The sequence below is a fragment of the Ascaphus truei genome, chromosome 1 (genome assembly GCF_040206685.1).
Source record: "Ascaphus truei isolate aAscTru1 chromosome 1, aAscTru1.hap1, whole genome shotgun sequence".
NCBI lineage: Eukaryota > Metazoa > Chordata > Amphibia > Anura > Ascaphidae > Ascaphus > Ascaphus truei.
The window spans coordinates 359714584-359858762 of NC_134483.1; the positions used below are offsets into that span (position 1 = coordinate 359714584).

The window sequence follows — 144179 nt, forward strand, 5'->3', positions numbered from 1 at the left end:
CATATTCTTATGTGGCTCAAAGAAAAGCTACATGCCATAGACATCGATAACGTTATCTCAGCAGAGTTGCCAAATCCAGAAGAAGACCCAATACTATTTGCAATAGTCACCAAAAATATGATTCATGGCCCATGTGGAAACATTAATATTCATGCACCATGTATGAAAGACGGTAAATGCACCAAAAAATTCCCTAAACCATTCATTGCAGACACACAAAGTGGAGATGATGGATATCCTCAATATCGAAGACGCGCTCCCACAGACGGTGGATACACAGCAAGAATGACTATTCGAGGCAACAAACACATCCAAGTCGACAACAAATGGGTTGTTCCATATTGTCCACTTCTAACTAAAATTTATAACGCAAACATTAATGTCAAATACTGTAATTCTGTGAAATCTATTAAATACATTTGCAAGTATGTCAACAAGGGAAGCGACATGGCCATTTTCAGAATCACAAATGAACACATCCGGGACGAAGTGACACTATACCAGCTGGGAAGATATTTAAGTAGTAATGAAGCCGTTTGCAGGATTTTCGCTTTTCCCATTCACGAACGACACCCAACCGTTGTTCACCTCACTGTTCATTTAGAAAATGGACAGAGAGTATACTTCACACCTCACAACACAGAGGCAGTTGCTGCTCATCCACCAAACACAACTTTAACTGCCTTCTTTCAATTATGTCAACACGACTCTTTTGCAAGGACATTGCTTTATCCGGAAACTCCACGATATTACATTTGGAATGCATCCACAAAACTGTTCAAGAAAAGAAAGCAGGGTATAGCTGTTCCCGGAACGGATGCCCTTGCCCAAGCAGCACATGTTTGGTACTAGGTGGCGAGTAGATTTTTTTGTTCGGCGAGTAGATTTTTTGGTGATTTGTCGACCACTGTAATATATACTGTATATATATATATATATATATATATATATACAGGCATACCCCGCATTAACGTACGCAATGGGACCGGAGCATGTATGTAAAGCGAAAATGTACTTAAAGCGAAGCACTCCCTTTTCCCCACTTATCGATGCATGTACTGTACTGCAATCGTCATATATGTGCAGAACTGATGTAAATAACACATGTGTAACAGGCTCTATAGTCTCCCCGCTTGTGTACACCTTCGGTACAGGCAGGGAGCTGGTATTGCTGTTCAGGACGTGATGACAGGCGCATGCGCGAGCTGCCGTTTGCCTATTGGGCGATATGTACTTACTCGCGAGTGTACTTAAAGTGAGTGTACTTAAAGCGGGGTATGCCTGTATATATATATATATATATATATATATATATATATATATATATATATATATATATATATATATATTAACACAAACCAGTGGCAATCACCAAAAAGACCCAGGTACACCCAGGTACATGCTGGATACATGCCTTAAACTGTCATTAAACTAGACCCAGCATTTCTGCATTGATTAATGGGCCATCAGATTAACAGCGGGGGTCCCTGGCAGTCCCATTCAAACTGAATGGGACTGCCAGGGACCCCTGCTGTGTTAATCCTATGGGTCATTAGTCAATGCAGAAATGCCTTAAACTTGCCTTAAACTAGCCAGGTTACACCCAGCACATACCCAGAATGTAATGGGCTATTTTAAGGCTAGCTTTAGAATACTCGTGGTCTCGTCTGTATATATATATATATATATATATATATATATATATATATATATATATATATATATATATATATATATATATATATATATACAGCTTAGCTACCCACCCAGTTAGAAAGGGTTCAAGTAAAGGTTTAGTTATTCTCCAAAGGGGAGTAGGACTTTATTTTGTTTGTTTTTGTATGTTTTGCCTTGTTAAAGGAACAGGCGCAATAAAGCCGGCATTTAATTTCACCCTAATTGGTCTCCATTAAATGTACCTCTGCACACATCTCTTACATATGTTGAGAGAAGTTGGGATGAGAGGTGGCCCTTGAAGTTCAAAGGGGACCCGGAGGGAGACTGTCTGTGAATTTTTGTGCTTTTGCCTGCATAAGTTCCTGCAAACAGCTTGAGCAACAAAACAAAGAATCATGTGCAGCAGTGAATAGAATTCAAGGGCTACACGCCCAGGCAGGAAAACTACACTGCACTGAAGAAAGCCTCAACGCCACAGTTTGACTGGAGGACTGTGACAGACGGTGACCCACACAAGGGACTGATGCTGTGACCAGAGTCTACCCCACCACTTGTGAAAGAAAAGAAGAAAAAAAACCCTTCATGAGATTTTAAAATGGCCGCCCAGCTGAAGTCAATTACAGACTCCGCAAGAATGGGGAAGAAAATGTGTTCCTGGTGTAAAGAGCCCAGTCACATGGAGCAGTGTCCCTTCAGGCCTTATTCGGATGATGATGATGATCCCTGTGGCCCCAGAAAAAAGGCTGCAGCCAGAGGAATATTTTTTTCAATGTGCCAAGGAACTGCAGCAGTTGTGGTCACAAAGAAGATGCTTAAGTTTTACTTGTCAAGGGCACATCCAGTATCATTGATGAGAAAGAATGTGTGCACAGTACTGCTGATGTTTTAGAACCTACCAAAGTAAAGAGGAAAAAGAAAAAGTCTACAGAGACGCCTGTGAGAGCTTCAAACTCTGCAAGCAAAGTCTGCCCACCTGTAGGACTACCAGCTGGGGTTCTAGTGAATACAGTGAAGACAGCTGCAATAGCACCTCCCGAGGTCAGGAAGAAAAATACACCTGATAGCCCCAAAAGGGAGGACAAGATGTAGCGTCCCTGTAATTAACCCATCCCACGGGAGAGTGGCCCTTCCGGTCAAATGAGGATACGGTTAAAGATGAAGATATCTCTCTTGGGGAACCCAAACCGAGTCACACCCACAGAACACCCCAAGAATGGTGGAGGTGCCTAATCTCGGTACGGACCGAACAAACATGTCTCTACGACCCCAAATATTCCTTCCAGCTAACGCAAGTGCAGGAAAAGCCTGTCGGATACAATGAAGCTGCTGAAATTTCAAATAAAGACAGAGACCCCAGTATCCCTGATGGGACGGAGTCTCTCCAAAACAAAAAGGCAGAAAAAGAAAAGTGGTCCTTCACTTACCGTGGAAGGAACAGACATGTCTGCAGATCCCGCTGAGAAAAAGGTGGTCCGAGATGCCCTGCAGCCTAGAGAAAATGGAGGATTCGTCACGTGGATGACAGAATATCCAGAGGGCCCAAGGCAGAAGTTGTGTAACTCAAAGAAGTGTAAATCCAGTGCCAACAGTGAGGAACCCTCAAGCGATCATACCAGGGAAGCGGAACCGAAACCAGTGAGTGACCAGCCCTGAAGATGCACTGCAAGCTGCCAGGCATAACTGATCTGCTCTGTAAACGATTGAAACAGGAGATGGAAGCTAATGCCAGCCTACAGAGTGATCTGTTCTAAATCGCCTCTGACTGTGTGACAGTGATGAACATGGAGTGTCGCTTACATAGCGACTTAGAGAACTGGATGCCTGAGTTGAAAACAGCAAACGCTACTATTATCGCCATGGATGAAAAGCAGAGCCAATCTGATTGAATGATTGCTAATCTGAAACAGAAGTATGAGAAGGCACTTAAAGAGATTAGTCTCTCTCAGCAAGAGGTTCGCAATTGCCATAGAGAGGTGGAAGTCTCTCAGAATGAGGTTCATACTCTCCGCATAAAACTGTATGCCTCACACCAGGAGGACAACAATGTCCGGACAGAGGTGGACATGTCACAGAATGAGGTTCATACTCTCCGCATAACACTGGATGCCTCACACCAAGAGATCAGCAGTTACCGCACAGAACTGTAAGTCACTAAAAAGGAACTTCACAGTCTCGCTGAGGAGATGGACATCTCTCAAAAAGCTATCTACAGTCTTAGTATGGATCTTTAAGTCTCTCAGCAGGAGCTTCACACCCTCAACCTAGAGATAGAAGTCTCACGCCAGGAGACCGTTAGTCTCAACTCGGAAGTGCGTACACTGGCGACACACTTTATTCGAGCTCGGCTAGTACCACGAATTCGGGTATACCCGGGTGTATTGAGGTTTGTGACTGTTTTCTGCACGAGTGCATTGAGGTATTTTCTAGGCAGGGATTGAAGCATTTTATTCCCACTGGCTGCAATACTGCACAGTATATATATATATATATACTGCATTACAATTCATGAATTTATGCCATCTGGTAGACACGCGAAGCATTGCAGCCTATTAAATCCTAATCATTATCATTTAACAGATCAGCCGCCCATCAGCCAGGCATGAACCCAGGCTGGGAAGGCAAACACAACGGGGCTTGTCAGAGGTGAGGAGCGGCGCATTCCAGGTATCTGCCAGGTACAAACTGGGCATTTGCTCGAATAAAGTGTGTCGGTGCAGTAAATGGAAGGAAGATTACAAGGGGGCCCTGAATATTACAGAGACTGTAAAAAAAGAAAATACAATGCTGAAAGCAGAAAATTCTGATTTGACTGACTTCCCCAATCAAAAGAAGGAAAAGCTTCATGAGCTAGAAAAAAATATGAAACTATTTGAATATGAAAAGTTATAAGCATTGCAGCAACACACACAAGCAGAGCACCTAATGCAGGACCAACTGCAAGGTCTGTTTCAATACCTACATATTGCCGAAGAGAAGCAGTGATGTCTGCAGGAAGAAAATCTGCAGACTGCTAAAGAAGTACAAGTGCTGCAGGAACGTCTGATTACCCAGTGTGTCCCCGCAGAACAGCATGACAAACTGAGGGCTACCCTGAGCATCACCAGATCATTGCTAGACATCAAACATAGAGGCCAGGTACCGAGGCCAGGTGACTAGATACAAGAGGGAGCACAAAAAGGTCCAGAAACTGAGGCAAGCAGCTGTGGCCCGGGTGAAGAAATCCGATGTTACTGTAGCCCCAGGGCCGAAGCCATATTCCTCACAATGAAGATAGACGTTAGAAAGATACAGTCTTTGGCTAGATTGAGGCAGAGCTGTTTTGGTGTTCTCATCGCTACAGGTACAACACTAGGTAACTACCAAACTTAGACGCCACGGTAGTCAATCGGTATGGATAAAACTACACCCATCTTGAACCACTCATGAATATGGCTACAGAACCGGATGCAGGTGGTCACCCTAAACTCAGGGAAGAAAGGATCGCCTGACGCAGGGGAAAATACGTGACCAAGTGGTCAGAAGAAAGACTGTGCTTGGGAAAAGTCCTCCTTGAGAGACTGAAGAGGGCTGAGCGCAAGCACCTTCTTGAGGAGACGTTACTGACCTGGAGAAAGGGCTTTGTGAGAGTGGAGAGTGAGAGTGGACGGATGGGCTTTGGCCGTGGTACGCCCAAACTTCCCATAAAAAGGGACTTATCACTGTTTGTGAGACTGGCAGTCACTTGAGAAAGAGCTTTGTACAGCTCGAAACGTTGTGTGTGCCTAGAATAAATTATTTTCTAAAATCCGTGGAGCCCTGGATCCTCCACTTTGTTTGTTTACCAGGAAGTAATACATTGAGAGTTACCTCTCGTTTTCAAGTATGTTCTGGGCATAGAGTTAAGACAAATAAGGCATGGTTACAAATACAGTTACATAAATGAACAGGGTATACTGTACATTATATACAAGACATTGCATGCACAGTTAAAGAAAATATATACAGTATTATAAGCTTATGTAACAGTTACAGACAAATTAAAATGTGAGACAGCCTTAGTTTTGAAAGAACTTAAACAGGTGGTGGATGTGAGAGTCTTCGGTAGGTTGTTCCAGTTTTGGGGTGCACGGTAAGAGAAGGAGGAGTGGCCGGATACTTTGTTGAGCCTTGGGACCATGAACAGTTTTTTGGAGTCTGATCTCAGATGATAAGTGCAGCATTTAGTAGGGGTGAGGAGCTTGTTCAGATAGCTGGGTACCTTTAGAATCCTCACACCTTGTCGGTTCTGGGTGCATCTCACAATGCAGATCAATAGTGTATTGGACTGACTAGGAGGGGCGGCTGGAAGCCAAAGACTCCCTCCAAGACAGACCCGAAACCAGACAGCCAGGGGTGTGAAAGCAAAGCCAGTCATCTTCAATCTTACACCACACGTGCTAACACCCTCTGAGACCTCAGTCCTCAACAAGAGCCTCTCATGTCTGTGAATGGTTTCTCTGGCTTTGCATCTGATTCCCATGCTGTGCTTTAAAGCAATGTTAACAATGAGCATTAGCTCATATGGGCTCCATGTAACAATGGTTTTTCAGACAAAAGGTGACTTCAACAGCCCTTTTATAGTGCAAACAGATGCATCAGAGATAGGGCTAGGGGCAGTGTTGTCACAACAGTTTGAGGGAGTTGAACATCCTATCCTTTTCCTGAGTAGGAAATTGTTCCCAAGGAAAAAAACTATTCAGTGATTGAGAAAGAGTGCCTCGCAGTAAAGTGGGCAATCGAGGCTTTGAGGCATTACCTGGCAGGAGTCCATTTTACTTTGGTGACGGATCATGCTCCACTGAAGTGGTTAATTAGTTTGAAGGATTCCAATGCTAGATTGACTAGGTGGTATATGGCCCTCCAACCCGTCTCAAATGAGATTCAGTATAGGCTGGGAAAAGAGGAAGCAAATGCTGACTTCTTTTCTAGAGAAGGGGTGGATGGTCGGGCTTCAGCCGTGTGTAGTCCCAGCCACACACTAACAGGGGAGGAATGTGACAGGGTAAATAAAAGCCACCAGATATATGCCTGGAAAACCTATGTCTAGTCTGCAGTGCAGCACTGACTAGGTTAACTTCAGCTGGGAACCTCAGGACAATTAGTTGGAACCCAGCTGCCTAATCAAGGTGTTAAAACCCCAGGCTGTAGACACATGGAGGCTGGCTGTTGAGGAGAGAGGAGTAAGCTGCTGAAGAGATTACTGATACAAGGTCTGTTAGCAAAGTAGATGAATTGTGAACTGTCTGTCCCCTGCAAAGAAAAAGGGTAGCTACCTTATTTATAGACTGTCTGCTAAAGAGAAACTGTTTTGTTTGGTTTGCTGAAGAAAAAGCCATTTTTTTTTGTTTGCTGATGAAAAGCCATTTTTTCTTTTGTTTACTGATGAAAAGCTATTTTTGTTTTTGTGTGCTGTATATCTTTTAAGGCTAAATAAATAAGCCTTGTCAAGAAACCCACGTGTAGTTGCATGTACCCTGCAACATATGGTGTCAAGAAGTGGGAAGGATTTTGAAAGGCCCCTGCAGTTAAAGGGCCACACATACACACAAGAATGAAAAAAATGGAAGAATTTTATAAAGAGTTTTTGTGCGAGCAGACCAAACAGCAGGGACAGTTAATGCAGGAGCAGACCAAACAGCAGGGACTGTTAATGCAGGAGCAGGCCCGGCTGCAAGCAGTGAGAGATGAAAGACTATTGCAGCAGCAAACCCAGCTCATAGCCCAGCAGCAGGCAGCACAGGAGGAGCGAATGGCCAAGCTGCTGACCCAATTCCAGGGGTCTGCCAGTCCAGAACTTGCAAACAGACCCCCGATACTCATGAGGAAAATGGCGCCGATCGAGGATCCAAAAGTTTTTTTACTGACATTTGAAAGAGTTGCCGAAGCTCAGGGCTGGACTACAGATCGCTGGGCAACTGCTTTGGCCCCGCTCCTCACAGGAGAAGCCCAGGCCTCATATCAGGGTCTCCCAGCAGATCAGGCAATGGACTACCGCCAAGTAAAAGCCACCATACTGGATCGCTTAGGTCTGACCCAAGAGACCAACCGGGAGCAGTTCCAGATCATGAAGTACACCGCTAAGATGAGACCCCGGGTCCTCGCTCAGCGATTATTGGACTTGTGTACACGCTGGATACAACCCGAGGAGTGCACTAAGGAGGCAATTCTGGAGCAGGTGGTTTTGGAACAATTTCTACAAATAATACCCCCTTCCGCATGCTCGTGGGTAAAACGCCACGCTGCTGAAACCCTACCTTTGGCGGTTCGACTCGTGGAGAACTTCCTTGGGGCTGAGCAGCAGGCGAGTGTACTGGATCCGACTCCACCGGCACATGCGGACGCCCAAAGAGGGAGGTCGGATCAATGGGGAACCTATGGCCTGTCCATACGCAACCGCCAAGTCCAACGGAAGGAGCAGTCGTTCCAGCAAGGACGGAGTCCAAATTCTGGTCCCCACCGAGACCCTCATCTCCTTCCGGATGTCGGCTCGTCGCAAAATGAGAGGAACTTCCGAGGACGTCGCTCACAGGACCCACCAGATGCCTGGTCTCCAGTAACCGGTCCAGCGGAGCACTATCCACAGCCCCCTCCTGCAAGGGAACCCTCTCCATGTTCCGCCTGCGGAGAACAAGGCCACCGGTATGTGGACTGTCCACAGATGGATTGTTCATTCAGCAGAACCGTCGCCTTGGCTTTTACTGGGGAAAATTACAAGCCCTGGCTACTTCCAGCCCTGATTGGGGGAAAAACCATCCAGGCCCTTGTAGATTCGGGCTCTGGGAAAACTCTGGTCCTCCAGGAACTGTTACCGCCTAACATGTGTTCTTTTGACTCCCCATGGAGCATAGAATGTATACACGGTGATGTAAAATGCTATCCGACAGCCAAAATCCGGCTACAGGGAAAAGGTCAGGAGGCTTACCTCAAAGTAGGAGTCGCTCCTTGGCTCCCTGCCACCGTTGTGTTCGGTCGGGACTGGCCTTTCTTTTTGGACCTAATGGCTCCAGTCTTTCACGAGGAGCCTCCTTCTAGGGCACAGGAGAACCCTGGCAAACTGTTCCCCTTCTCGGCAGACCTTTTTCCCAGTAGACACCGGGTTCAAAAGACTCGGAAGCAAAGACGCTCGGACAAACAGGACTGGATGCAGAAATATGGGTCTCAAGGTGACCATTCTAGTAGTCAGAGGTCACAAGTGATGGCTGGGGATGGCCAAAGGGAGGGGGATATGGGCCCTGGAGATTTACCAGACCTGTACCTCCCTGACTTTTGCCAGAAGCAAAGGGAAGACCCAGTCCTTGCTAGACAGTATGACAAGGTGGTGAAAATTGATGAACAGATTTTAGATGCACAGGGGGTGATAGTATTCCCCCATTTTGAGCTATCAAAGGATATCCTATATAGGGTGAATAGGCAGACACAAACAGGGGAGGTCACCAGACAGATATTGGTTCCCAAGGCATTTGTTAAATCTGTTTTCACTCTAGCCCATACTGTCCCTTGGGGTGGTCACCTGGGCAGGGATAAAACATTGGACCATATTTCATCCCGATTCTATTGGCGAGGGATGCATAGTGATATTGCTAAGCTATGTGCGGCATGTCCGGAGTGCCAGCTAACTAGTCCAAAAGGACAAAAAACAGCCTCTTTGGTTCCTCTACCCTTGGTGTCAGTTCCCTTTGAGAGGATTGGGGTAGACTTGTAGGACCTCTAGAACCTTCTGCGAAAGGACACAGGTTTATCCTTGTAATAGTTGATTATGCGACAAGATATCCTGAGGCGTTCCCCCTGAGAACAGCAACGGCGAAGCAAGTAGCCAACACGTTGTTGGAACTGTTCTCACGGGTTGGACTTCCCCAGGTTATGTTGACAGACCAAGGTACAAATTTCATGGCTAAACTGATGCAGGACAAACTAACTTAATTTCCCATGCAATCGAGACAGCACCTGGGGTAAAAGTACGATCCCGTCCCTATAGGTTGCCTGAAAGTCGTAGGGCTCTGGTAGAGAAGGAGGTACAAGAGATGTTACACTTAGGAGTGATTGAGGAATCATGCAGTGAGTGGTGTAGTCCACTAATTATGGTCCCTAAACCCGATGGGAAGGTAAGATTTTCTGTGGACCTCCGACAGGTCAATGCGGTATCCAAGTTTGACGCATATCCGATGCCAAGGGTGGACGAATTAATTGATGCCCTTGGTAACGTGGAATGTATATCCACGCTGGACTTGACAAAAGGATACTGGCAAATACCCTTAGAGGAAAAGTCCAAATGCAAAACAGCCTTTGCCACTCCCATGGGATTATACCAGTTTGTGACAATGCCATTTGGACTGCATGGAGCCCCAGCCACATTTCAGAGAATCATGGATAAGGTACTGAGGCCCCATAGGAATTATGCCGCAGCCTACCTAGATGACATTGTCATTTATAGTAAACACTGGCGGGCCCATCTAAATAGGCTGAAAGCGGTCCTCAAATCTCTAAGAGAGGCAGGGCTCACAGCCAACCCTAAGAAATGTGCCCTGGGTAAGGCGGAAACTAAATACTTAGGGTATGCAATGGGAGGTGGAAAAGTAAGGCCACTAGCCGACAAGGTAGTTGCCCTGAAAGAAGTTCCGACCCCCCAAACAAAAACGCAGGTACGCTCTCTGCTGGGTTTAGCAGGGTACTACCGGCGGTTCATCCCCAACTATTCGGAAGTGGCAGCCCCTTTAACGGACCTCACAAAAAAGTGTGCCCCTACACAAGTGGGGTGGTCAAGAGATATCAGAGAGCCTTTGAGGACATAAAAAGGTGTCTATCAGAGGGTCCCATCCTTAGAAGCCCAGACTTCAACAGCCCTTTTATAGTGCAAACAGATGCATCAGAGATAGGGCTAGGGGCAGTGTTGTCACAACAGTTTGAGGGAGTTGAACATCCTATCCTTTTCCTGAGTAGGAAATTGTTCCCAAGGAAAAAAACTACTCAGTGATTGAGAAAGAGTGCCTCGCAGTAAAGTGGGCAATCGAGGCTTTGAGGCATTACCTGGCAGGAGTCCATTTTACTTTGGTGACGGATCATGCTCCACTGAAGTGGTTAATTAGTTTGAAGGATTCCAATGCTAGATTGACTAGGTGGTATATGGCCCTCCAACCCGTCTCAAATGAGATTCAGTATAGGCTGGGAAAAGAGGAAGCAAATGCTGACTTCTTTTCTAGAGAAGGGGTGGATGGTCGGGCTTCAGCCGTGTGTAGTCCCAGCCACACACTAACAGGGGAGGAATGTGACAGGGTAAATAAAAGCCACCAGATATATGCCTGGAAAACCTATGTCTAGTCTGCAGTGCAGCACTGACTAGGTTAACTTCAGCTGGGAACCTCAGGACAATTAGTTGGAACCCAGCTGCCTAATCAAGGTGTTAAAACCCCAGGCTGTAGACACATGGAGGCTGGCTGTTGAGGAGAGAGGAGTAAGCTGCTGAAGAGATTACTGATACAAGGTCTGTTAGCAAAGTAGATGAATTGTGAACTGTCTGTCCCCTGCATAGAAAAAGGGTAGCTACCTTATTTATAGACTGTCTGCTAAAGAGAAACTGTTTTGTTTGTTTTGCTGAAGAAAAAGCCATTTTCTTTTGTTTGCTGATGAAAAGCCATTTTTTATTTTGTTTGCTGATGAAAAGCTATTTTTGTTTTTGTGTGCTGTATATCTTTTAAGGCTAAATAAATAAGCCTTGTCAAGAAACCCACGTGTGTAGTTGCATGTACCCTGCAACAGTGACAAATTGTGCTCATTTGCATGTCATTTTTCCAGAATCCCTTGCTGTAGTGAAAACACTGTATGCTGGGGATAATGGCAAAAGGCAGGGTTGCAGACCTGCCTAAGACGTGTGAATGGGCTCACAAGTGATCTTTTTATTTGCTGTTTATATATATATGTAACCCCGGTCTCATTTCGCCCCCAGACCCCCCTCCGTGAGTGCCGAGCGGTCGCGGGTGACGCCAGAGGCAGCGACGGACCGCCGGAACAACGCAAAGGTGGGGGCCGGAGCAGGGAGGCCGCCATTTCCGATGCACGTGCATGCGCCGTGATCGCGCATGCGCGGGAACAGCGTGAGAGTTGCGGCGGCCATAAGGGACTCGCGCATGCGCAGGGCAAGTGCGCATGCTGCCCCAATGCAAAAGCAGCCTCCACAGGACTACAGTTCCCATGAGGCTTAGGGCCAAGTACACCAGGTGCCTCATAGCGGCCAATGGGAGTGCAAGGTTACTGGGGGAGCCGAAAGAGATACAATTCGCGGGCTTAGGAACGGCAGTTGGAGCTGGGAGCAGGAAGGGGGAGGAAGGGTGTAGGGAGCAGGTGGCTCCTACACCAGGTAGGGTATCCCCAGATCCAAGGCAGGCCCCAAGCCCCACCAAAGTAGTGGGTAGGTACTGGGGGACGGCCCCTAGGTTAGAGACCCTGCCCTTAGATGTGAGTGTGTGTGCAGTCTTGTCAGTGTCATGGCTGTCAGTGCTGTGAGCACTGACAAGAAGGCACAGTGTGTACAGTAGCTGCAGGTACCAGGTTGAGGGCAGTGCGGTTGCTGCAGGTACAGTTAGAGCAGTGGGTTGCTGCAGGTATTAGGGAGAAGTTAGTGAGAGGGGATCCGTGAGGTGAAGGGAGAGGTAGTGTGGGTGCAGGGGGTCAGTGACCCGCCTGCATAGGACAGTTCTACCTCGTAGGCCCCTAGGAGGGATCCCTGAAGTCACCGAAGGATAGAAACGCCTTCACCTAACTGTGTAGACAGCTAGGGACGAAGGTGCAGAGTTGCGGTTGCGGTGAGTCGTTTGGGACCAGACGGCTGGACATTGAGACACCGGAGGCAGGCCACTGATTCGTCTGACCCTTTGCGAAGTTGTTGCCGGTCACCGCCTTGACCGGAAGGTATTATAACATCAAGTGCACCAACACCGGTCAACAGGCGCTGATCCCGCCTTAGGCGTAACACTTTAGGGACACTAAGCGAGTGGCTAAAGAACTGATCCTATACCAATAGTACTGTACATGGACACGGTGTGTGGGGCACACGGTGACGGAGACGTTACTCCTGATGAGAGTGGCTGAGCCACTAGGGCTATATGGCGTTATAGTATAAGGTTATATTGCTATCATATAGAGTGATAAGGTTACCGTGCATTATTACAGTAAAGTTGGTTGCATCATATGTGTGTGTATGTATTTCTTGCCCAGGGGTATGTCCCATCACGGGGATCCTGAATAGTGGAGGCGCTGCGCTATAAGTGTTGCCCCAGGCTCCCAGCTAGCGGAGGCTCAGATCTCCTGGAGCCGCAGGTGTGTGCAGTTACCCGTAGTCCCTTTGGGAGGCATCAGAAAAAGGGCTAAATTTGGAGGCGCTGCTGAGAGATCAGACCTGGAGGTGCCCTGTAATTTTTTTTTCAATTGTGCTATTTTTGTTTTACCATGTTTGTTAAGCCCTCAAGGCGGGAGAGCCCATGTGCTGACTGCCTGCCCGCGGGGTGAAAATGTTGCACACATTTATCCAGGACAGGCGGGAAAACCCGAGCCCCGCCCCCACCACTTGAGTGGCGCAGAGCCGATCCAGGACCATTCCTTCATAGAATGTACCCCATTCCCGCTTTACCTCTAGTGGAGAGTGTATGAGGAACTGCAGTCAGCAGATTCTGTTCTTCATAATAGAACCATAAGATGCAGTAAATCACACCCTCAAGTGTATGGAGCCTAGCTACCAGAGAATGGGAAGGTACCCTTTCTTTTGTGTCAATGTATACAAAATTTATTGAACCTGCCTGCTGGTATGATCTATGACCCCAACCTGCTGCTACTAGACTACAAGGAGGTGTTCATAGAAGGGATAAGGTGTCTGCACAACACTTGTGTTACTTGTGACTTCCCAGGTGGTGAAATGACTTGGGTACCCGGGTGTACCTGCTGCGGAGTACAGTTTCCAGAGCCAGTGTTGCTGGAGACTCCGGAACCCGCCAAGGAAGAAGCGGTCAACCCCAAGACTGGATCAGTCAGTGCAAGTAATCAATCTACCTACCTCACGGACGTTTCGGAGGGCTCGTGTACTCTAACCGTGGTTCCAGAGTCGGGTCTAGAGCAGGAACCAGAAGAGACAGATGTGATTGGCCGCTACACACAGAAGGGGGGTACCACCTTCTCTGACTTTCACCCCCAGCTGTATAGAGTCATACGGGCTCCAAAGGCAGGCTTGCCACTGGTAGTGTGCCCATGTGTAGTAGAAGACTGGAATGTGACTGGTGGCTGGACAAATGGGTCATCTACGTTACCCGTAACGCTCACGATCAGAGGTAGATGGGGAAGGATGCCTGCACTGCTGCCTGAGCGGATGTGATTGCCCCGTCGGTGAATTGACCCGAGGGCCCAAGTGTCCTGACTGTGAGGTGCAGTTCCTGAAACTCAGACTGCCGCAGCCTACAGAACCGCCAGAGGAAGAAGAGGAGGAGCCTGACCTCTCTACTAAAGTGAGTTATCCTGGTAATCAGTCTGTCCTATTTCCAGAGGCCTCAGGGGACCTGTGTGTCCAAACCAATGTTGCAGACCCTCTCAAAGGGGACATCCTAGTGATAGAGCAGGAACCTCTGATGGCGGAACCCGTGGATAAAGAGGCGCCGGATGTCTCTACCCCGGCGGTCAACACCGCTGCTAGTCCACCTACCTCAGCTATGGAGGTTGTGGAGGGCCCGTGTGCCCAAATGGAAATTCTAGACTCAGGTCCCGAGCCGGAGCTGCCGAAGGCAGAGTCACAGATGTCGGAACCCCAGATGTCAGTTCCAGACCCGGTTCCCGAGCAGGAACCACAGAGCCCAGAACCGCAGATTCCAGAATCACAGGGTAAGGTGTCTATACCCCCATCCTCTTTTGGTGATTCCAGCGACCAACCACTCATGGTGATGCACCTGCCAGTGGACCACTCATGCCAAGTCACTGAGCCAACTATCTCGGCAGATACAGAGCCTGCTGTGGGTCCGGGTGCCCTAGATGAGGTGTATCCAGATGCTGTCGCTTGCTCGGATGTGGGCCCGTGTGCCCTACTGTGGCCAGTCCGGTCTTCTACGATGGTACCAGCAGTCCCAGGTTTGGGATCAGTACCTGCCAGCGATGACAGGGGTGAGTTGACTGCCCCAGGGGTGTCGGATGTGAGCTCCCCGGTGATCATGGAGCCTGGTGGCTCCAAAGGTAGTGTCACCCGGGCGATGGGCTCACATCGTCATTGCGTCCTGGTGGATGTCTCCCCTAGAAGATCTCTGCAGACCAGGGAGCAGATTTGATCTCATCAAGGTATCCGGTACAGCGGCCAGGAGCGACGCTTGCTCCTGCGCGAGGAATCTCCAAGCTTTTCCTTCTCAAGACACGGGCCAGCATGTAGACATTGTGCTGTCCACAGAGGATGTCACCGTTAAAGGGATTGCTGGAGCGGACCAAGACTTTACTGTGACCGCTCTGGAAGTTGTAGCCTCTTCCATGCGCACGATGGAGCGCTTCGTTCGCCATGTGGTGGACCGAGGCAAGAGACTGAACCTCCCTGTCTCCCGCGAGATGAAAGCGGAGGATCTGGCAAGGGTCGATACCAAAACCCCCTTACTATTTTTTCTACGAGGGGGAGGCGATGGTTTGGAAGTAGAGACTGTAGCACCCGTTTTTGAGCTCAAAAAGACTTCCATGAGTCCATCACTAAATCAGTTAGGGGCACTCCACTATGAAACTCAGCTTGTCTCGGGTATCCATGTGATGATGTTGGGTACCACTGGAAAAATGCAAGTTATGTGCTGTATAATTTATGCAATGCATTTTTCATTATATAACACTCTGTTGTATGTTTGCTACCCAAGCGAGGTAGTTGGGATTCTGCGAGGGGGAGAATGTAACCCCGGTCTCATTTTGCCTCAGAGACCCCCCTCCGTGAGTGCTGAGCGGTCACGGGTGCCGCCGGAGGCAGCAAAGGACCCGCTGGCACAACGCAAAGGTGGGGGCCGGAGCAGGGAGCTCTCCGAATCCTGGGAGTCCCAGCGGCGCACCGGCTAGCGGGGGCTGCCATTGCCGATGCGCCTGCATGCGCCGTGATTGCTAATGCACGGGAACAGCTAGAGAGTTGCGGCAGCCATTAGGGACTCGCGCATGCACAGGGCAAGTGCGCACGCGGCCCCAATGCAAAGGCAGCCTCAACAGGACTATAGTTCCCATGAGGCTTAGGGCCAAGTACACCAGATGCCTGATAGCGGCCAATGGGAGCGCAAGGTTACTGGGGGAGCAGAAAGAGATACAATTTGCGGGCTTAGGAATGGCAGTTGGAGCTGGGAGCAGGAAGGGGGAGGAAGGGTGTAGGGAGCAAGCAGCTCCTACACCAGGTAGGGTATCCCCAGATCCCAGGCATGCCCCAAGCCCCACCAGGGTAGTGGGTAGGTACTGAGGGACAGCCCCTAGGTTAGGGACCCTGCCCTTAGGTGTGAGTGTGTGTGCAGTCTTGTCAGTGTCACGGCTGTCAGTGCTGTGAGCGCTGACAAGAAGGCACAGTGTGTGTGCAGTGTAGCTGCAGGTACCAGGTTGAGTGCAGTGCGGTTGCTGCAGGTACAGTTAGAGCAGTGGGTTGCTGCGGGTATTAGGGAGAAGTAAGTGAGAGGGGATCCGTGAGGTGAAGGGAGAGGTAGTGTGGGTGCAGGGGTCAGTGACCCGCCTGCAAAGGACAGTTCTACCCCGTAGGCCCCTAGGTGTGTTCCCTGAAGTCACCGAAGGCTGCTGTGCTGCAGGGATGCCCTATAGGATAGGAATGCCATTCACCTTACTGTATAGACAGCTAGGGACGAAGGTGCAGAGTTGCGGTTGCGGTGGGTCGTTTGGGACCAGACGGCTGGACATTGAGACACTGGAGGCAGGCCGCTGATTCGTCTGACCCTTTGCGAAGTTGTTGCCGGTCACTGCCGTGACCGGAAGGTATTATAACATCAAGTGCACCAACACCGGTCAACAGGCGCTGATCCCGCCTTAGGCGTAACTCGTTAGGGACACTAAGCGAGTGGCTAAAGAACTGAGCCTATACCAATAGTACTATACATGGACACGGTGTGTGGGGCACACGGTGACGGAGACGTTACTCCTGATGAGAGTGGCTGAGCCACTAAGGCTATATTGCGTTATAGTATAAGGTTATATTGCTATTATATAGAGTGATAAGGTTACCGTGCATTATTACAGTAAAGTTGGTTGCATCATATGTGTGTGTATGTATTTCTTGCCCAGGGGAATCTCACATCACGGGGATCCTGGGTAAGTGGAGGCGCTGCGCTATAAGTGTTACCCCAGGCTCCCAGCTAGCTGAGGCTCAGACCTCCTGGAGCCGCAGGTGCGTGCAGTTACCCGTAGTCCCTTTGGGAGGCGTCAGAAAAAGGGCTACATATATATATATATATATATATATATATATATATATATATATTATGTGACAAACGGCTTACTCCGGGGCTCCGCCGCCTGTCCGGGACTGTTAGAACACGGTCTTTTAGGGTAGGTTAAATGACGAGGCGTCACATGCTGTTCCTTTAAACAGGCTATGCCTGGTTTATTCAGTCCCAGGCACTGAGACTGCCACAGTGCATACAACAGAAACACATCAAAACAAAAAGCTGCTCACCTGAGCGATAACTTAACTTAGATTTTCCCTAACTCAGGGTGGAAGTGGCTTTTCCACTTCCAACAACAAAATAAGTAACTTTGCAGTTTTTAGACAAAACGAACAGAATGTTTTAACCTGTTTGGGGAGAGGCTTTCCCCCTCTCTGCTTTCAGCAGCCTTCCTGTCTCCAGGCTCTTGGGGGAGAGGGGAGAAGAAACAGGAAATCTGTCTTAAGTACCTGATTTCCAATAAGCAGGACAGGTGACAGAAATCAGGCAGCAAACAAACTCTGGTCTGGATCCCTCATCCCTTAGTTCCAGCACTTGACAAACTGTGGGATGGAGTGCATGTATTATGAGGCTGCACTGTTCAGCCTAAACAGGACAGAAACTGTTCAGTATCCTGGGAGCCCAATATATGGAATTTATTACCTCCCCCTGGTTTCTGTCACAATATATATATATATATATATATATACACACACAGTATGTATATGTATGTTTAGGGTGGTAACATCTTAGGGTTGGATTAAAGGTTTAGTTATTCTCCAAAGTGGAGTCGGCCTTTATTTTGTGTGTTTTTGTATGTTTTGCCTTATTAAAGTAACAGGCTCAATAAAGCTGGCACATCTCTTACTATTATTAATATTGTGCTTTAAACATATGACATATTTCGATATTTAATGTACCTACAATTTAGCAGTTTGGTAAGCTAATGTGAATGCCTGCAGGGAAATCGTTGGTTAAGCTTTTCTGCAATAAACTATTTAAAACCTCAACCTCAATCCCACCTGCTTAGGACAAAATGTATGCAATTTAATACATTTTAAATCTTTCCCTACATAGCATGTTATCCTTTTTTTAAATGTTTAATTTAACGTTTCATTATAATAAGTGCATCATTAAGTGTTGGAACAACATACTTAAATCACTGCTCTTCTTTGTAGGACGATTACATTATAAAAGCTTATTTTCATGGGGAACACATTGCGTTCTGCTCGTCTGTCTTCTGTCTCCACTTTTGTATCTAAAGCCCTCTCCCACCTAAAACCTCTCACACTCACTGCTCCACACCTCTTGAATGCTGTTCCCCTCAATATCCAACTAGCACCCTCTCCCTCCACCTTTAGGCCCTTTCTTAAAACTCACCTCTTGAATGAAGCATATGTAGCTCCACTATCTGATACTATGCACCTCATCTGCACTAATCTTGGCCACTTGTAGACGCACATGCCAGAGCACCTGCCTACTGTCTCTTTAAGTTCTTGCCACTTACATTTTAAGATCTGTGAGGAAGGGACTTCTATTGTGTTATGCCTGAAGCACTTATGTGTTATAATATTATGTCACATGTACAGTATTACTCATGTAAAGTGCTATGTAAATGGATGTCGCTATATAAATAAAGATATACATACAGTGGCGAAAAAAAGTTTGTGAACCCCAATGATAATTATGGAAATTCCATAGTTTTCCCATGATAACCTTCTTGAATCAAAACCAGCCTTTTCTTAAATATGCAATACAGTTTATATTAACCAATTAACTGCCTTTTGAAGCAAAATTATGTATGAATTAGACAAACAATTAGTAATTAAGAGTCAGGGTATGGGCAAAAGTAAATGAAACCCTGTTTTTATTAGCTAAATAAAAAAGGATAATTAGAATCAGGTGTTTAAATAATTAGGTAGATCTTCAGGCGTGAGTTTGGGAAGCCCTACCCTATATAAAGATCAGAATTGTTGTGGGTATGATCTTCATCGTACAGGTGTGTGGAAACATGTCATGCCTTCATCAAAATACACCTTTGAGGACCTCAGAAAAGCTGTTATTGGTTCTCATCAGTCTAGAAAGGGTTACAAACCAATTTCTGAAGGATTTGGTGCTCCAATAATTTTGACAGACTACAAATGGAGAAAGTTCAAGACCACAGTCACTCTACCCAGGAGCGTTCGTCCTACCAAACTTTCTCCAAGAACAAATCGGCCAATCATCCAGGAAGTCACAAAGAACCACAAAGTAACATCCAAGGATCTACAGGCCACTCTCGCCTTGGCGAATGTGAATGTTCATGACAGCTATAAGAAAAAAACTGAACAAAAATGGTGTTCATGGAAGGATAGCAAGCAGGAAACCACTGTTCTGTAAAAAGAACATTGCTGCCCATCTTAAGTTCACAAACGTGCACATGGATGATCCACAAAACTTCTGGAATAATGTTCTCTGGACAGGTGAGTCAAAAGTAGAACTTTTTGGCCTCAATGAGAAACGTTATGTTTGGCGAAAACCAAACACAGCATTTGAAAAGAAGAACCTCATTCCAACCGTCAAGCATGGTGGTGAAGTGTGATGGTTTTGGACTGCTTTGCTGCCTTAGGATCTGGATTGCTTGTCATCATTGACACAACCATGAATTCTGCATTGTATCAGAAGAATCTAGAGGAGAATTTCATGCTATCGGTCTGTGAGCTGAAGCGAAAGTGTGTCATGCAGCATATATACAAAATAATGGCTGCAGAAGAAGAACTTCAGTGTTTTAGAATGGCCTAATCAAAGTCTGGAGCTAAACCCAAATAAAAAGTTGTGGCAGGACCCGATGCAAGCTGTCCATGCAAGGAAGCCCTCAAATGTCACTAAGTTGAAGCAGTTCTGCCAGGAGGAATGGGCCAAAATTCTTCAAAACCGATGTGAGAGACTCACCAGCAGTTATAGGAAATGCTTAGTTGAAGTCATTGTTGTTCAAGCGGGTGCCACCAAGTACTGAAACTAAAGGGTCACATACATTTTCATACCTGGATATTAAATGTTGAATCATTTGTGGATAAATACTTGTTGAAAAAGTATTATGTTTTTGTGTAATTTGCTTAATCAGGTTATCTTTAACTATTATTAGGAGTTAGATTAAGATCTAATAACATTTTAGGTTTGAAACATGTGAAATATGTAAAAATCCTAAGTGGTTCACAAACTTTTTCTTGCCACTATAAATACACACATACATGCATACAACAAAATAGTCACGATGAACAAATAAAACAACAAAACAAAAAAATTATAATATATGAAAGAAATATCAAAGTATTTTTAAAACATTTTCATCCACAAAAAAACAGGTTACTTCTCCAATGAAATTATCAAACTAGCACCGACGCACTCAGACAGCGAGAACATTTAACAAAGCCAAATATGGGATAAATAGTCAGGAACATTCATTTTTAGAGATAAATCAGAGAATAAACTAAACTAAGGGGCTTATTCTTTATTGGCGAAATCAACCAATCTAAATTCCCTGTTTAATTTAACTAAATTCCCTGTTTAATTTAACTAAATTCCCTGTTGAATTAAATAGGGAATTTTGTTCGGCTGATATAGAAAAAGCCCCAAAGTCCCTTCTTTATTATGATCTGTAGCAGCCATTCTCATTGTGATTGGCAAAAACTGGTGGCAGTTTTAAGCCAATCTTGATATGATCAGCTAAGGGCCTACGCTGTGCCATATTTTCATGAAAATGTCAACATTCTTTTTTTGGTACCTCTGCAAAAATGCATAAAATGCACCGTGAAAGTTTGTGTTTTTATTTGTGCTTTTATTAGCATATTTTTCCCAAAGTCCGGTTTCGCAATGTTGTGACTGTCATTAAAACTTGGTAAAAGAAGTTTACTACGGAAAGTTAGCATAGTAATGTTGTGGAAGAACCCTTCGATAATATCCCTTCTCCACAAAAAGCAAAATAAATAATGTCAAATAAAAGCTTATCTTCTTTAATGATTTTAGAATAGAATCTATAGCAATTTGCAGTGTACATAATAGACAGTTTATTTTATTTCCCCATATACCTCATATATGAATAGGGTGTAAAAAATAACACATTTATTTTAACTTTTTATTGGATAGATACAGATTTTTTCTGCCATTCATGCTTACAATGCAGCACAATGTTAAGTATATCTTAAACAGAAAAGCCAGCAGTGAAAGGGTAGGTAAAGAACTAATGGATATCTGATTTCACTTTATAAGTTATCCAGTATATCTTACTAAACACCACTGACCATAAGGTATTCAATTAGATTGTAAGCTTTTTGCATCAACGTTTTATTGTTTGCAATTTGTTGAAACAAATATTGAATGAGCACCAACAAAAGGGTAGAACAACCTTGATCTGAATATAGCATACTTCAACTTGGTTTACAATTCATTGACTAGTTTATGAATCTGAAAAAGTCTTAATTTTGTGAATAACACAAATCACAATTAGTTAAAAATTTTAACAAAATAGTTGATTCCCTTTATTATCGGGGGAAGACTGGAAATTATCTCATTTTCCTCCATAGCAGGGAGTTTACCTTGGTGTCTGTTCCAGATTTGGTGATATACTCACGCTGCCATAAATATTTAAGGTAGATGAACACAGGGAAAAGTAATTAACCAAACTCCAACAACAGGTGTTGTGTGGGGAAATATTGGCTTTTGTCATGAAGTCATGGGTACATGTGCTAACTGCGCTCATGCTATTCTCCCTGGGATTATTGCTGACAGAATGCCCCAGGGAAGATATTCTACCGTCATCATTTATAAGATATAATGATACCTCATTAAATATGCATCTCATAGCAATTGTCAGAAGCAATATCGCTTTAGGAAACTAACTGAAGATATGATTATAGCTGCATAAATAACCATATTTCCTCTACGGTTCTCTCTGTATGGTGGAAAACTTAAGGGTTCAAGAGGGAATCTCTTACAGTGTATATGTTGTTTGTTATCTTCTGCATCGTGATGCTGTACATGGTTTTGCAGTGCTTCCACAGTACATTTCGCAGCATAATGATATCAACATGAACATTTTTCCTTTTTCACACTAGAAATTTCTAGATTTTTTTTGTAATAGCTACTCCCTTGATTTGGAGTGTTGGATGTTTGCTATTACAGAGGGGCACAGATATTTTTGTTCTTATCAAGTATAATCCCTGCCCCGTGGAGTCGTATCATCGCTCCTACAGATGGTGATTTGTTATCCGATGTACACTGTGTGATGGTAAGGGTAGCCAGTCTTCATAATAAAGGTGAAGTCTGACTGGTTACCCCTGAAAACCGTGGGTCCCTGGTAGCTGAGTAGCACCATAAGCCAGGGACACTGTATGTATAACCTGAAACCTGTCATTTTGAGTGTTTACCTTTTTCTGTCATGCAATAAACTTGGGATTTTGGGAGTGGGAGTTTTTAGGGGGATATTTGGGTCAAAGTGTATTTAGAGTCTGTGAAGGCTTTTGGGGGACAAAGTTACCGGTAGTCCCATAATTCTAATCGACGAGCAGGCAGACTCTGCAAGGTGAATTGCACTAGGGCCACACAGTGTCCACCAGAATCCTGTTTTTTGACCCCATGTATCCCAGTCCATTTCCCCCACAGGTATGATGTTCCACAAAGGTTACTAAGTTTAATAAAGCAGTTTATTGCATTTTAAAAGTATGTATTAATCTCTATACAGGGACTGGCCGATCAGAGATCCAGACGATCTCAGGCTTGGGTCGGCGAAGCGCTGGCTGGCAGGCTTTTCAAAGTTGCTATGTTGTGAAAAGCAGAGCAATCGGCTTCGTTTTTAGCCAGAGAAGCCTGCCTAGCTGAGACTAAGTCCTGTAATTCGCGGCCAAGTTCTAGGTTTTGTCTTGCTCTCGGTTAGCGGGTACAGCCAGGTATCTTCCCAGAGGAAGGTACCATGAAGTTTCTGGATCAGTAGCAGACAGGGTAAGCCTTCGGAAGCAGGCACCCTGCACCTAGTTAGGCTAGTGTCTCCCCCAGACCCCAGTTAAGTGTGTATTCTGCTGTATTTTGTGTATCATTTGTATGTCTGCTGGTCTCACCAGAATAAACCTCATTTAATTCCACTACCTTGTTCTGCCTAGTGAATTGATCCAGAATGGTAAAAGTGTTAAAAGCACTGGTCTCCTGTGACAGGCTTTTTTCTGGTGGCAGAGGTGGCAGTCCAAATCTGCCAGCTTCGTCGAAGCAAGTTAACCCTATCTTGCGAAACGCGTAGTGTGGAAAAGGAGGAGGCAATCCGTTCCCGGTTGATCGTGACACCAGACGCCGACTACAGTCAAGCTGCACGAGAACCTCAGCGGCCACTTGTGGGGACCGTCAGAGACTGCCAGAGACGGAGGAGACGCACTCCGGACAGCATTGGCTGTAAAGATACCCTTATGTGCCCTGAGTGGCAGTACAGAGTGTGAGTACGCCCTCAGGGGGGCTTTTTTATGTGTCATTTATTAAAGGTGTTTTATATTACTACACCATCAGCCCCTTCCTTGTCTCCTTCCCCCCCCCCCCCTTTCCGTTTTTCTTCCCCACCAGCTCTAGCTTGGCTACCAGGAAGTTCATCATCTGAAGCTGCTGCAGAACACCATTGGTCAAATCTAGGACACACTCCCTCATCCCTTGCGTTTTTGAGTCCTTACAGAACCCTGACATACCTTCCAACTTATCCCCCGACTTAGTGACTGAGGGCAGGTTACTGGAGCTCATTGAACAGTTCAGGGAAGCTGTACGTTCTGATCCCGACGGAGTGCATGAGACTGCGGGTGGCCGAGTCTGCCTCCGAGTGTGGGTCGGAAAGATTCCTCTGGTATCACAGGCTCCTGTACAGAGAGCAAGCCACTGAAGCTCCGGTCAGAGTATGGAGTGGTATAAGACAGTTAGTGGTACCCATGGAGTGCAGTCAGCAGTTACTGCATGTAGCCCCTTCCATCCTGCTAGCGGGCCAACAGGGGGTCACCCACACCAGAGCCTAGCTATTGCAGAATTTCTACTGGCCGGGGGAATCTTAGGAGGTTTCGGTGTTCTACCACACCTGTGATGCTTGCCAGCAAGTAGGCAAATCGGGTGACAGTGTGAAGGTCCCCCTGAGACCACTATGATCATCAGCAAGCTTCCAGAGAGTAGCTGTAGGTACAGTGGGACCCGTCCTGATACCTAGTCGGTCGGGAAGCGCTAGATCCTCACAGTAGTCGATTTTGCAACCTTGTAACCTGAGGCTGTGGCACTGTCATCGATCGAGGCAAGAAAAGTGGCAGGAGCTCTGATAGAGATTTTTACTAGGGTAGGTATCCCGAGTGAGGGGGCGCAATTCATGTCTGAATTGCTCCAGGGTCTCTGGGCTACATGTGGGGTGAAAGCGCTCTGCCCCTTACCACTCCTAAATGAACAGACTGTGAGCAGTTCAATGGGACATTAAAACAAATGCTGCGACCATTTGTGGAAGCCAAAGGGGAGACTGGGAAGCCCGGTTACAGCACTTGCTGTTTGCCAACCGAGAGGTACCGCAAGAGAGTACCAGCCTCCTCTTTCGAGCTTCTGTATGGACGCCGTGTCCGGGGACCGCTTGACCTGTTCCATGAGGAATGGGAAGGGGAGACTACAAATACTGATGCTTCTATGCTATAGTATGTGGTGGGGCTCAGAGACCAATTAGAAAGACTCATGGGGTTGGCACAGGCTAACCTCCAAGCAGCTCAGACCAAGCAGAAGCATTGGTATGATAAAAGTGTCCATAGTAGAGAATTCATCCCAGGACAGCAAGTGCTTTTTCTGAAGCCCACTTGGCAGAACAAATTCCTAGCTGCCTGGAATGGCCTGTATACGGTACACCGGAGTACGAATGAATGTAATTATGTAGTTAACTTAGACCCAGAAGAAGATAGGCACAGAACATATCACATTAACATGCTGAAGGCATACCATATGAGTGAGCCGGCAGTGCTGGCTATCTGTAGTCCACAATTAGGGGACCCGGTGACCCGAGCTCTGCCCACTCTTGTGTGAAGCAAAGCAGGGGGTATGGTAGAACAGGTAGAGATAGGTCCCCAGCTTGAAGCTCCCCAAGCCCGAGCTATGTTAGAAGAGTACCAACTCCTGTTCACGGATAAGCCAGGCAGGACCCATCTCACTGATCACTCAGTCAACACAGGGGATCACAGACCTCTCCACAAAAATGCTTACAGGGTTTCAGTGGAGGCGAATCTGAGCATAGAGGGGAGAGGTAGAAAATATACTGGCCCTAGGGTAATAGTGAGGTCTCAGAGTCCTTGGGCTTCACCAGTAGTCCTAGTACCTAAGAAGGACGGGACCACTCGGTTATGTGGACTACCGGCAGCTCAATGCTCAGACCGTGTAGGATGCCTATCCCATGCCCCGCATGGATGAGCTCTTAGATGAGCTTTCCGGTGCAACTACTGCTGCGGCTCATCTGAGTCTAACACATCGCCAGTTTTTCCCTGGCTTTTTCCTGGAATGCGACGCACTTCACCTGGAGCATGCCGCATTCATTTTGCGTTCTCAGCCACGGGTCATGCGCGGTTGACGTGCGGTTCATGCGTTTATTGAGAATGGTTCGGATTTAATAGGTTGCAATTCTTCGCGTGTCTGCCAGATGGCAGATATTCATGAATTGTGATGCGCATGCGCTTCAGTAATGTGACGACTTGCAGGTGTTTCGTTTAAAAAAGATACCACAGTTTGCTACTGTATTGTAACTTGGCCTTGAGACTGAAGGAAGAGGTTGCAAAAATGTATCAATTTAGGCTTTTGATATTAAAGAAAGACAAAGACCAGTTTCGGTTACAGTATTCTCCAGAGACCCGCCGCCCGCCATGAGTGTTCAAGTGCAGCCCGTTTTCCAAAAACCTGACAGAAGTTACGCGTATTTGATATGGGCCGCGATTAATGCAACAGATGATAAGATGGCAACAGTTGTTAAAATTTATCAGTATTTTATCGAAAACTATGACTTTTACAAATTTTCACCAGCTCCTCATACGTGGAAGCGTGCAATAAGGAAAAGGTTATGTAGCGATCCCTGTTTTTATCGTATTGAGCCACAATTTGTTGCAGGGTATTGGTGTGTATCACCGGCTTTTTCCTGTATCTATGATCATGCAGACGGCAAAAGGCGAAGGGTCGTGTTAAAACCAACTAAGAAACGACAGTCGCTGCCAAGCAATGCACCAGCACCGGCTTCCAATAACGGTCCCACCGTCAGTGACAACCCTTGCTGTCTATACAGAACGCCTAAGCCGGATTTCGTGTGCAGTTTCGATCAAGCTTGCATGTACCTAAGCAATTTCCAGCCTCATTAGCTAACTACAGGTGGACTAGTCCCGCTGCAAACTATCGACTTGGATGATCAAGAACACTGGACTGGCAGTGGACCGGCGCCGGCGCCAGCTGAATGGGAAATTCTATGGTGAGTATTGTTGCCGTATTATTTTCTGTGTTTTTTTTATTTTGACAATACAGTATCAATATCGGTGCGATTCAAAAGTCAAGCGATTCTCCTGTAAGCAATATCATTGGCTGAGCGGCTTCTACAGTACTGTTCTGCAGATACTGAACAATTGGTGGAATGCTAGGCGCATGCGCATTGAAACCTTCTTGAAACGCATATGCATGTCATTACATCGACGGTAGGCGCATGCGCATGTGAACAGGAAAACGCCCCCGAAGAAAATTATTGGTGGGACTGGCTGGGAACTTTTTTAGGGGGCTGACCATTACAGTAAAACTTTTCCTTTTGTTTTTCCTCAGAAAAGAAAACGGCTAATGGAGGGATTTCGATGGATAATATCGCTTTGTGTAACAATGCCTGCACATTGCTGAATCGGATTGAAAAACCCACATACCAGAGTCTACAGTTTAGTGGCCGTTGTTATTGATTAGGATAGAATACTGTACCTGAAACAGTATGCTGATGTTTTCCGGCCGAGCAGTATACAATACTTTTTTATAAACAGTATACTGTGTAATAAACCCAAAAAAATTAAAACTAACCATTTATTCTACATGTATTACAGTACTGTACATACAGTATATGTCTTCTATACAGTGCCAGTACATACAGTACAGTACAGTACTGTATGTGTCTTCTATTTTTTTTAATACTCGTGTACTGAGCATGCCTACAGTATACAGTACAGTGTGCCTGGACAGTAGTGTACATTCTACAAACACTCTATTTTGTTACAGTAGCAAAGGAGCCAATGGAACAATGTAAAATAAATCAACATGTTCTTTTATTGGTGGAGTAAGTACAAAAACATTTATTTACAAATACAGTACAATGTAGAAACATTTTAAGTGCACAGCAATTCAAAACATCAACAGGTGTATGGTTTACTGCTACAGTTGTGAAAACATTTATGTCAGTCAGTATGGTTTACAGTCACATGTTTTAAAAACAAATTATTAATTCATAAAATATACAAAACGCAACACCTCCTTTATTAAAGAACGGCAAGTCAAAACATATAAAGTGGGATGGTGTGCAAAACAGTCTGCACCAGTACAGTCCTCGAGGGCAGCAAACAGGCCCAGTTTTCAGGGTAACCTTTGTGCAGGTCCTGTGTGTGTGTACAGCAAGTTAAAACATTTCTGTATAAATACAAGTTAAAAAACACACAACAACATCTCCTTTATTTAAGTTCAGCAGGTCAAAACATGTACAGCACAGTTCAGCACAACAGTACAGTATCTGTAATTGGATAAAAGCGCCGCATTTCATCCAGAATGTTCTTTCTTAAATTGGCAGGAAGCGCCTTTTTTACATGATTTCCTTTGTAGTTCACTCTGAAGGCCCAGTCGCAGTACAACGAGTAGGGAACATGGTGCTTAAAAAGTAGCAAGGCTTACTTGTGGGGTGCACCAGCACTCATCACCCTATACTTCTCCCTGAACGCCGGTGGCAGATCGCACAGGGTGATGTTGGGCACCGTATCGATGCGAGCGAATGTAGGTCTTCTGGGAGCGGGTGTGCTTGAGGCAATGGGCGATGGTAGGTTGTCTGGGAGGAAGCTTTCCTCCGGTCTTGGTCGCCGTGTTGTCTCCTGGCGTGGTCTTGACGGGGTTGTCATGTCCTCCTCAACGGCATACATGTACACTACATCTTCTGGTGGAGGGGGTGCGCTTGGTGATGGAAGGGGGTCGATGCTCCCATTCATCACATCCATGTCACCCCCCCTGCTCCGGCGTCGGGGAAACAGGGGCATTAACACCGAGCAAATTATGTATACCCGCTATGTCAGCCTCTATCTTCTCCATCCGTCGATCCATCCGTTGATCCATATGTGGCATCCGTTGATCCATATCTAGCATCCGTTGATCCATATCTAGCATCCGTTGATCCATATGTAGCATCCGTTGCTCCACATTTAGCATTGTTTCCAGAAGCAGATCTATCTTTGCCAGAACAATAGAGTTCCCGGGGAGATCCACACTTATCCCATTGAGCATCCGGTCTAACGAGCTGCTTCTTGTGCATGGCGTGTGGACATCTGGGTGGATGGGTGCAACGGAGGATGAGATTGGGGTTCCATGGAGAGAAGCGGTGGCGTCATCGAAGAAGGATGGAGGAGGTGACCTGTGGATATCCGGTAGAGGAGAAGCGGCAGCGTCGTCGAAGAGGGATGGAGAAAGTGACCTTTGGATTTCCCGGGCGAGAAGCATAGCCTGTGGATAGCCTGTGGGTTTCCGGGAGGGCGGCGGCAGCGTCGAGGACGAGGGGTGGAGAAGACGGGTGGAAGATTTCCGGGACAGAGGCGGCAGAGTCGTCGAAGCGTATGTGAGGAAGTGGTCTGCGGGTTTGATGGGTTGGCTGCCAATCGTTTTGCATTGAGAGTACATCACCGTATATCTTCTTGACATAATAAGGCTGACGTCTATGAAAACCTTTAGACTTTGGGGTCAGCAAAAGGTTTTCTTTATTGGCCTTAGCCTGTCGCTTTTGCCTTGGCGTGGAAACGGCAACCGCCTTTCGCTTTTTCTGCTTGACAGGCACGGCAGAGGCGAGTGGGTTCCTGCGTCCGTAGAATTGGGGTTGATCCATGGAAGCAGATAGCATACAGTAATGCAGTATCTGGACAATGGCAAGTTCAGATAAAGATCATCGAGTGATGGGCTATGCAAAGTGTGTAACCTTTTATGCAAGGCAGCGATGTACAGGTGTTGAAAGTAGGCGTACTCTAATGTGAGTAATTACCGTATAAATACACCATCCATTTTGTGGATTCACTACACATTGAATACACATCGACTAAACATCGAATATACATTCTTGTGTTTGTATTTCTTTCTACTCGCAGCAATGGTTGTTAAAAAGATTTCCAAGGATCTCAGCATGCGAATTAAGGAAATGTACACGGGCAAACACCGAATTGCTGCTATCCAACGCTGGTTAGCAACATCTGGCCTCGTTGTGCCAGCAACCACCGTGAGCTATCATACACACGGAAAAAAACGAGAACACAAAAGGGCACCAAGGGTAACTAACGCGTAAGTATATTCATATATAACTTTAAAAAAAATTTAGATCAAAAAATGTACTGTACATCTACAGTACTGTATCTAATATTTTTGTTATTTCTGTTGATTTATATTACAACAGTATATATATTTTGTATATTTATATTTATATTACAACAGTATATATAGTTTGTATATTTATATTTATATTACAAAAGTATATATATTTTGTATATTTATATTACAACAGTATATATATTTTGTATATTTATATTTATATTACAACAGTATATATATTTTGTATATTTATATTTATATTACAACAGTATATATATTTTTTGTATATTTATATTACAACTGTATATATTTTTTATATTTATATTACAACAGTATATATATATTTGATATTGCTGCATATTAATAGAACAATATATTGTATCCTGTTGATCTACTGTCTCTAATATTTTTACTTACCGGATTGTTTTTCTTTACAATGTAGGGAGACAACTCTGCTAGTGGACAAAATAAGTGAGGAGAATGATGAGAAGAGTGCATTAAGGGTCAAATACACTCTGCAGGAAAATCACAATCTCACTGTATCCGAGACCAGTATAAAGAAGATGAGACGCAGCATTGGATGGAAATATGGACGTGTGAGTTTAGTACTGGACAGTACAGGAGGTAAAAGTGTTGTTTAGGAAACTGTACTGTACCGCTAAAATTATTTATTCCTTGTCATTACAGAGCGTACCCCATGATACGGGACGCAAACAAAATCAAAAGAGTGGTCCAGACCCAGGCATGGATCGACAGTGGGTAAACTTTCCAGGATTGCATCTTCACTGACGAGTCTACTGTGTCGCTGGAGAGATTTGCAAGCTTTGCATTCCACAAAAAAGGCCGCATATCTTTGAAGCCGCGGCCAAAACACCCCGTGAAGCTGCATGTGTGGGGTGCCATCTCTAGGCGTGGACCAGGATGCATTGTCATCTTTGAAGGTAAAATATATCAAATATAATGTAGCCTTATGCACTGTACTTTACTAGTGTAGCCTTACTGTATGCACTGTACTGTACTATTGTGCAGTTTTTTGAGCACTTTTCTTTTCTTGCTATAGGAATAATGAATAAAGCTTTCTTCCAAGACAACATTGTCCCTGAGATAGTGCAATACATCACACACGAGTTCCTGAGTGGTCACCGCTTCTACCAGGACAACGATCCGAAGCACACCACGTCAACAGCGCATATCCTTGAGTGCGGTATCAACTGGGTGAAGACGCCAGCGGAGTAAGTGCGGTAACTGTGTCTCATTTTTTTCCACTGTTTTTACTGTGTACTGTGTCTCTTAAACTAATTGTCCTTTTTTTCCAATGACAGATCGCCAGACTTCAATCTGATCGAAATGGTCTGGCATCAGCTGAAGGACCATATCCGGAAAGTGGCTAAACCCTCCAAAAAGGACGAGTTGTTGAAAGGCATACTGCTGCGGCCAAGTTTATTCGAGCATTTGCCCGTTCTTGGCCGCAGCAGTAGCCTGGCGCGCGCCCGAGAGTGACGGGCGCGCGCCGAAGCAGCGGAAGAGCGCCCTCCGATCGGGGCGCTCTCCCTACTGCTGCCGGGTCCGCCGGGTCCCCCGGAACCCCCTGCCGCTGTCCCGCGATCGCGGGACACCAGGGCTCCCTCGGGGAGCCCCTGGACGCGCGTGCAGGGGGCGCACGCTCCCAAAGACGCGCCACTAGCAAGCCGGGAAATCTCCCGGCTTGCGGTACCGGCCACACTTTAATAAAGTGTGTCGGTAGTGTAATGAGTTTTTTGAATGGTGTACTCATCGTGGAACGCTGCAATAAATATATAGACCATCTTGCCACTGTGTTGCCCATTGTGATCGCGCGTAATGGGCAAGCATCAGGAAAGTAGTACTGTGCTGTAGTATTGTAAGTACAGTATGATACAGGTAAGTATGGCACAGATTTTTTCGTTCCCAATAGTCAGAGTATACAGTAGTTACAGTTTTTTCTTTACAGAGAGAGCAGCACCAGCCATCAGGTTAACGTACATAGTATTTAACAGTAGTCAGAGTATACAGTAGTTCCAGTATAGACTAGTTTGACAGTACTACAGTAACTGCCTACTAACTGCTCAATTTTTTTCTTTCCAGAGAAAGCAGCACCAGCCATGTACAGTAGTACTACACATCACACAATGCCATAATACAGTACGCACATAACTGCACTATTTTTTTGTTTTCTTGTCGTTTCAGGAAAAAAGGGTGGCCTGGGGGGAGGTGGGGTGTTGTGTCCAGTCTAATCTGTTTGTACAGTCAAATGTACAGTATATAAACAGCAGTAATGATGTACACAAAACCTCTCCTCTCTTAATGAACTACTGTACTTTACACAGAATGAGGAACACAATAAAAACGGAAAAAATAATATTACTATATATATAATATATCATACATTACAGTATATATTATTAAATAATATTCTTATAAATGTGCATTACTCATGTTTCCCCATGTTTTACAAATGTTTTCTAAATGTTTCTCCAATTTTAATCTGCTAGAAGAACTTAATAAAGACTGCATTATGTATTATTCATGATTATTTTTATATTTGTATTTTTTGGTTCCTGATAAAATAAAATAAATATTTATTCACATTCCTGCTAATCATAATCATTGACAACAACCACAACCCCCCCCCCACCCCTACAGTACATCAATGAATAAGAATGAATGACAAAACAACATGAATCAGTTAATGTTTTTTTAACTCTCAATTCTCACAATGCTGTGCAAATCAGATTTACATTTCAAAATCGAGAAGGGATTTTCCAAAGCGTTACCGTAAACAAAGCCTCAAAGGGTTGGGGGGGGGGTGAGTCATGTGCAATAATCAGCTAGCTCCTATCTCAAAGAGGATTAAACGCAGGCGCACTGAGGCTTTTAAGCTCGGCTATGGACGGATTAAGAACACAATGGCAATATTCAGAAAATTAATGACTCTGTGGAGAGGGGGGTTGGGTGACTCATGCGCAGTAAGCAGCAAGCTCCCATCTCTAAAAGGATTAGAGTACACGCAGGTACAGTGAGGCGATTGACACTCGGCTAGGGACGGATTAAAAACACAATGACTAACTAACTTCACAAAATGAATGACTCTGTGGAGGTGTCTGTCGATAAGAGTTTGTGTGTGCGTGGGGGAGGGATGAAGGATTAGTTGTGCAGCAGTTCAAAGAAATAACTTACTGTAGAGTACAGTAATTTCAAAAGGCAGTTCATCATAATTCTGTAATTTGATCCCTACACCCCCCAAATTCAATAAATAAAAACCACACAAATCAACCATGTGCAGGCAAACGCACAGATTTAATATCGTAATATCAAGATTGTTTTTGCAGGTTTGTGGATAAAATAACAGTTAAAAAATCATAATTAAATTTTTTTTTGGGGGACACTCAAGCAAGCAGTGGTGGGTGAAGTTACAGGCACATGAGCAGGAATAAACCAGCTCCCATCCGAAAGAGGATTACACACAGGCGCATAGAGAGGTGATGCTCTGTGCAAATCAAATTTGAGAAGGGATTTTCCAAAGCATTGCCGTAAACAAAGCCTCAAAATTCCCATCTCAAAGAGAATTACACGCAGGCGCAGTGAGGCTCTGTAGCTCGGCTATGGACGGATTCAGAACACAATGGCAAGATTCAGTAAATTAATGACTCTGTGGAGAGGGGGGGTTGGGTGACTCATGCGCAGTAAGCAGCTCCCATCTCAAAAAGGATTACACACAGGCGCAGTGAGGCTTTGTAGCTCGGCTATGGACGGATTGAGAACACAATGGCAAGATTCAGAAATTAACGACTCTGTGGAGAGGGGGGGTTGGGTGACTCATGCGCAGTAAGCAGCTCCCATCTCAAAAAGGATTACACGCAGGCGCACTGAGGCTTTGTAGCTCGGCTATGGACGGATTAAGAACACAATGGCAAGATTCAGAAAATTAACGACTCTGTGGAATTTCAAATCCTTGAGCTAGCGTTCGTGGGGGAGGGGGCTACAGGTACAGCTGCATGAAGTTCAAAACTGAAGACATACTTTAATTTCAAAAAGCAGTTCATCATAATAATACACCCCCAAATACAGTACGTAAAAAGCACACAAATCAACCATGTGCAGTCAAATGCACAGGGTCACAGTCAAAAGCTACAGCACAGATTGAATATCGTAATACAGTAAGATGGTTTTTGCAGGCTTGTGGAGAATAAAAATTACAATAAAAAAATTTTTTTATTTTTTTTTGGTCACTCACTTAGGCAAGCAAGCAGTGGTGGGCGAAGTTACGGGTGCATGCGCAGTAAATTCCTGCTGTCAAGCAGGAATGTGATTGAAACCAGACACACGTTCAAAGGAATGGTGTGGGAGAGATGTACTGCATTGTAGAGAAGATAAGAAGTTGAAATACCCTGCAGTGCAGTTAATTATCCTGAGCGAGGGGAGAGCGCTGTATATGCCGAAATGTGACACTGTTACAGTACAGTACACGCCTATGCATTTCAACAATTTTCAAATGAGACATACTGAGACATACTGTACTGCAGAACAGCACTGCAAATGCATGTACTGTATACTTTAAATATGCAAATTTACAATTTCTGCGCGCGCACACAGACTGTGTACTGACGTAGGTTGAACCGCGAAGGTATTAGACTTCCAAGACAACAGCTCGCAAATGCCCCCCATGAGTTTTTACACGGCATTGCAGTATTGCAGATAGCGAGAATAAAATGCTAATATCACGAGCGCAAAAATAACGCAGTTCACTCCGGGCGAAAACGACAAAAAATCGCACCTAACCGGGATAATCTGAGAGCCGCGGATCTAGCCGACTTAGCCTCAGATCGGCCGCCACTTGAAGCTCCCCAAGCCCAAGCTATTTTAGAAGAGAACTGGCTCCTGTTCACGTGTAAACCAGGCAGGACCCATCTCACTGATCACCCAGTCAACACCGGGGATCACAGACCTCTCCACAAAAATGCTTACAGGGCTTCAGTGGAGGCGAATCTGAGCATAGAGGGGAGAGGTAGAAAATATACTGGCCCTAGTGAGGTCTCAGTGTCCTTGGACTTCACCAGTAGTCCTAGAACCTAAGAAGGATGGGACCACTCGGTTATGTGGACTACCGGCAGCTCAATGCTCAGACCATGTCAGATGCCTATACCATGCCCCGCATGGATGAGCTCTTAGATGAGCTTTCCGGTGCAACTACTACTGTAGTGCCGACGATTATTCTAAAACAAACCTGGGGCAATCTCCAAAAAGACCCAGGTACATGCTGGGTACATGCTGGGTACATGCTGCAACATTTCACACATTTCTGCAGACAGACTAATGGCCCATCGGATTAACAGCGGGGGTCCCTGGCAGTCCCATTCAAACTGAATGGGACTGCCAGGAACCCCTGCTGGGTTAATCTGATGGGCCATTAGCCTCTGCAGAAATGTCACTGAAATGTACCCAGCATGTACCCAGCATGTAAACTGGCTAGTTTAAGGCAAGTTTAAGGCAAGTTTTAGAATACTCGTTGGCTCGTCTGTACCATAGAACTGTCTCGGGGGTACTGGCAGATCCCTATGACCCAAGAGCCGCAGGAGAAGTCAGCTTTCATCACCCCAAGTGTCTTATATGTGTTCACTGTTATGCCATTCGGGATGAAGAATGCCCCGGCTACCTTCCAGCGTCTGGTCAATCGTTTACTGGAAGGGTTGCAAGGTTTTGCCAGGGCATACCTACTGTAGATGACATTGCTGTGTTTAGTCATACCTGGGGAACACATCTAGAAAATGTAGCGGTGGTGTTAGCAAGGATCAGTGAAGCCGGGTTAACTCTCAAACCATCAAAGTGCCTAGTCAGCATGGCAGAGGTATTGTACCTCGAGCACCAGGGGAGGGAGGGGGGATGGCTGGGGGAAGCCACTGCTCGTAGGCACGATTCCCATTGGCCAATTCATATTTCCCACTCGCCTGGTTTTTCTAGCCGGCTCAACACACCCCCTCCTCTGACGTCAGCAGCCAGAGAATCCTCCATTCTGATTGGCTGGCTGAGTTACGACCTGTCCTATGATTGGTCGCCAGCCCCTCCTCTATGTTAGACATAGAACACCGAGGTATATGTAAAGGGACTGGCCGATCAGAGAACCAGACGATCTCAGGATTGGGTCGGTGAGGCGCTGACAGGCTTTTTAAAGTTGCTCTGTTGCGAATAGCAGAATAACCGGCTTCATTTTTAGCCGGAGAAGCCTGCCTAGCTGAAACTAAGTTCTGTAATTTGCAGCTGTAAGTTGTAAGTTTTGCCTTGCTCGTGGTTAGTGGGTACAGCCAGGTATCTTCCCGGTGGAAGGTACCGTGAAGTTTCTGGAACAGGAGCGGACAGGCTAAGCCATCTGAAACAGGCGCCCTGTACCTATTTAGGCTAGTGTCTCTCCCCAGGGCCCAGTTAAGTGTGTATTCTTCTGTATTTTGTATTTTGTTTATCATTTGTATGTCTGATGGTCTCACCAGAATAAACCTCATTTTATTCCACTACCTTAGTAGCGGCTAGTGAATTGATCCCAAATGGTAAAGTGTTAAAAGCACTGGTCTCCTGTGACACACTGCTTGATGCATTCCTTGCAAAGAACATGCTCTAGTAAAATAGAAGTAATCGGTTTCAAATGCTAGATAGTGCGTCTGCAGCAGGGAGACAAGCAGCATGCTCAACACGTGTTGCTCCATGCCCTCATGTTTTAACTTTATGTAATAAAGTTTCATCTTTGAATCCAAGTTGATGGGAAAATATTTTTCTTGATGGATGATTGTCCTGCAGATCTATTACATGGGTTCAGATGCTGGTACAGTAGCTTTTACAGTTAAGGATCAAATTTACATATAGTTTGCACTGATCATGCCTTATAACTGATTTTTGAACTGATGTTGGGCAATAGCTTGACTTTCATTCTACAGCAAGACTTTTCTATGTATGTATGTATATTTTTTATTTATATGATAATGTACATTTGCTTTACGAAATAAACAATAGAATACAGGGAGGTATGCTACAATAACTGAAATATATCAATTAAAAATAATTTTAAAAAGACTTAAAATAACAATTGAGTAGTAAAAAAAATAAAAGGTGATCAAGAGCAGCATCCAGGATGTTGGGGCAAATATGGAGTATGTGTGATGTTGGAGTAGGCGTGCTGCCAAGGTGAACGCTCGGCAGTAACTGAGTGAAGAGCGGGAAGAGGCCTGCAGCCCTGATCCAAATGGTTTCACCCGCTGATGATTCAAATGCCTAGTCTCTTGATGCTTGATTCAACATGTGAGTGTAATATATTTGTATCTTACTGTAAACATTTATACTTGGCTACATTCTATTTTTCTTTTGTATTTCTTTCCATATGGTATTATCTGAAGACTGTTTGGAATCTGCATTGAGAGAGCAAATCAGAGATTAAACACCAAGGCAAAAACAACATAACTTATACTACGTATTAACCCTTTCTGGTCCAATGTCAGAATATATCCGACACTAATATTTTGCACTTGCGGTCCAATGTCGGACCGGGTGGAGGGAGGAGGGAGGAAAGCTGAGTGTGGAGTGAGGCGCCCGCAGCACATCCCCCGCATTCCCCTTGCACCGCACTGATGCACCCCCACCGCACCGATGCGCCCCCCCCTGCGCCCATGTGCCCCCCCCTGCGCCCATGTGCCTCCCCAAGTGCCCATGCGCGCCCCCGCCCACCACTGTGTGCCCCTGCCCTCCCTGTGCACCCCCCCTCTGCCCATGCGTGACCCCTTGTGCCCATGCGCCCCCCCCTGCGCCGATCCATCCCCCCCTGCGCCGATCTGTCCACTCCCAAAGCCCTGCGCCAATGCGCCCATCCCCAAAGCCCTGCGCCGCTCCGACCACCCCCCAGCCCTGCACCGATCTTACCACCCCTCCAGCCCTGCGCCGATCCGACCACTCCTCCAGCTCTGCGCCAATCCCCGCAGGCAGCCCCACGAGGACTCCCAGCAGCTGACACCGGAGTGCAGTGTGTGTGCAGTGTGTGCAGTAAGTGTGTGTGTGCAGTGAGTGTGTGTGTGCAGTGAGTGTGTGTGCAGTGTGCGTGCACAGTGTGCGTAGTGCGTGCAGTGTGCGTAGTGTGTGCAGTGTGCGTAGTGTGCGCAGCGAGTGCAGTGTGCGCAGCCAGTGTAGTGTGCGCAGCGTGTGTCGTGTGCGCAGCGCGTGTCGTGTGCGTGTCGTGTGCGCAGTGAGTGTCATGTGTTGTGTGCACAGTGTGCTGTGCGTGTGCGCTGTGAGTGTGTGCAGTGTGTGCAAAAAAAAAAAGCTGTATGTGTTTTTTCCCTGAAAATTAAATTAAACCTACTGGCGCACTTAATGAAAATTAATTGGACTGCAAAGGGTTAACGTTAAATTAGAATACTCCATTTCAAGAGTCTTTTTGGAAGTGTTTTAACATTACAATTCTATTTTCGTGGTGGCACAAATAATATACTACATCATTTTCCTTTTTATTCTTCCTTCCTTGTTTCTTTTTTCTATTTTTCTTTCTTATTTTCCATGTTCACCTGAATGGACTGACTACTGTATGTAATAAAGAATACAATAAGTTCAGCAAACATACTGTAAAAATACACGATCGAAAAGGGAATCCCAGAGAGTCTCAAAACGATGCTTCATTCAGAAGGTGGGTTTTCAGATTTTATGCAAAGGTGGTGAGAGAAGGTGCCCGGCTTATACTGAGTGGGAGGAAGTTCTGCAGGTACATATGCAGTGTCTGTTATTCGAACAAATCACGGCGCCGTTTTCGTGTGCTCTGCTGTACTCCACGAGGCATTAACGCGGCCAATCGCCCCATGCACACGTGCTTATCGCGTTTGCTTTGTTTGAATTTCATGGATTGTGTGCAATGAAATTAATGAATTGCAATGTGTACAGTACTGTGCTACTGTGCTACTGTGCTACTGTGCTACTGTGCTACTGTGCTACTGTGCTACTGTGCTACTGTGTTAATTTCAGGTGTTTAAAAACCAGAACACTAAAATGCAATTTTCTGCACTCGCATCTTAAGGCGGTACTGTTGGAAGAAATCCCGCGCCATGACATGGGTATTCCGAGGTATACAGTACACAGCATGAAGTGTTTCAATAACGGCTGCTGCATCTGTAGGGACAGTGAGAGGAAAATGTTTTAGACAAGACAGAGCAGTAGAAGTGGAAGTTATGAGCAGAAAACATGAGACGAGCGAAGTACAGCATATGAATACAAAAGAAACAGATAAGCAGCAGTTGAAGTGATACTGTATGAAGAGAACTAAGAAAATGTAGAATCTCTACAAGAAGAGAGTGGTGAAAAGTATTGAAAGCCACATAGAGATCAAGCAGGATAAAGAGTGAGAAAATACCTTAGGATTTTGCTTTGTTGAGATCATTGGCTATTTTTGTAAGGATAGTTTACATTCTAGTGAACTGTAGGAAAATCAGATTTCAGCGGGTCTAGCAGAGCATGGGAATCAAGAAAATGAAGCAATCATATTTAAAGACAACTACCACCACTGCTCGACTATTGTATTGTAATTTATTTATTTTTATAATGTTAGGGAAGGAAGGGAAGGAAAAGTGCTCCTGCATCAGCCTAGAACTCTTAAGGGTAGTAAAAAGTAATGAATCCGCCAACAGTTGCTGAATCCTCAGATTGGATTCTACAAATCCGTCCACGGGTTGTATCCAATAGCGGTTTTTGATAAATCCGTGCAGATTAAAACCGAGCAAATCCATTTGCAGATTTTACACCGCAAAACAGATTCTTGGGGAAAAGTGCGAGAAAATCCAGGAAAACGGATTTGGGCGGATTTGTTCATCTCTACTTCTTGGCAAGCATATTGCTTACGGTATGTATCTGATCTCCATTATCTACATGAAAATAGCCACTGGGTTACACTGGCTTGGTTGCATTGTAAAGTTGACCGCTTCCGTAATGTTACATTACTCCTTCATACAGCAACACAATTTTACCAGGAAGGACATTATATTTTTCACTTTTAACATAATTCGTCCCAAACTATTTCATGTTAATGCTTGTGTCAGTTTTTGGTTTGTTTCACTTGGAATGCATGCAATAAAAACGTAAATGGGCAGTTCTTCCGTCTCTATTTTTATTCCATGGACGGATGGGAAGCAGAGTGTCAACAGAGCGGAAACACGCCATTTGTAGCTCTGGGGAGCCCTTGGTTCCCAAGATACTCATCGCTAAAGGTAGCATCCCCTCCAGAAGCAACAAAATGACAGGTTAAATCTCCCGTGTCACAGGGGCCAACAAGAAGTCACAATGTATTGGCCTGAGTAACTCTGGGAATGTAAATACGATGGAGTACCAGCACTACCTTTCCCAGTTATTACTGTATCTCATGAACCCGGGGGCCCCAGAAGCTACAAATATCACAATTCAGCTCAAGAAACCCCTGCATCACATCAATGTAAAAACAGGGGAGAGTGGGAACTGCTGCTTTAAAATGGCAGTTATCATTTGGGTTGTGTGTTACACAAAGTGCAAGACCATGACCATAAGACGCTGGGATCATGCATGAACCAAGTGAGGCTGGGACGCACTCCTCCTGACTCTGTACGTTCTCCCTACCAATTAGATTGTAAGCTCTTCAGAGCAGGGACTCCTCTTCCACAATGTTACTTTTATGTCATATGCACTTATTACCATGACCTGTTATTTGTATATGTTTGTCACGTGTATTACTGCTGTGAAGCGCTATGTACATTAATGGCGCTATATAAATAAAGACATCCATACATACATATAGGAGACTGCTTCTAATCTGTTGAATTGCAAGAAATAAACAGTTGTAAAATACCACACACACCTGCCGATGTGAAGTATTTGAGAAAAGCTACCAGATGCACATAACATGTTGAGATGTGTAAAATAGTCACTTTTGTAATGAATATCAAATACATTTACAAGGTCTAACAGAGCATATGTTCTCCTATCAATCTACGTCAAATCACACCTGTTTTACAAGTTTCTTACACCTATATTTATAGCAGCAAAATGATGAAGCCGGCACAGGTATTCCACAGGTCTTAAAAATAATGTGATTTTTATTGTAAACAGTAAGAAACGATCATTGTGAGGTGCCCATGTCTGCTTCATGACTTTGCTGCTGTTACACAGTGCTCTGCTCAGTGCAGTGTTTGCTCCTTGTGAACTTGGGCAAGTCACTTTATCTCCATGGGCCTCAGGCACCAAAAACATAGATTGTAAGCTCATCTGGGCAAGGACTGTGGCTGTAACATTCCTATGTGCTGTGTGCCGTGCACTACTACACTGTAATTGTGAACTGCTTTGAGTCCCATTGGCAGAAAAGCGCTATATGAAATAAAACTATTATTATACACATATATTTTTTTAGCTGTGCTTCTAGATGCATGTTTTGGTACCTCCATACATACTGTATCTTGCCCTCTTTAGTATTTATAGTTTTAAAATTAGTTACCCAGTTTTCATCCTATTTAGAAATATATGTGTTCTTATGAAAAGTAAGGTTCTGTATCAAAGCTTCAATAACAGGTTGTGCAGAAGAAAAATACAACCGAGGAAGCTTTTTCACTATACTTTAATAAAAATTCTAAGAAACATAAAACATGCCAATATTTTAGGCTTAGACAAATTATACTGAAGTGCAAAGAAGAACAGAAATAAAAAAATACTATGGTGTTGAAGTTAGTCACGTTTTACACTGTTCTATATTTATACATATAATTACTGAACTGTCTTTATTTTGAGTTAAGAATAGCGCTATCAACTTCCCATAGCAACCAGCTGTTGTGCTGCCTCATCTGTTAAACAAATGCACTAAACCCATTCTAAATCCAGTGCTAAGCTGTTGTCTATAAGCTCTAAAGAGATACAGCCACACAACGCTGCATGTTCAGTTTTTCATGCACAATGGTTGTCCTACATCAGCTTTCTTCTCCTTAAAGTTTCCTGCAGCCCTCTTGACTGTCTCTGTCACCCTGTGCCAGATGGGAAGTGAGAGCTGATCACGCTCATTGTATTGGAGAAACCCCCAGAGCTTCAGCTACAGGCTACTGGTTATTGAAGCTCATAAAAAATTCAGGGCTGATTTAACAAGTGTGCTGAAATTAAACGTGTGTCATGTCATCCACCCTCCTTTCAACTTGCAGAGAGCAATTGCAAAGAAGCTGTCTATTGTCTTCTGGCACCCGACTATGCACATTAATGTATACATTAGAGAAATGATGCTCTAACACCCTTTTATATCATATTCATGTATTCTTTTAGGCTGTGATACCTTTTAAAACTCAGCATAGTGCTTTGAGTTACTTGAGTTTTTTAAGATGACACATTTCATTTCAATAGTACAACAGGAACTTATGTGAGAGAAATTCAACAATTTTATGTTTAACAACTGTAGACCTTCTGAAATGCTTCCCTTAGAATGTGTCACCAAACATTTGCAAATGTACTGTATTCGTCTGACTCTCTGTACCAACACAAAAGAATGTGTCAGTATTTCAAAGTCATTTCTTGTACGGGAGCAGTCCCTTCAAGGACCAAAGTGAACTTATGGCAATTGCATGTTTTATAGGTTGAATCTGGTGAGTCGTTTACAAATCAAACATGTACGGTTTATGTACTTTATTTGAAACAATGTGTTAAAGTTTGAATGTCTCTATTGTAACCAAAAGCTTTGGAGTGTTTATACAATCTTCATCTAATCTATGTTGTGACAACACAAAAAGTAATCTGCTGTACATGCAGGGAGACCGTTCAGTGTTTCCCCTGCACGATTTGTTTGATGAAGGATGGCAGCACAATTTGTTTAAAGAGATTAAGGGGAAAGGACGGTCATTATTAGATAACATTTGAATTATGCGGACCTGGAGAAAATTGCAACATACTTTTAAGTCAGAAGCAGAGACATGCACTAGTGGTCTTTGTATGTGATGTACACTGTACAGTGGAGGTTTTTTGTCCTTTTTCTTACTCACCGTAACGTGTTTTGTGTCTGGTTGTATATAAAAAGTTAATCAGTAACAAAATGTAATAGTAAACGTATTTGTCATACAGCACTTCAGATGTAACGTGTCTGCCTTTATATTTTAAAACCAGTGGTGCACAGTGCCGTCTTAACGCATGGGCACGCTGGGCAGTTGCCCGGGGGCCCCATGCTAATCTATGCACAGACCAGAATTTAACACTAATTGTCCGATCACCCGCCTCAACATTCAAATCTCCCGCTAACTCGGTAGAAGGAGAAAAATTACAACTTGTAGTGGAGAGTTGGCATGTCTGCATTCGCGAGAGAAATGTTGCCGTTTTTATTGCTTGCAATGTTATGGAAGCAGAATATTGTAACGGATTCGCAGGAGGCAATTAACGGCTGGGTTTGTGTAGGCAGGACCCAGTGCACTACTTTGCCTGGGGGCCTATAATGCAGTGAATGGCATCTGCCCTGTTGTCTGGTCTCTTAAAAGCAAACACAATATCAATATTTCCCAGCACGCTGAACAGAATCAAACACTTAATTTATCCATTTTCAAAAACTAAAAATCTTTTTTCTGATATTTTCAATAAGTACAAATGTAACTTTTACTGGAATTGATTCTTTTTAAGGAAGCCAATGGCACAAATTAGTTGTTGGAAAAAAAGTTCCCTGCTACATCGGATTGCCCCTTCAACTTTGTGTTTTTAGTTGCTCCTCTAGAAATTATTCTGAAAATTGGTCTGGTAATAATAAAAAAAATAGTCCACCATAACTACAGTATGTTATGCCAACATAAATAAATACATATGTAAACTCCTCCACCCTCCCCCATGTTGGTGTTACTATATGGGTAAAACGAGTTAGATACTAAACACCTGCCCCTCTAGGTAAGGTGTTCACCAATGACCAGGCAGACGTTTAGCTCCACCCCCTTTCTGCCCAGAGACAGGGGGTGAGGGGAGGGTGATAAATAGAAGAGCAGAAGGATTCCAACTGTCAGATCCAGGGAGGAGAGCCCAGGGTAGAATATCAACTGTACATAGCTAAGTTGGGGTATGAGTCCCCTTTATTGTTTTCAAGAGCAGGGAAGTGTTCTTGAAAGTAAGTCCCCTAGTAAAGGAAGTTCGAGAAGTACCTGTTTCCAGAGGGGAGATTAGTGCCCTATCTGTAGCCCTACGACTAATCTGGTCAGAAGTTGACACAGTACTTTAATCAGGGTCCTGAATGAATAAAGTGCAGTGCAAGTATGAAGAACCCCCCCCTTCTACCTCAGCTCTAGAGGACTGTATGTGAGGTGAGAAGTGTAATATACAGAGTAATGAACCTCTCACCTACTACAAAGAGGAAGGGGATTCCCTGCTGGGACCCTGGAAAGATAGGTGTTCAAAATGCCACGAGAAGCATGGTTTACCATGATATGAATCAAAGCAACCCTTTTAATGTAACAAGCAATGTGCCTCCTTAGAATTGCAATGATGCAGCTGAGGAAGTGTTGTACCTGACTATAGTATGAATAAAGACTGTCTTTTTTTTTAAACTACAAAGTTCCTGGCGCCCCTCTTTACTATCTGCATATATCCCCAGCCTGAGTGGATCAGCATCCCTGACAAAGGTAATGCACCCTGAGTAGCGAACAACACTGACATCTATGTAAACTTTATTAGGGAGGGTTACATATATATATATATATATATATATATATATATATATATATATATATATATGCACAGATAGCATTCCAATAGACACTGTTTTTAAGTATACCTTTTGCTTGCTTCATTCATTGTAACATCGCCGGAAGAAGAGATCAGTGTACAGTATCTCGAAAGCTCGCACAAATAAAAGCATTTCGTTAGCCACAGAACGGTATCATCTATTTATTTTTTGATTATTGAAGCTCGGCTAACACGGTACTGATACCTCTACATGTATGTATATATATATTTATATAGTAAAGTTTTAAAATATAAAGGCACACAATAACAGTAATAATCCAAAAGATTGGAGTGAGTGCTACTGCTAATGTACTAAACTGTAATATGCAGATGGGTCAAAAAAGTAGACACACCAAATGATACTGTACAATAAATGTGTCTTTACATATTCCATTTCCATTGGGAAGTAGAATCGTTGAGCTAGTAAAGATACATTTATTGTACCATTTGGCATGCCAGTACAACCAACCTCACACTGATGAGACCCACATGATCGAAACAGTCTGTCTGTGAGTGGGTTCACTGTCTTCGCATCTCATCCCAGGCTTTGTTTAAAATCTGTGTTTAAAACAGTGAGCATTGGCTTAAGGGTGCCATATAATAATGGCCTTAAGACAAAAGGTGACACTGAGTGCTCATTTGCATGTCATTTCCCAGAATCCCTTGCTGCAGTGGAAGCACTGTATGCTAGGTGATAATGGTCGAAAAGTAGGGTTGCAGACCTCTCTAAGACATGCGTATGTGCTCACAAGTTATATAGTCCTGTTAGTGTTAGGACCTGCATTTTTGGTTTACCTTGACGTTGGTATGCAGGCGTACGATGCTTTGGCCAAAAGGTTTAACTAAAAAAACAAGTAATTACTATTATTATTCAAGTATTTAAACTTTATACTCATTACCATATATGTTTTGTCAATTTGATGTAGCATCGGGCACCCATGTCTTCTGTTGTACGTATACATTTGCCACGCTCAGCAGCACTCATTTTGGCATAAATATATATTCATGATGTGGTGGATGTAGGAGTTTGAGCTATCTGGGAATGTGTGTTAATATATATATGTGTGTGTGTGCTCTTAATATGTGTATATATATATATATTTTTTTTTATGTGTGTATATTTTTTATATGCATATACATATAAAATCACCCCTATTTTGGGTTCCTGCTACTCATGATAAGTACGTAGCATATTCTTTAAGACTATTGCATGACTATTTTCTGCATCTGCTGGTTACTTTCTGCATCTGAGAGTTTTTATCCATTGGTTGATAGGAAGTCTCAGTAAATTATATATATAATTGTTTGCTTTTTGACTGTGAGATATGACCATTTCTTTGGTCCTTTGTGATAGATTAAATATAATTACCTTATTTAACCTACTAGTGACTGCTTTCATTTATGACAAAGGAGTTCTGCGAATGCATTGTTGCTCTTTGATGCACATTCCTATTCCAACCATGTCCTAACCACTTCTTGGTGAAATAGAGAAGTAGCCACGGAGAACAACCACATCATATTACCCAGACCTATATGGAGATGTACTGTGTTCCAGACAATAAGGGACGGTGATAAACCTGCCCTTTTAATGGAAGACATACAGTACAGTTCCTGAAAATAAGGAATAAAGAATTCTTCAAATTCTTCAAAGAAGAATCAAACAGCTGAGTGGCTCCACTTCCATTTAGTATACAGACGACAACTTCCATTTAGTATACATAGACGACAACTTCCTAACAACAAAGAGCAAGCCCTCAGCCAACTTGTTCATTAGGACATACCTTGGAGAAGAAACCAACATACACAAAGCATCACTTTGTGGTCTATAGGTAGAAAATATTTGATAACGGCCATGCAGAGTCAGCTCCACCACTGAAGGAGGGAGAAAGATGCTAGTACTTCCAACCTTTGATGTATACCACCCACAGGAACCAGGTCAAAAAAGAGTATTTAACTGAAGTGCTCAATTTCATGGAGTCTCACTGAATGAAGTTCTTCTCACTTCACCAGCTCTAACAAACAGTCTCCTAGGAGTGCTAATCAAGTTAGCAAGGAGCCTGTTGCAATACCACCCAACATCCAACAGATGTTTTACAGTTTTCTTGTTCAAGAAGACAACAGAAATTACTAAAGATTCCTGTGGTAATGCAACAATGACATCAACGATGAGATTTTTGAGTACAGAATGAGTGTACATGTCTTCTGTAATAGTTCATCATCTGCACTGGCTATCTATGGACATAGGACAGTGCAGGAAAGAGAAAAGGAGTATGGTACAGATGCCAAGCAGTTCGTGGAAAGAGATTTCTACATAGACGACAGACTTAAATCGATGCCTAATGAGGAAGAGGCCATCAACCTGCTCAAAAGAACACAAGCAGTGTAGCGAATGCCATCTTGAGGCTACACAAAATAGCTTCCAATAGGCAGGGTCCCTTTTTCGAATGGGCAGAAGGAGCAGTTTCTCATGGCTCACTGACATCAGGGACCACCCAAAGCCACCAATGGGGGGACTGCCGGTACTGCAGTCCTTGACCCGGTGAGTCAAGAGACCAGGGCAACCCTGTTTGCTACACTAACATGTAATGCCAGATCCGCAGAGCTGCTGGCAGAGGGGGCCTACTCTGCGTGCACCTTCTACAGTCCTCTAGCAGGCACCCTCCATCCTCCGAGGTCACAAGTAGGCACACCAAGCTCCATGCTATACCTTTAGGGCCATACCATCTTCTCATTCTCCCCCCTCCCAGGACCATACCTACCCCTCCAGGTCCGTAACTATCCCACCCCTGGGTCCATAACTACCTGTCATTTCCATAACTACTCCCACTGGTCCATAACATCTCACCTCCAGGCCCAAAATGTATACATTTTATTATTTTTCACTGTCAGGATTAAGGCTCAAGGGGTTTGGGCTCATGGGGCCTGTAGACAGACGTTCACAGAGGTACACAATTGGAGACTTTATAAGGTGAAATTATAATAGGCTTTAATGTGCCTTTTCCTTTTCATCAGGAAATCATCCAAACACAGGGGGGGGGAACAAAGCTTCTATTCACTTGGGAGTATCTCTAGTGAAAATACCATGCAATTAATTCAAAACTCCATAAGTCAAGCATGTCTCGCAGCCCCAAAACATATAGCATGAAATAAGCAGATATAAGCAGTCTCTTAATTATGAAAGTCTTATCTATTTCTTGCTGTAGAGTAAGCTTCTCTGCTCTCCTGGAGATGTGTGTTCTCTTGGTCAGACTCTCCTGGGAGTCTCAAGAACACTCCTCTGTCTCTCAAAAGGTCAGCTCTCAGTCAGAGCTAAGGAGTCACTTCCTGTCTCAACAGACAGGCCATTGTAAGCAATCAGGTAGGTGGTGTCTATTAACTGACTACCAGCAGTCAACCACCACACTGCCAGATTAAAGGCACATTACTTGAACAGGGATTACTCCCCTGTTACATACCTCCCCTGTTTGTGGGAAGCTCAGGCTTGCCACGGCCAAAGCCCATCCTTCCACTCTCATTCTAGATATCTCAGTGACTTGAATGAGAGTGGATGGAGGAAGAGAACCCTCAGTCCTGTTGGGATTGGAGCCCTTTCTCCAGTTTATTCGTGTCTCCTCCTGAAGGTGTTTGAGATCAGCACACCTCAGTCGCTCGAGGAGGACTTTCTCCAAGTATAGTCTTTTTTCTACGTGCGCGGTCATGAGATTTCCCTCGCGTCGGGTGCTCGTTTTATTGTAGGCATACTGTATGGCAGCAGTTGCAGAGCATTTAAAAACCGCCCTTTTCACACTCAATGGGGTTGCTAGTTCAGCCCCTTTTAGATTAAGTTGCAATTCCACACCCACTTCCAGAGAATGTCCCATCTTTTCAGCTTCATCAGCTAAGGATTCTTCTGGTTTTAATTCAGCACGTGTACCTTCTTTTGTTGCCTGCTGGGTGGCTGAAGGTTTTGCTAGTGCTTGTTTAGGTGGTTCAAATTTTGCAACCTTGTCTTTCAGATGAGCGGTATTCCCAGCTCTCACTGTACCCTTGTCTTCATGGGTTTTTGAGGCTGTGGGATACTAACGCTTAGTCAGGGTCAATACTTGTCCTTGTAGGACTGTAATCTTATCCGCGAGAGATCCCTGTTTTTTGAGTGCTTCTTGCAAGTCTCTTCTCAGGGAATTTATCTGCATGCTTTGCTTTCTCTGAGCCTGCCTCCACATTTTTATTGCATTGTGGAGCACTATGAACTTCTTTGCTTGGGCCGCAGTTACTTGTTTCAGTTTCTGGACCTTCTTGTGCTCCCTTTTGTGCCACGTCACCTGGGTTCTAAGCTTGGCTTTTAGCGTTGCTTTGGTGATGCTCAGGGTAGCCTTCAGTTTCTCATGCTGCTTTGCGGGGACATACTGGGTCATCAGACGTTCCTGCAGCACTTGAATTTCTTTAGCAGCCTGCAGCTTTTCTTCCTGCAGCGTTTGCTGCTTCTCCTCAACATGCTGGAGGTGTGTACGCAGACCTTGCAGTTGGTTCTGCAGTCGGTGCTCTGCTTCAAACTTTTCCTTGACTTCTTCTGTCAACTGAAAATTTTCTTCTTTCAGTTTTAAGTTTTCTCTTTTTAATCTTGAATTTTCTCTTTTTTCAGTCTCTGTATTCTTCGGGGCTTCTTTGCAGTCCTCCTTCCATTTACGCACATCTGCTTTGAGAATGACACTCTCCTGGCGTGAGACTTCCTTCTCTAGGTTGAGGGTCTGAAGCTCCTTCTGAGAGACTTTGAGATCTGTATCAAGATTACCAATAGTTTCTTTAGCAATGTCCAGCTCCTCAGTGAGACTGTGTAGTTCCTTTCTGGAAACTTCCAGGTCTGTGCGGCAGCTGTTGGTCTCATGATGTGAGGCATCAAGCTCTATATGAAGAGTGTGAACCTCTTGCTGGAAGACTGTCATCTGCTTCAGTGCCTCCTCATACTTCCGCTTTAGCGTAGCCACCATTTTATCCGATTGGCTCTGCTTTTCATCCATGGCGGAAATAGAAGCCTTTGCAGTATCTAGCTCAGTCTTGAGATCCTCCAATCCGGTCTTGGCCGCAGAGTAAATTGCGAGCACAGTCTTCTGTAGCTCAGCATTATTTTTTCTCTCCCTTCCCAATTCTTCACAGAGCAGATCACAGTCATGCCTGGCAATTTTCAGGGCGTCTTCAGGGCTGATCAAGGGATCGTCACTCACTAGTTCCGGCTCCGCTTCCCTGGGATGACTGGTTGAGGGTTCCTCACTGTTGGCACCGGACAGACACTTCTTTGGGGTACACGACTTTTGCCGTGGGCCATCTGGATATTCGGTTAACCGCGGAACGAATTCTCCATTTTCTCTAGGCTGCAGGGCAACTCGGTCCCCCTTTTCCTCCACGGGATCTGCGGACGTGTCTGTTCCTTCCACGGTAAGTGAAGAACTGCTTTTCTTTTTCCGCCTTTTTGATTTGGATGACACCGTCCATTCAGGGATATTGGGGTCTCCATCTTCATTTGAAATTTTAGCGGCTTCATTATATACGCCAGGCTTTTCTTGCAGTTGCTTTAGCTGACAGAAATATTGGGTGAGCTGCTGCTCCCGCTCTGTCTCCTGCTGATCATATTCGTCAAAGGGAGCGGTCTTTTCTGTTCGTGCCGAGTTCAGGCACCCCCACCATTCTTGTGGTGTTTTGTGGGTGTGACTCGGTTCGGGTTCCCCGTAAGAGATGTCTTCCTCTTTATTGGACTGGAAGGGCCACTCTTCCATGGGGTAGGGTTCATTACAGGAACGCTGCATCTTGTCCTCCATTTTTAGGCTATCAGGTGTAATTTTCTTCCTGACCTCAGGAGGCGCTATTGCAGCTGTTGCCACTGTATTTGCTAGAACCCCCAATTGTGGTAGTCCTACAGATGATCATATTTTGCTTGTAAAGGTCATAGCTCTCACTGGCATCTCTGTAGACTTTCTTTCTTGGGAATTTTTTTTTTTTTTCAATATCAGCAGTACTGTGCATGCATTTTCTCTTATCAGGTATACAAGATGTGCAGTTGCTAGGCAAAAAAAAAGTCTATTTGCTCCACACCATTTACTTGCTAGGTGCAATCTCTCCGCTTCAGCAACAGAATTTGGTTTTCTGCCTGAGTTCAGTAATTTTCAGTCTCAATTTTGGGTATTATGGCATTCACACTTCACACTTTGGGTCTCTGTTTTTGCTCCCAAGATATATATAGGCAGACTGTTTTACTTGCAGAAAAAAAAACATTCTTTCATTCCTGGCAGGGTGACTCAACACTCAGCATTTGTTTGCTAAAAATTCCCCTGCTTCAGCACAGTCTTGTATCAATTTTCACACTTTTCTGCATATACTCCATTCACAGCTGGTAGCCCTATGCGGTGTGGCAACCTTTATTTGCAAAATCAGTACCACTCGTGGGTCACCATCTGTATTCACTGCTTCAGCGAAACATTTGAAAACAACAAACACCTATCCCTTTTTAGGCCTTGGACATAGTAAGCGCTTAGGTGCTGCCGCTCGCTCTCGCTTGCTGCCGCTCGCTCTACCAGGAGCTTTTTGCTGTCCTTGCAGAGGAGACAGCAAGCGCTTGGGAGGCGGGTATCACTGTGTGTGTGTGTCACTTTGAAGTGATCTGTGTGTTTGTGTGTCACTGGGGAACGTGTGTGTGTGTGTGTGTGTGTGTGTGTGTGTGTGTGTGTGTGTGTGTGTGTGTGTGTGTGTGTGTGTGTGTGTGTGTGTGTGTGTGTGTGTGTGTGTGTGTGTGTGTGTGTATATTATATAATATTTAAAAAATTTAAAAAAAGACATGTGAGAGTAAATTATTTATTAACATTGTGCAACTTTGATAAATATATTCGCGCACACACATCACACACCACACATACACATACACACTGGTACACACACACATACACACACATGCACACACATACACGCACACATACACACTGGTACACACACACACACACACATACACACACTCACACATTGTCACACACACATACATGCACACACACACACACACATGCACACACACATACATACACACACACACATACATACATACACACACACACACACACACACACGCATGCATGCATGCACATGCACATGCACACACACACACACACACATACATGCACACACACACATACATGCACACACACACAGACACACGGGGCAGAAGGGGGCACATCACCCGCTCCCCCCCGGCAGCGCAAGCCCCCTCCATCTCCCGCAGGCTGACAGCCACAGGGATCGGGCAGATGGAGGCACATCACCCGCTCCCCCCCGGCAGCGCAAGCCCCCTCCATCTCCCGCAGGCTGACAGCCACAGGGATCGGGCAGATGGAGGCACATCACCCGCTCACCCCCGGCAGCGCAAGCCCCCTCCATCTCCCGCAGGCTGACAGCCACAGGGATCGGGCAGATGGAGGCACATCACCCGCTCACCCCCGGCAGCGCAAGCCCCCTCCATCTCCCGCAGGCTGACAGCCACAGGGATCGGGCAGATGGAGGCACATCACCCGCTCCCCCCCGGCAGCGCAAGCCCCCTCCATCTCCCGCAGGCTGACAGCCACAGGGATCGGGCAGATGGAGGCACATCACCCGCTCACCCCCGGCAGCGCAAGCCCCCTCCATCTCCCGCAGGCTGACAGCCACAGGGATCGGGCAGATGGAGGCACATCACCCGCTCACCCCCGGCAGCGCAAGCCCCCTCCATCTCCCGCAGGCTGACAGCCACAGGGATCGGGCAGATGGAGGCACATCACCCGCTCACCCCCGGCAGCGCAAGCCCCCTCCATCTCCCGCAGGCTGACAGCCACAGGGATCGGGCAGATGGAGGCACATCACCCGCTCACCCCCGGCAGCGCAAGCCCCCTCCATCTCCCGCAGGCTGACAGCCACAGGGATCGGGCAGATGGAGGCACATCACCCGCTCACCCCCGGCAGCGCAAGCCCCCTCCATCTCCCGCAGGCTGACAGCCACAGGGATCGGGCAGATGGAGGCACATCACCCGCTCACCCCCGGCAGCGCAAGCCCCCTCCATCTCCCGCAGGCTGACAGCCACAGGGATCGGGCAGATGGAGGCACATCACCCGCTCACCCCCGGCAGCGCAAGCCCCCTCCATCTCCCGCAGGCTGACAGCCACAGGGATCGGGCAGATGGAGGCACATCACCCGCTCACCCCCGGCAGCGCAAGCCCCCTCCATCTCCCGCAGGCTGACAGCCACAGGAATCGGGCAGATGGAGGCACATCACCCGCTCACCCCCGGCAGCGCAAGCCCCCTCCATCTCCCGCAGGCTGACAGCCACAGGGATCGGGCAGAAGGTACACTCACTCCGCTGGCGCCAGACCCCGTTCACATTTCCCTGCTCTCCTTCCATTGGTTGCTGAGGCGTCACGTGAGCGGACTCAGCGCGTGAATTTAAAATTTCACTGTCGGCTCTGTTCAAGCGCGCCTCAGCAAGCAACGGAAAGCATGCGCGAGCCCCTACTAAAGCCGCTTTAATTGCGACTGTAGGGGCTCAGTGGCAAGCAGCAGCAAGCGAGAGCAAGCGAGAGCAAGCAAGCAGTAACCATGCCCTGGGCCTTAAGTGCTGGCTCACTTCTTGAACCCTGACTATGGCTGGAAGTCAAAACCCCTATTTCAATGACCATATTACACTTTGTGATAGGCAAAATAAGTGTTTTTTTCTAAGTTGCTTGTAGGCAAAAAGCATTAAAAAAAATTTCACATAAAAATCTCCGGTCCTTTTTAACTACAAAGACACCTCATGTCCCACCTCGGACACCATATGTAGACGGACGTTCACAGAGGTACACAATTGGAGACTTTATAAGGTGAAATTATAATAGGCTTTATTGTGCCTTTTCCTTTTCATCAGGAAATCATCCAAACACAGGGGGGGAATAAAGCTTCTATTCACTTAGGAGTATCTCTAGTGAAAATACCATGCAATTAATTCACAACTCCATAAGTCAAGCATGTCTCGCAGCCCCAAAACATATAGCATGAAATAAGCAGATATAAGCAGTCTCTTAACTATGAAAGTCTTATCTGTTTCTTGCTGTAGAGTAAGCTTCTCTGCTCTCCTGGAACTGCACCCGTGCGTGCACAGAAAATATCAGCATCCAGGTTTAGAAGTCTTATTTGGTGTCTTGCAATCAGCTATTCTGGGCAGAGCTCAAGACCAGTCAGCTCCAGAGATGTGTGTTCTTTTGGTCAGACTCTCCTGGGAGTCTCAAGAACACTCCTCTGTCTCTCCAAAGGTCAGCTCTCAGTCAGAGCCAAGGAGTCACTTCCTGTCTCAACAGACAGGCCTTTGTAAGCAATCAGGCAGGTGGTGTCTATTAATTGACTACCAGCAGTCAACCACCACACTGCAAGATTAAAGGCACATTACTTAAACAGGGATTACTCCCCTGTTACAGGGCCCCACTAATTTCTACTGTGCCCTGTGCCCCCCAATGCCTTAAAGTGAGCCTGCCAACAGTGCCAATGTAATTAAGGTATTTGTTTCAGAGCACCATGCAAAGGATCTGAAAGATTAGACCTGGGAGTCGATACACCGGTAATTCAACAAAACCTTGGACGAATCTGGGACATCAAGGTTGATAGATTCACGTACCAGGTGTCAATTGATGAAAAGCCATACCCTCAATGTGGTGTCCTGTATATAGTGACCCAGCCTCTATGGTCCTGACGAGTTTGTTGCCCCCAGTCACTGTATGAGGGAAATATTTACTTAGAGAGCTTTCTGCAGAGATGCAAGATTGGAATATCCCACTACATGCATAAATACAATGAGAATGGGAAATGTGGAAGGATTCCCTAAAAGTTCTTGAGCAGCTCCAAATTCCACGCACTTACACTCATATCTATCTCTGCACAGCCCAATGAAGAGAAGTTTGTGTTTTCTCAGACATCTCAACAAAAGCTGTAGCAACAGCGGATTACCTCAAGATCCCTTCCTGGAACGAGGGTCTGAAAGAACAAAAAAGAACCAAAAACCCAGGAAGCGGCAGGCGGGACTTATAATTAAAACAACTCCCAGCAGAGATGGGAAAGTCCGTAAGGTCAAGGTCAAAACATCAAGACAGTGAAGACCTTCATCAGAAATACAGTTTCTCTGAGACAATCCTACTTCTGTCTTAAAGATAAGGACTAATGTACAATATAGTCAAAGTTGACATTTAGTTTATTTATACTGTCATGTTATGTTGTTTCACATATCTTATAACAATTCAGTGATATCTTACTGTCAGGGTTGTGCCTGGGCCACGTCCCCTTGGTGCGTCACGCCAGCAGTCTGAAGACGCACACAGCCGCAACAGGCAGCGTAACCGGACCACCTGGGTCGTGCCTGCTCCACCTCTCCCCGGTGCATCACGCCAACCATCAGGGGACGCACAGGGACTCACGGCAGCACGCGCATCTAACTGCAACAGGCAGCCCATTCAAACATGCGTGACAGACGCGCGTGCACTCCGCACTGCCTGCAAGTCATGGATTACCCTCAGCTAGGCTACACCTGAACCACAGGTAACGTCCTCATTTCAGCTCTCCTCCTACATCTAACCACTCCCTTCCGCTTCCCTTCCAGTGGCTCTTCTCCCTACTTATACCCATTCAGCCCTCTGCTTGTTTCTGAGCATAAACCTTCGTTTATGCACCGTGCTCACTGCATCCTGAGTTCTTGATTGTATACTGACCTTGTCTGTTTACCATTGTGACTGTACCTGGACCTGCCTCTTCTCTACTCCTGGACTTTGGCTAGTATTTGGATTCCCACTCTCTCCTCTCCTCGACCTCAGCTAACAGACTACGACTATTCTCCTCTCTCCAACCCCGGACCACGGCAAGTACCATGACCTACGTACGCTCTCCTACCCTGACCTGGTTATACCTCCTTGACTCTGCTATCCGGACCTGGCCCCATGGTTGTAGGGTGGCAGTTATACACATCCCCACCTCAGCCCTGCGTTCTAGTCAAGGTTGTAGTGAGCATCCGTGACACTTACAGATACAGTATCAGATGGGGAGTGTGCTGTATTCACAGTTCATTTTTTACGTGTCATTATGACATCTGTTTGTTGATTAAGGTAAAAGGTTGAGAAAGTCCTAAGGGATGAAACGCGTTGGTGCATGATCCTATACTATTGCAAAGCTGATCAATAAAGGATAATATATATTTTTCTCCATTGCCAGGAGTTGCCCTTATTTTTGCATTCTGGATGCTGTGAGCTGTACTCCTTCTCTCTTCTACTTACTGTACCTGGATCTTCCTTCTAAGGATTGCACGCCGAGGAATCCACTCACCTGGAACACAACTAGTCAGGTAAAGGGCATTAGCCCCTCTGTTGTTACCTTTCTATTGCTGGACTGTTTCATACCATGCCCCAGTGGTGAATGAATGTGTTTTGGAGACCATATACTGTGGCAGCCGTGTGGGCACCACTAGGTCCCTATTTCACCCTGGGAAGATCATTCCTGTTATTATGTTATTGTTCCTGGATTCTGGATTCATTCAATGAGACTTATGTTTTGGCGAGCTTACTGTGGTGATGCACCAATATACCACATTACCTAGGTAAAAGGTTAGAATCAATTATTATGTCTGCTCCTAGCACAAATGTTTGTAATGTAGTTACTGCTGCTTATGTCTAGAGCTCAACAGTCTTGTGAGCTCAGGGGTTAGGACTTACCTGTGTATCCTCTGTTACTAGAGCTGCTGCAGCAGCAACATGCCACTTTATTTTACATCTGATCCAATCTGTTCATGTATGGCTTAGGAAAGTATTATTTTTTCACCCTACTTTGATTATTGCATATCAAGATTACATGTACATCTATACTCAAATAAATGTTTTGGAATTCAGAACACCCTTTCTTTGTGCAAGAAGAGGAGTTTAGCTATCTATATAGTCTCCTTGTGCTACGTGTGAGGAGAGACATTTCAACTTAATAAGAGCCCCAATTTCCGACTTTGGACCCACAAGTCCCATTGCCACCTTCAAGATCTATCTCAAAACTTATCTCTTCAATTAAGACTTTTAGTCATTTTTGTATTAATAGACAAAATGGTGATGGTAATAGAGCACTATTCAAAAGCATCCAAACTTTGAAGAAAAAATGATGAAAGTGCGTGTTCCCTAAAAAAATATGATGATTTATTGGTCATAGGACAAACAAATAGCAGTGTCGCACCACCAACACGTTTCACGCCAAAGCGCATCCTCAAGGTATACATATCAACTAACCAGAAGTATATTTATAGGCAAATAGTGAGACACCTTAACCAATCGTAAAGCATACATATGATCTGCCTCGCATTGCACTCATCAACACCTGTAGCGTCATCACGATGCACGCCCCTGTGTCCCACATGCTACCCCGCCTCCGGTCACGCCCACCCAATACAAACAGTGAGCGTCTGCTGGGGAAGCCCGCACTTGCGCAATGTATTACTCCTGGCACGCTCACAGTAATGTATATAGAGAAAGCCCACAGTGGAGAGGGACGGCCCAACATATGAAGGTGCATGTGCACTGATCCACGCTCTGTTACACGAGCACGCGCGGAGTATCCTAATTCAGAAAAATAATAAAACTTTTTTCAAAAATACAACAAAAAACAAAAATGCCCAAAGCTACTTCCATTGTGACAAAAATACACAGTGCAATACCTATATACAGGTAAACCCCATTATAGCGCGGTCCTCGGGGTCCATCCCGAGACCACCGCGTTAGTAACGGGGTCACGCTAATTTAAAAAAAAAATGGACGCCGCGCGCCTGATCGGGAGGGAGGGAGCGAGGAGGGAAGGAAGAGGCCTGCACAACATGCGGCCCGTCTGGCCTCTCTGTGGGGCCCGCGATGACTCTGGCTGGGTGCCAGTTAATTAAATAAATTTAAAAAAAAAAAGTTTAAAAAACGGCGGCGATTCATCCTTCCTCCCTCCCTCCCAGCCCCCTCCCTCTCCCTCCCAGCCCCCTCCCTCTCCCTCCCAGCCCCCTCCCTCTCCCTCTCAGCCCCCTCCCTCTCCCTCCCAGCCCCCGCCCTATCCCTCCCAGCCCCCTCCCTCTCTCTCCCAGCCCCCTCCCTCTCCCTCTCAGCCCCCTCCCTCTCCCTCCCAGCCCCCTCCCTCTCCCTCCCAGCCCCCTCCCCCTCCCTCCCAACCCCCTCCCCCTCCCTCCCAGCCCCCTCCCTCTTCCCTCCCTCTCCCTCCCAGCCCCCTCCCCCTCCCTCCCAGCCCCCTCCCCCTCCCTCCCAGCCCCCTCCCACTCCCTCCCAGCCCCCTCCCACTTCCTCCCAGCCCCCTCCCTCTCCCTCTCTCCCTCCCAGCCCCCGCCCTATCCCTCCCAGCCCCCTCCCTCTCTCTCCCAGCCCCCTCCCTCTCCCTCTCAGCCCCCTCCCTCTCCCTCCCAGCCCCCTCCCCCTCCCTCCCAGCCCCCTCCCTCTTCCCTCCCAGCCCCCTCCCTCTTCCCTCCCAGCCCCCTCCCTCTCTCTCCCAGCCCCCTCCCTCTCCCTCTCAGCCCCCTCCCTCTCCCTCCCAGCCCCCTCCCTCTCAGCCCCCTCCCTCTCCCTCCCAGCCCCCTCCCTCTCAGCCCCCTCCCTCTCCCTCCCAGCCCCCTCCCTCTTCCCTCCCTCTCCCTCCCAGCCCCCTCCCTCTCAGCCCCCTCCCTCTCCCTCCCAGCCCCCTCCCTCTTCCCTCCCTCTCCCTCCCAGCCCCCGGCAGCCGTGTGTTTTTTCTTCTTCCGGAGAGGTCAGAGCATGAGGGGGCGGGGCTTAGGCTTAGTGTGTGTGTGTGTGTGTGTGTGTGTGTGTGTGTGTGTGTGTGTGTGTGTGTGTGTGTGTGTGTGTGTGTGTGTGTGTGTGTGTGTGTGTGTGTGTGTGTGTGTGTGTGTGTGTGTGTGTGTGTGTGTGTGTGTGTGTGTGTGGGCTGCTGACATGTAAAGGGGGGGTGGGCTGCTGACATGTGAAGGGGGGGTGGGCTGCTGACATGTGAGGGGGGGTGGGCTGCTGACATGTGAGAGGGGGGTGGGCTGCTGACATGTGAGAGGGGGTGGGCTGCTGACATGTGAGGGGGTGTGGGCTGCTGACATGTGAGGGGGGGTGGGCTGCTGACATGTGAGGGGGGGTGGGCTGCTGACATGTGAGAGGGGGTGGGCTGCTGACATGTGAGGGGGGGTGGGCTGCTGACATGTGAGGGGGGGTGGGCTGCTGACATGTGAGGGGGGGTGGGCTGCTGACATGTGAGGGGGGGTGGGCTGCTGACATGTGAGGGGGGGTGGGCTGCTGACATGTGAGGGGGGGTGGGCTGCTGACATGTGGGGGGGGGGGCTGCTGACATGTGAGGGGGGGTGGGCTGCTGACATGTGAGGGGGGGTGGGCTGCTGACATGTGAGTGGGGGGTGGGCTGCTGACATGTGAGTGGGGGGTGGGCTGCTGACATGTGAGGGGGGGTGGGCTGCTGACATGTGAGGGGGGGTGGGCTGCTGACATGTGAGGGGGGGTGGGCTGCTGACATGTGAGGGGGGGTGAGCTGCTGACATGTGAGGGGGGGTGAGCCTGACATGTGAGGGGGGGTGGGCTGCTGACATGTGAGGGGGGTGGGCTGCTGACATGTGAGGGGGGTGGGCTGCTGACATGTGAGGGGGGTGGGCTGCTGACATGTGAGGGGGGTGGGCTGCTGACATGTGAGGGGGGGGGTGGGCTGCTGACATGTGGGGGGGGTGGACTGCTGACATGTGAGGGGGGTGGGCTGCTGACATGTGAGGGGGGGTGGGCTGCTGACATGTGAGGGGGGGGCTGCTGACATGTGAGGGGGTGGTGGGCTGCTGACATGTGAGGGGGTGGTGGGCTGCTGACATGTGGGGGGGGGCTGCTGACATGTGAGGGGGGGTGGGCTGCTGACATGTGAGTGGGGGGTGGGCTGCTGACATGTGAGGGGGGGTGGGCTGCTTTCATGTGAGTGGGGGGTGGGCTGCTGACATGTGAGGGGGGGTGGGCTGCTGACATGTGAGGGGGGGTGGGCTGCTGACATGTGAGGGGGGTGGGCTGCTGACATGTGAGGGGGGGTGAGCTGCTGACATGTGAGGGGGGGTGGGCTGCTGACATGTGAGGGGGGTGGGCTGCTGACATGTGAAGGGGGGTGGGCTGCTGACATGTGGGGGGGGGGTGGACTGCTGACATGTGAGGGGGGGTGGGCTGCTGACATGTGAGGGGGCATGGGCTGCTGACATGTGAGTGTGCTTTGAGAGTTGTGTGCTGTGAGAGTGTGCTGTGAGCAGTGTGCAGTGAGAGTGTGCTGTGAGCAGTGTGCAGTGAGAGTGTGTGCAGTGAGTGTGTGTGCTGGGAGTGTCTGGTGTGTGCAGTGTGCAGTGGGAGTGTGTGCAGTGGGAGTGTGTGCATGCAGTGGGAGTGTGCATGCAGTGGGAGTGTGCATGCAGTGGGAGTGTGCATGCAGTGGGAGTGTGCATGCAGTGGGAGGGAGTGTGCAGTGGGAGTGTGCAGTGCGAGTGGGAGTGTGCATGCAGTGGGAGTGTGTGCGTGCAGTGTAGAGTGTGTGCAGTGTGTGCAGTGTAGAGTGTGTGCAGTGTGTGCAGTGTAGAGTGTGTGCAGTGTAGAGTGTGTGCAGTGTAGAGTGTGTGCAGTGTAGAGTGTGTGCAGTGGAAGTGTGCATGCAGTGGGAGTGTGCATGCAGTGGGAGTGTGCATGCAGTGGGAGTGTGCATGCAGTGGGAGTGTGCATGCAGTGGGAGGGGGAGTGTGCAGTGGGAGTGGTAGTGGGAGTGGGAGTGTGCAGTGGGAGTGTGCGTGCAGTGGGAGTGTGTGCGTGCAGTGTAGAGTGTGTGCAGTGTGTGCAGTGTGTGCAGTGTAGAGTGTGTGCAGTTTGTGCAGTGTAGAGTGTGTGCTGGGAGTGTGTGCAGTGAGTGCTGGGAGTGTGTGCAGTGTGTGCAGTGAGAGTGTGCAGTGAGCAGTGTGAGCAGTGTGAGCAGTGTGAGCAGTGTGAGCAGTGTGAGCAGTGTGAGCAGTGTGTGCAGTGAGCAGTGTGTGCAGTGAGCAGTGTGTGCTGTGAGCAGTGTGCAGTGAGAGTGTGCTGTGAGAAGTGTGCAGTGAGAGTGTGCAGTGAGTGTGTGTGCTGGGAGTGTCTGGTGTGTGCAGTGTGCAGTGGGAGTGTGCATGCAGTGGGAGTGTGCATGCAGTGGGAGTGTGCATGCAGTGGGAGTGTGCATGCAGTGGGAGTGTGCATGCAGTGGGAGTGTGCATGCAGTGGGAGTGTGCATGCAGTGGGAGTGTGCAGTGTGAGTGTGAGTGTGCAGTGGCAGTGGGAGTGTGCATGCAGTGGGAGTGTGTGCGTGCAGTGTAGAGTGTGTGCAGTGTGTGCAGTGTAGAGTGTGTGCAGTGTGTGCAGTGTAGAGTGTGTGCAGTGTAGAGTGCGTGCAGTGGGAGTGTGCATGCAGTGGGAGTGTGCATGCAGTGGGAGTGTGCATGCAGTGGGAGTGTGCAGTGGGAGTGGGAGTGTGCAGTGGGAGTGGGAGTGTGCAGTGGGAGTGGGAGTGTGCAGTGTGCATGCAGTGGGAGTGTGCAGTGGGAGTGGGAGTGTGCAGTGGGAGTGGGAGTGTGCAGTGTGCAGTGGGAGTGTGCAGTGGGAGTGGGAGTGTGCAGTGGGAGTGTGCGTGCAGTGGTAGTGTGTGCGTGCAGTGTAGAGTGTGTGCAGTGTGTGCAGTGTAGTGTGTGCAGTGTAGAGTGTGTGCAGTGTTTGCAGTGTAGAGTGTGTGCAGTGTGTGCAGTGTAGAGTGTGTGCTGGGAGTGTGTGCAGTGAGTGCTGGGAGTGTGTGCAGTGAGTGCTGGGAGTGTGTGCAGTGTGCAGTGTGTGCAGTGTGCAGTGAGAGTGTGCAGTGAGAGTGTGTGCAGTGTGCAGTGAGCAGTGTGTACAGTGAGCAGTGTGTGCATTGAGCAGTGTGTGCATTGAGCAGTGTGTGCAGTGAGCAGTGTGTGCAGTGAGCAGTGTGTGCAGTGAGCAGTGTGTGCAGTAATTAGTGTGCCGTGTGTGCAGTGAGAGTGTGTGCAGTGAGAGTGTGTGCAGTGAGAGTGTGTGCAGTGAGAGTGTGTGCATTGAGAGTGTGTGCAGTGAGAGTGTGTGCAGTGAGAGTGTGTGCAGTGAGAGTGTGTGCAGTGAACAGTGTGTGCAGTGAGCAGTGTGTGCAGTAAGAGTGTGCAGGGAGTAACGGGAGCCACGTGAAAACCGCGTTATAACCGATTCGCGTTACAACGGGTCGCGTTATAACGGGGTTTTCCTGTTTCTCTTGTAAAAAGGGTCATTTAGTTTAACTCTTTGGCCAAAGCGTCTTAAGCCTTCTGCCACTTCCAAGGCATGACCGAAAGCAGGTCCTAACACTCACCTGGGTTAAAATTCTTATTTACCTGTATAATTACAGGAAGAATGATCACATTGGATCTGTCATAACCTGGCGAAATGAAACTGATCTGCCAACTTGGAAAGTGGGGTGGGGCAAGCTTAAACCTTGGGGGGGGAGGGGCCACTACCCTCCCATAAGCAACTGAGACCTGCTGCACAAAGTTAGCAAAATACACAGATTTCCAACGAGCTCTGAGAAACCCCAACCATTACCACATAATATATATACATGCATATAAGTGTAACAAGGAGTGCTAGTGGGCGTGGCTAAATGTATACAACAAAAATCAAAAATGCCCAAAGCTATTAATATTGTGACAAAAATACACATAGCTTTGGCCATAGCTTTGGTATTGCACTGTGTATTAATATATTAATATTACTCTGACAATCTCCACCAGAATACATCAAACCCAGCTAACTTCTGGAAGGTTATCAACAATATATTCCAGCCTCCTAACCATCAACAACCAAGTAATATCACTAAGGGGGATATTACTCTGACAAACCCCACTGACATTGCAAATGCATTCAATGATTACTTTGTGGGGTGTGCCACTAACTTATTAGCGAAACGCAGCCCAAACCACAAACCTGAATCTCATCCTGGGAGTACCCCTACAGTCCCACCCCCACCCAACACTGCCCGCAATTTTCAATTTGGCCCAGTATCTGAAGAGGAGATTATACAAGCGCTCCTCAAACTAAAACTAAGCAGCCAATGTGGACCCGACTTACTACAATCTAGGTTCTTACGACTTGGTGCCCCAGCCATTGCCAAACCAATTGCGTCCATAGTCAACTCTATCCTGTCTGCAGGCCATATCCCTAAGACCTGGAAAACTGCCAGAGTTGTCCCAATCGTCAAAAGTGGGGACAAAAACACTGTCTCAACTATAGGCCAATCTCACTTCTCCCAATTCTATCCAAAGTCATGGAAAAATGTGTCCACTCCCAATTAAGCGATTTCTATACCAAGACACATTCCCCTAGCCAATTCCAATCTGGGTTTCGTCCCAAACACTCCACCGCAACTACCCTGCTAAAAGTTTGCAATGAAAACCAGTGTGGAATGGAACGGGGACAACTCACTGGTGCAGTATTCCTAGATTTTGCAAAGGATTTTGACACAGTTGATCATGCTATCCTACTTAACAAACTTCAGAGCTCTGGAATAGGGAAACATGCTTTAAACTGGTTTCAGTCCTACCTATCAGGAAGATCCCAACAAGTGTCCATCTCAGGCTCTAGCTCCAACCCCCTGGATATCACCTGTGGCATCCCGCAAGGCTCTGTTCTGGGGCCCCTACTCATCTCAGTGTTCATTAATGATCTTCCCACAGCTTGTAAGGAAGCCTCAATACACATGTATGAAGATGACACAATCCTATATGCACACAGCCATAGCCTCTCTGACCTTCAACACATACTTCAGTCTGACTTTTTGAGACTCGAAAACTGGATTTCCCAAAACAAACTGTTTTTAAACACTGACAAGACTGTAACAATGGTATTTGGGACCAAGACCAAATTTGTAAAGCTTCCAGTGACTGAGCTCCTGATTAGAACCAACGCTAACACCACCCTAACACCTGTCACTAGTTTTAAATACCTGGGCTTATGGTTTGACTCCCACTTAACATTCGGGACGCACATTGATACCCTGACAACCAAGACCTATGCCAAACTAGGGGTACTTTACAGGAACAAATCCTCCCGAAGTCTCCTGGTCAGAAAGCGTATCGCACAGCAGATGCTAATGCCAATTATTGACTATGGAGACATAGTATATGGCTCGGCTCCTCAAACCCACCTTAGCAAACTTGACACCCTCTACAATTCAATTTGTCGTTTTGTTCTCCAATGCAACTACAACACACATCACTGCGAAATGCTCAATGAACTAGATTGGTCAACACTAGAGTCTAGGCGCAAAGTTCACCTTTCCTGTCTTGCCTTTAAATTCTTCATGGGCAAGCTACCCAGCTACCTGAACAAGCTCCTCACCCCTACCACTTGCAGCACTTATCACCTGAGATCAGACTCCAAAAGACTATTCATGGTCCCAAGGCTCAACAAAGTATCCGGACGTTCCTCCTTCTCCTTCCGTGCACCCCAAAACTGGAACAACCTACCAGAGACTCTCACATCCACCACCAGTTTAAGTTCTTTCAAATCTAAGGCTGTCTCACATTTTAACCTGGTCTGTAACTGTTTCATACGCTCATAATATATATTTTCTTTAACTGTGCACGCAATGTCTTGTATATAATGTATACCCTGTTCATTTATGTAACTGTACTTGTAACCATGTACTATTTGTTTTACTCTGTGCCCAGGACATACTTGAAAACGAGAGGTAACTCTCAATGTATTACTTCCTGGTAAAATATTTTATAAATAAATAAATAAATATTTCCAGGGTTCACATATGAGAGCATCTCTTTACACATCACACCGTTTTGCTCTGTAAATTGGTCATTAACACTACGCAAGTTTTTCATTTAATTTTTGCATTAATGTATTTATTTATTGTGGTATCTACTGCTTTCTACTTTTTAGATCGAGGAGGTAGTGTTTAGAAAACATACCCAAAAAAACCTAAGCACATTTTAGTCAACCTAGGACTACCACCCCGGTAAAAAGCATTAATAAAAAATAACATTTTATTCAATCTTATACATTCGAAGAAGGAATTGTCATTTAGTGTACATATAAATATTCCCTCTGCTGTAATCTTTATTTTATTTCAGGAAGCTTCCATATATTTAACTGTGTCTTTATCTGTAACATTTGCATGTCCTCTACAAAAGGGAACTTTGCCCTATTTTATTACAGTCATAGTGAGTATTGCCATTGGTACAGTGTGCGTAACTTGTTTTGTTTGAACAGCAGACTCTATGGTTTTGATACAGAGAAACTGCTTTTTCTGTGTCACATTTGTACTATTGGTTTTTACAACATTTATTTTTTTGTCATTATTTCTCAACAGAATAGATTAATGAAATCTTGTTATTATATTTTGTGGTACACACCCATGGATCCCATCTAGATTTAGAAAAGGCTATGTGATATAAAATGTAAATGAAATAAGAAAGGCCATCTTTCAGTGCTGGAACACACTTTACGACCTTATTCAAGTGAATGGGCTATATTTACTAAGCAATGTTACTGCAGAACACAGCTTCCATACCAGAAGACATCTTACATCCTATTCACTTGAATGGGCCATAAGGGGCTGTGTTTACTAAGCTGTGGTGAATGGTGTCTTGTGGAGTAGCCCTGCCTAGTAACGACAATCCTCAATGTCATTTGTATCTTTTTCAGTACAGTGAATACAAGCTTAAGACAATTGCACAAAGAATATTTGGTATTGAATGACAAATGTATTTTAAGAATACACAGATGTAGCCGTCTTCGTTGTTTTTATCTTTTGCGGTATATCGCAACATACTGCAGTATCCTACAGCAACATTAGCTTTGAATCCTATAGAAATTCTGTGATGGTATGATGATGTATGCCTGAGCCATGGTTTAATTCTTTGTAGGATCCATCAAATGGCGAGACAGTTTGCGCTCCTTACTCTTGATCTGACATCACTTAGATTATGCTGTACATATTCCTCATTTGCAAAACCCACTTACAAGACGAATTGATGGTAAATACTGTAGTGCCAGAGTCTTAACCCAAGTAATGCCTATTCAATTGAATTGGCCTGTAAGACTTGGTACTATTTAGTGCATCTACAGTAGTTATATACCCCACCCCAAAAAGATTATGTTGCCTATCATCTTCTCTCAAAACAGTCTTAATGTGAACCTCCACATTATAGTCAGAGTCCTCGAACATGCTTGCATATAGAGTATATTGTCTATTTTAGTGTCTCAATCTACCTCAGAACTATTCCAGTAGCTGTGATAAGTGCATTTTCGTGTGGAAAGAACCATTTTTGAATGGATTAGCATGTCAACATATTCTAAAATACTTTTTTGCATGTCCAAACCATGAGAGAGGCTTTTTTAGAAGGGATTTCATTCCGGCTCTGTAAATCCGTGTAATACAACACAAACACAAATCTCTCAATCTCACAAATGTTGCCTGTTTGCTGATATTTTACTATCTCCGTTAAATCCAAAATACAAAACGTGATGGAAACACTCGCAAATGTCATTTTGACAGCTCAAGACTGGTGAGATTGCCAAACAGATGCAAGATTAGCTGTTTTAATTATGTTGTAGGAAGTGAAATTCCATGGGGGAAGGAATAAGTGGTGCATTGCTAAAGTGAAACGATGGAGGCTGGATCGCTCAAAAATTGTTAAAAATATTTATTTGGCCATCAGCTACATAGTAAAAATTAAGAGAAGAAGCAGAGAGAACCTCCGGAGAAAACGTTATGTGTATATGTGCGCTTTGTCAAAGAGTAATGTTCCTCTGATCAGCACGTTATTAAATAAGAGTCCAAACTGGAAGTCCCGCCTCTCGTGTTCCTTGAATGGTGGTCCTCACAGGATGGAAACATCACCATGGTGTGTGAGGAATCGAGTGGCAGCGACTCTGGTGGGGGTTAATATTGCATAAAGGAACAAACAACATCACATAGAACACAGAATACACACATGAATACATATATCTCAGTATGCATCTATATTGGGGGGGGGGAGTAGAGGGGGGGAAGGGAGGTCACTGTCTGCAAGCCACAAAAATTGCTCTCCAAAGAATTATTGTGAAATAAGGACATAAGATGTATCCGATAGGCAGCGATCTCTCCAACATACACCCATACAATAACAAAATAAAATGTGATTTGTAAACTACAAATATAGAAAAAAGATGGTTTGTTAAGAAAATGTCTTTAAACGCAAAATGAGCAAGTTCATCTATAATCATAACGAATATTGATATAATTCTGTTTTACAGGGACTCAATAATTCAATTAGTTTAATGATCTTTTTCATACACTTTTCTAACTTATTCCTGTACTGTCTAACTAATTATGTACATTACTGCAAACATTACTAGTCAGGACATTAGTGAGCAGCAATGCTCTTTTCTATGTGGAATATTTATATAATAGTTTAAGTGTATCCCTGTGTCACGGTAGCTTGTGACAGGTTGTAATTTACACCAAAACTATATATAAATATATATATACCTGGGTTTGAACTGGGACGAGACTTAGATATGATAAATATAATTTATTCCTTGATAAAGGTGAACACAGCAGATTATACAATAACAGCAAAATATAGACACTTACTTAAAGTGGAAATGATGAAGCAGTCACAGCTGGACTGGCAGTTCATACAGCACTCTTCATAGTCATCAAGACACCCAAAAGCATGAAAAGACCTCTGGCAGGAAGACAGTGCATAGCGTTTCTCTCAGCAAACAAGATGGTATAGAACAGACTGAACACTTGAAGAACTTGCAAAACATGAACAACATGGGTAAAGGGTGGCTTTGACTTATATACTATGTCAAACTCATCTCTTTAACCCTAGGTGCCGCGACGGCTAGCAAAAAGTCTTTGAAGCTCTTTTGGCTTCCATTGAAGTGTGAATTACCACATTTACAAAAACATCCACTTCCCTTGGTCCCTAGGCCAAGCATAAACAATTAGCAATTTGGTCTTTGATGACCAGGCTATGTAAATTCTAGCCTTTCCTGCTCATCACAACAGGGGTTCCTCAGAACTCAACCAAAATTTCATATTTACTGCAAATCATTGCCTAACTCCCGTTCCGTAATACCTACAAGCAGAGGAGACCTATTACTACATCCCGTCCCACCTGACGCTCGCAGAGAGACCAACATTACAGTGTAATATGAAAATTAATAGAGATATTAATATCTGGCATTTAGCAGCAGTTACATATACAGTGTTTAGATTCAAAAAGATATGCTAAATCCCACGAATACAAATATGTAGCTCTTAGCCGGTTCCGCCAAGGACATCTCATAATATTCTTATATTTAAAAAAGTTACTCATTTTGATTTTCTGCTGGGGGTAGCCCCACCCTGGCCCCATCAATAAAACCTTTTGAAGTAGGCTTGTAGCTTCTCGCATAAACAATTAGGTCATTACCTGTTGATCACTAGGTGTCACACCTCTCTGTTGATATGCAAGCTTCCTCACTGGAAGTGTATATCAAATGTGAATAGACTCATATGAGGCACCATTTGGTCCTTGTACGCATTACAAAGGCAGGCAGAGGTAGTTAGCATTTGGCCTGTACCTTGTAAGACTGCAAAAAGTCACTTTATCAAAAATATATGTTCCTCTTATGACAAAGTTATATTTTTAATATGTGTGTACTTGGGGGGTGACCCGGAGGCTGTACCCCCAAGGCTCAGGGTCCTGGCTTACTCCGTTACCAAATTACCAGTTTTCAGGTAACTGTTTATTCAGCACTGCATATAAGATTAACCCCTTAAGTCCCAGTGGGTGGGTTATGCAGACACTGACCCAGCAACAATACATTTTACACAGGGGAATAATCATTTTCATGTTATAACAAGGGTTAAATCACATTTCTGGACCTCAGCCCAGTTAACCCCTTGTCTCCCTGGCGAGGTTAGAGGGGGGCCCTTGGGGAGTAACCCCGTTAACCCCGGGCCAAACCCTCACTATCGTCACACCCTGCTCTGTAGAATTTCCAATCTTACTTTGGTGGCACAGAGAGGCACTTGGAGATGGGACAATTCATTCAATGTCACAAGGAGCTGACCCTTGAATTTGAAACCCCACTTCAAAGGTAATGTCATTGGTTTTAGACTCCTTTAACCACTTTCCAGCATATGTATATATATATATATATATATATATATATATATATATATATATATATACACAGTAGTTGACAAATCACCAAAAAATCTACTCGCCACACAAAAAAATCTACTCGCCACCTAGTACCAAACGTGTGCTGCTTGGGCCAATATTTACTCGCCCCGGGGTTAAATCCACTCGCCCGGGGCGAGCAAATGTATAGGTTTGTCTAACACTGTACATATATATATATATATATATATATATATATATATATCTGTCCAAGGAAGAGGAAAATCGTGTAGATGATTTTAGCTTTAAGGAAACATCTAGAGCTGCATTTGGCCATGACCATTGAGAAAAAAATTCAAAAAGGCAATTATGCCGACATATGATTGTTTTTACCGGGATATATGGATGCAAATAAATGTATTAACTGCAAATCTACGGGAGTAATCTGCATGGCAGTTTTCCAATGTGGAAAGAAATATGTGGGCAAGACCCGTAGACAATTCAAATAGAGGGTTGGAGGATATAGGGTTGGTAAGGAACCATCTGGATACCCCTATTGCTAAACACATGAATGATCTCCATAATGGAGACAGCAGTTTATTAAAATTCATTGGAATAGATCAATTCTCCCCTGGTATGCATAAAGGAGACTGGGATAAGGAGCACCTTAAAAAAGAGTCCAGGTGTATTTATATGTCACTTAAGGGATTGAATGAAGGACTGTTTTTTGTCACTTCATTTAAATAAAGAGCATTTTATGGAAAGCATTTTCTACGACCTCTAATAAGATCTCATCTATACCAAGTATTTTGTTAAGAATAGAATCAGAGACGTAATACATTTTTTGACACATGGGTAATAGTCAATACTAAATGAACAATAAATGTCTAAAATTATATTGTGGAGAAGTCCAGTCATATAATTCAGATACACTAATGTAATATGATTTTTTTAATGTATGTAGGAAGAAAAATTAATGGCATATAAAACAAAATTATTAAGAAATGATCACTGATCTAAAAATTCAACAAATAACTCAAGTGAACACAATGTACAAACTACTCAATGCTAAATCGCTAATGGATCTTCCATTCTGGTTATTGAATATAATGATAACCAAATGATTGTGCTCTAGAATATAATCACCTTTTAGTACATAAGATGATCTTTTACTTCAGAGTAGGGAGATGTGTGCAAATCACCTATAAAAGAATATAATTGTTATCAATAATTTGAACAACATTGAAGGTTCATGGCAATTGATTAGGCACACAAGGGGTTAACAGGTACCTCTTTGGACTTTGGGACAGAGGCTGGTAAGAGACCTAAGCTCCCAGCCCTGCATATAGGGACTGGGAAGTGTGAGTCAGGCCTTAAAAAGGGATAAGCTGTTTAGTGTATTTGTGTGCTGCCTTAAAGCTTTGTTGTTTTTGGAAGATACAGGCTAAATAAAAGGCACTGTTTATTTCCCCAAGCTATGTCTCCCTGGTTGTACCTCTGCATTCGTTTGCTACACACCCCCTATGGACGTCTATATCTCAGGAAGCAGGAGGCCGCCAGAGTTGAAATTATGGTGGTTCACCTCTGGAGACCCCCTGCTTAATACAGTATATAAAAATCAAAATAATCAAACATTAGATCGCTGAAACAGCTGCTCAGAGAGACTCAGAGAGACACTTTCTCTCTGGGACTCTTCTGTGCACCTATTACAGACGCGTGGCTGTCCCGGTATGATTAACTCAGTGGTGGTCCCAATTCAGAAGCAGGGACACTCACTGAGTTAATCATCCCGGGCAGCTTACTGCTTTCTTGATCGCAGCGCTGCCACACTCTGATGCAGCAAGCCTAGGTGCCCATGGAGGCAGTAAATGTTGCCACATCTGTATCATCAGAACCAGCAGCAGCAGCCGTTGTTGATCTACTGCTAGACAAAGGCCTCTTCACGGATCTTCCAGGTACTGCGCTTGCAAGCCTCTCCATGTTGCTCCAACACATTTTTCTGATTTCATCCTCCTATCTTTTGGTCGTTGTCTATCTATGGCTCTTAGAATTTAGTCTAGTACCATCTTTGTCAAAAGATGATAATTTCTTCTTGTGGTATGTCCAGCCTGCTGCCATTTTAATTTCTGGCCTTGTGATGATGTCACAGACTTGTGTTTGATTTCGAACCCATTCATTCTTTTTCCTATCTCTTCGGGTAATACCTATCATACATCTCTCCCCACTTCTTTATGTTGTCTGAAGCTCCTGAATTATCTTCAGATTTAAGGTCCAGGTTTCACATCCATACATGAGCATGGGCAGAATACACTTTTAGAAAACACCTTCATGCACAGTAGAAGGTTCACTTTAAATATTGTCTTGTTTTTCCCAATGTGCTGCATCTCCATGAAAAAGTTATCAATGGCCAACATAAAGTTCTTATGGCAGTCCCACAAAATACTGCTATCATACAATATATGTTACCATACAGATTAAGCTCTACATGAGAGTACACACCCAGAGCCAATAATTGGTTCCAATCAAGCAGCAAATTCACAATGCTATGCATTAATCCTGCTATCTTTGCACAGGATAACTAGAAGTAGGTTGACATGCACAAATAACTGCATTGACGTTCTCCCCACCCCTCTTCTTTGTGATTCTTGCTGATGGACAGTTACAGTAAGTCATTTGTTTATGTCAGCCTACTTATATTTATCCTGATCAAAGATAGCAGGATTAATGCATAGCATGGTAAATTTCCTACTTGATTGGTATCAATTATTGGCTCTAAAATGTGTACTCTCAAGTAGAGCTTAATATGTATGGTAACATCTATGGTAAAGTTATTTTTTGGGACTGCTATGAGATTCTTATGTCGAACTTTGATAACATTTTCACTGACATAGATATATATGCCATATCATGTTTACCAGCATGCTGGTAGTGCTGTCAAATCACACTTGGAATATTTATACAATGTAACCCCTTTTGGGATAACTAGGGCCCACACCGAGTAACTCCCCTTTCGTTAATCATGGTGCTAGTGACTAGGCAGAATAATAGCCCGCCTATTTCTGCCTAGTGATTGTGACATCATAGCAGGATATATATAGGAGGGAGATGGTTCTAGAAGGTCAGGTCCCCGGAAGAGTCGAAGGTGAGGGACATCACTGTGAATATTGTATATATGTTTATAATATAGCTATGTTAACTATATGGTAAGGTTTTCCTTTATTGTTTTCTAGTTAAGAACAATGCCCTGTGTAGATAGCGTTCCCAGGAATGGCTCCACATTACTGTAAAGATTCACAGAGAGGCAGCCTATCCCCAGAGGGGGCTTCCCAAGTGTCAGGTTCTAGCATGCAGTACCCATACACATTCACCAGGATTGCTGCTGCTCTTCTTAGCTCTCTCAAAGAACCTTCCAGACTCTGAAACTGACACCTTTACACCTGTCCCATGCCTCCAGACAGACCTATATAAACCTCCCCTTCCTGTTCCTCCGTGCCTGTTTATACTGGTTCCTCCAGTACCTGCTAGTTTCCTGTATTATCTGCTGCTGCTGCTTTGCTGCTGTTGCTGTTTGCAGTTGCCCTGTTCCAGAGTCCCAGTCCTGTTCCTGCCTCCTTGTTGCTGACCTTTGCTTGTGACCTTGACCACGCTACCTTCTGCCTGCCCGACCTTTCTTGTGACCTCAACAATGCTACCTGCTGTCCCTGCCATTGGGATCCACTCCAACCATAGATCAACCCTTGACACCAAGCCAAAGCCATTGGAGGTTTCATAGCTGACTCTAACCAAGAAGGCCACAAGATGGTATTCAAAACGTGAGAAGGGGATACTGACCAGAGACAGTACAAGACTCGGCATGGGCCCAAGGGAGATGGAGCACTATTGATGCTACAAAGTAGAGGGACCCTCTAGGTAACAGAAGTTGGTGAAGCCTCTGCACCTTCCTAGCAGGTCGAGATAGGGGGCAGCTGGGAAGAGGATACAGACAGCACATACAGAGAACAGTAATGATACTATACACAAATTGATGTGTAACATATAAATTAGACTTTATCAATGGTGATTAATAAAGATGCTGCTTGTATGAATGAAGTTCCTGGCATCCATCATTGCATTACCAATGCCACACATATATCACCCCACCCACCCCCAATCGCAGATAGGGATCATGTGGGGAAATCTACATATGTTACCAGTGTGGTGCAATACCTGATAAGCTCACAGGAGGCCTGAATCTCCGCCACTGGGAACCTGGGGTATATCCTGGAATGTATGCTTACAGCGCCTCCACCTGTGCAGGGATTCCAGGCATATGGAATGACCCCTGACACAGGACCCACAAATAGGAAACACATACACTGAAGTATATATAAACTGTTTACTATATGGGCAGAACAATAACATCAAATCATATCACATCAATAACAGCAACACAGCTGTGTCACCCCTTAACCTGGACTCACTGGACCTCAACCCCCACCGCTATACCCAAGTGTCCCAATAGTCCAGCAAACCACCCACTAGGCGTCATCAGCGCCTTTAAGTAAACCGGTATGTGGGTTAAAGTTGGTGCACTTGTAGAAATACCTGCCCGTGGCTCCTGCACCTGGGTACAGCAAACAACAGGAAAGGACCCGTCTGCGTCCAGCACTGAATCCGCAGCAATGGCGTCCTTTTCCAATTCAGATAACCTCACCCACACAGTCTCTATCTTGAGTGACACAGGTCTGATCCCAGACCACACTTGTCACCCTGCTCCCTCCTTGTCAGAGCACGCAGCACTGCAGCTGTCTCCCTGACTAAGCTAACTGCTAAAAGGGCAAAGTCCCTACCTTAGGGCCTTCCCTATAGCAGCTACACATCTATGGGTGAGTTGGGCCTAGCCGGGCCCGGGGTAATCTGGCCTAGTGGCAGGGGCTACTGCTCTCTGCACACACTACCTTCCCCTACCTTATCCCAGCTCCAACTGACTCATGTGCTTCACTGTTTGCTTCTTGACTCAGCACACAACAATGTATCCAAATGCAGCATGAGAATCTGTAAGTCTTAGTGGCTGTCTGGCTGTATGTGATCTGGGTGAAAGGGCAGTCCCCAAAGGCTGCTGGGAGTTGTAGTCCACTCAGAACCTCTTTATCATTTGGGCCACGTGCGTGATGTGTCATGGCCGCCGCTACTCTCCACTGAGCCTGCGCAACTATGTAATGGCCGTCGCATTGCCCTAACTGCGCATGCACGACTTCTAGGGGTCCATGAAGTACGGAGCACCATCTAGGACCTGCCTCCCTCTCTGTAATGGCCACCGCTTCGCGTATGCGCAACCCTCCACACATGCTCAGACACAACCAAGATGGCGGCGCTCTGCCTCTGTCGCCACTGCACTCGCCCCAGCAACTGCCTGACATACCGCGGGGTCCCCGCTATTCCGTGCAGGTGAGGAGGGCCAGGGGAGACCCTAATACACCAACAACCAGCCAGAACAAATCCAGCACCCTGACAGGGTAATCAATACAAAGCAAGACAAACTAAGAGAGATTTTGTGTAAACTTCCTAGGAGCCGGGCAGGGAGTGTTACAATAGTTTTTCATTTTTCATTAGTGTTTCAAGTTTTTTTTATATAAAGTATCGTATTTATAGCCATAATATATATTTACTTGATTCATCTATATTTTATATATATTTCCATTTTCATACTTTTTATTCTGTATATTTATCTGGGCTAGCTCAGCCACCCTGTCCATTTTCCTTCCCGACTGTCTCAGTGGGCCCTCATCACCCCTCTCTAACCCATTTCCATTTCCCTCTTCCACCAAAGGCTGGCGAGGAAGGAAGTCCACTTACTAAATATAGGAAATAGCATGAAAACAAGTGTACTCATACTCATGGTATTTCCCTGGAGCCAGAAGTAATAAAACAAGGTTTTTACTTGTTTTCAGTTCGGCACAGCAGCAACACGTCAAGCTACTGTTCGTCAATCAGAACTGCGGGAGTTTGAGGGAGGGGGGAGGGGAGGGCTGGAATTTTCCGACCTGAACTCACATATCTCCAATTATTCAATTTAATTTAGTGCTAATTTTTATAAAGAAAAGTTAGTTTTAAAAAATCGGAAAACTTAGAGGTTTACTCAGACACAGTATTGGTGAAAAAAAATCTTTAAAAAAATACAAAACAAACATGCATAGGTAGGTGCACCTAATGTAACAATATTGCATCTATTCCTGTAATCAAACACTGCTGTGTTCAGTGAAGTTCATAAACAGAGAAGGCTGTGAACTGACAGTCAACTTTGGAGATACTTGCCATAGCCAAGCATGATAACCTTTCACCAAGATGATTGGCTGTCTGGTATCCTGCTGATCCTGCAACCTAAAATTACTGTCTCCACCTTTATTTACTTCCTTGATGTTACACTTTGCGTAACACATCGCCATGGTAGTCAAACAAAACCCAGTGGTCCAACGCAATTACCATAATGAACTAATTAATAATGTACCAGTCCTATCTTTTATTTGAGCCAACGCCCCTACTCATTATAAACAGTTACTTTTTCATTTTGCCGTTCTTCGTGTTCTTTTAACTTACTCATTTGCTCTCTTTGTCTGACTGTTTCTACCCTTCTCTTTTGTTAACAGAATGAATAATTGATTTGTGATGACTTTGGTTGGACTTATTCACCTCCTGTTTTTCAGACTGGAGAGGGATGCTATTTTCTGGCTTTTTCCTCCAGGTTAAGCTTACAATCCAGGTATCACTTTCAAGAAATAAAAGCCAACAAATAAAGTTAGAGTAGAATGAGAGTTTGTGCTGGCAAAGAGTTGCTTACTTTTCTTTCCCTGCGAATGTGATACGTTGGCTTATGACAGAAGGAGTATACTGCAAAATGAAAGTTGAAATTTGGATTCTTCAAGACGTGTTTTATTTTTTTATTTTGGCGGAGTCTTCACTGAAGAGAGTCATATTTCAGTTGCAGTATAGGGAAATGTATCCGGCAGCAGAAATAAATAAGTACACATCACATGAGAATCATTATGGTAGGATCTTTGATTGCTTTACAATTACTGGTGTAGCGCACTTTCCCCCACCCTATGTAAGATTTGGCGGCTACGGTGTGTGTGTGTGTGGTGCATTACCTGTGGCTCAGGAACCACAGAGTGCAGGAACCTCCGCCGCTGGGAGCCTGGGGTGTACCTGATTCGTCTGGTGACAGCGCCTCCACCTGCAAGGGATCCCAACGGGGTGAGATAAGATCCTTACAGGAACAATAACAATAATACACACACTCGGCTATATACTAACAACCTTTACTGAACACAATAATATCGTTACCCTTTACCACACAGTAATATAGGCCCCAACCTGATACCACCAGTGAGTGTTCCCAAAGTATATTGAGTGCCAGGCACCAAAACCCTGATGTCCCTTTTCCCAATGTCAAGACCCACCCAAATTGTAGTCCCGTGAAGTGTTGGTGCATTTAGTTGGGTACCTGCTCCAGCACCGAGGTGATGCAGATTAACAAAGTGGATCTGTCTGATTCGACGTTGTCATCCGCGATGCCTCCGCGTGGGGTCCGCCTCCGCGATGTCCGCCTCCGCGTGGGGTCAATACTGGCATGGATAATATAACCATGCAGTCTCTAACATGTAGATGGTCAGTTCCCAGACCACAGCTACCGCGTTTCGTCTCACAGGTGCTGTACCTGACTTTCCCTATAGCAGCCACAACCTACTGTGAGTCAGGGCCTAGCTGGGGCCTAAGAGAGGAGATCTGGCCTAGTCCAGTGAAGCACTGCTCCCTGACACTATCTACTCTGTTGAGGTCCCTCTTCCGACTGGCATGGCTTTCTTAGCGCACCAAATGTAACTATATTCCATTCCCTGCCTCTGTCCCTAAGGCTCATTGGACTTGTAGTCCTTTGTGGAGCTGTTTGGAGCAATGGCCGCCATGCAATTGCTCTGCGCATATGCAGGGTGAACCAATATGGCCGCCAAAACCCTTGAGACCTTCTGCACATGCACTAACCGTCTGCACATGCACGCACATGTACCTGGAGTACCAACATGGCCACCGCCGGCATAGGACCTCCAGCGACCCGCTCGCCCCTCTACCTGCTCCCGCAATGCTGGCGGAGGTAAGGGGGAGCCGAGGGAAGCCCACAGAGGGACCTGGCTATACTGGCCTAGTAACATCTCTCTCAAAGAAGAAATGCAAATGACAATATTTCTAACAAATACACTCACCGACAACACCTCTCTGAATGACAATGTTGGCTGCTCTTTCTGATGAGCTTTCATACTCAACTTTGCTGTTTCTCCATCTCTTGTTAATGAGGAAGCCTTCTCCTCTGACTTTTCCATTATCTGTACCTCTGTAATAGAATAGGTGTCTGCTTTTGATCTGAATGAGGCCTTTATCTCTTCATCTAACTTCACTAAGGCCAACAATATCCCATTTAATCTTTTCAAGTTCATTTTCCAGTTCTTGCAGTTCTGCTTCACTTAGAGACCGATGGGTGTGACAGGGCCGCCAATAGGGGGGTGAGAGCCTTGACAAGTGACCCGGGCCTGGGTGACTCTGGGGGGGTTAACAGCTGGACAAAGCAGTTGGGCCAAACCTTAGACCGGGCCCAACTGCTTTGCCTGGCTGCAAGTCCTCTCATGCCGCTGGACCCAGCACTCACCAAGCTGCTTGCTTTCCTCACTGGCTGTCCCATGCCGAGTTTCTGATGCCGGCACATGCCGAGAATCTTTCTCATGCTGGTGCACACCAGAAGCAGAGCCCAGCTGGCTTCCGGAGCTCGCAGACATTAGAGAGGCCCAGTGCACACTAACATCGGAAGCTCAGTGAGGGACAGTCAGTGAGTAAGGCCCACAGCTGGAGGAGATCTGGGCCCAGGGGCAATGAGAGGACTGGCAGCTGGGCAAAGAAGTTCGAGGAGAGCCGGGGCAGCAGAGGCCTGAGACCATACCCAAGGTAGGTAAATTTGTATTTATTTTGTGTTTTTTTGTGGGAGATTGTTGTTTATTTGGGGTGTGTGAGGGGGTTGGTATGTATTTTGTGGGTGGATGGTTTTGTATGATTTGAGGGGTGAGGGTTTGGTATTTATTTGGTGGGTGTGCGGTTTGATATGTATTTGGGGTGTGAAGGGGGGTTGGTATGTATTTGGAGGGTGGGAGGTTGTTATGTATTTGAGGGAGGGGGGTTTGTATGTATTTGGGGGGTGGGGTTTGCTATGTATTTGGGGTGTTTGGTATGTGTTTTGGGGATGGGGGGTGGTATGCATTTGGGGGTGAAGGTTTTTTGTATGTATTTGGGAGCTAGCGGTTCTTTGTATGTATTTGGTGGAGTAGGAGGGGGTTGTATGTATTTGGGTGGTGGGAGGGGGGCGTTTGTATGTATGTGGGGGGTGGGAAGGTTTCTTGTATTTGAGGGGTGGGATTGTTTGGTATGTATTTTGTGGGCTGATGTGTGTGTAGAAGGTGGGGGAATTGAGTGAGAGTGGGAAAGTTGATGGAGGGGGGAGAGTTAGAGGAGAGAGTGGATGCAAGAGAGGGGGTGAGGGAAGGAGTGAGTGAGGAAAACAGGGAGTAAGAGTGATACAGAGGTAGAGAAATACATGCAAGGCGGGGGGAGGGATTGAGTGAGAGTGTGGTAATTTATGGAGTGGGGGAGAGTGAGAGGAGGGAGGGGTTGAGTGAGTGAGGAAGAGATGGAGTGCGATGGAGGGGAGAGAAATACATGGGAAGATGGGGGGAAATAGAAGGGACTAGCGAGGTGTGAAATGGGGGTGCTCGCAAAACCGCCGACCCAGGGATATGTGAGGGGAGGCTCCGGTAGTAACTCTAGTCCTGGGCCCTAGGAATTTTTTCTGCAACCCTGGTTGTAGATAGCCAGGTTTAGGTTTGAATGGTAGCTTTTGTTGATTATAGCACCCTCTGCCTTGAAGCTTTCTTTCAGTGCCATCAAGCACTGGGGTATTCTAGCCGTTGGACATTGTGGGCCATTGCTTTTTGGTGTGTGCCATATTTGGGGGTTGAGGCTTTACTTGCCCTGCTGGCCTCATTTGCATGTTACCAAGTACCTTTTCCGGTTTAGCCAGGTATACTAGTGCCACTATACATCTTCCTGAATACCTGTTGCCACCTTAACACCACTTTGAGGCAGGAAGATAAGGATCTGAGGGAAGGGCCGTTACTTCCTCATCCCATCATTATACTATTTCTACTTAAATACTGTAGATCCACCTGGAGACCTTTTGGAGCTACTGTTTGATAAGCATTCTACTACTGATAATAAGAAGATAATATTGAGATAAGCAGAAGTTTCCTTATCTTGGATTGTGGGATTAAATGTGTAGCTAACTCTTCTTGTTTTTTTTAAATCAATAATCTACTTTATATAAATTTAGGAAGAAATGCATGACACGTGCAAGTGGTGGAGATGATGGGAAAACATGGGCACATGACAGAAACATACACTGTAGATATATACATACATACATACATACATACATACATACATACATACATACATACATACATACATATATACATACATACATACATACATACATACATACATATATACATACATACATACATACAGTAAGGGGGGAATGTATGTGAGAGAGCCCAGTGTTAGGAACTGTATACCTAAGATGCTAATGACAGTAAATGATGACATTGCAACTTGTGCAATTCATGAAACATTTACAGTGTTTTATCAGCCTGCCAATTCTAATATTAGAGTTATTTAACTTGTTTGTAGTATTAATTAGCAGGTTGGGCTACTATAAATGGAAAAAATAGACATTCTTCAAAAAAAAATATTTTAAATTGTACTGTGCACTACATGAGAATGTTGATAGCTTTAAATAAATTAGAAATAAAGACAACTTCTGGGATACATTTAGATACCAATTTATAGTAACACGCACAAAGCCTCACTTCCATATGCAGACAAACACAGATAAACAGGTCAGTGGTTGAAATGCCTTGAAATAAAACAGTTGTAATAGCTTGATTACAAAAAAGGTCAATACTTTTAACTAAACAGGTAAAGATCTGTAGACTTCATTTATCCCATTTGCTACCAGTGAGACTGTGAATAAAGCCCTCTGAACATGAGCCTTAGCAATCCCACTATATAAAAAAAAAAAAACAGATATGGAGACACACAACTACATCATATTGTATCATCATTGTCAGAGTATGCTAAATCAACTAAAATAGAAAGTCAAAAACTGTCTCACTTGGAGAGTCAAAGGAAGGAGGTCATAAATTGCACACCTTTTTTGGTGCTGTGAGGTCACCTTAAAGGGAATGAATCACAAGGTACTCACCAACCAATCATTTACCATTTGATTCCTTCCCTTTAAGGTGACCTCACAGCACCAAAAAAGGAAAGATATCACATGGCACATCAACTAATCATGTTGCTTGATGTACCATGTGATTCCATCAGTTTTGGTTGAGAGGTCATTCTCAGCCACAATATATGGGATCACATGGTACGTCAACTACTAGGATTCCTTGGTGTACCATGTAACTGGTCTAATGTGACGTCTTCACAGAAGAAAGAAGGGAAGAAAGAAGATAACGTTCAAGAAATTAAGAAAATAAGAAAGAAGAAGAACTACTCACCTGAGACTGCTCTTCTGTCAACAGAGTATCCATTGTTTGGGGTCAATTTCAGGGTCTATCAACCTTCATCACCCAGGATGGCATTGCATTGGAAGAAGGCCATTTGGATTGATCTGTTTTACCTCTTTTAAAATTGTTGGTTATTTTTGTACCATCAGGCATGGATTTGTTGTTCTTGGTTGTTTGTTGTATTTATTTTTTGTGCCATCGGGCAGGCATTATTTTGTAATTGATTTGGTGTTTTTATTTTTATTGTCCATCGGGCAGAGATTGCTTGGTGGTGTTTTTTTATGGTTGGCATCGGCCCTTTATTACATTCATCTACTGGTGTCCCTGATGCCCTTGATCCCAGATGAGGTAAATAATATTTTTATTTAGTTATTAATGGTTTACATTGATTGCCAATGTGGCTATCTAGATTCCCATTGAGGGGGTAGGTAGCACAGTGACAATCAATAGATTTAATAGCTTAGTTTTGATTATGTTTTAATGCATTGTAATGTCTATTTTATGTAATGTATTTTGTTATGCTTTTCAATGGGCAAAAGTGCTATTAACCATATTTGGCTAAAGGGGACTATTGCCCATTACTGTGGGGGTGGGTACACTTGTTGGGGGTGTGTGATGGTGGTAGTTGCCCGGGGTGTTTGGTTAGGCCTCCTGTCGGGGGTGGTGGTGGCAGGAGGGTTTAACCCCTTCATTACCTTAGCAGTTGGCCACTAAGATAATGAATGGGCTAAGTACTGTATTTTAATATTCTACATGTATCTTTTTTTAAATTCTAGCTTAACATTCAATGCCAGGGTGGCTATATAGGCCCCCATTGAGAGGGCCTAGGTAACCACAGTGAGACTCAATGGTTTTATGGTTTAAATGTATTTTAAATATATTTTAAATGTTCTTTTTTTTATTTCTATGGTTACGGACCCTATTTGGCTAATAAGGATATATGGATATTGGACTGTAGTCTAGAGGGGGCTAGGTATGTTTGTGGAGGGTGGGGGTAGGGATATGTGGGGTGGGTGATAGGGGTAGGTTCCATGGGGAGGGTGGTTGGGCCTCCCTACGGGGTGGCGAGAGGGGTTAACACCCCTTCATTATCTTAGCGGTTAGTAAAGCCACTAAGGTGGCCAACGGGGTTAGGATATGTATTTTTTATTAACCCCTTTGGTGCCTGTGGTATACCTTGGTAGCCACAGGAATCAAAATGGTTAATGTTATTTCAATCAGAGGCTACTGTAATAATAGATATTACACAAGCCTATGTGAGAAATATTATCGTAATGCAGGGTAATTAACGCATTATTTATGGTCATTATAATCCCTGCATCATAATTTTGGGACAAATATCGCACCCGGTAAATTATTACCACAATGTTGCCCACCTTAATGCCTAGTGAAGCATTATTTTCAGGGTTTCTGGCACTCTTCCAATCCCGATAAATATTGGAACATGATGTCTGGCCGTTTTTACCCCAAAATACGGCACTAAGCCACTTTTTTATTGGATCCAATACTTTTAACGGATCCGATAAAAAGTGTTTTATTTTTGGTTTTGCAATGTTAAAGTATTGCACGATAAAAATAAGGCACATTTTTGGCATCAATACCTCATTTTTAGGTCACTGCAGCTTGACGTATCTGGACCTAAGAGACAAGTGTGATTTCATGTGGTAACAATTCAAATTTCTAAATAACATATGGCATAAACTTCTTAAATTAAAAAATAATTTATTCTATAAAAATTTAGAAAGGCGCCTGCTGGGGTCTTTAAGCCGCGCCATGTTTTTCTATGTTTAATGGAATAAATACTTTTTTGTAATGTAAGTATCCTGTACCATGCGTTCTGAAGTACTTTCATTTTTGCTGGGGCCCTAGCAGCAGGCCTCTCCTGCAATGAAATTAAAAAATTTGAGGCAGCACACAGGCAAAAGGAGACTGGTCAGGTTCAATGCAAAAATACCTTTATTCTCTTTCCACTGTATAAAAGAAGAGTCACAAGTACCCTCGCACCCGGTTGTGCTTCAGCAAGGAGTATGGGTCAGTTAATAACCAATCTCTTAAATATCTTCCCGTGATACGGGTGTCTCTCGCCATCATCATGATATCAAACGCACCCAACAACATGAGGACATGTGAAGTTAGACGTATAGCGTAAGGCAGCCAGCGCAGGATTGCATAATAGTTTAGGCATCTCCAAATACAAACACACTGAACGAAGTCTCCTAAACGGAAACCAGACTCAGGGGCCTATGCAGAGAGCAGCGAATTTTAAAATTGGCGAGTTTAATAAAAAGTAGCTTTTTTGGAGAGTTTTATTCTCCATATGCAGAAATGTGCGAATTCTGCTATGTTTAACATGAATGCGTGTGGCGAGTTTAAATTGGCGAGATGCGCGCTGCAGAAATGTGTTAAAAAAAAATTGCGCCTTTTTTTTCCTTTCCTATGGCCGCGAGCGGCAGCTTCTTGCCAACTTTTCCTGGCGAGGCAAAAAGGAGACAATCGCGCCATTTTATTGGCGCGAACAGCCGCTAGATGCCGTTCGCGCCTCTCTGCATTAGGATATTTTTAAAATTGGCGAGATGGAGGTTTTCGCCAGCTGCGAGGCGAGTTTTAAAAATAGAAAAAAAAAATTGGCGCGTTTTTCGTAACTCGCCATTTTCTGCTGTTTTCTGCGCGAATTTCTCCAAAAAATGGCGAGTTTTGAAATAGCGCTGCTCTCTGCATAGGCCCCTCAGTCTGTTGCAGATACAAAAGATTAGGTATCACAATATACATAAAAAAAGGTATATGGACAAATATAAGAGTAAAACATATAATATTGCAAACAGAAACAAAAAAGTAAACCTCCTAATAGTAAAACACAGGATATACTCCATAAATAATAATTATTAATAATATACAATAGATATATTTCATGAATCATCAAATAATAATTGTGCATAATTGTATAATCACTTTTATAAAAAGTGCATATATAAAAATTGCTAATCTAAATAGATAACTCTCCACATATATTCTAAATACATTCATTTACATGACATTAATCTAATTTAATTTACATAACATTACACTTCATTCATCTATATTTCATCTAATACACAAATATACATAGAATCCATGTTTACAACTGATAATAAGTACAATATATCGAACTATGGTTTTTGGGATACACAACATAATGCACAAAAGATCCCTATAACTTTAAAACCTCTCATGGGTAAATATGAAATAATGAATCCCAGAGTGTTTAAGTTCCAAAGGGTATTGGATTATCCAAATATCAATTTACGCATTTCATTGTCAGAAAAGTACCTGGTGACCGGTGTACAGTGTGGAAATCAATAAAGTTAATATTCCACATGTCATATGTATTCAGTTAAAATTTTATGAACCATGCCAACCAGCAATAATAAAGGCTAATGTTGATCCTTCAACTTAGGTCAACATGACACACCTTACAGATCATTTAACCGGTGCGTATCCTGTAAACACAATTAAAATGCATGCGCTACAATAAAATGTAGCCACTTGCTATCAGTTACAAACAATTGTCTATTGCTGAATCCTTATACTCTAAATTTAACATGGAAAGGAAAAGGACCAGCCGTATACACAGATAAAGTGCTAGTAGTTAAGTGAAAGACTGTTAACATAATCTTTGTGTAAAAGGTGGAAATGGAGCTTAGTTTATAGTATACACACTTTCTTAGAAGCGTGCCAAAGGAAATGTTGCAAAACATCACTGGTCAATCATTAAGAATTAGGCTTCACTTTAGTTTTTTTTTTCTTTTGCCTGTCATACCCTTTGCTCTCCAATGGGCCAAAAACACATTGGGCCTTATTCAGAAAGCCTCGATAAGGCCCTTATGGAGCACTTATCGGCCAAAATGGGTACTCGTATTCAGATAGCCTAGATAAGTGCTCGATAACGGCCTGTATCGACGCAAAATTTTATCGCTATCCGAAATTCACGACTGAGCAGCGATCAGCCGCTTATCAACCATTTTCGGAGGGTTGATAAACTCGCGATTCAGAGACCCCCAAGTCGGCTGTCGCGGCCTATCGCAGCCAATCGCAGCCCTAAAAGGCGTTCTTCTCCCCAAATCCAATTCACAACAAATTTTTTGGTCAATTGGTGGGGAGATGCCTCGATGAGCAGCGATATGTCGGGACATAGAAAAAATCAGGCCCCTTTCCTGCCTCGGATTGATGCCGGGGGTCTCCGGAGCTGATAGCCATTAATAGCTATCAGCTCCGGACCTCCCTGGCATGCATCCGAGGCAGGAAACATGCATGTACAGCAACTTCATTACCTTAGTGGCTAACCGCTAAGGCAATGAAGGGGTTAAACACCCGTGCCAGGCTTACTGTAAGAAACATACAATACAATACAATACAGTGGCTAGCGGGGGTGAGTGAAGGGGGATTTTAGCCATTAGTGGCTGTTTAGGCCTTGCGGGGCGGTTGTGGGGGAAGTTAACCCCTTCATTACCTTAGCGGTTAATACGGCTAAGGTAATAAAGGGGTTAAACCAACTGCTACCCACCCGCTAGGTCTAAACACCCATCCTTAGGGCTAGTACCCCCTTCACCCATCCGTGAGGCCTAAGCACACACCCCTGACTGACTATATCCACCATATACCCATTGAGTAGTATAGTGGTTCATCATACCCATATAATAATAATATGGGCATGATAAGCCTCTATAGCACTCAATGGGCACACTAATGACAATAAATTAATACACAAGACACACAGTAATAAAACGTAACTAAACTCCACAAAAACACACTTCACTAAATAAAAACAGTAGCCAGCTAATCCAATCAATAGAAGCAATTACAACATCAACAATGAATTAATTCAACCATTACCCAATCAAACCAATTAATCCCTAAACCAACTCAAAATGAATAGTAACACTAACCAATCCAAACAATGAATTACTCCAACATTAATGAATGTAACCATTAAAACTCAAAGAAATAAATTAAAACAATCTCTGAAGTAACCATAAAACATATTAGCTAACATAATATAACATTAAGTACAAGCGAACACCAATCGCAAACCTTTTATTACATTAAGCATGAACAAGCAAACAATCACATCCACATCAATAAATGCAATAACAAGCGAGAAATGCCCCCCAAATATTGTCATTATAATGTATTAATCTGTACCCTAAAGAGGTACCGATTAATATATTATCAGTCAATGTGCCTCCCCCAAAAAAATCAAAAAACACATCCAAAGATTCAACCTGTAAAAAGAGACATTTACAAACATTGAATATATTACTTAAAAATAGAAGCGGTGGCCCTCCGACTCCCAGGGTAACAGGAAGCTCACGTACCTTGAAGGCCTCCAACAGCATCCGATGCCATCCGCCATGAAGATCCGGCTCTGGTACCCCAATCTTCTTTTTTTCTTTCTTTAATCACCTTCTTCTATCTTCATCTGTAACCATTTCTTGTTCTTCTTTATCTTCTTTCTTCATCTGTCAATCCAAAATACCCCATGTTAAATCCCAGCCGATGCTGTCTCGTCGGCTTCTTGGGCTCAAATGAGGCGTCACAGCCTTAAATATGGCTTGTGACATCACATTTACCCTCAAAATGGTTAACAGCCACCTGATTGGCTGTTAAAACCATGTTCCGACTTCAATTTTTTTTTTTTTTGCCGTGACGTCAATTAAAGGGAATGATGCCAGCCAATCAGAATGCCTTTAAGATAACGTCACGAAGCCGGCGTCAGATAGTTTTTCAGCCAATCAGATCGTGGGAACAAATTCAACACTCTGATTGGCTGAACTATCTTGTGACACAGTGGCCATCTTGGATTTAGTGACGTCATGTCTTAATTATGTATATATGCTTTCTTGCTACGGAGGACAGAGGGACCTGCTGTTGTGGTAAGTATAACTGTATTTATTTACTTTATTTTTGTATGCTAATGCAGTGATTAATAATGGGCAAATAATCTATTATCCATATCTGGATAATAGTTATTTTGCCCATTACTGTACTGTATGGGTTTGGGCAGAGTATTAATGTTAATTACAATATTTATTTAAATATACATTTCTTTCATAGTGTAGAGGTGCAGGGGGTCTCCGGAGCTGAACCACGTTGGTTTTATGTCCGGGGACCCCCTGCTTCTTGAGATACAGGCCCCTTTATGGGGTGCCGGTATCCCTCTGCATTGAACTGTCCCGCGTCACGTGACCGGGACATTTCCTTGCATAGGAGATACCGGCACCCCATAAAGGAGCCTGTTTCTCGGGAAGCAGGGGGTCCCCGGACATAAAACCAACGTGGTTCAGCTCTGGAGACCCCCTGCACCTCTACACTATGAAAGAAATGGATATTTAAATAAATAATTTTCGGGCGACATTTCCGCTGTGAGAGGCGGCTCTCTCAGAGCAGCTCTCTCTGCAGCAGAAATGAATTGCCGGTTTAGGCCTTTTCAGAGGCTAGAGGCTCTCGCTGGCACTGGTAATCGAGCCTTTCTGAATACCATGATAGCAACGCCCAAAAAACAGTAATTTTAAATTCCCTGGCGATTTTTCTTATCAACACTCTCTGAATAAGGCCCATTGTTCTGCAAGTCCTTCCAGCAATAAAATGAGTAAGTGCCAGACCGACCTGAAAAACAACAGAAAAATAAGTACTATGTGAGTGACCATTTTAGGCAGGTTTAAAAAAAAATATATATACAGTATATTATACATATTGCAAATGTTTTGATGTGGTCTTCATAATATTGATGTTTGCCTGACACATGCAAAAATGCAGCTCTCTATGATACTGCTAGTTATCAGTTTGGAACAGTGGGTCAACTTTGTTCATGCTGCATGAACTTTTTCTGGTGGGAGCAATGCAGATGTCATGCTAAGACCAAGGGGTGTTGGTAGCTGATGGTGTGACATTCTACGGCATATCTTTAGCAGTAAAGATGTGCAAACCTGTCCTATTTCGTTCTCTAAAAGGTCCTGTGCCATTTCTAAGAATTGTGTAAACTTGCAAATTTCTGGAGTGAAGGTTATTTGTTAATTTGCAGATTTTAAAAATGAGTAATTTCTCAATTTGTTCACGTGAAACCTACCAAATGGCATCAAATTCAACATTATATTGTCCAACTGTCAACATTCAATAACTTGCACAAATGTTTTATCAATCCCTATTTAGCAGTTTCATAATGGTCCAATTCATTAATATAAAACTCACCCATGTAACTGACTTCTTAAGAAAATATAATCACCATCACCCTAGAGAAAAAAATAAATCTATGTATTGGTTTCTTTGTAAATTACGTTCTCTAAGCTGAAATCTTGAAAAGAAAAATGTAGATGAGTCAACGGCTGGTGTACAGCATAACATCTCTGTTTCCTTGTTTACCACAAAAGAAATGCAAGATCTGACAAGCACAGTGTTAATGAAGTCATGTTGTAGTTTTCAGTTTGTTTGGGCCCCAAAGGCCATATTACTTCACAGTGCTAGAAGATATACGGTCTCCGCTAACTTGTGTCCAAGAGCTGTGACCACTCACTTCTTTGCAATCTTCTTCTATCCAGAAGGAACAGAGAATGGAAAACAAGAAGCTATCTCAGTAACTATAGTGATGATTTTAGTTGGTAAATTGACTATTTGATTTTTGCACAGGACGGAACACAGGAAGATTGATCATTTTTTTAAATCTTTTATTCATCAAAACGATTTTAATTACATGTGTACATTAAATGTGTACATTTACACACATTTTATTATAACCAGCTTTAATTAGGAGTTTGGCATTAAAACAATTATTGACAAATATTGCTCAGTCTTGATCCACTTTTATCACAATTAACTACTTAAAAAACAATGTGTATTTTCAGTTCCAATGTTGAGGAAAAGTTTACCACCTACTGTACTTTATATCAACAGCCTTCTACAAAAATATGGATGAAAAATATTGGGATGGTCACTTGTGGTAGACGCATTTGTAAATACTGTAACTATGTCCAGAAGTGGCTGCAATTCATAAGTACAGAATGTGGCCTTAGTTACACCACACAGGAATGTATTACTTGTGACACACCATATGATATATGTATACTTATCTGCAAGTGTTGAAAACAGTATGTTGGATGAAACACCAGATTCCTTACGAAATGCATTAGGGAACATAAATATCATAAAGAAAAAAGAGACTTAAATTATCCAGTTTCTAAACATTCTGCTGATCTTTCATATCCCCCCCCCCCCAGCTAATTTAAAGAGTGTTTACACTTATTAGAGGTGAGGGTACTTTTCATACGTAAGCATGAAGCATAGTGGATCTTTATTTTACAAACCTGAATTCCATTGGGTTTCAACAATGAGTTGTATATTTTTAATTTTCCTTTGGAGATGGTGGATCTCTTGCTATGTTGATGCCTGTTTTTTATATTTTTTGTAAGTTAGGATATTGTGTGATATATTTATCTTTGTTGTGATATGTTTTTTCACATTTCTTGTGTTTCGGTCTATGGTGTAAGTATGGATTTATGCCATTAAGATCTTTGCCTTCAGGGTACGGCATTTAGCCTGTGCCTTTAATGATTGAACACTCTGAAATTCCACTAAAGAGTCATCTGGGATATGCCTCTTATAAAGTGCCATGTTTGGGCATGAAACGCATTAAACGTGCTATAAACTTTTTGCACCAAATGTCTGTGTTGTCATTCAACATTCAGCAATGAAGATTAGAATTTTTAAGCCATGGAAAAGTCACGTGTTTCCGGCTGAGTGAGTGCCTTGCAAGACGAAAACTAGCTAATATATCTTAGTTTGACCAGAAATATTTTTTGCCAAACTTTTCAATAAATATTTTAATTCTCATGATTTTTTAAGTATATTCCACTTTTTGTCCAATATTAAAAAGTTGGGTTGTATTAACCTTTTCAGTGCAGGGGTCCAGCGGCACCAGAGTGTCAATGGACCGCCGGTACTTCGTCCTTATGGGATTGCTCATGGAACCATAACTTGACATGGCTGGTTCCCAGATACAGGAAAGGGAAGAGGAAGGGGCTCTACTTATGTTTCAATTGGCTGACTACCCCCTAGAAAACAAAAATTTGTATGTGACATACGTAGTACATCATAAGGGCCCCTGGTGGCATCTCCAACAAATAGCCGTAGCTGTCATTCAGCTGTGGCCATTTCACTGCCAGAACATTTGGCTGCAGGTAATCCTAAAAACCCTAACCCCTAAACCTTACCTTAATCCCTAACCATAAAAACCCTTCCTTAACCCCTTACCCTTAAAAAACCTAGACCCTAATCCTAAAAACTGTACCCGTAACCCCCTACCTCAACTATCCCCTAGCAACTGAATAGCCTATGCTTATTATCCCTTTCTGCCCTTCGCGTGCCAAGACCCATGTACATACCAAGTACATCTTAAGAACACTGAAAAGGTTGTGTAAAGAAAAGCAGCTTCATTGAATTTAATTTTTGTTGAATGCTTTAGTCAAATTTTATTGAAAAACCTATGCAGGTGTAGCTAATCCTCACTTAAAGGAGATTTAAGCCAAGATCAGTGGAGGCTTTAAATAAATTGAGGTAGAGTACAGAAAAGAGATAAAAACAATGCAACTTCATTTCTTCCTTCCTAGAAGCAACAGTAGAGTAGATTTAATCACAAAAGCCCGTTTTCCAACATTTTACAGCTTCAGCATGAACAAATAATATAGTTTGCGGAATGAGAATTACAAACTTGATTATGTGGTTTGCAGAAAGCTTTCAGGCAGTAGAACAGAGATTCACATTCTAAAAGGAAGTGCTTTAGATCAATATTTTTATAAAGGCAGGTCCAGGCTTAAAAGAAGTATGATTCGCATTGAGCAATCAGATGTCGGACTCGGCCATCACAGGGATGTACCCTGAGAGCTGGCATCTACTAACACAATGGCCCAATCTAGTAATAAAAAATGGAGTGCTGTGTGCATCTGGACACAGGAGTTGGGCCTGAACTTTGGCCCAACTTACAGTGCCAGCCGGGCCCCACTGCTGCCAGGCCCTAAAACACTTGTCCTGAGTCTTCCACAATGTCGGCGACCCTGCATACAGTACTGCTGGCATTAACCTTGGGTCGTTTTGATTATTTAGTGCTACTCCCTGATTTATATAGTAGGATGTATGTATTAGCATTGCATATGTTAATGATAACTTGTTCAAACAACATTTCCGCTGCTTATTATTTGGGGAGGAAAAATATATTCAGATCCAGAAACAAGGTTTTTAAAGTTGTTTTTGTCATTTTTAGGAATTGTAAAATTGCTGAACAAACTGAAAGCAAAACTGAAGAAGTGATACAGGAATGTTTTGCGAAAAGATTGCACTAGCAGATCCACGTAGTTTTTTGTGTAAAAATTAAAATTGACATTTTCTTCCTGACAAATACTTAAAGCTGCAGTTCAGGCAATATCCTGCATGTGTGTTTTTTTTTTAATAAATCAGTTCTGTAGTAAGAAAAAATACTTTTAACATTTTCTGTTTAAAAAACAACAACTTTGAAAGACCAATTTTCTTGTATTCTATTTTAACAAGCCAAACTTTGCCGATCAATAGACGGAGAACGAATTGACCGGCAGCTATGCAGTTCTTTAGGTAATTAGAGATTGCCCACATGAAACTATTTAAGAAAAAAATTAATTAAAAAAAAAAAAAGACTGAACTGCAGCTTTAATTGTGGGAATAGTTGAGTAGTATTCTTATTTGAAGAAATATTACTGTAAATACACTTTTTGTGGGGGCTCTTAAAAAAATGTTTCATCTACTGTAGGACAGGCCTGCACAACTTGTAAAGAGAGAAGGGCTGAACTACTCCAAGGAAAACAGATTTGGGCCACACGGTTAAAATCATCATCATCATCATCATCGTCGTCGTCGTCGTCGTCGTCGTCGTCGTCGTCGTCGTCGTCGTCGTCGTCGTCGTCGTCGTCGTCGTCGTCGTCGTCGTCGTCGTCGTCGTCGTCGTCGTCGTCGTCGTCGTCGTCGTCGTCATCATCATCATCATCATCATCATCATCATCATCATCATATCTCCCCCAGCACCCCTCATCATCTTCATATATCTCCTCCAGCACCCCTCATCATCCTCATATATCTGCCCCAGCAGCCCTCATCATCCTCATATATCTGCCCCAGCACCCCTCATCATCAACCTTTGTGAGACTCACTCTTTATCACACCCCCATCTCTCCCCCTCAACCATACACAACACTCCCCCTCCACATGACACACAATACCCCCCTGCAGACCACACACATCCCACCCCCCTGCACCTCACCCTCCCTGCACCTCACCTCACATCACCCCCTGCACCTCACATAACCCCCCTGCACCTCACCTCACATCACCCCACTACACCTCACCCCCCTGCACCCTCCCCCTGTACCTCACCTCCCCTCCCCTGCACCTCACTTCCCCCCCTGCACCTCACCCCACCCCCCACATCTCCCCACACCCACCTCCCCCCTGCACCTCACCTCCCCCTTCCTGCACCTCACTTCCCCCCTGCATCTCACCTTCCCCACTCCTCTGCACCTCACCTTCACCCCTCCCCTGCACCTCACCTTCCCCCCTCCCCTGCACCTCACCTTCCCCCCCTCCCCTGCACCTCACCTTCCCCCCTTCCCTGCACTCACCTTCTCCCCCTCCCATGCACCTCACCTTCCCTGCACCTCACATTCCCCCTTCCCCTTCTCCCCCTCCCCCTCCCCTTCCCCCCTTTCCCCCCTCCCATGCACCTCACCTTCCCCCCCTCCCCTGCACCTCACCTTCCCCTCCTCCCCTGCATCACACCTTACTGTCCCACCTCACAGAGCAGGCAGGACTAGCACGCTCGCAAGCAGCGGGCACAGGATGTGCCACACGCATAGAGCGTGCTGTCCTGAGAGCAGGCTCGAGGGGGAGGAGGAGGTGGAGACCGGGCTCGCTGGCGGGCTCGCGGGCTCCCGGGCGGCGGGAGAGCGGTCTCCCGGGTGGGGTGAAAGTGGGCTCGCGGGGGGTGAAAGTGGGCTCGTGGGGGGAAAGCGGGCTCACGGGGGGGAGAGGGGGCTCGCGGGGGGGAGAGTGGGCTCGCGGGGGGGAGAGCAGGCTCGGGAGGGAGGAGGACAGGGAAAGCCGCCGCGGGCCGCACAATGAGTGCAAGCAGGCCGCATGCGGCCCACGGGCCGCGTGTTGTGCAGGCCTGGTCTAGAACATTGCTATTGGATAGAAAGGGGATAAGGTTTTGGAGAAAGAAGGGGACCGTGTAGGAAGGAAAAAAGGCGTGTGTTTCAATGCACGCACATTTTAAGTGAAACCTCTTTGTCTTTGTCACAGAAATTGTATTTGTGATGGTGATGTTTTTAATTAAAAATCAAAACACAATTTCAGTGACAAAACACAGTGTGACATAGAATGCACGTGCATGGCACTAATATAGTTATACTAACTGTGAATTCCACGTGTGTGACTCTGCGTATGTGACTCTACATGTGTGAGTGTAACTCTGCGTGTGTGTGTGTGACTCTATGTGTGTGTGTGACTTTGCGTGTATGTGTGTGTGACTGCGTGTATGTGTGTGTGTAACGCTTGACTGCCTGCAGACCTGGCCAGTCCCCAATACTGAGGTGGGTAAGGGTATATCATGCACCCACAGCAGTGAGGGCGTGCCCAGAGTGTGGTATGATGCGTTGCCAGGCCTGGTGAGAAAGGGTTAGCCTGATACTTGCCGTGTCCGGGGTGCCAGAGGTCCGAGGGTAAAGATCCGAAAGTCATAGGTTAGGGGCAGGAGAGAGCAGCGTAGTGAGGTCCAAAGCCGAGTCCAGGGAGTAGCGAGGTACACGAAGTCTAACGAGAGCCGAGATCAAATCCAAGGGTATCAAATGAGGGCAGGGACTGGAGCGAGAGCTGCAATACAAAAGAGAGCCAGGCATAGACCTCCGTACAACAAGAGCCACAGGAAAACTATGCAGAGCGAGGAAGGAGAGGGCAGACAGGAACTATAAATGCCGGATAACCAATGGGAGCAAGAGGCGGAGCGGGGGCTTGACTGAGCGGTCCCAGGGATAGGTTAGGATGCCTGGTGTGGTGTTCCCTAGTGGGAATAACCTCCAGCTGCTGGGAGGTGGAGCCTAGGCTGCAAGAGGAGTGTAGAAGAGGACGGGTGCGCAAGCCCTGTAACACACCGCGCGCGTGCCCCTGCAGCGTGTGGGCGGAGGCAGCATGTGCCGCGGAGGAGCGGCGTGGCGTCTGACTGGAGCAGGTAAGGAGCTGATGGGGAGGGGGCCTGGGACGAGCGGCAGTACTTGGAGCCAGGGTGATGGGGACCCGCTGTAAGGCGCGTGTCCCCCGATCCTTTACAGTACCCCCCTCTTGAGGATCGGACTCCGGACGATCTTCACAAGGTTTGTGAGGAAATTTCCGACGAAATTGTTTAAGTAGAGCTGGGGCGTGAATGTGAGGACAAGGTACCCAAGAACGTTCCTCCGGACCATATCTCTTCCAATGAACGAGGAATTGAAGTTTGCCCCTGGAAAGTCGTGAATCGAGAATGGACTGGACTTCAAATTCTTGTTGCCCCTGTATCACGACGGGGTTGGGTCTATGAGGAAGGTCCGAAAAATGTACATTCTGGAAGAAGGGTTTCAGGAAGGAAACGGGGAACACTGAGTGTATCCTCATGGTGGAAGGTAGCGAAAGCCGATACGCTACCGGGTTTATCCGTTCGAGGACCTTGAAGGGACCCAAGAATCTGGGGGCCACCTTCTGAGAAGGAGTTTTAAGCTTGATATTTTTAAAGGAACAATGAACTGGGGGGAAGGGGGAAGGGAACCCTCGCTATTGCTATAGTGTATGACAATGTGGTGCTACTATCTGGGGAATAATTAGAACATGAACAGGGAGAAACAGGACCCCACTGGAGAGCACTCAAACATGTAATGGAATCACAGTGAACTATCAATGGATGAAGTTAAGTGTTAAGTGAGGAATGAGTGATTAAAAATAATTTTATTTGGAGTACTCCACACTTAACACTTAACTTCATCCATTTATAGTTCACTGTGATTCCAATACATGTTTGAGTGTTCTCCAGTGGGGTCCTGTTTCTCCCTGTTCACGTATTTTTAGAGGAAAGCTAGAATCTGTCTCCAGGTTTATACTCCGGTGCCACCTGATGTCGCTGATCTGCTTGGGCCTTTTGTTTTTGGATGGCCCCTTGCAAGGCTTTTTGGATCCTTTTCCAGGAGACTTGTAAATTAGAAACTTGAATATCTGCTGCCAGTACACTAGATGGAAAGGGAAAGAGAGGAAGACTGCTAGGGTGGAACCCATAATTAATGAAGAAAGGCGACTCTTGCGTGGATTCATTCCTCAGCGAATTAATCGCGAACTCCGCCCAGTTGCCTTGAGATTCCGTTACGAAACATCTAAGATACTGCTCCAAGGTCTGGTTCATTCTCTCCGTCTGGCCGAGGAGAAGAGGAGGGATATGCCAAGTCTCTGAGAGAAAGCTCGCCAAGTCTACGAGAGAAAGCTCGCCAAAACTTAGAAATGAATTGTGTGCCCCTGTCCGAGACAATGGTGAGTGGAACGCCGTGTAGCCTGAAAATCTCTTTAGAAAATATGTCAGCCAAGGTAGCCGAATTGGAAGACCCTTGAGGGGTACAAAGTGCGTGTGCTTGGAAAATCTGTCCACTACTACAAGAATCGTATTCACCCCTTTAGAAGGTGGGAGTTCCACAATAAAGTCCATGGTAGTCCACTCAGACTACCGATCTGCATCGGTTCAGGAGCGTCCAACTCTGGGAAGGCCAAGGGAGGAGACCTAGGGGAAGCAGGCGTGGGCGGCATAAATCGGGGACGCTGGTGCTCCTGGCGTCTCTCTTGAATGCGCTGGTCCATCCGGATGCTGAGGGTAATGAGATCCCCTAAAGATGAGGGACGAGCGTGAGCTGCCAGGTCGTCCTTGAGGGATTCAGACAATTCCTGCCAGTATGCCGTGGAAAGGGCTTCATCATTTCACCGAGTCTACGCAGCGATTGTGCGGCACTCCACCGCATATATTGCAGCTGACCTGCGACCCTGGGATAGATGAAACAAGGAAGAAGCGGCAGTTTCCCTACGTGCTGGCGTATCAAAGACCTGCTTTAACTCTCGCCAAAATCTGGGGTAATCCTGCGTTATCTCAGATCTGTGTTCCCAGAGAGGCGAAGCCCAAGCGAGAGCGTCGCCCGTCAGCAGGGCTTAGATATAGGCCACCTTAGAGCGATATGTGGGAAACCGAGATGTGGACATCTCGAACTGGACGTCACATTGGTTCAAGAATCCCCGGCAAGTAAGGGGGTCTCCGGCATACCGGTTGGGTGGTGGGATACGTGGCTCCGAGACGCCCATTGGTACTGGGGCAGGAGGGGACGGTGCAGCTGGCGGGTCCTGCAGGGAAAGGTTTGAAAGCTGCTGTGCCATGGCCGTGACTTTATTGCTCAGGAATTGTCAGTGATCTATGAACACACTTTGGCCCACCTCAGGGGGGTCTGCATTTGGTGGGCTCTACATAATGTAACGCTTGACTGCCCGCAGACCTGGCCAATTCCCCAATACTGAGGAGGGTAAGGGTATAACACGCACCCACAGCAGTGAGGGCGTGCCCGGAGTGTGGTATGATGCGTTGCCGGGCCTGGTGAGAAAGGGTTAGCCTGATACTTGCCGCGTCCGGGGTGCCAGAGGTCCGAGGGTAAAGATCCGAAAGCCGTAGGTCAGTAGCACGAGAGAGCAGCGTAGTGAGGTCCAAAGCCGAGTCCAGGGAGTAGCGAGGTACACGAAGTCTAACGAAAGCCAAGTTCAAATCCAAGGGTATCAAACGAGGGCAGGGACTGGAGCGAGAGCTGCAATACAAAAGAGAGCCAGGCATAGACCTCCGTTCAACAAGAGCCACAGGAAAACTATGCAGAGCGAGGAAGGAGAGGGCAGACAGGAACTATAAATGCCGGAGAACCAATGGGAGCAAGAGGCGGAGCGGGGGCTTGACTGAGCGGTCCCAGGGATAGGTTAGGATGCCTGGTGTAGTGTTCCCTAGTGGGAATAGCCTCCAGCTGCTGGGAGGTGGAGCCAAGGCTGCAGGAGAAGTGTAGAAGAGGACGGGTGCGCGCGCGCCCTGTAACACTCCCGCGCGCGCCCCTGCAGCGTGTGGGCGGAGGCAGCGTGTGCCGTGGAGGAGCGGCGTGGCGTCCGACCGGAGTGGGTAAGGAGCTGACGGGGAGGGGGCCTGGGACGAGCGGCAGTACTGGAAGCCGGGGTGACGGGGACCCGCTGTAAGGCGCGTGTCCCCCAATCCCTTACAGTGTGACTGCATGTATGTGGGACTCTGCATGTGTAACATGCGTGTATGACTGCGTGTGTGACTCTGCATGTGTGTTACTCTCTTTACTGCCTGAGACTGCAGTATATCATGGGGAGGGAAAGAGTTTTCCTGCAGGGATTGCACCCATCTAAGATGGGTCCTACTGGAATAGAGGCGCTGTACCACAGATGAGAGCTTCGATCTGAAAGCCAGTCCTATCTATCCCCACTGACACCGGCGGACACTCAGTGTCCTGTAAGCCTAACAGGTGAGCAGCACTACACCAGTAACCAGAACCAAATCTCCCTTAGGGTGGGGGAAAAGGGGTTACATAAGTGTGCATTTATTTGTATGAATACAATTGACACTATGGATATTTCTCTTCTTCATTGAGAGCATCACATCTAGACATTGCCATCCCCTGAACCAGGAAGTGCCGATTTGTGTTTCAGAACCACATTTATGTTGTGATATGCTGGTTTTGAATTGAGAAAATGTGAGTCCCCATTCTACAGAATTGCATGTTAATTGAGACCCAGTTGAAGCATATTGCGCTATGTTGTGTCCATTTGCTTCATTTTTTCATATGGTGATACCTGCGCTCCCCAAACTTTCCAGTACATCCGTCTTCAGAGGAGAATCGGACCATTCTCCATAGGGTTGAGCTCACAATTTTTTACACTTGCACTTTATATCACATTGCTATTTAATTGTGCACTTAATTACACCTTCGTTGTGAGTTAATATTGTTATTTAACACTTTAATCCATCACATTTTATAAAGGAGCGTCTAAATATGACTTTTTTTTTTTGCAGTTTAAACAAACAGTTTCAGTACGATAATTCTTAGGGGAAAAAACAAGTAGTACGATCTTGCATTTTTTGACAACACTTTAAAAAATTTGTGTTTTTTCTTAGTGAATACCGTTTTGACACACATATAGTGCGGTAAAACAATGCAAAGTTGCTCGTTAATGCACTATTTTATCGAGGTTTACCGAATAGCCCCCATAGAGTCTACTATAACTGTGTATTGGTTCTGACATTATGCAAAAAAAAGTTTGAACTTTACAGGGCCACCAGTTAAACAGAATTGTGTTAGAGGAAATAATTTTTCTTTGTAGTAGATAGAGGCAGAACGTTACCTACATCCATTATATGATTGTCCAAAAATCAGTTGAGATTACAAACCCTTGATGCCTCCCAGCCTTGAAAACACCTGCCCTAGATAATAAATCATTATTAGACACCATCAAAACGTACAAAATTCAGTTACAATAAAGTTTATTGCAGGTGTGTGTACAACTGAAATGGTCAATTTCCTAAACAATCTACGAAGATCTCTAAAGGTTCTGTTTTGTCAGTTAAATTGTGTTTATTTTAAAGAAATTAACCTTTCTCAAGTTTTGCATTTTTTATTTACGTTGACAAATAATGATACGTAACTTTGTTATTGACTAAATTTGGATTTGAGTTACAACGGGAGAAAGGAAAAGTATATATTTCTGCAAATTATTTTGTATACAGTATATCTATATATACTATTCTGCATTTCCATCTTGGACTTGACAATAACAGTTCACTTTTTAGGCAAAATGTGCCAATCTTTTCCCTCCCTCGCTAGAAAGCACTTTCTTTTTCTACGGTTAATAATTCAGTAACTATGATTGATAAATAAAAAAAACCCCAAATATCTGAACCAAAAAAACAAAATTACAGAATAAAAACAAACAAAAAAATGCTGCTACTGTAATAAACATATATAGAAGTATTGTTGCATGTGTTATATTTTATTGTTGAATCTTGCTCACTATTCTATTGGGAAAATATAGAAACTATTAAGCACTTCTATATTTAGTGTTAACTTGTTTATTTTATTTTAACTACCCTTGGGAATTTAAAGCGGCAATCCATGCCGGCAGATTTGTTTTATATAAAAAAAAAAAAAATTATATAGCATTTAAACAAGGGGACTCTGGAGCAGAGCCATATTAATTGCAGCCCGGGGTCTCCCTGCTTACGGAGATACTTACCTCCAAAGTAAGTGCCAGTAGTCACTCTCCTCGGCTACAAGGGTTCACGATATGTCCGCTGTTCAAAGATTTTGTGCCCTGCGGAAACAGTAGGAAGCCGTGACATCATCGGTGTAGCTTCCTATTGGCCCATGTGAGGCGGGAGTTTTAAACTTTAAAAAGCCCTGCTTTCTCAGCTGAAGCCGCTACCGGTACCTACTTTGGAGGTAAGTATCTCCAGAAGCAAGGGGTCCCCAGAGCTGAAATTAACGGGCTTCTGCTCCGATGACCCCCTGCTTCAATTCTATATTATAATTGGAAGAAAAAAAACACCATAACAACCACCGGCATGGGTTGCTTCTTTAAGGAAACCATTCTAGGTCTAAAAAGAAAGAAAAGCAGTTTACTAATTGTATTCCTTGTCTGCCATCTTTATTTCTAGAATAAACTGGACTGCGTGGCTATGAAAGGGATGTTTGTCCTGTTCCTTCTGTGCACTTATGTTACTATGGCAAAAAGGGTCACCTGAAAAAGACACCATTATAGTGTTGATGTCCCTTTCAGTCTTCTTCAATGGTAGCATGCAGAGCACAACCAAAAGGTTGACATCCCTGCCAAATAAAGGTTTGAAATCAGAACTTAAAGATGCAGTTCTACTAACTCAGCCCCAAATTATTTTTACCTTAACTTACTTCTTTTTAAGCCTGATCCCACACCATGTTAAACTGATTGAAAATACTATGTTTTTAAAGGTGCTGATATTGTATACGTTTTTTAATTAATTTATTTATTCATTTATCAAATGTTTTACCAGGAAGTAATACATTGAGAGTTACCTCTCGTTTTCAAGTATGTCCTGGGCACAGAGGTATGATAACAAATAATACATGTTTACAAATACATAGTTACATTAATTGAGCAAGGTTATACATTATATATGAGACATTCCATGCACAGTAAGAGATAATATATGTTAAAGGTGTATGTAACAGTTACAGACTAGATTCAAATGTGAGTAGACTGGTGGAGGCTGTGAGAGTCTCCAGTAGATGGTTCCAGTTGTGAGGTGCACAGTAAGAGGAAGAGGAGCGGCCGGATACTTTGTTGAGCCTTGGGACCATGAACAGTGTTTTGGAGTCAGATCTCAGATAAGTGCTACATGTGATAGGGTTGAGTAGCTTGTTCAGATAGACGGGTAGCTTGCCCAGATAGTATTTGAAGGCAAGACAGGAAAGATTAACTTTGTGCCTAGACTCAAGTGATGACCAATCTAGTCCTTTGAGCATTTCACAGTGATGTGTGTTGTAGTTGCATTGGAGGACAAACCGGCATATTGAATTGTAAAGGGTATTACATTTGCTAAGGTGGGTTTGGGGTGCCAAGCCATATACTATGTCCCCATAGTATAATTGGCCTTAGCATCTGCTGTGTTATGCACTTTCTTAGGAGACTTAGGGAGGATTTATTCCTATAAAGTACACCTAGTTTGGCATAGGTTTTGGATGTCAGGGTATCAATGTGCATCCCAAATGTTAAATATGAGTCAAACCATATGCCCAAATATGTTAAACTAGTAACAGGAGCTTAGATGGTATTAGCGTTGGTTCTGATCTGGAGCTCATTCATTGGAAGCTTTAAAAATTTAGCCTAGTTCAAAAATACCATTGTTACAGTCTTGCCAGACACTAGAATCACAGCAAAACTCTCAAACCCTATGTAATATGCTGTATATTCTTGGGTATTTGTGGACTTTAAATGTCAAATGTAAACACTTTCCAGTGTATTCTGAATTGTGAAACAAATATTATAAATGGTAGAAAACCAGAAGTGGTACCAGAAGACATGGAATACAACTAGAGATGTGCAAAACGATCTCATGAGGATGTGAACCTTCATAATCTGTAGAGAATGTTACACTTAGTGGACTGCTAGTAACAAATCATTTGAACGCTTTCTCAATATAGCAATTGAGAGTGAATGGAAAATATTTAATGATAAGAATCTATGCGTGTGCTGCCTCAAGAGAGCAGGACTAAGAAGAAAGCACTGGTCAAACCTTCAATAAACAGAGTACAATGTGCATATATAGTACATGCTATACGAAAGTGTAACGATGTGCGGAACACGCCCCCTGCGGCATGTTCCTTCTTTACCTGTTTACTTCTGATCGCCGCCCTCTAGCTGGGAGTCAAAATCCTGTGTCTTTAAGGATTGTGAAGCAAGCAACGCCATCTTGCTTTCTGGCATATCCTGCCGTCTTCCTCCTGACAGGAAGTAAGCCTCTCTTTGACTTTCTCTTTGCATTTAGTCTTTTGCTGCCTGCCCTGGTGTCTGCTAGTACCCATCGCACACTGTTCCTGCCTGAACCTCCTTGGGACCTTTACTCTCCTTTTGGATTCCGGAAGACTGGGACAGTCACTCATATACTACTAAGGCTAGTTTACTGTCGGGTAGTGTAGGTACCTGCTTAGTAGGGTTCACCTTGACGTGGTAGCAGGCTTATAATTCCTTGGCCAATGGATTAGACTAAGAACCCTTATGTTATGTTTAGTTTCGCTGCACCTTACTGTTTCTGTCACTATGCCTTTAAGAAGTCTGGACGTTCTCCAAGAAGCAGTCCTTCCTGGATGTCACTGAGTGTTCTGCCACAAGCCCCTGGCTTGTTATCTTGTTACTACTCTGTTTTGTCCTAGTTCCTGTCTCCTGTGCTGAAGCGGAGTACTCTCCTTGTTTGACTTCAGCTCCCTGTTTCCTGAGACCGGCTGCTAGTCTCACGCAGCGGTCAGTTCCTGTCTCCTGTGCTGAAGCGGAGTACTCTCCTTGTTGACTTCAGCTCCTTGTTTCCTGAGACCGGCTGCTAGTGTCACGCAGCGGTCTGTTCCTGTCTCCTGTGCTGAAGCAGAGGTTTCCCCAGGTTTGTCTTCAGCTCCCTGGTTCCTGGGGCCTGCTGCTCATTCTCTATTGCAGAGGCCGTGTTCTGGTTCCTGCGCTGAAGTGGAGGATTTTCCAGCCTGCTCAAGACTCTTGCGCTGAAGCACTGATCTACCACTGCTGCCAGGCGGTGTGCCCACTCCGGTCTACCTATCACATCCTGAGACCAGTACCATGGGCCATGGTCGCCGCACGCGCAGAGTCCACTCCCGCGCTCACGCTCCTAAGCTGAAGCGGGGAACTCCTGACTACCTGTTGCCAAACTCCTGCTTGAACAACATTTACCCTGATGTCTCCAGTCATGACCCTGGCTTGTCCACTGACGATGCTGCCTTCTCCAGTCCTGACCCTGCTACGTACGACTACGAACTGCGCAATCCGGATCAGCCTGGACGGTCTAAGGTCGGTGCTTTTACAACCCCACCTCAGCCACGCGGTCCGACCCAGGTTTGTGGCGAGCACAACTGTGACAGTATGCTCAGCCCAACAAACAGACCCCCAGAGGTGTCCCCGCCTTCCTCCATGTTCCATGCCATGTTCGTGTCCATGTTCCTAGTTCCTGGTTCCTGTGCCCCTGTATCATTGGGAGATCCTTCTCTGGATGTTACCTTGTGCTGTGGACTCCATGCCCTTGTTCCATGTTCCTGGTTTCCGTTTCCAGACTCCTGTGCTGAAGCGTTGGCTTCTCGCAACCCCCGCGTTGGTGCCTGAGAACGCGCGCACTCCCGCTCTGCTGTCAGAGCATGCGTGCACATGCAGCTGGATCACTCATGTCTCTAAGTAGGCACCGCACCTCCGGACACGTCGCTCATTCTCATGCGCGCGGCGCGGTCACGTGACTCCGTGCGCCGATCCCCAGCTGCGCGGCAACTTACTCCCTTCGTATCCCCTGTGGCCTCCACACCTTGCTACCGGGTCCTTCCCTTTCTCCCTGCGCTCGTGAGGAGAGCACAAGCGTGACATTATGCTCGGCCAAACAAACGGACCCCCAGAGGTGGCCCCGCCTTCCTCCATGTTCCATGCCATGTTTGTGTCCATGTTCCTATTTCCTGGTTCCTGTGCCCCTGTATCGTTGGGAGATTCTAGTCCCCCCTAGTCTAGTAAGGATTGTTCGAAGTCCGATCCTGAAGGGGGGGATACTGTAAGGAATCGGGAACACGCCCCCTGCGGCGTGCTCCCTCCTTACCTGCCGCATCTCAGTTCCCGCTCTCCTTATAGAGCATGCACGCACCCGCGGTTCCCTACTCGTACCACGGAGCCCGGCCACCCCCGGTCGCGTCACACATTCTCTCACGTGTGGCGCGTACACGTGATGGCGTGCGCCGCCCTCCAGCTGCGAGTAAACTTCACGCCCCCTTGTGGCGTATTCTCTAACCATGCCTAGTTTCTCTGATGTCTCTCTGTATGGCATGCACCGTCCTCTAGCTGCGAGTCAAGATTCCCTGTTGATTCTCTGTGTGGCGGGTGCTGCCTCTAGCTGCGAGTCTTCCTTCCTATGCATCGCTGCCCCTTAGTCTCTTGGATCACTCGGAGTTCGATCCTTAAGAGGGGGGTACTCTAACGATGCGCGGAACACGCCCTCTGCGGCGTGTTCCTTCCTTACCTGTTTACTTCTGATCGCCGCCCTCTAGCTGCGAGTCAAGATTCTGTGTCTTTAAGGATTCTGAAGCAAGCAACGCCATCTTGTTTTCTGGCATATCCTGCCCTCTTCCTCCTGACAGGAAGTAAGCCTCTCTTCGACTTTCTCTTTGCATTTAGTCTTTTGCTGCCTGCCCTGGTGTCTGCTAGTACCCATCGCACACTGTTCCTGCCTGGACCTCCTTGGGACCTTTACTCTCCTTTTAGATTCCGGAAGACTGTGACAGTCACTCATATACTACTAAGGTTAGTTTACCGTCGGGTAGTGTAGGTACCTGCTTAGTAGGGTTCACCTTGACGTGGTAGCAGGCTTATAATTCCTTGGCCAATGGATTAGACTAAGAACCCTTATGTTATGTTTAGTTTCGCTGCACCTTACTGTTTCTGTCACTATGCCTTTAAGAAGTCTGGACGTTCTCCAAGAAGCAGTCCTTCCTGGATGTCACTGAGTGTTCTGCCACAAGCCCCTGGCTTGTTATCTTGTTACTACTCTGTTTTGTCCTAGTTCCTGTCTCCTGTGCTGAAGCGGAGTACTCTCCTTGTTTGACTTCAGCTCCCTGTTTCCTGAGACCGGCTGCTAGTGTCACGCAGCGGTCTGTTCCTGTCTCCTGTGCGGAAGCGGAGGTTTCCCCAGGTTTGTCTTCAGCTCCCTGGTTCCTGGGGCCTGCTGCTCATTCTCTATTGCAGAGGCCGTGTTCTGGTTCCTGCGCTGAAGTGGAGGATTTTCCAGCCTGCTCAAGACTCTTGCGCTGAAGCACTGATCTACCACTGCTGCCAGGCGGTGTGCCCACTCCGGTCTACCTATCACATCCTGAGACCAGTACCATGGGCCATGGTCGCCGCACGCGCAGAGTCCACTCCCGCGCTCACGCTCCTAAGCTGAAGCGGGGAACTCCTGACTACCTGTTGCCAAACTCCTGCTTGAACAACGTTTACCCTGATGTCTCCAGTCCTGACCCTGGCTTGTCCACTGACGATGCTGCCTTCTCCAGTCCTGACCCTGCTACGTACGACTACAGCCTGCGCGGTCTAAGGTCGGTGCTTTTACAACCCCACCTCAGCCACGCGGTCCGACCCAGGTTTGTGGCGAGCACAACCGTGACAGAAAGAAATATGAAAGAAATATGAAAGAAATATGTGTACGTTTTATTATATTCACACCAGGGAATTTGTGCTCCCACAGTTTACCTCTACAGTATGGTAACTATGTTACTGGCTTTGGCCAGATTTTAATTGCACTACTCGCATAAACTTATGCTTTATTTAACCCCTTCAGGGCTTTCACACATTTTTTCACCAGTCCATGGGATAATTATTACATATATTCAGTGTAGGTACCTATATACGGTTATGCCTTGTTGTGGCATGCAGGCTTATAAATACTTTGGCCAAAGGGTTTAACCAAATAACCCTTTTACACGAGATTATTATTTTATTTTAGCCTAGTTGGTAGGAGCGCAGGAATCGTTCTTTTTATTTCTCATATAAAGGTAGCTTGCTCTTGGAGCTGCTTAGGTAAACAGGGTATTCATCAAATACTTTTCCATATGTAGCCACGTCTGTCTTTGAATTGGTTTGCTTACACTTAGCTTCCTTAAACTAGGCTTGGCTGTACAAGCTTTATAAATAAGGATTACGTTTTTCGGTTTTACCAGAGAAAACACTGGCACCAAAGAATCATTGGAGTTTTCCCAGTAAAGTCCAAAGAAATGGGAGAAAATATAGGAATTTTATTTAACTGCCAATAATTTTGATTGGTGTAGTGTCCTAACATGGTACTCTTCCCACGCCCTTTACATACAGGCCACGTGGGTGTGGGAATGCAAGTATCCATGTGAAAGAAGGCAGCAGCAGCATCATATGATGCACCACACAGCCACAGGAAGGAGGAGGAGAAGGAGCCAGGAGCATGGTAACCAGGTACTGCAACCCCTGCCATCAGCACACAACCCCCGGTACTTGAACCCTTTCCCCCAAAACCCCAATCACCACCGGCATATCAAATCTACCCCATCCCCATTACCATGTCAGGTCATATCTGCAATATGCTAATAAACATTGATGTATGTGTGGTAAATAATGAGAAAGCTTACATAAAAGGATACAGTTTTTTTGCAATTTTTTATTGTTACATATTATTTAAACACTGAAACCCCAGATTTCTTGCATATGGAAACATTTTTAATACTTAAAATAAACAATGATTTAAAAACAAAATTAAAACCGAAAACAAGAATAAATATTTATAATGCAACAGGTTGAAGCTTCAGGATTTCGGAAGTCAATGTACATTAACAAATGCTCATTTGTAAAGTCACCAGGAATGTAGATATTTGCAGATAAAGCACGGTGTTGTGTTTTACAGACTGGAACAGTTGTGGTAGAGACATGAAAAGTGTCTTCTACCTTCAAATAGAACAGGGGTGGCCAGCTCCAGTCCTCAATGGGCCACATACCGGTCAGGTTTTAAGGATATCCCTGCCTCAGCACAGGTGGCTTAATCAGTGGCTCAGTCGTGATTGAGCCACCTATGCTGAAGCAGGGATATCCTTAAAACCTAAACTGTTGCTGTCCCTTGAGGACTGCAGTTGGCCACTCCTGATACAGAGTATTCACTAGAAAGGAGAAGAGAACACACAATGCACCAATCTAGTGCAGTACCCTTTATTAGTTTAAGAAATCTTGTAGGTTTAAAATTGAACATTCACGTGTCAGTACTTTTAACAAAAGCACAAGTAAAAAGCCATACTCTGTATGATGACTGGATTCAGACCTGGATTTTTTGCGCCGCATACACCCCTGCCTCTTGGCTTGTCTCCCACCTAGGACATCAGGATCTCTTCCGTCTCCTCGTTTTCTCGCTCCCTGCGAGTGACACATCTGTAACGTCACTCCTTGAACGATTCGTAAGCCTCGCTTTCTTCGTTAGAGGCAAAATCAGTTGAGATCGAAGGATGTTACCACTGCTTTAATTCAGCATAAAAGTAGCTTCATTGATGAAAGTTAGTCAGAATGCTCATCATCGTCAAGGGGATGTCCAATTACACATACACATTATTTAAATCATTAAGAATTTAAAGAGATAAGCGCCAATACATTAAAATATACAAAGAACAATAATGACAAAAATAATAATAAAATTGTTACAAAAAATCTGACTAATTACATTCATCGTTTAAGTCCCCTTTCTTTATTGAAACATGTTTATTACAAAAGAAATTAGGAAACATTTTAAAAGTTCAGTTAACTATCAACATCATAAAGTAGACGATTGGCATATTTCTCTTCACATTGGGCTGGCTTCTAAAAAAAAATGAAGTTATTTAATTTTTTTTTTTAATTGAACCAAACAGTGACTTGTTACTTGTCTGAAGAAGTCTTTGCGAATGGTAGAATGCCTGTTCAATCTCACAGGAATTTGTCTCTTTTTCAGAGAGCTAGAAACAATCTTGGAGGAGGCCAAAGCAGCGAAGCAGACATGTCAGATCTACCTTCAGCAGCGGACGTACTGTGCGCAGGAAACCCTTGTTTATATTTGACCGCCTGCCCAGGGATCAGATGACATGTGCACAACTTATGAAAGAGAGGAGCACTTTCCACTCAGGACACACACCTTTTACTGACAGTAATGAATGTGTCTACTCGCTCTTTGAGTAATACTGAATATTCTGTTTTGTCGAAAGGTTTATGATTTTGTCCAACTTCTTTTCCTGATTTCACCACAAAACAGTCAGAATGTTGTAAATGTTATCGGAAATTACATTTGAAAGTTTATTATGCTTCAACTGCTCAGTAGACTACACTCTTCCTCAGAGGTTTCTAAATTTAAGACAACCCTTCAGTCAGTACCAGCCTTACCTCATGCAGGGGCCCAAGATTGCATGCTGGCTTCTCCAACAGTGTCATTACGTCACAGCGGTATGTGATGTTGCGTTGTTGTCATGGCAACACGTCATCATGTGATGTCGGGTCGCCATTACAAAAAAACGCTGCAAGAGGAGGGGTGATGCTGCCACTCTGGAGATGGTAATACACCCCCCCACCACCACCACCACCACCCCAGACACCTCCTTACACACACGCACACAACGCATGCACCTACCATGTTGTGAGCAGCAGAGCAGTGCTCTTGCACCAGCCCGGGGACTCCCCAGCTCCTTCCTCCAATTCCCATTTCTCCTGTCTGGCGGAAGTTGGATCCTGGTGCCAATAGGAGGAGGGAGAGGAGGGAGCATGGGGCCCTCCAAAGGCGTGGGCCTTGCTCACCTTGCCTTAAGGCCGGCTCTGCAAAATTGAGTCTCTGATCAAATTGATAAACAATTGTCATCAAAATCTACTTTTATTGCCTCAAGTCCATATATATAAACTTTTAATCAAATATTGATGAAATAAGTTGAATAAATTCTGTGTTAATCAACACTGTGTTCCAATAAATACCATAGTAATTTATCATATGCGGAAGACGAGTGCTACAAACATTGTCTGATCATTCAATTACAATAGAAGCAGCAGATAAAGGTGGTAGAGTAGTGGTGCTTAACACCATAGATTATATAGCAAAGTGTCAAACTTGCGATAGAATTTAGAAAAACTATCCTACTCATCTCTAAACTAATGCTACAAATATTTTTTTTGAAGTGAAACTTCTTTAGCGGCGTGAATGTAGTTTATTGGAGACGGAAGTCAGTGGTGACGGAAGTTACATCACTCCTGGCAGAAGAGGCTGTGAGTGTTGTCAGCTTCCACCAGGAGGAGTACTGCTGGACAGACGGAGACACACACACACACACACACACTGCTGAACACCGCCTCCCTCTACCTCTGCCGGGGGGAGGAGAGATAGGGGCTGGCTCCGGGCCGGGGACTCAGACAAAGACAGACTGCACAAGATCCTCTCCCCTTGCTGCCCCCCCTCCCTCGCAGACTCACCACCGGCTTCTCCAGACTGCACGGCTGGGAGAGCCTGCTTGAGATTACCCCCTCAAACACACACACAGAGACACACACACACACGAGGTTAGTATAAATATAGAAGTTCAAATAGCTAAAACAGGATGTGTGATGAGCACGCACGTTCTAAGACAAACTTATTTGCGTTTTGTTACTGAAATTGTGTTTTGATTCTTAATTAAAAAAATTACTATCACAAATACAATTTCTGTGACAAAAGACGAGGAAGTTTCACTTAAAATGCACACACACTTTTTTTTACAAAGTAAAACAATTGGTTTTCTAATAGAGAATTATGTTTTTGGGAAGTTACATTTTCTATATTTACTTTTTCCAACTTTATTCTTATCAACAGACAGTGGGGTTATATTCTGTTCATTTACTGTATCATTACATTTTCAGGGGCTTCTTTAATAAATATGTAGATAAAAAAATATGACATAAACACACACCCCGCCCAAACTTCAACCATTTTACAGTCCTATTCAGGATTTTCCTAACCTGTATTGACTCAAATTTTATGACTGTGTAGCAGCTGCATAAATAGTTATTAAATTCCAAACACTCATAAAATTGGAGCAACTGATTACTGCGTCTTGTAATTTGGTGGAAACGTTGGGTAAATTCAACTCTGTAAATGTACATTATAGATGTCAGATCACTTCAGCAAAAATTGAAAAATCAGCATTAATTGCTAAAAGGCAGAACTGGACCATACTAAAATGTGTTAGAGAATGTAAACTAATGTCACATGAAAGATCCCAGAAAAGCAAAAAACGTCAGATGATTTTCGATGAGCTGTTATATATCTTCTCATCAAAGAAAAAATAACAACATCAAGGGAACATTATGGATCTTTCTGAAATGTAATGAATTTACACTGCTCTGGAATCACTATCTTCTTATAATGTTCCAAATTGTTTGTTAGAACACTGACTTTGTCATGTTATATATTTTGACTAATGTGTGTGTGTGTGTGTGTGTGTGTGTGTGTGTGTGTGTGTGTGTGTGTGTGTGTGTGTGTGTGTGTGTGTGTGTGTGTGTGTGTGTGTGTGTGTGTGTGTGTGTGTGTGTGTGTGTGTGTGTACATTATTTAAGTTATGGAGGATGGAAAGGAGACTAAACTCCTTTTGAAAGGAGACTCCACCGTATAGCATATAAAAATATTACTTGTGAGCACATTCACATGTCTTAGACTCACCATTGCAGACCTGTCTAAGACACGTGAATGTGCTCACAAGTAATATATATATTTATAGCAAATAAAAAGATCACTTGTGAACACATTCACATGTCTTAGGCAGGTTTGCAACCCTGCCTTTCAACCATTATCCCCAGCATACAGTGCTTCCACTGCAGCAAGGGATTCTGGGAAATGACATGCAAATGAGCACACAATGTGTCACCTTTTGTCTGAAAATCCATTGTTACATAGAGCCCACATAAGCTAATGCTCGCTATTAACACAGCTTTAAAAGCACAGCATGGGAATCATTTGCAAAGCCAGAGAAACCATTCACAAATATGTTTCAACCTTAATGGGTATCATCAGTGTGAGGTTGGTTGTACTGCTGGCTTTGCATTTTCAAGACTGTAGAGTTTATATATTAAGGTTGGCAGACGTCCATATATAAAGGATTGTCCCTTATTTCATTGACTTGTCCCATTGTCCAGGAAAGGTCTTTCGGGACACATACATATGGAGTGCTTGGTTCGGGCACTCTCTCTTTGTGGGTCCCATAGAGAGCACCCTCTTCCGTGCCGCAGAGACCCAGCAACCAGACTTAATGGCCCTTCGGATTAACATAGCAGGGGGTCCCTGTGTTTGAATGGGACATGCACTGTGTGAATCCTACTGGACTTCACCTGTCTGTAAGAGACGCGCACTAAGGGGACTATTCAGTAAGCGTCGATAAGGCACTTATTGACCACTTATTGGCCAAAACGGCTACTCATATTCAGTAAGACTCAATAAGTGGGCGATAACGGCCTGTATCGCCAAAAAATCTTATGACCAAAATCAAATCACTGATTGAGCGGCGATAAGCCACTTATCTATAATTTTTGGAATGATCATAAACTCGTGCGATTCTAGTAGCCGCAATTAGCTTATCACTGTCAATCGCCGCCCTAAAAAGGCGATCTTATCCCCAAATCAATACGCCTCAAAATTTTGGCAGATTGGTGGGGAGATGCGTCGATGAGCGGCAAAAAGTGAGGACAGAAAAATGTTGGCCTTTTTCCTGCATAGGATTGATGCCGGGGGTCTCCGGAGCTGATACCCATTAATACCAGAACCGGAGACCCCCGGCATGCATCCAATGCAGGAAAAATGCATTTACACCAACTTCATTACCATAGCGGCTAACCGCTAAGGCAATGAAGAGGTTAACCACCCGTGCCAGGCTTATTGTGGCTATCGAGGGTGGGTGAAGGGGATATTTGGCCCTTAGTGGCTGTTTAGGCATTGCGGGGGCGTTGCGGGGGGACTTAACCCCTTCATTACCTTAGCGGTTAATTCCCCTAAGGTAATGAAGGGGTTAACCCAACCGCTACCCAGCCAGGAGGCCTAAGCACCCACCCCGGACTGACTATACCCATCCTGTGCCCATTGAGTAGTATAGTGGTACACCATACCCATATTATAATAATATGGGCATGATAAGCCTCTATAGCACTCAATGGACCCCTAATCACAATACATTAATGCACCAGACACACAATAATAAAACATAACAAAACTCCAAAAAAAACACATTTCACTAAATAAAAACAAAAGCCAGCTAATCCAATGAATACAAGCAATAACAACATCAACAATGAATTCATTAAACCATTAACCAATCAAACCAATTAATTACTAAACCAACTCGAAATTAGTAGTAACATTAACCAATGAAACCAATAAATTTATACAACATTAATGAATTAATTGAAACATTAAACTACAAAGGAATACATTTTAAAAATATCTGAAATAACCATTAAACGCATTAGCTAACATAATACATCATTAACTAAAAACGAAAAACAATCGCAAACATTTGATTTCAATCAAGTAGAAAAAGACCAAACAATGACATCCACATAATAAACTGTAATTAAAAAAAGCAGCAATACTAAGCCAGAAATGCCCCCCAAATATTGTCATAATAATGTACTGATCTGTACCCTAAAGTGGTACAGATTAATATATTATCAGTCAATGTGTCCCCCCCAAAAAAATAAAAAAACACATCCAATGAAAAAACCTGTAAAAAAATAAATTTACAAACATTCAATATATTACTTGCCATTAGAAGCGCTGGTCCTCCTTCTCACGGGGAAACAGAAAGCTCATGTACCTTGAAGGCCTCCAACAGCATCTGATGCCATCCGCCATGAAGATCCGGATCAGGTACCCAAATCTTCTTTTTTCTTTCTTTAATCACCTTCTTCTATCTTCATCTTTCACAAATTCTTGATCTTCTCTATCTTATATCTTCATCTGTCAATCATAAAACCCCATGGTAGATCACAACCGATGTTGTATAGTCGTCTTCTTGGGCTCAAATGAGGCGTCACGGCCTTAAATAGGGCTTGTGACGTCACATTTAGCCTCAAACTGGTTTAATAGCCATCTGATTGGCTGTTAAAACAATGTTTTTTTAATGACGTCACTTAAAGGGAATGATGCCAGCTAATGAGAGTGGCTGTGCTTCATTTGCCTTTAAGATGACGTCACTAAATCGAAGATGGCCGGCGTCACATGGTATTTCAGCCAATGAGATCGTGGGAACTAAATCCCCAATCTGATTGGTTGTTGCATACCATGTGTATACCTAAAATGGTTTAACCAACTATTAATACACTCCTACACTACTGATTTGAGCCAGTAGTTATCTTGGACTAGGTTACCATCTATAAAATCAATTCTAATATAAGTTGTTGTGTGTTTAATCCATTGTAATCTTGTCCATGTTGTCCTTTCTACCCCTAGGTGTCTATGCCCTAATGGCTCTCAGATACAGTCATACTTTTTAGATTCCAGCTATCATTGTTCGTTCACCCAGGAAAATGAGCTACATTACCTAAGGTCTACTATGCAGAGGTATTTGGAATGACTTCTGGGTTGACAGACAACCATTTCATTTATCTGGCCTTAACTGCTACCCAATTTACTGAACTTTGTTCAATACTAGCGTGCTGCGCTTTTATAAACAATATTGACTCAGCAATTAGAAGCATGTCTCGCCGCCAGACCCGATATCAAAACGGGATTGGCGCAAACTAACAAGACACACCCACGGAGAAGTATACAAAAACACCATAGATGCGTCGCATTTTAGCTCCTCCCCCTGATGGAGTATGTTCAACATACGAAACGTGTGTAGGGTAATGACATCATGACGGTTGCGTCTCAGAGGGTGTCGGTTCGTGTGATGCGTGCTGTGTAACCTGCGGCTGGTAATGTAGCATACACACCTGGGCACATCAGGTTGTATTAGTGGCTTATTTGTTGCAAAACCGCTGGTTCAATACTCAACATTTGGCAACTATTTACTGCCAACATTACTACTCTGCAAGGACACATTTAGGATACATTTATCATCTGCGCATTGCCATTCACTGAGTTGTATTCTCAAGTGTACCGTTCCTGCTTATTTCCGATCGTTTCTATGCTATCAAAAACGGACAGGCATCCTAAGGACACCTATTGAAGGCCCCGGTTCCTGCGCATGCGCGTTACACTCCGCACCACGCCACCACACGTGGAGGACAGGAGAGTGAACAGAGACAGCCCCAGCGCGCGGGTCTGATCTCTCAGAACTGAGATTACCCTTCATACTTCCTATGTGATGCCCTACTCCTGTGATAGACACCAGAATCGGGGATTATTAAAGAAATTTTATATGTAAGTTACTAATTTTATTATTTGTTGCTAATACAATATCTATCTCTCATCTTGGTGCGCTTTTGTGTTTTTTCTTGTTTTGTCTAACACTATATTAAGTGTGATGATTTAAGCCAACATATGTTACATGTTCATGTGTGTTTAGCTATCTTGCTGATTACTATAGGCAGTGATTTAACAACTACTCGAGCTGCAGTTTTTATGCCAATTATGTGATCATACTGTGACCATTTCTGAGGAGTGATGAGCTACGCTGCTATATACCAATCATACTATGTTTGGCAGCATGATTTACCTCACAGACTCTACACTACACCACTAAATCCACTTTGAATGTGGTTGTATACAGTATTTATTACGGACTAATTGGGCATTTATTTCAAGTGTGCTTATATTAATACTTGGCACACTTGATTGGAACTCCAATTATACGTCGAGCTCCAACTATACACTACCCACCACGCCTGTGACCTAGACTGTCATTAGTTCTATATGTGAAGACACTCACAAGCACCATCTGTATATATTACATACACTTAGGGTGGATTAGCAGATTGTACCAATTGAGTTACAATTTGTGTGATTGTATACCACCCTAATAGATATCTGCATACTAGTTACTTTTTCAGTCTGGTCTTTGTCACGAATCGCCCATAGGGGATTTTAACATTGTGTGTGTGACGTAATCATTTTAAATGTCGTCGCTGTTGTGAATAATAAAACTTTTTTATGTTTTCGTTTTGTGAGATTATACTCACTCTAGTGTGTCGTTAGGTAGGATTGATTACACTCCACCTAGTGGGACAATTGGTATCCCAGGCTACTTTAGTCGTTATAAATATTTTGAGCGCAACTTACAGGGCTCTTTTTGTTAACCTCGAGTTAACATGTTGTGCTACAAAATTACTATTATCCAGATATGGATAATAGTGCATTTGCCCATTTAAAATAAAAGCAGCTAGCATAATGTGAATATAATTTGCACTTACCCCTGCCAGCCTGCCAGGATGAAGGGCATCCTCATCCTCATCACCGTCCATGTCCTCAGTTGGCAGCAACAATATAGTAAAAAATACAATCTAATGGCCCCTAAGCCCTTAATCCCCTTAGCGGTTAGTAACAGCTATAGTAATTAAGAGGTTAACGCACCCTCTCCTGCTACCCACCCGAAATCCAAAACCAAGATGGCTGCTGTCACATATTACTTCAACCAATCAGATTGGGGATATACATCTCACAATCTGATTGGTTGAACTAACATCTGATGGAAGCCATCTTGTTTTGGTGATGTCATCTTAAAGGGGGGGAAGCACTGCCTTCCTGATTGGCTGGCTTCCCTCCTTTACATGATGTCACATCCTAAAAAAAAAGAGAGGTTTTGTCACATGGTACATCATCCAGTAGGATTGGAGAAGTGTAATTTGACAGTAAATGTGATGTCACAGGCCGTATAAAAGGCCTTTCCATCTCATTGACCCTCAAGAAGACGTCAGAGCAGCATCTCCTCCCTATTGGATTACAATGGACTGTTCAGATGAAGATGAAGTAGAAAATAACTTACCTGAGACTGTGGCTGTTGAGGATCATTGCTTCTTTGGTCGAGAGCTTCCTGAGACCCCTGGAATCGGAGGGTGAAGACATCTAAAGGTAATAAAAACATTGAACGTATGTTAGTTTAATTTTTCAGGTATTTTCATTGTATTTTTTCATTTTTATTTTTTTCATTGCCCATTGTTTGCTAATTTAGTTATTTATGCCCCTTTGGGCTATAGATAAATACAGGGACAAGCAATGCATTTTTTGGCAAATGTTTGCTTTTATTTATTTTAAATGTATTTTGTATCATTGCTTTGTACATTCTTGTGTTTATTTGCTTGTATTTGTAATTCTTGTTTATTTTTTGTATTTAGCTTTTTAATAATGGTGTTTATTTGGTGTTTTCATTTATTTATGTTTTTATTTTGGTGTTTTGTTTTATAATTCTGGTGTTATTTTTGGTGTGTTTATTTGATGATTGTTTTAATTGAATTTTATATTTTTTGTGGTTGTTTCTTTTTTAGGTTACCATTGACTGTCATAGTGGTAAATCAAGGCCATATTATATGGGCATTATGTAACACTGTGCCAATCAATTGGTTTATTGGCATTTTGAATGTGTTTTTTTCTATGTAATGTGTTTTATTTTGGCTTGTTTTTTTTAGCTTCCACATTTATTACTATAGTGGCAAAGCATGCCCATAATATATGGGCATAATATAACACTGTGCCAATCAATGGATAGCAGGGGTGGAGGGTGGGGTTAGTGTCCCTGGTAGGGTGGTTAGGCCTCCCGGGTGGGTATCATTAACCCCTTAATTACTATAGCGGTTCTAAGGTGATTAAGGGGTTAGGGGCCATTAATTTTTTTTTTGTGCTGTTGCTTCATACAGATGACAAGGACGATGATGAGGATGAGGCCAGCCTTCAAGTATGTCCAAGTTTTATTTACTTTATGCTGGATAATGTTTTCTTTTGAATGGGCAAATGCACTATTATCCATGTCAGGATAACAGTAATTTTGCCCATTACTGTACCATATGTATTGGGGGGGGGTCAGGGAGGGGGAGGGGGAGGGGGAGGGGGAGGGGGTGTATTTATTTGAATGTACTGCAATTTTTTTTCTGCACAGGATTGATACCGCCGGCCGGCGGGGTTCTGCTGGGACCCCCAGACACCTGCGGGGACCATCGGGGGACCCCCGGACACCCATGGGGCCCCCAGACACCTGTGGAGACCACTCAGAGACCCCCACTGGACTCTAGTATCAATCCTGTGCAGGAACAAAAATGCTTTTAGCTGGTGTTAAAATATTGTGAGATTTTAAAGGTCGGTAAGCTTATCACTTCTTTGTGAATAGCAAATACTGGCAAAAAAAAAGCGATTTTGGCTTTTTTTGGCCTGTCGGATGACTTTTTTTGCCTCTGGCTGTTAATAATCGTTAAAAAGCCATTGTTGCAAATTTCTGCAGTTATCACAACTTTGTCAATAGCAAAGGAGGCAGTATTGCGCAATAAGGGCATTTAGCGACTATTAAACCACTTATCACAGCTTTGTGAATCGACCCCTTAGTGAATTGAGTAATTGCAAGCCTGTTTCTCTGTTTCTATGGGTGGGGAGCTTACATTGCTATTAAGGTAAGCACTGTCTTGTTTGACTCATTAGTGTTATTGATAGCACCTTTTATTTTGAGTCCTACTGGGATTTATGTCAGCTCCTTGGCCACTTTGTCCCTCTACTTCCCTTTTTAATGACTGGTTATACTCACAATAAAAGGATACATGTTTTATTATATTTAATAAATGTTATGTTTTATAAAGGTGGTGTGCAACAAAGTTAATTATTTGGAAGTGCACATTTCCTTGTGCCCTCCAATTGCTCTTCATTCTCATTTATAATTCACAGTTTTACACACCACCTATCAGTAGGATTATCCATTCATTATCCAAGGTCATTTAGTGTGGTCATTTAGTCAACTCCTCCCCCTTCTTTTTCCAATACTTACCTGGCTCTTTTTTTCACTTGATTAATAAATTGTGTTAGGATATGGGAATTTTGTGCACTTTCTTTTTTCACAACATTTACTTTTAGACAAGACTGAGATGCATATAATTAGAGCTGTATACAACCATACCAGAGAGAAAGGTAAAAAGCTCCTCTATGAATTCTTTAGTTACTGAAGGAGGACTTTTACAACCCAAACCAAGCAAAGTTTGGACACTATCAATAACTTTTATATTTCTTTATTGTCATATATTCCGTGCCAGATGACAATATTTTAGTAATGTCATGGTATACACAACCAACAAACTTGATAAATGACTTCAAGTAAACACCTATAATCACTTTAAGTGTACATGATTTATATATACACAATATAGCTAGGTAGCCGAACACATTTTATATATACTTACCAAAATAAAGGTTATAGGGGAATCCTAGCTAACTAGAGGCTGTGCGCCACTTCAATAGGCTTAACTAGGTCAGGTACCATGTCACACAGACTTACAGTCCCTCAAGACCTCGGGGATGCTCTTTTGGAAATAGCCCTTTTGAATCTTCTGCTCGGATCGGCATTGTGCCTCGTTCGAGGGTGTCTCTGGCAAAGCCTAGAGGCACACCACTGAGTTAGTTTACACACTAACTCCAGGAATGACTGTGGAGCTCAGATTGGCCAGTCTTTACACATATTCCCCATCTTCATAGAAAAGCATGGGAAACGGGACACTGACGCAGATGCGGATGCTACGTGCTGGCCTACCACAAAGGGGTCACCTGTGATGGACCAATATAGGCCAGGGTGACTATACATCTTGGACAGCCTACAGGGGTGGACTTAAGGAGATAAAGAATTCAAAACTGGCCTATAAGAACAGTGCTTATTGGGCTCATACCCAGAAACAGTTCCCCTGACCAGTGTAACACTTACCTCTACTCCGCGCGGAGACCGACCCGGGGATGCACCACGGGGCAGAGTCATGCGCCCACGCACTGCCAGGGCAGTGCAGGCACAGCAGCGTGATGTCGGCGCTCCGCGACGCGCATCGCGCACGCACGCGGGTTGCTCGGCAACCGGGAGGCTGGAGAACTTGAAGGAGCTGCTGGAGCCTCCCACAGGCGGAGACTTGGAGAATAGGCCGCATGACGTCATCACGTCGCGACGCGCATCGCGCACGCGCGCGGGTTGCTCGGCAACCAGACCTATCATTAAGAAAACCTGATTACAGGCTGTTTTGGATTAGTGTCTTACTGACACCATTGGTGGACCAGAGCACACCCCTGCAAGGTAATTGGATCCTTCCCACATATATACCTGCTTCTGTCTGTTTTTCATTGCTGAGCATAAACTCCTGTTTTTGCATTGTGCTCACCGCTGCTGTCTAGTTTTGTCTTGAACTTTGTCTGTCCTGTTTGACCCTGCCTGTTCCTTGGATTTCTACACTCTCCAGCGCTTTGACCCCGGCTTCGTTCCTTGACTACTCTACCTTCTATTACCCTGGACCTTGGCTACGAAACTCTACCTACCCGGACTCTCCAACCCTGGAATACAGCAAGTACCCTGACTACCCTGACCTCTCCAACCCTACGACGCGGTACGACTTGGACTACGCATTCCGGACAGGACTGCGTGGTTGTGGGTCAGTGCCTATTCATCCCCACCTCAGCCCCGTGGTCTTCCGTCCTGTTTGTGGTGAGCGCAGCGTGACAATATGCTCAGCCCAACAAACATGGACGCCGCTAAGGTGGCCCGACGCCTAGACACCCATGAGGAATGCTTCCGGCAACTTACCGGATCATTTACACTGAAGGAACAACTAGTTTCCCAACTTAAACAAGACGTTGATACCCTGACGGAACAAGTTAGACGTCTAACAGTATCTACCACAACACCGCCCCACTCGCAGCCACTCCTGCTCCCATCACACCTACCTCTGAGCCACGACTACCTGCGCCCAACCGATATGCAGGGGATCCCAACGGTTGTTGGGGGTTCCTGAACCAGTGCTTCATACAGTTTGAGCTACTGCCCTCTCACTTCCCGTTTTCACGGATAAAGGTCGCATACATAATCTCCTTGCTGACTGACGCCGCTCTAGCATGGGTATCTCCTATCTGGGAGCAACGCCCAGAATTGACCTCTGACCTCACTCTCTTCATCACCGAATTCAGAAGGGTGTTTGACACCCCAGGGCGCAAGGTTACGGCTGCATCTACTTTGCTTAATATTTCTCAGGGAGACCGTACTGTGGCTCGTTATGCCCTGGACTTCCGGACGGTGGCTTCCGAGACTGGCTGGAATGATGTGGCCCTATCTGCAGTCTTCTGGCAGGGTCTGTCCGAATGGTTGAAGGACGAACTAGCAGCTCTGGATCGTCCCGCTGGATCTGATAAACCTGTGCATCCGGATGGATCAGCGCCTCCAAGAGAGAAGGATGGAAAAAAACAAACACCCCCGAGGTATACAATCGTCTTCCTTTTCCACCATAGGTCCTCTACTCTCCACAACTCCCGTCCTAGATGAACCCATGCAGCTGGGAGGGACTAGTCTTTCGCCCATCGAGAGGCAACGGAGAAGACGAGCAGGACTGTGCCTCTACTGTGGCAATAACGGCCACCTGGTATTCAACTGTCTGCTGAAACCGGGAAACACCAAAGCCCAGTGAGTATAAGGAGGATCACGCTGGGTACTGCAACTTTTCCCCCTCCTCAACCCTCTACGAGGATTTATCTACCTATCTCCATATCCGGTGAGACCTTCACAGTACAGACACAGGCCTTTCTGGATTCGGGGTCAGGGGGAACCTTCGTGGACCAAGAGTTTGCTATCAAGAATAAAATACCGTTGGTACCAAAGATCGACCGGTAGGTCTTGAAGCCATTGACGGACGAACCTTGCAGCCCGCGATCATTTCCTTACAAACTACGCCCCTTAAGATCTCGACTAGCGACTTCCACTCCGAGACCATAACATTGGATGTCATTCACACCCCCTCCTCGGACATCATTCTGGGACTTCCGTGGTTCCGGATCCACAATCCAGTCATTGACTGGACAGAGGCCACGCCACTTCGTTGGAGTTCTTTTTGCTTGGAGAATTGCATGTCTGCTCCTAAGGCAGTGGCAGGACTGGAGGTCACGGATCCTGACAGGGTACAGCTGCCGGGAATATACGAGGATTTTCGTGATGTCTTTGACAAACGACAAGCAGAAGTACTTCCGCCACATCGGACGTACGACTGTCCTATCGATCTTCTACCCGGGGCCATTCCCCCCAGAGGAGGGTCCTACCCACTATCTATTCCTGAGACCCAGGCGATGAGAACATATATTCAGGAGAATCTCCAGAGGGGGTTCATTAAGAAATCTTCATCACCTGCTGGGGCAGGATTTTTTTTCGTCAAAAAGAAGGACGGAACCCTCAGACCCTGCATTGACTATCGCGGTCTCAACAAACTCACCATAAAGAACCGCTACCCCCTTCCGTTGATAGCCGAATTATTCGACAAACTCCAAGGAGCCAGGATCTTCACCAAGCTGGACCTCAGAGGCGCCTATAATCTGGTTAGAATCAGACAAGGAGACGAATGGAAGACAGCATTCAATACTCGCGACGGGCATTACGAGTACCTGGTCATGCCATTTGGATTGTGTAATGCTCCTGCTGTCTTCCAAGACTTTGTCAACGACATTTTCAGAGACCTTCTGGACCATCATGTTATAGTATACCTGGACGATATACTAATATTTTCCAGATCCATGCCTGAACCTACTATGCATGTCAAACAAGTCTTGCAGCGCTTAAGAGAGAACCACTTGTATGCTAAGCTCGAGAAATGCCATTTCCATCAAAGATCCACCTCCTTTCTCGGCTACATCATATCGGACACCGGCCTTGCTATGGACCCTACCAAGGTCAAGGCGGTACTCGAATGGCCCTGTCCCCTCTCCCTCAAGGCCATCCAAAGGTTCCTTGGCTTCGCCAACTATTACCGGAGGTTCATTCAGGGATTCTCATCGTTAGTAGCACCCATCACGGCACTCACGCAGAAGGGAGCTGATCCTACGAAGTGGACTGAGAAAGCTCTTCAGGCTTTCGAGAGGATAAAGACGGCATTCGCCTCAGCACCCATCTTAACTCATCCAGATCCTTCGTTACCTTTTTTTTTGGAGGTCGACGCCTCCGATGTAGGAGCAGGTGCTATACTTTCCCAGAGAAAGAATCCTCAAGCCCCACTTCATCCTTGTGCGTATTTTTCTAAAAAAAATTCCTCCGCCCAAAGGATTTACGATGTAGGTAACCGGGAGCTCCTCGCTATCAAACTGGCCTTAGAAGAGTGGAGGCACTTACTGGAAGGCACAGAGACGCCAGTCACGATACTTACTGACCATAAGAATCTACTGTACATTGAGGGAGCACGGCGACTAGGATCTCTCCAGGCAAGATGGTCCTTATTCTTTACTCGCTTTAACTTCCTCATTTCCTACATCCCTGGGTCTAAGAACCTTAAAGCCGACGCCTTGTCACGACCGTTCCTGGTAGAGGATAACAAGGTGGAACAACAGGAGACCATTCTCCCTTCCACTTGTATTTTGGCTTCAAATACTTTTAGTGCCTTAACGGACATTACCAAGGCTCAGAACAACATCCCGGCAGGACTCAACGTTCCGGAGGATCGGTTGTTCACTCCCCGTAAATTCCAGAGGAGAGTCATGGAGTGGGGACATTCATCCAAGACTGCAGGCCATCCTGGTACCAAAAGAACTACTGAGTTCATCGAACGCACATTCTGGTGGCCCTACATGCGGAGAGACATACAAGCTTTTGTAGCTACTTGCGCTACTTGTGCTCGAAGCAAGACGCCACACAACAGATTTGCGGGTCTCCTTCAACCACTACCCATCCCAGAAGGTCCATGGACACATATATCAATGGACTTCATCGTTGAGTTGCCTAAATCTAGAGGCATGGACACAATACTTGTGGTGGTGGACAGATTTTCCAAACAGGCACACTTCATCCCTATGAAGGGTCTACCCACTGCACCAATGTTGTCCGAAGTTTTCATCAGGGAGATCTTCAGGTTTCATGGGACCCCTCGGGTCATAGTGTCCGACAGAGGATCCCAGTTCATCTCCCGGTTCTGGAGGGCGTTTTGTAAAAGTCTGGACGTCACACTGCACTTTTCGTCAGACTATCACCCCCAGACCAATGGACAGACGGAACGCACCAATCAGTCTCTGGAACAGTTTTTGAGGTGCTTTATTGCTGAGACTCAGGACGACTGGGCGGAACTTCTCCCATGGGCAGAATTCTCCCATAATAATCTTCGGAACCAATCATCCAAACAGTCACCATTTATGGTCAACTATGGCTTCCATCCGTCTGCACTTCCTTCCCTCATCTCCAAGTCTGGAGTCCCGGCCGCAGAGGACAGGATTCGCCTATGGCAGAAGATCCATCGGAACCTACAGCACGCTGGTATATTACACAAGAGACAAGCGGATCGTCACCGAAGAGAGGTCCCAGGGTACTCTGTAGGACTAAGGGTTTGGTTATCTACCAAAAACATTCGGCTAAAGGTAGCCTCGCCCAAACTGGCACCACGTTTTATCGGCCCTTTCCGCATCACCAAAAGGATCAACCCATTAGCCTATCGGCTTGAACTGCCTAGGAATATGAGGATTCCTTCTGTATTTCACTCATCCCTTCTCAAACCTTGTCTACAAGACTCATCCTCCAAAGGACAACCTAAACCTCCGCAAACCATACTGGTATATGGCCAACAAGAATACGAGGTTCAGACCATACTCAACTCCAGAATATCCAGAGGAGGATTGCAATATCTTGTACACTGGAGAGGCTATGGCCCAGAGGAGAGAGAGTGGATCCCTCATCATCAGGCACATGCCAACCGCCTCATCTATGCCTTCCACCGTAGGCATCCTGAGAAACCATCTCTGGGTCGCCCGGAGGTCTCCCCTCAAGGGGGGGATACTGTCACACTTACCTCTACTTCGCGCGGAGACCGACCCGGGGATGCACCACGGGGCAGAGTCATGCGCCCACGCACTGCCAGGGCAGTGCAGGCACAGCAGCGTGATGTCGGCGCTCCGCGACGCGCATCGCGCACGCGCGCGGGTTGCTCGGCAACCGGGAGGCAGGAGAACTTGAAGGAGCTGCTGGAGCCTCCCACAGGCGGAGACTTGGAGAATAGGCCGCATGACATCATCACGTCGCGACGCGCATCGCGCACACGCGCGGGTTGCTCGGCAACCAGACCTATCATTAAGAAAACCTTATTACAGGCTGTTTTGGATTAGTGTCTCACTGACACCATTGGTGGACCAGAGCACACCCCTGCAAGGTAATTGGATCCTTCCCACATATATACCTGCTTCTGTCTGTCTTTCATTGCTGAGCATAAACTCCTGTTTATGCATTGTGCTCACCGCTGCTGTCTAGTTTTGTCTTGAACTTTGTCTGTCCTGTTTGACCCTGCCTGTTCCTTGGATTTCTACACTCTCCAGCACTTTGACCCCGGCTTCGTTCCTCGACTACTCTACCTTCTATTACCCTGGACCTTGGCTACGAAACTCTACCTACCCGGACTCTCCAACCCTGGAATACGGCAAGTACCCTGACTACCCTGACCTCTCCAACCCTACGACGCGGTACGACTTGGACTACGCATTCCGGACAGGAATGCGTGGTTGTGGGTCGGTGCCTATTCATCCCCACCTCAGCCCCGCGGTCTTCCATCCTGTTTGTGGTGAGCGCAGCGTGACAACCAGATATCTCTGACAGAGAAATGCGCATTAGCGTCTGGGATGAACAAAGGCTCCGCTATTCGAGCCAATGTCTCCTAGACCTGAGTGCCGCCCACTCCAGTCTCACATTGTTCCAAAGCATCGAACCACTTCCTCTTCGACTAGCAAAACCCGGGTTCCTTTGTGTACAGGTTGGATAAGTGAATTTCCAGCCTGGCACACAAAGTAGGCTCAGAAATACATGCATCAGATTTTACATTGAATAAAGGTTTACACACACATACAGTATAATAAATGTCTGCCATTTTAGCCAGAGTATGATGGATATACAGGGGAAATCTAATCTATCTATCTAGATGGATAGGGGCAATGGCTGTGCTTAACCTTTAATGTGGGTTACATTGCTCCTACCGTCGAACCTCTTAAGACGAGATGAGAGCTCCAGGCCATCAGTCTCCCTTGGTTGAGCCCCACGATCAAGGCAAATGTTAGCTCTTGGGTCTGGTCTCCCACTCCCAAACGCAGCGCAATCCAGGTTTGGTGGCCAGTTGTCATAGGGTGTAGCTCTCCATGTACATAGGGCTGAAGTGTCTGTAGAGTCCTTACCATCACCCTCAAATAGTGTAGGTGGCTTAGGGGGGTCAGACTCTACCAGGATCACAAAGCAGGCAAGTATATCTACTGCGGATGCACAACTAATCTATATATATAAAAGTCAAAAAATTTTGCTTGTGGGTTTGTGGCTTGGCAAAGCGTTGGCGTATGGGAGCGTTAGCGTATGGGAAAAAAGCTTCTTCAAATCGATGAAGGTACTTTCCCCAACTCAGTCAGCATCAGGTGAAATGGGAGCGCTGGGGACCGAGGGGGGGGAAAGGAACATGACAGCCAGCGACGGGGACCGGGGGGGAAGGAACACTCCCCGCTACCACCTCCCACCCCGTGCAGGCAGCGGGAGCATCGGGGACTGGGGGGGGGGGGGGGGAGGGGAGGAACACGGCAGCCAGCCATGGGGACCGGGGGAAGGAACACTCCCCGCTACCAACTCACGCCTCGTGTGGGCAGCCAGCCACGGGCAGTTGGGGGGTACACTACACGAGCAGGAGGAGCAGTAACACACACATTACTTACCTGTGAAGGTTTGAAGTCCTGGCAGCTCCATCCTGCGTCACGACTGGGTCAGTACACGTGAATCAGGAAAAGTGGCGAGCACACAAGACAGTGTACTCAAAATAGAATTCACTTAGATGCACACCACATACATATAAAATATAACCTTTATTGACATTACATAAAGCATATATTACCGATAATGTACTTGTAACCAAAATTAAAATAAATTTGACGACTGTCTGTCATCTGATCTAGATATTTAACCACTTAATAGCACGTTAATAAACTAATAATCTAGGAGATACAAGGCAGATACAGCAGTGGTATGGGTGAACCACCTAGGACCAGAACCTAATTTGCACCAAAAATACCATATAATGATAGTACCAGGTAAGTGCATATAGTTACAATCATAGGTAGAGAGCTCCCTTAATAAACAGATAAGGGTATGGAAAATCCTAATATCAAAACACTGCTCCTAATATGATGGTGATACTAGGTCAGATACACATAGTTATTATCATAGGTATAGTGTGATCCAGATAAAAACTAGAGGTGAATACAGCAGGAACAGGTGAACTCCCTTAACGATCAGGTTCAAGTGTGGAAAAGCCTAATATCATGACCCAACACTGCACCTGAATAACACAGATATCACCGCAGGTGTAATGAGCCTTAGGCACCACATATATAAACACAGGCACAGCAGGTTAGTGCCAGTAGATGAAAACCATAATCAAACTATGAAGATGTAACTATTGGTCAGCTGCAAATTCGTCAAGTTTAAAATAAAAGACTTCCAAGTAGGAGTCTTACAACATCACTACGTGCCCTACGCACGTTTCCCTCCAGCTATTTTTTGAAAATATGTCCCTGAGGAAGCTCCATAGCTGGAGGGAAACGTGCGTAGGGCACGTAGTGATGTTGTAAGACTCCTACTTGGAAGTCTTTTATTTTAAACTTGACGAATTTGCAGCTGACCAATAGTTACATCTTCATAGTTTGATTATGGTTTTCATCTACTGGCACTAACCTGCTGTGCCTGTGTTTATATATGTGGTGCCTAAGGCTCATTACACCTGCGGTGATATCTGTGTTATTCAAGTGCAGTGTTGGGTCATGATATTAGGCTTTTCCACACTTGAACCTGATCGTTAAGGGAGTTCACCTGTTCCTGCTGTATTCACCTCTAGTTTTTATCTGGATCACACTATACCTATGATAATAACTATGTGTATCTGACCTAGTATCACCATCATATTAGGAGCAGTGTTTTGATATTAGGATTTTCCATACCCTTATCTGTTTATTAAGGGAGCTCTCTACCTATGATTGTAACTATATGCACTTACCTGGTACTATCATTATATGGTATTTTTGGTGCAAATTAGGTTCTGGTCCTAGGTGGTTCACCCATACCACTGCTGTAATTGCCTTGTATCTCCTAGATTATTAGTTTAACGTGCTATTAAGTGGTTAAATATCTAGATCAGATGACAGACAGTCGTCAAATTTATTTTAATTTTGGTTACACCTACATTATCGGTAATATATGTTTTATGTAATGTCAATAAAGGTTATATTTTATATGTATGTGGTGTGCATCTAAGTGAATTCTATTTTGAGTACACTGCCTTGTGTGCTCGCCACTTTTCCTGATTCACTTCAGTTCACAGTTTTGCACCCATCTGATAATTATCGACTTTTCATTAAATTAGTATGGCCCTTAGTTGATCACTCCCTATCCCTCTCTTTGTTGTCAGTACACGTGGACATGAAATTCCGGGCAACGCCGGGTATATAAGCTAGTAATACATAAATAAAACAATGTTTTATTGTGGAATAGAGAAATATACAGCTTATTGGATTTTTGGTTTGCTGTTCCCTTATAATTTTAAAGCAGCAGTACAAGGTGCCATTTTTTTAAAAACATTTTTTCCCCTTTAATATATGCATCAATACAATCCACACAATGATAAGTAATTAGCTAAGTTGCAGATTTATCAGGCGTCCTGTGATCGATTGGCAAAGATTTGGCTCGGGGGTTCACTAAATGACTGCAGAGGAGTATTGTGTATCTGTGACTTTGTAAATGGTTACTATAGAAATAAAAAAGCTTGTTACATTATAATTGTCACAGAAGACAAGGCAGTTTACACCTTTTTACCAGGATCATTCATTGAGCAAAACAGGATAGTGAAATAAATTATAATTTATTAGCATAAATTCGCATACACACAATGAAACACAAAATACACACTTACTGGGAGCCTGGGGGTCGAAAACTAGACTCTTCTAGGTGGAGGGAACTCTAAATTAGAGTTTTCCCCTGACCGAGACTTAGCCCAAAATCTCCTGGTTCCCAAATCGTCGTGAAGTTTCATACGGCACCGCTACCTTCTCTTCTGAGAACTTGGACTCTTTTTGACCGCGATCTACCACCGATCCTCTGGAACCAAAATCGACATCAAATCCCAGCCACAACTGCTACATTCATTTTTGAGAACTTGGTCGCAAAAGTCGGGACTTAGAAAACGGCGGGCAGACTTTCCTGGCTTGAAATCGAAGCCGGTTGCTCTGCTATTCACACAGAAGCAACTTTGAAAAGCCTGCCCACGCTCTTACTACCGGGAATCTCAAATCTGATTGGCTCACATGATTCTTATATTTGTAGTTTCATTCATGAAACTCAGCAGCCAATCATCTTGTGGGAACTTTCTCAGTGTCCAATCAGAGCCAAGCCAGAATAGAAAGCAGGGTAGGCTGGAAATATGACATTGCCAAAGGAACATGCGCAAGTTTGCCACCTCCGTCCCTAGCTAGCTCAAGCCACCCACTGGGTCAGGCTCCACTAAGGCTTGCAGAACAAATGGCAGCCTGAATGACTGCCATTCTCCTCTGGACTTGGGTACTTGAGCCCTTCCCTGCCACCCAAATGGCTTTCACACCTCTGGCATCCTCTGGTTACTTTGAACTCCGATGTCCAGCAGACTTACTGGCACCAACTTGGTAGCACTGACAGTCTGTGTGGGCATCGGTTCCAAAAGTCCCACTGCCTTATAGTACACAACAGTACATGACAGTATATGCAATGTATTCATAAACTATACTTTTAAGACATCCCTATGTCCTGGGTATGGGCAATAGAAAAGAAAGGTGTACTTTTATTTCCATCAGCCTTTATAGCCCCACACACTAGCTATTGTCCTTAGCCTGGACCCTCACAACCTTATCTGTGGTTGGAGCACCCAAGAACCCAATACAGGTTCTGGACTACCTGGGCATTAACTGGGGTACCCCCCTTAGCCTAGGGATCCCCAAAGATACTGGGACACTTTTCATCCCTGTTCCCCATTTATCGTTCTGGGCTATGCTGAAGCAGGGAACTCTAGTGGTGAGTCGCGCTTGCATTTCCAAGGGGAGTTAGACCGTGACAATGTGCCTACATGTATCCAGGAATCAGACATGATTCCCGGGTACATTTTTAGGGGAAACGACAACTCAGGTCCCCAACTACCTAGGCACATTCTGACAACAATTCCTCCGCAAAACCCCCCTTTAAACTCACACTCAAGAAATCCATGCTTGCTGGCATCCCTGGAAAGGTAGAAACACAAAAATTATTTATTTGTGCAAAGTACATTTGGAACATACAATGTTACTGGGTCCAAGAGCTAACTCTCTTGAACCCTTTTATACAGATCAGGGGTAACCAAAAATGGGCTTAACCTTTATTTGAGAGCCTGGTTACCCCCTACCATCACAATAATAAATTAAAAATGTAATTCAAAGTTATTTAAAAAACAGTGCTACAAGTATTTTCTCATAGTACAGAACTGATTTATTTTAAAAAAAACCACACATGTAGGATATTGCTTGGTCTGCAGCTTTAAAAAAAGCAAATTCAAACTTTATCATGTTTATTTTTTTATGCTATTAAACCTATAGTTAGCAGATATAATGTGTAGCAAATGAGGCAACTGTGAAAGGAAACTTATTTTGCTGGTTGTTTTGGCATTACTGACCAGGAGAGATGATCCTCAGCGAATAAACATTTATTGAGGGCAATAGCTATATTAACATAACAGATGCCAGAGCTTCTCTACCTCTTAACATGCCCAATCAAGGGGAATTTGCTAAGTCTATATTTATCTAGCTCTTTTATTCTGTTACCTCCCATTGAGCAGGAACTGAGCAGGAATCCTGCATGTGTCATATGAAAATATTGACAATAGATAACAGGTAAGTACAAGATACTGACTCTGCAGTGAGGAAAATATCTCCTGTTTGCACCTGTGGGTGCGCCAGGCCCACCGCTCAGCTTTAAACATTATTTAAGTTTATTCTGAAGTATTACAAAGGATATTTGCAATCTACTCTCTTCAGGAATCAATCAAGATAAAATTACATAGATACAAATGTGTATCATGTTAAAGCTTGTGTCCCACTTAGCAACCTGTAATAGACCTTCAATAAAGTGGCAAAAACCTGAAACATACAACACCTTGTCTAACATTTATGTAATAGGTTTCAGAGAAAAGGCCCAAAGACACCAGAGAGAAACAGGAAATGTATTTATTAAATCATCCTTAATGTGTTTGGAGCAGAGGCAAGACTTACATTTTGTTTTGTGTTAAGCACCTTAGCCCATGCAACAACTCCCCACGTCCTCATTTGATAAACATGCTAACTGGGTCCTAAATGAGCCTCGTTTTCAGGCTTCTATTATAGACATGCAGTATGAACATGACACATATATAACTTACTTCCTCAGTGCTAGATGAAATAATAGGAGAGTTATGGAGACCCTTGTTAAATGTGCCGATCCAACTAACAAACGTATATTGGACTATCATTAGAATCAAAACCCTCAATGATGATATCTAATGCCTACAACTTGCAATATTTAAAGTTGAAAAATAGCTTTGAAAAAACACATTTCTCAAAATATACAAAACATATATTGATTATGACAAGTGGTGAGCTCATGACTGAGGAAAGCTAGCTGTTTAATTCTAAATTAACAAGATAAATCAATAAATCCAAAACACTTTGGAATTAAAGGTGGACAAACAACGGTGGATTTGAACCAGTGCACTGGATTTTTGCCAATTGAGAATGTAGACAAGAGTTGAGGCAAAACAAAGCAATGATTGAGTTACTCTATCTCTATTACTTGACAAAACCACAAATGCAAGGGCCTAGACCAGTGTTTCTCAAACCTCTCCTTGGGGACCACCGGCCACAGCAGGTTTTAGGAACAACCAATGCACTTGCACAAGTGAATACAACTAATTTGCATAAGAATAGAATGTTGGGTGATCTCCTTGGAAGACAAGTTTGGCTCAGGGCCATGATGAGAGGTTTGGGGAGCCACTGGAATAGACCAATAACTGTGGCTTCCAAGAGAAGTAACAATTTACTGTATGTGGTGTTATAAGTAGTGATGTGTGAATGTCTTAAAATTAGCCTTTTCCAATTTTTATGTTTTTTGTAATAATTTCTTGCATTTGGTACATTTTCTCTACATATCTCTGGTTATAAGCATTTTGTTCAGTGCACATAGTTGTACTGTAATAATATAATATATATATATATATATATATATATATCTTATTATGCTTGTTATTTACCTACAAAGCTAAGCAAACATATTTGATTTGGACAGCTTTACATTTTATACTGTAGCTTGCATTCTGTTTCTGATTTTAAGCAAATGTACTTGTCTAAATAATATATTGGGGCTGTTACACACCATAAACAGGGCTGCCTTTTTAGACTATTTGGTAGAATACATGGAAGAACTTGTCAGCTTGTTCAGGCTTCATCCTAGCTCAATCTTTATTATGGATGGGCAAATGTGTTCAAATTTGATTTACATCTTTTTCACATTTTCAAAATAAATTGAATATTTGCGAGTATTTCGAAGACATTTTTAAGGTAAAAAATATGAATAAAATTTTCCAGGGTTGCTATCGAACTTTATTTACTGCTTTTACTGCATTGAAAAGGTAGCTTAAGGATGTTTAATTTTCTTTTTTTTCCCCCTGAATTTTTCTAAAAAAAAAATGAAAAAAAACTGGAAAAAAAACTCAAGTGTTTTTGCCAATATTGGAAAATGCCAAAACGTGGCATTTGCTGTAATCGTGATTTCGAACATTTGGGTGAAAATTCAGCCATCTCTAATTGAAAGAAAGAAAGAAAGAAAGAAAGAAAAAAAATAAAAAAAAATCCTAGCAAACAAACCCACAACTATAAATATGTATGGGGAGGTGAGGAGGAATATTTTTGTTGGTAATTTTTTTTTTAACTTTTACTTCATACAATTTTAAGGTTTGTTTTTATAGCCAAATTGGTTGATAAAATGTTGCTATATTGGATTGGTATTGTGTATGTGGAAATTAAGATATTTGTTTTCCAGTGAAAAGTTTAGAAGGGATAACGAGAGAGAGAGAGAGAGAGAGAGAGGAGAGAGAGAGAGAGAGAGAGAGAGAGAGAGAGAGAGAGAGAGAGAGAGAGAGAGAGAGAGAGAGAGAGAGAGAGAGAGAGAGAGAGAGAGAGAGAGAGAGAGAGAGAGAGAGAGAGAGAGAGAGAGAGATGATGGTCAGAAGCAAAAATGAGAGAGAGGGGGAGAGAGACAAGAAAAAGATGAGAGCCATAAATCAGTGTAAGTGTTTGTGTGTGTGTGTGTGTGTGTGAGAGAGAGAGAGAGAGAGAGAGAGAGAGAGAGAGAGAGAGAGGGAGGGAGAGAGAGAGAGAGAGAGAGAGAGAGAGAGAGAGAGAGAGAGAGAGAGAGAGAGAGAGAGAGAGAGAGAGAGAGAGAGAGAGAGAGAGAGTATTAGAGGGAGGGGAGAGGAACATAAAAGAAGAGAGAGGGAGAAAGAAATGGAAGGAGAAAAAAAAATAGGAAGAGCAAGTTTGACATTGGAGCTGCATTGGTGAAGAGTAGAGTGAAGGGAGTGAAGAAAAACCCAATTAAACAGAGATGATGGACAGCAGAGATGGGCAATTTGTTTTTGCTGATTTGGATCAGCCGGTTCCTTTGGATCGCGGATTCCTGCAGATCAATCTCTAAAAGGGTAAAGAGACTGTATGTTACTTGGTGCCTTTCTCATCTTCTGTTGGTGCATGTTTCATGACTCCTAGTTCACACGACTTGCTTCTTTGTTCTCTTTTATCCATTTATTCAATTGATTTTTGGCATATCCTTTATTTTGACCACGTGTATCTCTATTCCCCTCTATCTAGTGAGTTAGTTTTCCGAAAAACATTTGTACTTATATTACAGGACATATCTATAAAAAGAAAGAGGTCTAAAAAGTGTATATTGTGAATATCATAACTAACTCACTTAATACTTATTTGCGAGCTGACAGCTGCCATCCCAAACCCTGTTGAAGGGCATTCCTAAGGGGCAACTGATTCGCCTCAAATGGATCTGTTCCAATAATGATGATTTTGTCATCCAGTCCAAAGAATAGCTCTCCAGATTCATAGCGAGAGGATATTCCCCCACTGATCTCCAAAAATCATTGATGGAGGTTAACGAAATTGACAGAGCTTCACTTTTTCAGAAATAACCAGGAAGAAACTCCTTTCCGGAGGCACCAATGTTTGTTACACAATACAATACACAGTCAACAAATCAAAAATATTGTAAAAAAAAAACATTGGGGGGTACTTGCAGCTGATCCAGTCCTTAGTAAGGTCTACCTGGAAGGTACCTGTTTCGTTTTTAAGAGGGCCAAAACTGTGGGCAATTTTGTCTCTAGAAGTTTATTTCAATCTAAGGGATACTGTTGATAGAATGTTACCAAAAGGGAGTTTCAAATGCTTACATTGTCGATCTTGTAGACATATGATTTCTAAGCCTCAATTTAGTTCCATGATTACGGGTTTTCAATATGATATTAAGTCCTTCATCAATTGTAGTACCACATTCGTGGTTTATATTTATTAAATTGCGGATGTGGGAAACAATATATAGGACGGACTACAAGAGCTCTAAAAACCCGTATCATGGAGCATATGCGATTAATTGTTAAGAAGGACCTAACTTATCCAATAGCAAACCACTTTACCAATTGCAGTTTGGGTGATATTAATAATTTCTCGTATATGGGAATTGAACATATCCCTATGCCCATTAGAGGGGGAAATAGAACAAATATTCTAGATAAACGCGAACGTTATTGGATATTTACCTTGAGAACTAGAATTCCGGAGGGTCTCAACTCTGATTGGAAACTCAGCCTGTTTTTGCAGGACTAGCTCATTATACATAAGTCAATATACACAACATAATAATTAATGTCAGAAATACTGTCTCATAGATGTCCACATAATAGATAAGTTATTCTGTTTCACCACTTTTGTGGGGTAGGATTCTGATTAGTCCTTTGATTAGGACTTTTGTGATTCAGACAGTTTATAGTGTTTCAAAGTTATTTACATCTCATTTCTATTATTGGTCCTCCTCTCTTCAGACATAAACACATTTGTTAAAATTGTTCAAAAATATTTTATTGTTTTTATTTTTTCATTTTAATATATGAATTAGCAAAGGTTTAGTTGTAATACATTCTACATATTGATTTGTTTTCAAATATTGTACTATACTTCTTTCTTTTTCATTTTTTATCATGTTTTATTTTATTGAGTTAATAAAGTTGTTTTTGTTTTTTAGTTTTAACATATTTTGAGATACTTTACTTTATACATGCATTTGTTCATATTGTTTGTTAATAAAGTTTTTTTTAGACACAGTGGCCGAGATCACCACTCCCCTTACAACCTAATCACTTCCTTATAGTCTTTTAACCAGCTTTCCTTCCTCAACATACAGTACTGTGTTGTTTCTGCACACAGTTAAATAAAGTTGTGGTTGTTGCTGTGCACTGATGTCATGCTTGTCATCACTCCCCTTGCAAAAGGGTTACTCCCTTGTAGGCGGGGATGCAATGGAAGGGCTTTCTATACCCAATTTCTTCAATATAGGACACTGTGTTGTTTGTACAAACAGTTTAAATAAAGTTGTTGTTGTTATGAAGACGCACTGACGTCACACGTTTGGCACCATTTTTCACAAACCAGGAAGTGAAGCGGATTGGTGATGCTGGCGCTCATAGTAAGTATAAATGCTGTTTTGTTATTTCATATCTCAATCACCTTGATAAAGCGCTAACACTTGAAACGCGTAGGTGGGGGCATCTTTGCCTGTGTATGCTGTATGTTTCCATGCTGCTCATAAATTATGGGGATTGTGTCACAGCAGGGACACCGTAGTGGAAGTACAGCGTGTGACGTCATCCGGAGCAGCGGAGTGGTAGCCGATTCGGAAGAGTTGGCGCCTTGAAGCTGACACAGTGACAGAGAACACCATCCACAGACGGGGGATGTCCAATCTGCGTTGTGAGATTGTCCACATTGAGGCTTGAGACCTAGCCACTTGATGTGAGTAGGTTTCCAATTTTTACTCACGGCGGAGGAGGATGTGACATCGGTCATTAAGATCATCACTCAATGTCATCATCATTGTGAACACAGTGTGTGTTCTCACATGTATACTGTTTATTATTTTTACCTTTTTAATACTACTATTAAATCTTTTGCCTTTATTCACCTTGCATATCAGATTTTATCCCAGGTAATGCACTATAGTAGTGTGTATGTTATTTTTGTCTCCTTTTCCTGAGGTACGTCATTCCTAATATCCAAGCAATTACCATCTTAGCCCCATCGTGCTCTTCTATTCCTCAGTGCCAGAGAGGTCTGTTTATATTTTGCATTTCATACTGGACATTAGACACCCAGTGGACTTTTTGGGCTGCTTTTTGGACAATATCACAGGACTCTACTATTGGACTTCATGCACTGTTGTTGTATTATTTATTCATTTATTATTCTTAGTTTAATTTTTGGTGGTAGTAGCGCTTTTTGTACACTAATTTTTCTATTGTTAATAAGTTAGCTTTGTTTTTACTTTGGGAACGCTCTCCCTACTCTTTTGATCATTTCTACCTGCTGGAAAGTAGTGATTTGTCTTTTTTGGCTCCTGTTTCTGCATTTGAATAAAGACATCAGCACACCTGTACCTGAGGACGTGGAGGACGTAAATTACCATCCAAGGATATTTGTGGATACCAGGAAACAGCGTTCCTAGTTCACCGTGCTCAGCTGTAGGGAATCTCTAGATGTCCATCTAATATAGAACCTCTAAATGAGGATAACAGGGAAATATCACTCTCTGCAAATATATATGTGAACTGTGTCTCTATTCTTATCTCCTAAAATGTGGGGAAACTGTGCTAGACTGGTGAGTGTCAGTAACAAATCTCTGACCTCCCAGTACACTGTATATATCATTCCCCTGGAGAAAAGACACAAATTGTATGACTCCCAAAGCGTAATGAGCGAATGGGGGTACTCACAGTAGAGAGTTGTCTTGTGCGGTTAATCCCACGGCGTGCATCACGTTGAAACAGGCAACAACAGGATATCCTCATGGAAGAAAACGGAGCACAGCAATTGCAGCAATGAGGGGGCTAGATACCGGTATTAAAAGTCCTTTATTCCATGGTAGACATCATGGCATGGGATAGGTTAAAAAATCTCGAACGCGTTTCGGGCCGTCGCCCTTTGTCTTGTTGACAAAGGGCGATGGCCCGAAATGCGTTCTAGATTTTTTAACCTATCCCATGCCATGATGTCTACCATGGAATAAAGGACTTTTAATACCGGTATCTAGCCCCCTCATTGCTGCAATTGCTGTGCTCCGTTTTCTTCCGTGAGGATATCCTGTTGTTACCATCCAAGGATGCTGCACTACATGTGAGTCCTTGAGCAATATATCTCTTCTACCTTTCGTCACACTATATTATTTCATATATGTCTCTGGACACTTTAATGTGTGTATACCTTACTACAGTTCCAAGTGGGATACAATCAGTTGATTGGTTTTATAGGCGATTACCTCTTTTACTGATACCTTAAGGGTACTCCAGCTAAAGGATTCTAATTATCTTTATTGTACATACTTGCTCATGCTGAGCATTGCCCAATTTGTGTATCAATTGATAGAGAATGAGAAAGAGATTGATAGAGAATGAGAAAGAGAGTAAAGGAGAATTGTAATGAGAAAGTGTGAGAGACTGAATGAGAAAGAAAGTGAGAGAGAATGAGAATGAGAAATAATGATAAAGAGAGTTGTCACGGGAGACCAGTACATTTAACACCTCTACCTTCCGGGATCAATTTTACTAGGCAGGAAAAGGTAGTGGAATAAAATGAGATTTATTCTGGTAAAACCAGCAGGCATACAAAGTAACACAAAACAGGGAAAAAACAAAGGAACTGTTGCCTGGGAGGAGGCACTAGCCTCAACTAGGTACAGGGCATCTGCTTCAGGAAGGCTTACCCGGTCCGCTCCACGTCCAGTAACACCATGCCTAGGAATAATCTCCAAAAGGTCTCTCTCAAGTCTCATACTCTGATCGGGCAGTCCCCTTACATAGACCCCAGGTGTCCAATGTCTAACAGGGAACAGGGACTGACGGCCATCAGAAAATGGATTGTAATTCAACAACCACTCACAAGCAGGGGGCTTGGCTTGTTGCCCCCGTCAGAGGACAGGGCATATCGAGGGGCTCAGGTAGCCAGTGACTGGGAAATTCGAACTGGCCAATGGGAAATGTGCCTATGAGCAACGGCTTCCCCTTGCCAGCCCATTACCTCCTGCTGGGTAGGGTCCACAGTTTATGTGAGAACAAAGAGTCTCCCATGTGGGGAGCCTTGTCTCTGGACCTGGTTTGCCCTCCTTCCCCGCTCAAGCAGATGACCTGACACCTCTCTACTCCCATCCTGCCCTTTGATCCACAATCTCTATGCAGGCATCCCGGCTAATCACATTACCGGGGCTGCCTTCATAGGAATGAATTACACACTTTAAAACACCAAGTTCTGAGAACTTGCTGGCTGGGCAATATTTCATAGGGGAATCATAACGTTATGATAATGCATACGCGTACCTGCAAATCAGGCGCGATGCGCAGGTAAAATTATGAGACAACCGGCAACATTGTCCAGAAACATTTATACATACATTTGACACCCTTGTTGCCGTCCCAGTATCCACTATTAGGGTCCATTCCCAAAGTCCCAGTTTTGTAGCTAAAACACATAAAGGGTAAAAACACACACATTGTCCCCGGCTTATAGGTGCTGCTAAGCTGCCGTGGAACCACAGTTTTAGGGGTAGCAAGCCGGGCTTCACCTTTATTATGAAGGCTGGCTACCCCCTATAGTCCCAAGAGTGAATGAGAATAAGGCTATGCTTATAGTGGCGACGATGAAAAAGAAAGAGAGTGAAAGAGAATTGGGAAAAGAGTGAGAGATAATGGGGAATAAGAGTGAAGGAGACAGAATGAGAAATGAGAAAGAAAGTGAGAGAGAATGAGAAAGCAAGTGAAAGAGAATTGGAATGAGAGTGAGAGATAATGAAAGTGAGGGAAATGGAATGAGAATTAGAAGAAAAGTGAGAGAGAATGAGCAAATGGCAAATTCGCTCAAAAACTGCTTCATTCCCGATCGGTCGTTGCTCCCACTCAGAAAAACCGAGCGGTAGCTCAACCAATGCGGACACTCACATTTTTTGCCAGATCGAGCTATTCAGGTAGCTCTGAGATTCACATCGCGGGGGCAACACACAGGTTCTGATCTCACCTAATAAAGGGAGATGTGACTTCGATGGGAAAAAAATATTTTAACAACATTGGATTAAAGCTGGGTGTCTCTGGAGCTGACACATTAATATCAACTCTAGAGACCCCCTGCTTGAATCCTGTGTAATAAAAATACATTTACAGGCAGCTTCATTACCTTAGCGGCTAACTGCTAAGTTAATGAAAGGGGTTAAATATCAGTGCCCCATTTCTGTGCGGTAAAGGGGGTGGGTGAAGGTTGGATTTGCCCAGGGTGGGTGTTTAGGCCTACCACGAGGGTTGTGGGAGGAGTTAACCCCTTCATTACCTTAGTATTTACTACCGCTAAGGAAGTGAAGGAATTAACCCACTCCCACTACCCACCCGGAAGGCCTAAACACCCGCCATGAGCCAAATACCACATTTACTCAACCCCTCTATCCCCAATAAACATTCAAATACAATACAGCGACCAATACTGTCCAATACACCCATTGATTGCAAGTGTGGTTATCTACATCCTCAATGGGAGCAAAGATAACCAATGGCATTGAATGGGCACCCTACTACTCACCCATCTACCCACAACAGCCCCCCACACCTCAACACTTATGGTTCAGTAATGGGCACAATCCTATTATTTAGATTTTGAATTGACACAAGCAGAGCTCTAATTGTTAAATAAAGGACTTACATTTGCACCAAGTACGAATTTTCACGTTTTTGAGACTGTGATTGATTTGCATAAATTTGTGCGAAAAATAAGTTTGAAATGTTTTTTGGTACTAAACAAAGTGAAACAGTGACACTATCAGAAAAGACAACCTGGAAGATCAAGTTTTGGGACAGGACAGATGGGAATTTAAGGACCTATATAGACTTCAGGACTTAAATGAATTATTAAATGAACAAACAACAGATACTGATGTGTCAGATTTTCTGGGAAGAAAGAGTTCGGGTCTACAGAAGAGGTCTTTATTCCACCCCACTTTTGTTAAAGAAATTTCATCTACACTTTTGAAAAACTTGTTGAGAGATTTACTCCTGCTCTCAAGTGGATTCAGCTTTGATGTTTCCCCATTACAACAGAAAAGCTTTGAAAAATCTAATCTCAATAAGAAAGAGAAATTAGCCATAACATCATTAAAATCAAACAAATCTTTGATCATTAAGGGAGCAGATAAGGGTGGGTCTATTGTGGTGCAGCATAGGGATGATTATTGCAGGGAGGCTATTCGCCAACTCAGTGAGGTTTCTTCCTATGCTGTGCTACTATCTGACCCCACCATTCTCTTTCTAAGAGATCTTCGAGACCTCCTTGATGATAAAGAGATAGAATACTTATATAGTCCTCATCCGGTTATTCCTATCTTTTCACCATCCTCCCAAAGATCCATAAAACACTGGTCTCCGCTCCTGGGAGGCTAATAGTGGCAAGTATTGTATCTTTGGGAGATGGCTATCTGCAGCTACTGGTTCAGGAACTGTCTTCTTTTATTTTAGATAGTGGTGATGTAATCAACAAAATACAGAACATACATTGGAAAAGTAGTTACTTTGGGTGACGTTGGATGTCACGTCCCTTTATTCAATTATCGAACATACACACAGGGATAAAGCTTCACTTTCACGTGCACAGAGCACTATTATCTTAGATGCCATTCACTTTTTATTAAAACATAATTATTTCTTATTTGATGGGGTTTTTTATCTCCAAACACGTGGAACGGGTATGGGGACTAGTTTTGCCCCCTACTTTCCGCCAACTTATTTATGGGTTGGTGGAGTCGTTCTCACGAGTTTGAGAATACAAACCTCTTCAGAGGTCACATTGTTTTCTATAAGAGGTTTATTGACGATTTAATTTTTGTTTGGAATAGGGATGTCACCACACTTTTATCTTTTATTGGCACACTTAATATTAATAATTTAAAACTTAACTTCACTTATAATTATCACTGTCAACACATTCATTATTTAGATTTACTTTTATATGTTGATCTAGATTTAAATGTACATACAGATATGTACTGTAAACCTAATGCACAGAATACTTTCCTTCACACTGACAGCTGCCATCCCAAGAATTTAAGGGGCATACCCAAGGGACAATTCCTGAGATTGAAAAGGAATTGTTCAAATCAAGAGGACTTCCTTTCACAATCCCGTAAATTATTTGACAGATTCTGAGCCAGGGGTATAAGCCTGATGACCTTGATCAAGCTTTTAAAGAAGTACAGTGTATGGATAGAGCAAGCACATTAAGGAGAAAAGGGAGGGATACAGTTGAAGGGAGTCTTCCTTTATTATGACTCGCTTCAGTAGGCACTCTGAACAAATCAAAGCTATTATGAAAAAGCATTGGAAGATTCTTCAACTGGATCCCGCAATTAGCTCCTTTGTTAGTGAGTGCTCTAGGTTTGTCTTCCGTAAGGCCTAGACATCATGACAAAGGGAATGATACCAGTCAATCAGAATGGCTGTGCTTCATTTCCCTTTAAGATGATGTCACTAAATCCAAGATGGTCGACGTCAGAAGAAGATAGAAGAAGCTGATTGAAAAGAAAAGAAATAAGAATTGGGGTACCTGATCCGGATCTTCATGGCGGATGGCATCGGATGCAGTTTTAGGCCTTTGCGGTACGTGAGCTTCTAAAGTTACGTAAAATATTGAATGTATGTAAATGTATTTCTTTACAGGTTTTTGGATTTGATTTTTTTTTGGTCATTTTTTCATTGCATAATTGACTGATAATGTATTAATCTGTACCACTTTAGGGTACAGATCAATACATATATAATTCAAAATAGTTATTTTTAATTGATTGCTTTGTATTGAGGGTGATTTTTTTGTGTGTTTATTATGAGGATGTAATTGTAATTAAGGACCCACGGACACCTGCAGGGAGGAACCAGGGACCCCAATGGGCCCCCTTTGGACCCACGGGGACCACCCAATGACCCCCAGACTCCCATGGGAACCACCCGAGGACCCAGTCCCCCGTGGGATGACCCAGACACCCGTGGGGATGACCTGTGGACCCATTGGGACCCGAGGGGACCACTTAGAGGCCCACGGAGCTTAGCAGGGACCACCTGGAGGCCCCCAGAAACCCGTGGGTACCTCCTGGGGTGCACTGTGGGGCTTGCGGACACAAGTCGGGACCACCCAGGGACCCCAACCGGCCTGTGGTATTAATCGTGTGTGTAAAAAAAAATAATGGTTTATGGGGGGTACAGGGGGTTGGTTGTGTATTGGTCCTTATTAAATATTTTTACATTTAAATTGTATGACTAGTGTAGATGAGCAGGGGGTCTCCGGAGCAGAACCACATTGGTTTCAGGTCGGGAACCCCCTGCTTCCCGAGGTACAGGCCCCGTTATGGAGCACCGGTATCTCCTATGCATGTAAATGTCCCGCGTCACGTGATCGGGGCATATCCATGCATAGGAGATACTGGCACCCCATAACTGGGCCTGTATCTTGGGAAGCAGCGGGTCCCTGGACCTGAAACCAATGCAGTTCTGCTCTGGAGACCCCCTGCTCATCTACACTAGTCATACAATTTAAATGTAAAAATATTTTTATTTCGGACGATATTTGCGCAGAGAGAGAGGCGGATCTCTCTCTGCAGCAGATATAACTCATCGAGTGAGCCCTTTTCAGAGGGCAGATCATCTCGGCTCCGGCGACTCGCCAGGTTTGGAAATTGTTGCTCTCACTGGTATTCTGGCCTTTCTGCATTCCGTGATAGCAACACTGCCAATAATGGCAACTTAAAAACCCTGGCAATAATTTCTATCTGACTTTACTGCATGAGGCCCTAAGCCTGACTGAGAGAGAGTGAGAGGAAGAGAGAATGAGAAAGAGAGTAAGAGATCATGGGGAAAAGATTAAGAGAAATGAGAAAGAGATTGAGAAATAATGAGAAATTGAATCAGAGAGAATAAGAATGTGACACAATGAGGAAAAGCATAAGAGAGAATTAGAATGAGAAAGAGAGTGAGTGATAATGAGAAAGAATGTGAGTGATAATGAGAAAGAAAGTAAGAGAGAGTTAGAATGAGAAAGAGAGTGAGTGATAATGAGATATAAAGTAAGAGAGAGTTAGAATGAGAAAGAGAGTGAGTGATAATGAGAAAAAAAATGAGAGAGAATGAGAAAGACAGTGAGAGAGAATGAAATAAAGAGTGAGAGATAATAAGAAAGAGAGTGAGAGAATGAGAAAGAGGGAAATGAGATAGAGAGTGAAAGAGAATGAGAGAGTGAGAACAGATTGAGCTTGAGAAAGAGATTAAAAGATAATAAGAAAGAGAGTGAGAGAGAATGAAATAAAGAGTGAGAGATAATAAGAAAGAGAGTGGGAGAATGAGAAAGAGAGTTAGAGAGAATGAGAAAGAGATTGAAAGAGAATGAGAGAGTGAGAAAGATTGAGATTGAGAAAGAGATTAAAAGAGAATGAGAGACATTGAGAGAGATGAGAGCAGTGAGAGAGAATGAGAAAGAAAGTGAGAGAGAATGGGAAAGAAAGTGAGAGAGAATGGAAAGAGAGTGAGAGAAATTGAGAAAGAGAGTGAGAGAGAATGAGAATTAAATAGAGAGTGAGAGAAATGAGTGAGAGAGAATGGGATATGAGAAAGAGAGTAGAGATAATGAGAAAGAGAGTGCAAGAGAATGAGAGAGTGAGAGATAATGAGAAAGAGCAGCACAGGGAAACAGATTAAACTCAGGTGTAGACACAACAGGAATTGTGTCTCACTGTAAAAAGGCGCTACTTGGAGTTAAGCGATGAGTGTGGTTACTTTCACTATGCTACGAGGCGCTAAACATCTGTCCATTGCAAGAGTTGTGCACCTAGAAGCCTATTTTCACAGTAGCCTATCCTTTAAGAATTTTGTTTTGAAGAGTGTGCCAGAGGGGAGAGCCTTTCTGCAGCATGTTATAGGTTCAAAAGTCAACACAACACCTCAACCACTATTGGTTTATCGACCTATGTACATACAGTATGTGTTGTCTAACCCTACTGCTTTAAACGTCTACTCAAATGAAAGTGTATCGTTAGTAATGTAATGTAGCAGTAATTCATGAAATTACTTAGATTGACAGGTTTGGCATTTACTCCTTCTCCCGGATGAGAAATCATGTTTAGAAATGATTACTTTGTAATATTTGTGCATCTACATAGTTATATATAATATTCTTTAGAGCGTTTTTTTTTTTTTTTAGAAATAATAACCGATGTCAACAGAAAAAAAGGACGTTGCGTTATATAGGAAATAAAGTGTATAAAGGAATTAAGATGTATCAGCGAGCAAACAATTATGGAAGGAAAGGCAGATAATAATTTATGAGAGCAGAAGAAGAGGGATGATAAGAATGTTATCTCTTTTATATGGTCTGATGATATTTTGCTTAACAGCCCTAATAATTCCATCAGAAATTACAAAAGTGATATAGATGTCAGCAACGCTTTACCGATAACAAAATAACGATAGAGGGTGCAAATAAAACATTAAAAATGTAAGGGATAATTTTTCAAGGCATGTAGAGTATAACTAACTCATCAAAAGGTATTTTTCTCATAATAAAATTGGTGAATATGGTTTTAAATCTCATCGTTCTTTTGGGGGAGGGGAAGATTTATTCTAGTGTGGTTGGATTAGTTTGCCATGTAAACTTGTCCTTTGACACTTGTTGTCTTGTTTAAGCCCACAAAGGCACTCTTTGCCATTTGACACCACTTCAGAGGACTGCTGTCCATGGTTTGGGGTCTCTGTTACTCTTGTGTCTTCCCTTTTCATACAGGTCTTGAAAGCTGGAGGTGAAAGAAGCAATTCATTTGGGATGATGAGAGTCTCACTTATTGCAGCCACAGTATCTCCTAACTCCCTGCGGGTATCGGTCTGAATAGAGACTACAGATCTTTCAGAAGTCAAATGGAAGCGCTTACAGTAGAAACGATGCTTGCTCGCATTCATTCGCCTGCATAGTTGCAAAGCTGGCAGGTTTTGGATTGCAAGTTTATTAAACAGGCACTCTGATCTTCCACTGAATTCTAGCTTTTATGTGATTTTCAATGCTGGAAAGTTAACAATGGAAAAGAACATGCTTGTATTAAATACAGACATCTTGAAACAAAGTGCTAATTATGTGTTGGTGATGTAAATGGGCAATCCAATTTAGCAGTTGCGTGTAGTTTTCCCATTGTAACGTTTTATCACACCCCATAAATAAATAAAACGTATTTGTTATCTCCTGTTATGTTTTGTTTGGATTAAATGCATATTAACCTTTTTTATAATTGCTGATATGACGAACGAATTCTACAGTTGAATTATTAATTACCTTCCGGGCATGCAGTGAGAAACATAAATGTTGCAGCTCAAAGTTTAAGCAAATAAGTATGTATTTACATTCCCTTATAACTATTGTAGATTCTCAGCCCTTAAAACAGAAAAGCTTTTCTATAAAAGTCTGAAAAAACGAGAACGAAATAATGAAATCTCTCATTTAGGGAGATGATAATAAATGGAAAAACAAGTTCATGGAAAAATTGAACCCAAGTCAATAAATTGGAGAACAGGGTTACACAACGCTGACCCCAAGACATTTTCAGATTGTTTCTCGTGTACTTTAAGTAAGATACCCACCAGCATTGTAGGTGCAAAACTCACGCTTTATTGATGCAGAATATATTGAAGATACATCCACTGCCTACAGTTATTGCACACTTGTTTATATTCCATGTGCTCAATGTACTAAAACGGTATACTGTATATAATTCGCTGCAGAAGTACTTACAGTACTTCTCTTCCTGTCTTGTGAAGTGGGTGTCTGCACTCTTCACAACACAAGGTTGTTAAGTCTCACCATTCTACTCACATCACCCACCTCAAACCTAAGATTCACCGAGCACTTTTTCGTTACACTGAAGCTGTGTCTTTTACCTGTGGGACACACACAATGGCTGTGCAGTACTTTGCATTTCATCTCTAGGTGCTACTCCACTGCCCTCCCGTGCTGGATACTGGTGTTT

General features: G+C 44.2%; 1 long non-coding RNA gene across 2 annotated transcripts; it reads left to right on the forward strand.

Annotated features, from left to right (window-relative positions):
- The first annotated feature begins 43672 nt into the window (after positions 1 to 43672).
- On the forward strand, positions 43673 to 107703 carry LOC142471050 (uncharacterized). 2 transcript variants are annotated; one of them, XR_012789362.1, is made up of 4 exons: positions 43673 to 44290; positions 54666 to 54942; positions 55609 to 55738; positions 106619 to 107703. It is a non-coding gene; the product is annotated as an uncharacterized LOC142471050 (long non-coding RNA). The 2 variants fall into 2 exon arrangements; XR_012789361.1 differs by lacking the exon at positions 54666 to 54942.
- Positions 107704 to 144179: the final 36476 nt, after the last annotated feature.